Source organism: Ochotona curzoniae, unplaced genomic scaffold (genome assembly GCF_017591425.1).
Source record: "Ochotona curzoniae isolate NIBS_2020 unplaced genomic scaffold, NIBS_Ocur_1.0 contig_605, whole genome shotgun sequence".
Taxonomy (NCBI): Eukaryota; Metazoa; Chordata; class Mammalia; order Lagomorpha; family Ochotonidae; genus Ochotona; species Ochotona curzoniae.
In genome coordinates this window covers 1,965,228-2,078,519 of record NW_024466491.1, presented here as the reverse complement: position 1 = coordinate 2,078,519, position 113,292 = coordinate 1,965,228, and the positions used below count along the sequence as shown (strand labels likewise).

The window sequence follows — 113,292 nt, the reverse complement described above, 5'->3', positions numbered from 1 at the left end:
CATGTCCCTGAGAAGTGAGGATACTGGGTGGCCTGTATGCCGGCCTGTGCGTCCTTTTTGGAAATCAGTGACATTTTCTTGTGTGATCTGGGCACCCCAGAGAGCTCAGATAGGGAAGCTGGATGGGGAAGGGGCTGAGCCCAGGGACAGGAGGGCGGCTGCCCAGCCTCGGGTGCAACTGCTGCAGCCATGGAAGGGCGGGAGCCTGGGGCAGGGCCAGCCCATGTCCAGGACCGCCCTACAGGGCCCCCCGGGGTTCCTCTGGCTCTCCCATCACAGCACCCCAGCCCCGCCTCCCTGGCTCCCACGAGGGGGAGAGGGTTGGGGAAGAGGGAGGTACGCGCCCGGGTGTATGTGGAGAGGCAAGGGCGGTCCTTGGATGGTCCGCGAGTCCAGTGCAGTCCGCGCGTGGAGCACGTGGAAACCATGCGGTCATCTGAGGAACTCGCGGTGACCCGAAATCGCTCCAGCCACGCTCAGCTCCAAAAGCGACGCTGAGCGGGACGCCTCCAGCCCCACGTAGCCACAGCTGGAGCAGGCGCTGGGCTGGTGGGAGTGCGAGGGGGGCTTCCTCCTGCACCCTTCCCTCCTCGCTGCTGCATTGCACGCGTCCTCTTCCCACTCCTGGTTCCTACCCTACCCTTTCCTCCCTCCTGGAGGCCCGTGATTCCCAGGGCGTCCTGGGGCTGGGGCGGCTGGCTCCCCACACCCGTGGGAGCTGGAGCTTACGGTGCCCCGCGTGGGTGCGCGTACACAGCAGGTATCACGTACGCGGCTCCAGCACACAAGTTCCACCGCCTGTGCAGCTTTGGTGGCGGCTCGGGGAGTTTGGCTGCAGGCGGACAGCATGACTTGGGTTTTTTCCTGCGCACGTAAAGCCAGGTGGCCCTCCCGGGCCCCGAGGGAGCACTGACGCGCGCCCCAGACACCCCTCCCCAGCAGGCGGGAGTCCCGGGGTTTCTAGTCGTTAAGTTGGACAATTGGAGCCAGAGATGGGCGCGGGAAAGACAGAGATATCCCCAAGCCCGTCAAGGGCTAGAGTTCGTTTTTCTCCACGACCCGCAAGGCGCGTCCCTGAGGGTCCCCCAGCGCCGAGCCCCCCTCCAGGGCCCGGCGGCGGTCCCCGCCAGGCGCGGTGTCTGCAGCCGCCTCGGCGGCGTCTCCCTACCCTGAGCCCTGGCCGAGGGCGGGGCGTCCGCACAGACCCTCCCTTTGTGCGCGGCGCCTTCCCCCGGCCGCCTGGCGCTCAGGGCTCCCGGCACCTCGCCAGCGCCTGGAATAGCCTCCCCATCCTCCCCGTCCGGCCGCCCGCCCCATACCTGGGGCGGAGCCGCCTGACCTGCTGGGCCCGGAGCGGGACAAGGAGGGTGGAGAGAGGCCGGGGTCGGCTTCGCGCTCCCCCACCCAACCTGGCCTGCGCGCCACGTCCAAGCTGTGCAGCCCTCGATTGCGCGTGAAGACACGGACAGGTGCGGCCTCTCGCAGTCAAGGCCCTGTTGCCCTATGCCAACACACACCTTGGTGCGTGCACACACTGGGATTCTGGGAGCACGCGTTGCAAAGGGGAGGGGGGACAGTGTTTTTTACTCAGTTTTACTTTGAAAACGTTACATAGAGAAATCTTCCCTTAGTTCACTCGCCTGTAGGGCCCCAACAGCCGGACACAACCAAAGCTAAGAGCCTGGAGCTCCATCCCATGTGGGTGCTAGGGCCCAAGATTTTGGGTCATGCTCAACTGCTTTCCCAAATGCATGAGCAGGGAGCTGGGTCAGAAGTGAAGCATGCAGGACTCGAACCAGCACCCATGTGGAATGCTGCGAGAGGGGGCAACACAGCCCAGAACAGGCCACAACTGCTGCCTGCCTGGGCTGAGGTGAGCAGGGTGGAGGCTGGCCCTCTGCACCTGGCGGACAGGTGCCAGGGTAGGCAGTCTCCGTGGGCCTGGTGCCAGGCCTCCGCTTCCCTGAAACCGGGCACAGCAGCCGGGAGAGGTTTCCGGGCCCGCCCGGCCCCGGGCACTCTCGGAACATGGGTGGGGTGGGCAGGCCATGCCAGGGAGAGGGCCAGGCCCGGCTTGCACGGGCCTGTGCAGCAGCGTGCACAGCTGTGGGCAGGCACGGGTGGGTGGACACAGGTGTGTGGTCCCAGCCAGGGGTCGGAGGAGGCTGCAGCCTGCAAGTGGCTGCTGCAACTGTGTGTCTCCCCAGCCGAGGCCCTGGGCTACATACATCTGCAGGCAGGCACCCTGGGGTGCTGGGGCGTGGCTTATCAGCGTGGCCATGTGCATGTGCTGTGACCAGGGCCTCCTCCACTCTGCCCCCTTGGCCGGGGATTGTTGAGGTCCAGGTATGGGTGAGCAGGTGGGCCCCACCTCCCACTTGCCAAACACATTTTGTGATGAGAACTGGTCCAGTCCTATAGAAACCTCTGGAAAAAGTGGAGCTGGGAATGGGGTGGCCTAGTTGGGTCAGAACTGGGCAGGGTGGAATGCTGTAGGGAGCCATCTTTCCATTTCACAGCTTGGAAAGTCGAGGTCCCGGGGAGGTGGGGGCGGGGTGGTTGGTTTGGGAAAAACTGTAGGTTCCCAAGGTTTGCCCCTTGAGGGGGAGGGGTGGGACAGGAAAGTGGGAGACCCTGCTGGGAGGAGGAGGAGGAGGCAGGGCCAGGCCAGCAGGTTGCCCTTGGCCCTCCCTGGCCTGGGGGGTAGGGCTGCTGGGCTCTCTGCCTCCGTCTGTGCGTGTGCAGGACTGTGTGGTGTGCACGTATGTAGGTACACGAGGGCGTCCCAGTGCCCTCACACATCCTGGCATCCAGTCCTGCGTGCCTGTGTGGTGCACATGTGTGTGGGCGTGCCCCGGTGCGGTTCCCTGCGTGTGCCTCCACCTGTGCACGGGCATAGACAAGAATGTCATGTGTGTGTGGACACGTGTGTGTAAGGCCTGGGCCCCAGCCTCCTGGGACTGGACACACGGCTTTTCGCACAACCACCAGCAGCAGTTCACCTTAATAGTAATGGCATTTGCATAGTTCTGCCGCCTACAGGCAGTAAACATCGTCATCCCCCACAATACACACACCCTCTGTGCTCTAAGCTGGGCTCCCGACCGGTGCAAACAGCTGGCTCCCCGCCTTTTGAGGGGCCGGAGGGGGCCCTATGGACGCTTGCAGGGTAGGGTGGCCCTCACAGCCTGGGCGCCGGCCTCCTCTCGCTGGGTCCCTGGGACACACCACCCGGCTAGCATCTGCCTCTTCAGACCCACAGGGGCCACCTTGGCCTAGCTGTGCTCATCAGCTGCTGGGGGTCCCTTTCATCTGCTTTCAGAACATTCCAGTAATCCTCATCCTCGCCTCCACCCCGCAGGCTGGGCATGGATTTTGTCTGGTGGTGCAGTCCCACACGCCTTTTGTGTCTGCGTCTCCCCCTGGGGCATAGCTGGCTTAGAAACCAGGTTGGGTGGCTGGGTGCGAAGAATGAACCAGTCCCCTGTGGCTGGGTCTCTGAGTGGATCCCCAGTTTTCTTTCTTCTTCTTTTTTTTTTAGGGGGGTGGCGGGTGCTGTTAGCAGACTCACATATCAGGACTCCCACAACACCCACTGAGCCCCCGACACAGCTCCAGGTTCTGCCCGGCGCCCCGCACCCCCAGGGGCAGATCCAGAGGCGCGCCCCTGCAGACACACTGCGATTTGTCGGTCCTTCCAGCCAGTCTGTCTCCTGCCGCAGTCGGTAATTAGCGCCCAGACTGCTGCGGAGACGGGCGAGCCCACGCCCACGGGCCACAGGCACCTTGCAGCCTGTGTGGTGTGTGTGTGCGCCTGTCCAGCCTGGAGAGGACGCAGCGCCGCTGCGCATCCCACGCGGCGGGTTTGGGACGTGCACACGCGTGCCCAGGCCGTGGCACCTGCGTGCGCCCTGCGTGCACCGGCTGGCTGGCTGGCTAGCTGGGCGAAGGCGGCGGGGCGCAGGGTGAGCGGGGGCGGCACGAGGCCTCGCCGGCGCCGACCGGAAGACGCGCGGTGGGCGCTGGCGTCACGGCTTTCCAACTAAGGGCCCCCCGCGCGCCCTGGGGAGCCGGGATTCCCTGGCGCGGGAACGCCCGTGACGACGGCGCCGGTTGTCCGCCGCGCTGGGGACGCTGCGCCCAGGCCCGGGATGACATCAGCCGTTCCTGGAGCCGCCCCGGTCGGGAGGGGCACCTGGGAGAAGCCGCAGTGACAGCAGGCTTGGCCCGGCGCTTACACACACACACACACACACACACACACACGCGGCCAAACCCATCGGTTTTTCCTAACGCGCTGTTTCCAGCAGCCTCTGTGCCGGTTCTTCAACCTGGTTTTTGGCACCAACACAAATGTATCTTTCAATTCCTTTTTTTTCTCTCTCTCTGTGTAAGCGCCTAGTGCGTGGCCTGCGGTGGCTTGGACGCTGCACCCCAGAAACTTTTGGAAACACTGAAGGGGGGGGGCGCCGCCTGCCCCCTGGCATGGCGGGGACCCCCAGTCGCAGGTCGGGGGTCTCCGTCCCCGGGGTGGGTGTGCGCTGAGGGCAGGAGGAGGGTCCTTCCCAGCGGACCCTCTGCAGCCCACTCCTGCAGCGCGCCCGCCCCGGTCCCTGCGTCTCGCGCACCTGCGGGTGTCCTGGCGCCACCCAGCCAGCCCGGGCGCTGACCCAGATGAGGCCCCTGCGGTGGCCAGAGGCGTGGCGCCCCGGGCTGCCTTTGTGCTGACGCCAAAGCCTGTGGCCTTCTAAAAATAGCCTGGGAGGAGGTGAGCGCTATTTTTAGAGCCAGAAGTGGCTGGGGCCCTTCCCAGTTCCCAGGTCAGCCACCCCAAAGTGGCACCTTGGAGCAGGGGGAGCAGGCGGGGGAGGACTTGGGCTGCCAAGGGCCCCCACACCCTGGAGGACGGAGTGGGCCCTGGGTCAGGGGACCATGATGACCACCTAACTCACACTGCCACCACCACCTCGCCTCCCGCCAGGCCTCAGCAGGCTGCCTTCTATTTGCAGAAGGTGTTGGGATAATTCCCTCAGCTATTTTGAGCTGGCTCGGGGATTCCTCCACCCAGGCTGGGCCGGCCTGGCCTCTGTCCGGCCCGCTGACCCCAGGTTGCCCCACTCCTCGAGGCAAAGTCACAGCAGTTTAGGGACGCACGACCCCACGCGGGTCACTCGGGCCTCTGGCCAGGTCTGGCTGGGGGAGGGGATCCCCAGGGCGTGCCCCAGTTCTGTGTAAGCCATTCCCACGTCCTACGCTCCCGCAGTCCCGTCTGCCCTGACCTTTCCCCTCCTTCTGGGGCTGGCACGCAAGCAGATCACCGGGTGGGGAGGTCCCAGTGTCCCCAAGCGGTAGAGCTGGGGTGAACCGAGGCATGGAGTGGGCACTGGAGGGGTGACCCCCACCCTGATCTCGTCCTGATGGGTTTCATTTCTGTCCACTCTGCCTGTGGGTGGCCGGGGTCCTTGGCCCTGCCTCTTCTGGATCCCAATCGGCAACCGCATTACAATAGTCATGGCATAGCATAGTTATATAGGATGTACACATATACCCTACATATATAAGATTTCATTTATTCCAAAGAGAGAGCTTTCCCACTTGCTGGTTCACTCCCAAGCTGCCCTCAAGACTAGGCCAGCCTGAAGCCAGGAGCCATGGATTCATTCTCAGTCTCCCAGATGTGTGACAGGGGACGACCAAACGCTAGGGCCATCCCTTCCACTCCCCAAGGCAGGGCCCAACAAGGTGTACCCACTCCCCCACCCCACAGAGACCAGCAGGCCAAGATCCAGCCATGGCCAAGACCTGAGACCGTGGCTGCGACCATGTGGGGTCATGGCTGTGGCCCAGGGCTGTGGCTGTGACCATGTGGGGGCTGTGGGGTGACTCGGGGCTGTGAGGTGACCCAGGGCCATGGCGGCTCCCAGTGGCACCTTGTCCCAGCTCCTCTGGTGCTCCTGGCTCTTCGGTCTCCAGGGGCAGCCATTCCAGCAGCTATGTGACCCGGAACCTCTCGCTGCCTCCGAGAAAGACCCTGGATGACCACTCTTCATCCCGTGGGTGAGCCGGGGTCATATTCTGCCTCCCAACCCCTGGGTGTCAGGCCCCATCAGCTGAGGGTTCAGGACCCTGGCCGGGATGGAGGAGGCAGTCACAGGGGCCTGTCAGCCCTGAACGTGCCAGTTCGTGTGTCTGGGCCTGTGGGCACTGGGCACCCCTGCTGAGCCGCTCATCCATGGCTGGAATATGCAGTCCGCCATGCCTGGGCTTGGTACCTGTGGCCCTGGCTCCCCACTTGGGCAGCTTCTCGCTGATGGCACTGAAAGGCAACATGGATGGCTCAAGGTGCAGGTCCCTGCCACCCATGGGGGAGCCGAGTGAGGGCTGGATGCCTGGCTGCTGTGGGCATTTGTGGGGGCTTAAGCAGTGATCAGAGGCTCACTTGCTCTCTCTCAAATAAAAATTTTTAAACATTTAGCAGTCCCTGGGGCTGGCACGATGGTTTCATTGGCTAATCTCATATGGGCACTGGTTCATGTCCTGGCTGCTCCACTTCTCACCCAGCTTTCCGCTAATGCAGCTGGGAGAGCAGCGGAGGAAAGCTCCAGGGCTCGGTCCCCTACATCCAAGGGGAGACCCGGACGGAGCTCTAGGCTCCTGGCTTCGGCCTGGCCCAGTCCCAGCTCTGGTGGCCATCTTGGCGAATGAACCAGCTGATGAAGAGTTCTTTATTTTCAATGTTAATATTGTTCTGCATTTTTAATAAATAAAAAAAAATTTTTAAAGCTAAGACAAAAAACAAAGGGATGTGTGTGTCACCTGCAGAACTTGACATGTGGTCAAGAAAGGAGTTGGCAGGCACAAGTGTGGGTCTACTGTCAGATCAGAGACAAGCGGTTCTCTCCGGCCCAGGGTCGGTATTGTGCCAAAAGCCACCACCATCCCCTAGGGGCACCTGTTCGAGTCCTGGCTGCCCCAGCTCCAGCCGTTGAGGCCGTCTGGGGAGTACACCAGAAAATGGCGGGGTGTACTGCTCTACTTGGGAAGTGGGGTCCTCATGATGCCCCATGCGTCTATTCCCTGGGGCACACAGACCCTCCTTGGCCCAGCAGGGCCAGGCCACAGCGTACCTCAGGGGGCAGCCTGGGCTCGGCCAGCCCATAGGTGGGTTTTGGAGAATGTAGACAAGCTGTTCCCCCAACCCGGGGAACACCTTGCTATCCCCTGCCAGTCTACCGATGTGTCCCTAGCTCACTGGGACCCGTGACTGCCATCTGACAACCACCCCCACGCAACCATCCCTACAGCCACAGCCGCCAAAGGGTCCCTGTGGAAAAGAAGCGGGGCCAACCGGCGTGAGGCCACGTGGTCCCCGGCACAGTGGTCAGCCTTCCGGAATGTCTCAGGAATGGTGGTCCAGCCTGGCCGCTGCCCCCTGGCACGAGGCCTCCGCAGTCTCTTAGGAGCTTTTCTTGGTTCTCTTTGAAGATGGCTGGGTCCTGTGCCCCGCCCTGCCTCTCCTGGTCCCATCCTGTTTCCTGTCCCTGTGGACTCCTGAGGCGTCGGGCACTCCCACCGAGTGAAGGGCCTCATGGAGCTGAGTCCCTCGCCCGTGGGAGGAACAGCCAGCAGCTGGCCCGACGTGTGGTGGCGTGTGGGATGGGGCTGACCTCACAGGCCTGTGGCCAGTGACTCACCCAGGCGCTGGTGACCTATCCTTGGCCCACGGCCCTGCTGTCACTGTTTTCCGGCAGAGCGATACGAGAATCCGTGTCCATCTCTGATTTACTTCCCCGCGTGCCCGAAGGCTGGCACACAGCAGCATCTTTCAGCTCTCTCTCTCTCATGGGGGCAGGTACCCAAGCTCCTGGGCTTTGTTCTGCGGCCAGGCCCGGGCACATCCAGCTGGCAGCTGAATGGGAAATAGAGCAGCCAGGTCGTGGGTGATCTGAACTGGCTGAGGTTGGGTCACTGTATGTGGAGTAAAATCTAGTGCATGTAGGAGGGGTTGTGGCCCAGATACTCGGGGTCCCTGGTGACCCCTGCTTCCTGCTGAATGATACTCTGGAAAAGCAGTGGAGGACAGCCCAAAGCCTTGGGACCCTGCACCCGCGTGGGAGACCCGGAAGAGACTCCTGGCTTCGGATCGACTCAGCTCTGGCTGTTGCGGTCACTTGTGGAGTGAACCGGCAGGTGGAAGATCTTTCTCAGAGGGATGGGGTATTTTCTACGGGCAACAAGAAATCACCCCAGGACACTCGGGCATGTGCTGAGGCCAGAGCCCATGCACCCCGCACCCAGGCCCCGTGGGCCCAAAGCCTCGCCCCTCTGCACCCCAGCGCTGCCTGCCTGGCCATGCTGTGTGCAGCGGGTGTGGGGCAGCGGAGACAGACGGAAGGGCCCGGAGCCAGTGCAAAGGAGCCTCAGAGTCTTGTTTTGTGAAGTGTGTGCACTTCCTTCATGTAAAACACACACGTGGCACACCCGGGATCGTCTAAAAGAAAAATCAGAAATTGAAAGGACCGGAAGCTCAGATGCAGATCAGACAGGGCGTGACCCGCAGGGACCGGAGGGAGAGAGGAGGGGCTTGGTGGGTGGTGTGACGACCCAGAGTGTCCAAAGACCCTCCCAGGGCCTGGCTCTAGGCGCCTTTTCCTATCCCCTCAGCCCCTCTGCTCCACGGCAAAGCTGGGGCAGGGCTGCGGCTGTTCGCCAGGGCGGGAGGGGGAGGGGGTCAAAAACAAAGGAACAAAGACAGGCTGGCACCTTCCACTGTTTCCGGAGGTCAGAGGTCACCCCAGAGCCTGGAGGGCGCACATCCCGGCTTTTTGCTGTGTTGGGGGTGGGGCACGGCTGCCGGCGGCCTTTGCCCAGGAGAGGACTGGATGGGGTGGGGCTCAGCCAGGTGTGGCACCTGGCACCCTTGTGGAAGGTTGGAGAATGGAATTACCCTTGTCCCACTCCCTGCGTCCTCTGGGCCACAGCTGCCTGCCCTGCCTGCCCTGGTGACATCTTTCAAACCCATTCTGCACCCCCCGGCTGGCTGCCAGGAGGACCCTGTGAGCATGACCTGCCTCGGCTCTGGGCAATGCCACCCTGCATATGGAGTCCACACGGGGGCTGAGCAGGTGCAAGGAGGGCAAGGCAGGCCCGTCCCTCCTCCACCTGCGTCTCCGTTTACCTAGATGCTGGAGTTTAGCCACACCACCCCTCCTCAGCATGGCATGGAAGTCTTGGCCACCAGGGGCTGTGTGAGGCTGGGCTCAGCTATGCCCCCTTTTCCCAGACAGAGCAGGGAGTCATGGAGGGTGGACCCAGATGGCGGGGGGCGGGGGGAGGGGGAGGCTGGGCAGCCATGTGACACCCCCACCCCCATTAAGGCTTCCTTGGAAGAGTGGGGAGTGGGGTGGGGGCTCCTGTGGAGGGGAGCTCCCAATGCCCCATCTGCCCCTACAACGTGGGCACCCTACAATTCCTGAACCTGGCTCCTGCCAGGGGTGACGGAGAAGCCCACAATGGGCCATGGTGGCCAGGAGCCCAGGTCATGCTCCTGGTCCAACCCACAGGCTCAGCGGGAGCCCCTGGCCCTCCCGGACCGGCCGGAGAGGGATGGCACCACAGAGCTGCCTGAGGCCGCAGCATCGGGAGCCTGCCCAAGGTGAGGCTGGGGGCTGTCCCACCTGCGGCCACTGCCCCTCTGGCTCTGGCACTGGCCCTGCCCTCCTCCTGCTGGTCACAGGGCCAACGCGGGGCCCATGGTGTCTTCCCGACCGAGGAAGCCCATGTCCAGGGCTCTGTGTGTGTGTGTGTGGGGGGGGAAATGCCTAGGCGTCTGGGCTGCCAGGCCCCTCAGCAGGCATGGGGGTAGGGAGCTGGCACCTCACTGCTTACTGCCCCTGACTGAGAGTGAGGTGGGAAACGGTGGTAGGTGAAGGGTCCAAGCAGCCGAGGGAGAACAGAGTGGACCGTGTGTCCAAGGGTCCCCCAGATGCACCTGAGGAGGAGCACTCGACCCAGGAAAGCAGGGTGCGGGGCTGGAGCTGGGAGGGTTCCACTCCGAACAGCCACGCAAGCAATGGCCCCGCTAGACACTGATGGACATTCCCACGCCCGTTCCACCAGCGGCGGGTCCCTTCAGGCCCGTGTCTGAGGTGGACTGTGTCCACAGAGAAGGGCTGGCGGGGACGATGCATGCTGGAGCGGACAGTGACACTGGGCCCCAGGGAGCGAGCTTGGGGCCAGGACCCCTTCCCAGACCCCCGGCCAACCGCGCAGCAGCTGGCTTAGGCTGTGGCATCCTGATTCCTTAATTGCAAAAAAAGAGAGAGGCTGGTTCCCCCCCACCACCCACCCACCCAAAAGCTAACTGGATCAGGCCCTGCCCGATTTGACTGAAATGTATATAGGGAGCCCAGTGGCCGGGCAAGGACTGCCATACCAGCCAGGTCAGCAGGGCCAGTGCCAAGCCCTCCAATCACTGCTGGGTTCTAGAAGTCTGCTTGCTTCCGGGCGACACTCGAGCCTGCCCGGGATGCCCCGGCCGTTACCCCTGCTCAGGAGCCTCTGTGGGTAAGCTGCGGGGTCCTGGCCGAGAGAAGGGGGCTGTGTCATTGGGTGGGGAGATCCGTTGCTTCCCGGGGGAGCACACATGGGACACGGCATGCACATGGTTAGGAAGTCTAGGCCCCACGAGACGCCGAGTGGGGGTCTGGGTGAGACGGTTGGCCGACAGGGCCTGCCGGGGGCTGGGGCTGGGGCGCAGGGGGTGGTGGCCTGGGTGGGGGGCTATAGGATGGTGCATGGCTTCTTGTCCTTAAAGGGGTTCTCGGAGGCGGGCACGCCCACGAGCAGGGGGTCGCTGCGCACATGCTGTTCACAGTAGCTCATCAGCTCGGACGAGGCTTTGGACACCTGTGCGTGGGCAGAGAGAAAGAGAGGCCAGTGAGAAGCTGCCGCATGAGGGGACCCGGAGGACGGTCACCCGGTGTGGGGACAGGGCGGGGCCTGGGGGATGGTCACCCTGCATGGTGGTGACTGCCAGTTTGGTTTTGGGGTACCCGCTGGGTGGTAAGCGTGGGGAGGAGCCCTGGCCGCAGGCTCCTCCACACAGGCGCCTCTGCCACCTGCAGCCCCACCCACTCCGACCCCAAGGTGGTCCCTGACAGCCGCTGAAGGCTGCAGGCTGTCGCCAGGGCTCCGCTCAGCTGGCCAGCCCAGGCGACACGCCTGCCCACATATGGCGAAAATTGCCACTTGGAGAGCCGTGGGCAGCAGCCTCTGGTGACAGGGATGGAGGGCCCTTGCTTGCTTCCTAGACTTGGAAGCCACCCTGGGCGGCGCCCGAAATAGCGGACAGACCCTGGAAATAGCCTTGGCCCGCTGGGCTCACCGGCTGCACCCCAAGCCTGGGGCTGCGGTGGCTGCTTTGGGGGGAGTGGTTCCTGCCTTCACTGCATCTCCTCCCTGTAATTTGAAAGGGCCGGTCGGGGGCTCCCCGGACATCAAAGGGGGTGGGTGAGTCATGGGCCGCCATGCCGGGGGTTGGCACCGGCTCGCAGGAGGAAACCACTTCAACCAGGACTTTCTCTTTCTTCAACCCCAAGGAATGCTTTGAATACTCAGGCCTGTCCCCGCAGCCGGGCACGGGGGACACCCAGACTCCACGGAGGCTCCTGTTCTCTCGCCCCACAGCTCCCTCCGGCTCCCAGTGTGGGCTGCATGCTCCCCGGCCCAGTGATGGAGGTGGCAAGGGCCGGTAGGAGCAGCTGCGGGGCCAGCTGATCCCAGACACTGTTGTGCGGGGGCAATGAGGGCTGTCTGAACCTTCCATGGGGTGGGGGAGTGAGGTGGCTCGTGGCAGAAAATTCTGAGCTGCACGCCCATCAGAGGGTCCTTAAGCCAGCTAAGCTACAACCTTTGTGTCACAATCTTTACTTATGTCAGAGGTTGACAATGTGGGGGAGGGGAGAGAGTCCTGGGGGGAGGGACTCCCACCTGCCGGCCCCCTACCCGAATGCCCACCATATTGGGGCTGGGCCAGGCAGAAGCCAGGAGCGAGGTGCTCCAGCCGGGTTGTAGTGGGCAGGGCCCAGGGTGCTTGGGTGGCCATCTGTCGCCTCCTGGGGCTGGATGATAGAGCAGGGTACCCAGAAACGAAATGCAGGCACCTCAGTCTTACGCTGGACGCCCATCTGGCAAAAGGCCTTGTGCTGTGAAATTGAACAGTGTCCGCCTCGCCCAGAACTTTCTGGAGCTGCCGGTCCTGACCAAGGAGGTGTGGTCTGTTTTCCCTCTGGGGTTACACGGTACACGTCATCATGTGCGTGTCATCTGCCGTGGCACATGCCGTGGCCCACACGTGGGAAGGGAGCTCCACGTGACCAGGGGCAGGGCGGGGCCGGGCAGGACCCAAGGACGCCAGGGGGAGGCCACACGGGACAGGAAACGCCCAGGACAGGGACATGGCAGGTGGAAAGCCCTGTCCCTTCAGTCCTGGGGTTTCTAACCTCTCGGTGGGTGAGGAAGGCGACACAGGAGGGAGCCCACCAGCTCGGTGGTCCATGGAGAGGCGTGGGTGCTCCACTCCTGAGTCCAGCAGCAGGTGAAGGCCCACGAGGAGGAAGCCCCAGATGCAGCGCCCGCCCTCTGGCTTGGATGGCCCAGCCCTGGGGAGAGGGTTGGGGGGGGGGGTCACAACCGGGAAGCCGCCCCCTGACCCGCAGCCGGCTTCTCACCTTGATACGCTCGATGCCAGCTTCGATGCGCAGCTGCTCCACCAGCTTCCGGGCCTGGGCTATATTGTTACTGGTAGACATGTTGAGCCATCAGCTTGGGGCCCTTGGCGTGCAGAGGAACTGCAAGGGACACGGAAGGGCATGAATTCCTGGCCAGGGTCCCCCATCAGTGGGGCAGGGCCAGGGAGGGGCTGTCTCTTCCGAGGGGACCTCCTTGGTCCCTCCACCCCAGACGGGGCGTGGAGGGGGGGTACTGATGTCTGTTCCATGGCCAGCAGGTGGGGGTTCAGCTCCCCCAGGGCCCCTGCTTGGGACCAGGGCCAGAGGGCACCCCAGGGAATTGGAAAAACAAAAGCATTGGCTCCAAGAGAGTGTGTGTGTAGGGGGGAGACAAACGGCCCTACCCTACCCTGCCCAGCCACGTGCGCCCCCCCCACTCCATTCCACGCCAGGGACACCCCAAGGCCTAGGCATACAGCCACCCATGGCCCCAGGTGAGGCCCTGCAGCCTGGGTGGCTGTGCCCATTCAGGAGCCTGGGTGGAGCCCCTGTCACAGGGCTGACGGTGACCGGGCCATGCACGGAGATGCCTTCACTTTCGTTTCTCTGAGAGAAGCCGCTACGCGGTGGGGGTGAGTGGGTGTTGCCGGGCAGAAACTCCGGGAGATGTAGGAGCTCCACCTGGCTTTCTGGGTTTTTCAGAACTTTCCCACGACTGAAGACAGGAAGTCTGGCAACCCCAGGCTGGGCCTGCAAAGCCCCGAGTCACCCAACGCTGAAAAGACACGCGGCTGGGGCCGTGCGCTCTCCTCTGGGACCGGGGTCTCCAGCAGTGGCACCCAGCTCCATCAGTACCCCTCCGAGGGCCGCAGGCTCTGCGCCCGGGGCAGGATGCAAAGGCCAGAGCGTCTGCACGTGTCTGTGTGATGGTGTGTGAGTGGACACGTGTGTAAGGCAGACAGCACACACGTGTGTGGATCAGTGTACATGTGTGTCCCCGTGTGTTTCTGCACACAGGTGCGAGGTGTCCATGCCACTGCATGTGTAGGTACTAATGTGTACTGATACATGCCCACGCGTGTAGGCTTGCATGTGGCCTTCACAGATACGTGTGTGCGCGTGTCTGATGTACCCCTGTGTGCCTGCTCATTTGCACGTGTGCGTGCAGACACAGTAGGGGGACCGAGAGGCCAAGACGCATACACCAGCTGCCCTCATGGCCTTGGCCTGGCCCCCACGGCCACCCCAGCGTCCCCATCTTGCCGTTGTCATTGCCTGGCTCTGACTCACACAGCATTCCATCAACCACAGCAAAATAGGCGGGCTGACTCAGCCGGACACACACACACACACACACACACACGCCCGCGCGTGCACCCACACGCGCACACACCGCTGTCTCCCAACCGAGGCACGTGACAGCACCAGCAGCGGCTGGCTGGGTTTGCTGGGGACCCACGTGGCCTCAGAAAGCTGCAGAAGCCGGGCAGCCCGGGGTTGCATGCAGTCCAACACTCTCCCTGCAGCTGGCTCTGAGAACAACAGCTCCTGCAGAGCCTGCCAGGCCTGTTGGGGGGACGGGGGGACCACGGTAGCATTCGCTAAGGACGTCACGACCCCCGAGGGGGCACCTGTCCAGCTAGACCAAGGATGAAGCACAGCCAGCGGCAGGGATGCCACTCTGGGCACCTCCTGTTCAGGGGAGACAGCAGCAGCGCCCTCCCACCAGGGCTAAGCATCCAAAGACCCCTGGGGCCAGGCCAGCCTCTCTCCCGCTGCCTCCAGCCCCCAGCCCCCTGTCTGATTCTTCCAGAGCTGGGCCACCTCTGAAGGGGTTGGCTCAAACAGTGGGATGACACTGGGATGGCACCCTGAATTTTGTGCTGTGGGGGTGTCAGGGTGGGGGAGCGGCCAGGCCACCCTCTAGGCCCCCTAGACTCTCATGCCAGGATCAGGGCCCCTCTGTTTAAGAACTTAGAACAATAAATAAGAATACAACCGCTGGAGGGAGCACAGTGGCCTGGGTGCCTGTATGGGATGCCGGCTCATGCAAGGTGAGGACTTCAGCTACTAGGCTACTGCCCCAGGCCTCAAATCTGCTTGCTTGACTATATAGCTCAACAATGTGCTGATGAAACCATTTAATGATAAATAGAAAAAGAAGGGCCGGCATCCCATGGGATGCTATGCTATGCTATTCTATTCTGTGCTATGCTATTCCCATCCAGCTCCCTGCCTGTGGCCTGGGAAAGCAGTGGAGGACGGCCCAAAGCCTTGGGACCCTGCACCTGCGCGTGGGAGACCCAGAAGAGACTCTGGGCTCCTGGCTTTGGATCGGCTCAGCTCAGTGGCTGTGGCGGCCGCTTGGGGAGCGAACCAGCTGAGGGAAGAACTTTATGTCTCTCCTTCTCTGTATATGTCTGACTTTCCAATAAAGAGAAATAAATCTTACGTTCCCAGAGTCCACCGGAAGCCCAGGCCGCCGTCCACCCTTCCCCAGCTGGGATGCCTTGCTCACCTCCAGGATGCGTGCATGTCTAGAACACTGGGCCTGAATGGGCACTGCCATTCCCGGGCCAGGCACCTGCCAATTAAACTGGGGACACTGGGTAGGGAGGAGCAGGAACTGAGTTAAGGAATTGGCCCAGCACCCGGAAGAGTGTATCAGTGAGACAGGTTCCCCCCAGCGTACGGGGCCGTGCAGCCCCAGGCTTTGCGGGGTTGTGGCTGTAGAGGGGTTCCCGGGCTGGTTCCCACTCTCCCCTGGCGCTCTCTGGCTGCACGGGAAGAGGGTGAACCCAGCGGCTGCTGGCCCGGCCTGGACTCTGAATTCCAAGCGTGATTCTCATAGCTGGAAGAGGGCCCCTGCTGGCTGGCCTGCGGAGTGAGCCCAGCGGAGGACGGAGGACGCCGGCAGCCCAGGCATCCGGGAGTCGGCAGCGCTGCGTCAAGCGGCAGGAATGCCAGGAATGAAGCCGGCCGGGCCAGGCGGAGGTGCAGCTGGGTCCCCAGCTTCCAGCCCCTGTGGTTAGAGATGCTGACCCGAGTGACGACTAGGCCGGCATGAAGCCCCCCACCCCAAACACAAAGGGTCCATGATGTGCAGCCGATTGACTGCCCCCTGCAACGCCCGCGTCCTGTAGGGGTTCAGGTTGGCGCCCAGCAGCTCTGCTTCCCATCCAGCTCCATGATGATGGCATGGGAGGCAGCACGTGCTGGTTCAAGGCTAGGGTCTGCTGCACACGTGGGAGGCCGTCGGGAGCGCCTGGCACTGGGACTGGCACCGCCCAGTGTGACTGAGCCCAGGTGGCTGAGGTGGGGGAGGGGGCCCAGGTGACTGAGGTGGGGGTGGGCTGGAGCCCAGGTGACTGAAGTGGGGTGCTCCGAGTGGGACGGGACCTGGGAGCAGGCAGCATCCTGCTGACCAGCACCCACAGCCATCAGCCCTGACCCCACCCCAGCGGGAGCGAGCGGGAACAGCCCCCTGCAGCTTCCTGCAAGCCCTGGCCAAGCACCAGCTCCTTCCTAGCACCCCACCTGGCACAGGGCAGCAGTGTCCTGGCTCTGGGCCCTGTGGCCCGGCCTGGCGAGTGACTCAGTCCCCGTGAGATGCAGCTTGGTATGGGGGATGGGAGCCAGGCGGCTCGGACACCACGGAACCAGCAGCTTCCCAGCTCTCTCCTCCCGGGTCGGGAAAAGGGAAAAGAAAAAAAAAAAAAAAAAGAATAATAAGCCTTTGCCAACAATAAAAAGTCTACAGGACAAATAGTGCAGGCAGCCCTGGCTCCAGTGGAACTTTCTAGAACACAGTGTGCAGAGGGGAGGAGGGCGGGCTGGGTGCACTTGCACACCGAGCGACCCCCACACGATGTGCCCCGTGCACCCAGCAGGGAGGGAGCCCGCGTGTGGCTGTGTCACTCAGGAAGGCTTTTGTTTGAAAGATGCTGTCCACTGTTCTGCCCCGCCCCCACATGCCAGCTAGCAGCCGGGAACCGAACCGGGAGGAGTTGGAGTGGCACCCAGACCCTCTGGCCCGACTGTCCGGTCACATGCCCACCGGGACTCCCAGGCAGTTTTCAAGGGCAGGGTAGTCACTTTCCTGGGGAAGGCTACCCAGCACCAGATCCCAGCTGTGAGGGATGGGGCGTGGGTAGGATGCTGACCTCTGACTCAGCTCCTGGCCCCTGAGGCAGCCTGCAGGCAGGGGTCACTGCACGCAGAGGTCACTGGGTGACACTGATGCCCCCCGGGGGGGGAGGATGCTGGACCACAGCTGGATACAGTCTGTGCTTGTCACCCTCAGGGCTGGGGGGGGCGGGGCTCTGCAGCATCCACGCTGCCCCTCCTACCCCACCCCTCCGAATACGGAAATCCCTGCCCGTAACCCCCTGCAGGGGTGTGGACACACGTCCCTGGGAAGCCGGGATGGGGACTCCATGGGGTCACAGGCCACCACGTGGCAATGACCCTGCAGCCAGGCAATCTGACGATACATGATTGGTGGGGGCAGTGAACAGGGGGCCCCCGCATCATGGTCACCCGTGGTGGGGACAGCCACGTGAGGGCCGCATGAGGTCCCTGCCTGGAAAACAGCATCTTGTGACCGCTGGTCAGCACGGTCCTTTTGTCCCTTAGGGCTAAATCGGTCCCGGGCGGCTATATTTAGCAGGAATTGAAGAAAGGGAATGAATGAAGGGCGGGGGTGGGGTTGGGAGCAGCGAGGCAGGTCCTTGCGCGCCAGGGGTGACCCAGACGGGGTGACGGGCTCGTCGCCGCGGTGACGGTTACGGGAAAAGGCGGCCACGTGCAGCCTCGGTCACCCCGGGGCCCGTTTCCCAGCACTGGGGAGGCGCGGTCACCCTGCTGGCCGCCAGGCAGGACGCTGGGCTGTCCATCACCGCAAGGCCCCGCCCGCTCCCTCAAGGCAGGACCAGGGTAGCCACCCTGTGTTTGCCAGCAAGGTTGGCGCCTGGCACTGCGGGTTCTGCCGGCACCCAGGGTGCAGGTCCTAGCGTGTGCGCACCCTGGCAGGCAGCAGGTCCCTGTACCCACGTCGGGGGCCCCCAGATGCAGCTCCTGGCTTGAGGCCACCGTCCAACAGCCATGGTGCCAGTGGGAGAACAGAAGAAACAGCTCTTTCTCTCTGGCCACTCTGCCTTTCAAGTAATCTTTTTTTAAAAAAAGGATTAATTTCTTTTTTTTTTTTTTATTGGAAAGTCAGATATACTGAGAGGAGACAAGGAAAGGAAGTCCCATGTCTCATTCACCAAGTGACTGCCACAGCCAGAGCTGCTGTGATCCAAAGCCAGGAACCAGGAGCTTCTTCCGGGTCTCCCACGCAGGTACAGGGTCCCAAGGCATTGGGCCGTCCTCCACTGCTTTCCCAGGCCACAGGCAGGGAACTGGATGGGAAGCAGGGCTGCCAGGACATTAACCGGCGGCCACATGGGAACCTGGTGCATGCAAGGCTGAGACTTTAACCACTAGGCTATCGCTCCGGACCCTCAAATAATGATAAAAACAAAATCCCTGCGGTGAGATGTAATTCAGAACCCAGACAGATCACCCAGTCACCCACGTATAAAGCAACAAGGATCCTGGATACATTCCAATCAATCACAGCACGTTACGTCCGTCACTGAATCCTCGGCCGGAGCCGCCAGCTGCCCCGTCAGCGGCAGCAGGTACTGGCGTAAATTGTCTAAATCCCCCGGCACGTGGTGACATATGAACCCAGCCAGGGAGACGGCCGTCTCCACACTGCCCGCCCCCCTGCACCCTGAGACACGTGTGTGCCCAGCAGGCTGGGCCCTGAGTTCTGGCGTTCCCTGCCCATCCCCACGCGTGGGCGGGTAGAGAAAGGGGCACGGATGTGTCCTGTATTCCCAGGGAACACACGGGGATGGCCAAGATAGCGTGGGGCCCTTCGTCATCGGCTGGGTCCGGGGCATGAGGGACGCGGGAGGCAGAGGGGGCGCAGCCACAGGACCTGGCGGCACCTGGAGGTGCCTGGGAAGGCAGACAGTGGCTCGCCCATCGTCTGGGTCACTCCCAGACGCCCAGAGCCAGCCAGGGTCGGGTCAAGGGCGGGTGCAGGGGCCGAGGCCTTGGGCCATACCTGCCGCCTCCTGGGGTGTGCGGGAAGGGACAGCTGCCTGAGGCCCGGGCCACGTGCTGCCACACGGGTTGTGGTCAGCTCACCGCCAAATAGCCACCCCCTTTGATTTCATCTGGAATGCTGATTTCCGGGCCTAGCTGGCTAATCCTCTGCCTTCAGTGTCCATATTCCATATGGGTGCCGGTTCTAATCCCAGCAGCCCCACCTCCCATCCAGTTCCCTGCCTGTGACCTGTGGAAAGCAGTGGAGGACGGCCCAAAGCCTTGGGACCCTGCACCCGCGTGGGAGACCCGGAAGAGGCTCCTGGCTCCTGGCTTTGGATCGGCTCAGCTCAGTGGCTGCGGTGGCCACTTGTAGAGTGAATCAGCAGATGGAAGACCTTTCTCCTGCTTTCTGTAAATCTGACTTTCCAATAAAAATGTTTGAGTTCCACCATGGGCCTCTTGGGGGAGGGGTGATCTGTGCCATTTGTAGAAGTTGGCGGCGGGCAGGGGGCTGGCGCAGCAGGGAGGCGGCCACTGGGACTGCCCGGGTCACTTCCTGCCTAGCTCCCTGTCGGGGCGTGAGACGCAGCCACGACGGCCCACAAGGGGGACAGGAAGGAGCTCCAGGCTCCTGGCTGAGGCCTGGCACCGTCCCGGCTGTGACAGGCCTTTGGGTCAAAGGACAGAAGAGCGCTCTGCAAATAAATTATAATAATCCTATTTAAAAAACCCAAAAAACAAAAACTGCACAGCCCCACTTGAGGAAGCCAGAGGGAGCCCAGGAGGAAGGAGACATGAAGATGATGGCTGAGATAGGACAGGTGGGTGACCTCCACGAAACCCCTGCTTCTCTGAACCCATCCACGCATTCCAGGCGGCCCAGACTGTCCAAGATAATATGCAAATCGCCGCGGTCGGAAGCGAAAAGGGGGCGTGTACCTCTGGAGGCCCTCGGCCTGCCAGGGTCAGATTCTTAGAAATCACTCCCCGGCCGGCTTTTCCAGAAAATCAAGTCACCCCACGGCACCCGCGGGTGGGGGCGGGGGTCTGCTGGTGTTCTAGAGCAGCCCCCCCACCCACCGTGGAACCCCGCGGCTGCCTTTCGCACTCCCACCCCGCCCCCAGGAACCCTGCAACGCCCACCTACCTCTTCTGAGGGTCCCCAGGAAGGAGTGCTAGGCAGCCCTGTGGGAGAGAGGAGAGAGAGGGCAAAGTGGGTGGGAGAACTCCACGGCGCAGGTGCCACACCCCCACTGCCCCAGAAAGATAGCTGGGGTTCCTTGGGGAGGGCGTGGGGTCGGGGGGGAGGGCGTGGGGTCGGGGGGGGGGCAGGTTGTTGTCCCCACACCCCAAGCTGCTCTTCCAGCCCAGGGTTCATGGTGGCCACGTGCCACCATCAACCCTGAAAAAGAGGGAGGGGAGAAAAAGAGGGAGGGGAGGGCAGAGCTGGTGGCAAAGCTAATTAACCCCGGGCAGGGGGCAGAGAGAGGGGTGGGTGACTGCGGCCGGGAGGTTACGGGTCTCACACCTCCCCTGCAGCCCGTGCAGGACCAGGAGGTCAGTGGGAAGTGAAATGAGATCTGAGACGATGGGGGGAGGGTCTCTGATGTGGGGTGCGGATGGGGTCCGAGTGGACCCTCTGCCTCCTTTAGCTCTCCCAAGCGCCTGGCCGGCCCCCAGAGAAGCCTGCAGGGGTCTCGGCCTACAGACAAACTTCTCGGGGCTCATGTGATGGGGCCTGCTTCCCCTTGGCCTGGCCTGCAGGTCCCCTGAGGTCTCCTAGAGCCTTCCCTCCCCCCGCCCTTCTTCCTTCACAAATATTCAGCCTTTCCACAGACCAATGTTTTTTTTTTTTCCCACCTACATAAAGGACACAGCACAAGGACACAGCACAAGGCCACGCGTGCCTTCCTCAACAGCCCCTGCCTGTGTGGGCGTCGGATGCTCTCTGTCCAGGGAAGGCTCATCAGGGGCCAGGATCTCGGGGTGGAGGTGGGGGGACGGGGTGCTGTGTCTGTGCACTGCCTCTCTGGCTGTGCGGTGGTGCTGGGACGCGTGGAGGAGAAGCGGAGCGGGAACTGGGACCTAGGTCTCCAGGGGTGGGGTGCAGCCTCCTCATCGGGGGGCCTGCTTGCCACGGGGCTAGGATGGAGGTGGGGGGTCAACCCCTGAGAGTGTCCTGGGACAGTCAGGACGCACGCGGTGAAGGGTGGAAGCCAGGGGACCTGATCCGCAGGAAATGGCCTGGGGCTGACCTAGCTGACACTGCAGGAAACCAGGCAATGATCAAAGATCCAATCAGGGCTTCCTGAGGTGTCTGTGGGTGTGGGGTGGGCCGGGGGACCCCTGCCCGCAAGAATGCTACCAGCAAGGATGCTCCCACCCCCCCCACCCCAGTCACACGCTAGAGTGGAATGCAGATGAGAGGGTGTGGCCACATGCCAATCAAGTTTGATTGGCGGCTGCAGCAGGCAGAGGGCGGGATCCTGGATGCAGAGCCCTGGGGGGGCGGGGAATCTTGTCCCCCTTCCCCTGCAGCTGACACCCAGAGACTTCGGAACTGAAGACACCTGGTGGGGAGAAGCAGACAGCAGGACGCAACAGGGAGGAGTCCAGACGGCTGGCCGGGCCCTGCCACACCAAGCCGTGTTACTCAGCCATGACCAGGAGCCTTCCCGGGGTGGGGAGGGCAGGGCAGGGCCGGAGCAGGGACTCAGCCCAGACTTTCCGAGGAGGGATGCTGCAGCCAGCTGGGTCATGCCTCTGCCCCAGGCTTCCTGCTGAAGCTAAGACATGGGCAGGTATGTAGGGTACCCATCTCCCCTAGCAGGTGGGGGACTCCCAGAGAGCACCTCACCTCTGCTGGGCAAGAATGAAGCTCTCCCCGAACACACCCTCCCTGGGGGGTGGGCACCGCCATGCCTGCACCTTCCATGTCACAGCTTCTAGAACCTTCTACTCTCCCCAGCCTGCAGCTCTGTCCCCAGGAAACGCTGCCAACCCCCTCCCCCCATTCCTGTCTCTGGCCCTCATTGGCCACATCGCCTGCTCCTGCCCAGCGTGGCAACCTGAGGCCATGTCCATGCCAGGCTCCCAGCCTGGGTGGGGCTGGCTGGCTCCCCTGGCAGGGCCCAGCAGATGGCACAAGGTACCCTGCCAGGGGAGCCCACATCTCTTGGGCACGGAGCCGCCTGCCCTGCCCCTGCATCGTCTCGCCTGTCCCATGGGCTCCTGCACCTGCCAGCTTGAAGCCCCATGGCCCCGGCTACTATTTTGCTCCAAGGATTGCTGTTTATTCCTGCACAGCTGGGGAGCCAGGGATGGGACGTTGGCCAGTCTTTTCTCTTTGGTCCCTCCTTGGGGAGCAACCAAGAAAACTGCCGGGAAATGAACGAAGCGGAAGCGAGGCCAGTTCCCAGGGCAGACACACGTGTGCCCACGCAGACACGACCGACCCAGCAGACATGTTGCCCACAGACCTCCCCTCCTGGGGCCGGGGGCAGTGAGCTCATTCTTGCTGTGTCTGCCGCACACTGAGACCCAGGGGCTTTGGGCATTACGTCGCAGCTAGGGGACAGCCTGGGGTGATGGTTGGGTGGTGGGGTCTGGGCTATGTGGGGTCTCAGCCTGCCTGGCCTCTGGCATAACAATTCAGGGACCCAGCACACGCACACACATGGGGTTGGCGCTGGCGCTGTAGGTCCTGCCTCCTACCACCGTCACAGTTTGGTCTTCCATCTTTTTTTTCCCCCTCTTCTTTTTAGTTTTATGTAAAGGCCGAGTTTCACAGAGAAGGAGAGGGAGAGAGGAAGATTTCTGTCTTGGTTCAATTTTCACATGGCTGCCTCAACCAGGGCTGGGCCAGCAGCTCCATCCGGGTCTCCCAGCGGGTGCAGGGCACCCCCGCACTGGCGCCGTCCTCTGCTGTGTGTACCGGCTGTTCCATTGCCCACACAGCTTCCTGCTCGCATACTTGGTACTACAGCAAAGGGAGAACCAACTGCGGGGTGCCCCTGCGCCCACCGGGGAGCCCCGGATGGAGCTGCTGGCTCCTGTGGCCATGTGGGGTGTGACCCAGCGAGGGAGCAGCTGACTCTCCTAATGAAATACTGGGATTAAGGGACATGCTTATTTTGGTTCAAAAAGTTTTAAAACCCTTGCATTTTTTTTTTTTTTTTTCACAATACAGCTCTCCCTGACTTTGCAAAGACCCTTCTTGGAGTCGCTGCCAAGTATTTCCAAATAAACTTGTCTTTCAGCTGCTCTAGGGGTGGACCCCAGGCCAGCGGGTCCCAGCATCCCCTTCCAACTGCATCCCCACCTGCTGCCCCACAGCCCCCCAAGTCTGGGAGCAGAGCCCACCCACACCCCGCCCTTTGTAGGGGGTGGCTACCTCCATGCTGAGCCACCTGCCCGCCCCACTCCACCCCCAGATACTTTGCGATAAGATCAGCCCAGCTGAAAGAAAGCGAAAGAAAACGGAAGAGAAGCCGGGAACTGGCTGATTTACGACACCGAGAACCGCCTGTCGGCCCTCTGTGCGTGAAACCAAAACTGCCGCCCTGCGAGCTGTCCAGCAGCGACCTTCTAGAACCATCCTACAAAACAGTAATGGGCTGCCCAGCACGGACAGCATTGGGTGCAGTCAGGGTGCTTTAGGGTGGCTGTCCTGAGCCCCCCTCCCCCCACACTCCCTCCGCCAGGACATCCCGTGGCCTCCATAAGCCAGAAACCAGAGGCTGCAAGATGGGGGCTGGGGTGGCGACCTCTCTGAGCAATGCATGCCACGTGGGCGCCGCATGGCACGGGCTGGGGGCACTGGGACCCTGAAGGCAGGGTGGAGATCCTGGCCAGAGGGGGGCGCTACAGCCGCCCAGGGCTGTGCCACCTGCAGCCGGAAATGCTCGGATGGGGCCCTCTGCACGCCCTTGTCACAGCTCAGCAACCCCGGGGGGCCGGCATCGTCGGCCTCGGCTTCAATCCCAGCTCCCTGCTTGCCTGTGCGGCCTGCGGGAGGCCGGTGCTGGGGGCCCCTGCACCCACTCCATAGGACACCCGGTTGGAGCTGCTGGCTGCAGCCTGGCCTGGCCCTGCCTGTGGCGAGTGAGCCAGTAGGCAGCAATTCCTTCCCTGTTAACTCTGGCTTTTCAAATAAGTAAAATTTGGGGGGGGGGGAATAGTTTTGTTTGAAATTCAGAGAGATTTTTCCAACCTTTCGTTCACTCCCCAAGTGGCTGCACAGCCAGGGCTAGGAGATCCATTGGGGTTTCCTGCATGGCTGCAGGACCCTGAGCACGTGGTCCGTTCTCTGCTGCTTTTCCCAGGTGCAGGAGCAGGGAGCTGGATGGGAAGTGGAGCCACAGGGGTTTGAACTGGCGCCCACTGGAATGCAGGCCCCCCGCAGGAAGTGGCTTACCCCCTCCAGCCACACGGGGCGGGGGGATGGAGGGGAAGGAGGGCTGGGAGCTGATGTCTTTGGGCTGCTCCACGCCCTGGGGGAAGGGCCTGCAGACTGCCCGGAACTCCAGCTGTGGCCACGAGGGCCTAGAAGAGGGGCAGGGCTGGGACGCTGTGGGGCCCCAGCTGAACTCTCTGCTGAGCACCTGGGGTCAGTCACTTGCCATGCAGCTCCCTGCCGAGACCACCTGCTTGGCGGAGCTGGTGCACGCCCTGTGCTCTGACCCCTGCACCCACGGGCGTGCACCAGCAGGTGGGAGCTCTCTCTCCCTCCCCCACACCCGGCCCCTGGCGTGATGTATTTATTCTATCACCAGGTCAGACACGGGAGGGAAAGGTCAGGTGCAGGGAGATGTTAGGAGAGCCAACAGCTGGGGGCGGAGTCCGTGACAGCCCAGGCAGCCTGTGGCAGGTGGGGCCGCAGGAGGAAGAGGAGGGGGAAAAAAAAAAAAACCCGAGGCTGCCGCGAGTCCTGACTCAGCGGGGCTGCCACCCACACGGGGCCCGCGCACGCAGGTCGGACTGCAGGAGGAAGGGACCCACGCATCGGCTCACGGATGCCCCTGCACGCGTGCCCTGCTTGGGCAGGTGCAGCGCCTGGAGCCACCCACGCGTGATGCAGGTCCCTAATTCTCGGATGCAGGCGCAGGTGCAGTGCATGGTCCCAGGACCAGGGGATGCTCGGATCTGGGGAGCTTCCTGGGGAAGGGCATGGGGCCTGTGTGTGCATGTACAAACGTCTGTGTTTCAGCCAGCAGCCATTGAAGTACGTCCTACCCCGCATCCCGTGTCCCCTGTCCCCCGCCGCAGGCCTGCAGGGCAGCACCAGCCTCTGCCCCCTGGCCAGCTCCCAGACCATCCCCAGATCCCAGCATTTCAAAATGCACATTTTAGTGGCACCTAGTGTATTCTGTGCTGTGCAACAGACCCCTCAATCTCAACTCAAAAAAACGGAACCCTGTCCCCTCAACCATCACTGCCCAAGCTGGACATCTCTTGCCCGTGTAGCCCAAGCTTAAAAGTCCTCACCTTGCATGTGCCAGGATCCCATATAGGCCCTGGTTCATATCCCAGCTGCTCCACTTCCCATCCAGTTCCCTGCCTGTGGCCTTGGGACCCTGCACCCGCATGGGAGACCCAGAGAAAGCTCCGGGCTCCTGGTTTTGGATCAGCTCAGCTCAGTGCCAGCCTTTGTGGCCATGTGGGGAGTGAACCAGTGGGTGGAAGATCTTTCTCTCTGTGTATTTGACTTTCCAATGAAAATGAATAAATCTTAAACAAAACAAACCCAGCAGGCAAGCGGTCACATTTCCCCATGACGGGGCTGGGGAGTCTCGGGGCAGGAGGAAGCATGGTCAGGGACCCCTCGGGTCCACACCGGCACATGTGGCTGTGGATAACAGCCAAGAGAAACACTGGAATAACTGGGAGTCCCAAGGCAGGTGAACAACGACCTGGTCCCTCGGGGCTCTTGCTGGCTGGCAGGGGCAGCTCGGCTGTCCGTCTGGGTACCCATCACAAGGGGGTGTCCACGCTTCACGCCAGCACACTCCGCCTAGGACCATCTTCCCGTGCTGAAGGGAGTCCAGGGACATGGACACCTGGAAGGGACTGCCCCATTGGAGAAGTCGACTGGCCCTCTTTGGGTCTGCTTCCGGGCAACAGCGGCTCCCATGGGGGCTGCGGCCCCGGCTCACCCCCTGTCCACAACGGCCCCCGGCTCTTACTAAGCCGGTGCTGGCGAGACAGCCCGGGCCTGGCCGTCTGGACACAGGCTGAGCTCAGGGAGCAGGAATTCGGGTCGGTTCTGCGTCTAGACAGCAGGTCCCTTGGATGAGTGCACGGCCAGGCGGAGCTGCCATCTGGTGGCCACCATGAGGTCCACGGGGTCCCTGCTCCACTCAGCTGAGAGCTTCGGCTGTTGCTTGCACTTTTATGTGAAAGAGGGCGGGCGCTCCCACTATGCTTTGGACCATGCTGCAGTCGGGGGAACTCTGTCGGGGTCTCCCACGTGGGTGATGGGGACCCCTGATCAGTGGGTGTACCACGGGGGATCTTGGCTGAGCTGCCTGCTCGTCTGCCTCGGGCCGGGCTGTCGGCTGGGCATTGTGGACATTGGGGTGTGTGGGGCTGTGCCTTGACCCCCAATTCCACACCAGAAGCTCCCCAAGTTGTGACAACCATTGATTTCTCCAGACAGAGCTGGCTGTTTCCTGGGAATAGGACCCTGTAAAACTCTCCAGGAGGAATGAGAGAGAATGGGGCTGCCAGCACTGTGGCTCAGCAGGTAAAGCAGCTTCCGGCGGTGCCAACATCCCGTGGGGCGCTGGCTCGTGTCCCAGCTGTTCCACTTCCCATCCAGTTCCCTGCCTGCGGCCTGGGAAAGCAGTGGAGGACGGCCCGTGCAGGGAAGACCTCAATGGAGGCCAGCCCGTGGGGGGTGAGCATCAAAAAGGGAGATTTCTCTCTGCTTCTTCACTTGCTTCTCAGATAAAAATTTTTTTTTAATGGGGAAGTCTATTTATTTTAGATTTTTTTTTTTTAATTAGAAAGTCAGATATACAGAGAGGAAGATCTTCCTTCTGATGAGTCACTCCCCAAGTGACCGCAACAGCCAGAGCTGAGCCGATCCAAAGCCAGGAGCCCGGAGCCTTTTCCGGGTCTCCCACACAGGTGCAGGCTCCCAAGGCTTTGGGCCGTCCTCCACTGCTTTCCCAGGCCACAAGCAGGGAGCTGGATGGGAGATGGGGTTGCTGAAATTAGATCCAGTGCTCATATGGGAACCTGGAGCGTGCAAGGTGAGGACTTTAGCCGCTAGACTACCGCGCTGGGCCTAGATAAATGTCTTGACAGGAAAAAATAAATAAATAAATAAAAATAAATAAATAAAAATAAATCAGTGAGTAGCCTGGAATGGGGAGCAGCGCCCTCACGTGGCGCCTGTGGGCAGCGCCACCGCTTCTGTGCCAAAGGGCACCCAGGGGTGCTCCTGGGGAGCCATCTGGGAGGGCGGGCTCCTGCTGCTGGCTTCTGGGGCGTGTCAGGCCCATGGGGAGGACACAGGGCTAGAACAACTGCCCCCACACCCAGGAAGGGCGGGCCCCGCTCTGCACCTGCTGGCCAGCAGCGTTTCCATGGACACCACGGAGGTGGCCCTGGGAAGGGAAGGAGCGGCACTTGGGGTCAGCTCGGCCTCAGGGCCCGGTGCTCCTGCTGGAGTCTGGGGGAATCTCCAGTATCGCTTCCTCCAAGAAGCCCCAGTGTGGCCCACCCCGGCAACTACTTGTGGGGGTAATTCTGCTAGCCTGTGTCTGGGAACATGGGGATGTGGCATGCTCTGGCGTGGAGAGTGTGGGGGCCAAGGACACTGCCCCACATCCTGCAGTGCCCAGGACAGCGGCACACATTCAGGTCTGAGGCTGCCCCCCGCCCGGAGGCAGGAGCAGGAACCCAGCGGGCCGGCTTGGGCAGGGCCCTCACCACTTCCATGCTAGTTGGCACACCTGCTCTCTTGGGCTCCTGCTTCCCTGGCACGCAGCCAGCCCTGGTCAGGGCAACAAGCTCCCAGCCCCTCCCTTCCCGCTGGCCGAGCCCCGCACTGTCCCCCCACGCCCCCATATTAGTCAGGCAGCCAGAAGACGTGCAGAAGCCACACAGCCCATGGAGGCTGGAGGTTCCGTGCCCGAGGTCCTGCTGGAGTCCCCGATGTGTCACCACTTCCGGCCATAGTCCCAGGAGGGACTGTGCAGGCCAGGTCAGCGCCGAGCCCCACCCTCAGCCTTCCTCTCTCCCAGCACTCGCCAGCTGGCCCGGTGACAGCCACGGCTGACTCAGAGGTCACCAAAAGGTGGCCACAACGGAGGGCACGGCCAGCAGGGCAGGTGTGACAGGAGGCTTCCGGCACAGTGCCAGCGGGCGAGGGTGCACCTGGCTCAGCCGGGCCCTGCCCCTGGCCCCTGGGGGTCAGCAGCGGAGGTTGAGGGGCTGGCATCACCACGGCCTCCCAAGTGGGAGACCTGGCTGGAGTTGCCCTGTTCCTTGTGGGGTGTGAGCAGGTGGACAGGAAGTGTGTGTGTCTCTCGAATACAAAGCTAAATGGTGACAAAGTAGGGGAGACTCAGGGATGCTCAGGGGAACTGGGACAGGCTGCCCCAGGCTTTGTCCCCAAACCTGAGCACCCCAACACCCGGAGACTGGCGCTCAGCCAGCTCTCAACTCTGCCCTGGTGGCCTGACTGTGTGCCAATAAAGCTTTATTTGTGAAGACAGGAAGTGCAGGGCCAGGTCGCAGTTGGCCGGCCCGTCCCTTGCTTCTCACTGACTCGTAACGGGCCATGGAGAGGTAGGAGGGTCCAAGGGGGTGATAGCACTTTTGGGGGGTTCCGGCCCCGCAAGTGAGGAGAACTCAGACAGCAGCTGAGAGCAGGCCCAAGGCACCCTGAAATACAGAGTGGGGTCCCCTACTCCTGACTACTTGCAGGAGCAGCAGGTGCCAGCAGCAACAGCCGCCATGCCAGGAAAGCTGGAGATACTGGAGAAGAAGCACATGGGGTGCCCAGGGATGGCCGCAGGCAGCTGAGAAACACATTCCGAGGGCACACACAGCACTCAGCCGCACGGCACACGCGTGCAACACACAGCAGACATCGCTTGATGGCACCTGCCCAAGTGAGCAGAAAACAAAACAAGCTGAGTCTATCTTGGGGCGAAACATCCCGGAATCTGTGCCCCATTTTTTTTTTCCATTTCCCATGACTTTTTTTTGAAGACAGTCTCACATGTATTTATTTCAAAAGTTTTGTACCAACATGAACATATGTATTGCTATTTGCTCCCATCCACTGGTTCACTCCCTATGGCCACAGCGGCCAGAGCTGAACCAGACTGAAACCAGGAGCCAAGGAGATCCGTCGGGTCTCCCCGGTGCGTGAGGGAACCCCAGCATGGGAGCTATCCTCTGCTGCTTGGGGGCTCTGGCCTGAGCGCGGAGCTGGACAGAAAGCAGAGCAGCTGGGACTCGAACCTGCGCTCTGTTGCGACAGAGTGACCTCCTTGGCGGAGAAGGTGTTGTCCTTGGCCCTGCCCAGCTCTGCCTTGGCCACCCTCCACGCCCCCTACAGTGCTGGGAGCTTCTGATCACAAACCCATCCACAGCAGGCGGCCAGGAGCTCCCGGGTCCCTCGTGGGCATTGTCCTTGCTGTCCGGAGTCTCCCCAGGCCCTGAGGACACTAACTGGGGGGTGGGACAGGCAGCCGGGCTGCAAGGGGGGCTCAATGAGCCAGGGAGACCCCCATACCCCACAGCCAGCTCCATCGCCAGCCAGGGCCGTGTGGAGGCGTGATGCCCCCAGGTCCCCCAGGCCGGGATGCAGACCCCTGTGTCCCTGCTGGGACTCCCTGGAGAGCAGGGCCTAGTCCTAGCCACTGGGCTCAGATTTGGGGCCCCAATCCAGGTCTGAGCGAGGTGAGCCCCTCCCAGAGGGGGCAGGGCAGAGGGGGAGGGTTGCCCACCGTCCCCACAGTTCACAGCCTCCCCCCCCCGCTCGTGCTAGCAGGGTGGGCTGCGGCCTGTTGCCCCAGGGGCACCTGTTCTGGGAGCCGGCAGCCTGGGGTGCTGAGGGGGAAGGGCCTCAGAGGTGGGGTGAGAGGTGTTGGGTAGAGGGCATGTATGTGTGGCTTAGCCCCCCAGGGAGCCCTAAGAGCTGAGAGCCCCGTCTCCACCCCATCCCGGCCGGGGGGTAGGTGAGTTCTGACTGACGCAGAGGCAACCCGCTTCCAAGGGGATTCAGCCCAGCAGCCGAGAGAGAGTGGCCGCCTCTGCCGGCTGGCCCTACAGTGCCCTGACAGCCCCGATCCAGGGCAGGCACAGCTGGGCCATCCTCCTCCCCAACACATGTGACACCTGCTTGGCAGAGGCACTGCCCCCCTCCCGTCCCTTCCGGCCCCATGCTGACCTGTGCGGTTCCAGCAGCCAGGCTCCAGCACCAGGCTCCACTCCGTGAGACGGGCCTGCAAGAATCACACATGTGTAGTGTTAGCTCCAACAGGTCCGCTGTGAACTTCCCGTGAGGATGGCGCAGCAGTGGGTTCCCATTCCACACCAGGAGCTGCCCCCAGCTGGGGTGGGTGGCCACATACAGCCCAGTGACCCTGATATTCAAGGCAAGGACTTTAGCCGCTAAGGGATCGTGCCTTGCCGGAGCCGCCCGCAGGGGGCGCCATTTGCCCGGGATTAGTTTACAGCTGGGGGTGCTGGATACGGCCAGGGTGTCACCATGGCCTCCACCTGGCAGGTGCTGCGAACCCCAAACACTCCCACCTGCTTCCTGAGTGAGGCAGGCAGACACACGCGGGAACTGGGGAGACCCAGCCTAGCTCAGTCCAGCTCAGCGGGCGCCGGAGCCCCCAGCTCTGCCACAGACCCCGCATCCAGCCTGTGTGGTGTGTCCTGATGTAGGGTCAGCACCCCCAGTTCCAGAGTCGCCCATCCTTCCAACAGCCCCCGTCCCCTTCCTGGCCCTGCACACTGGCCCATGGACATTCCCCATCTGTGGTGCGTACACCGTGTGGCCCTGTGGCGGCATCTCCCCGCGGGTGCCCCTGGGACCCCCAAGGCTGCAGCTGGTGTCTGACGTTCACCCTGGCTCTGACCACGGGTACTGCCCGTGTGGAGGGGCTGGGCCAGGGTGTCTGTCCAGCCACAGAGGGGCACGGGTGCAAACCCTTCTGCTGCCAGCAGCCACCACGGTCCCCAGGGAGCTGTGAGATGACTTTGGGGAGAGCCGTGGGATGGGGGTGAAGGTGAGCCGTGGGGTAGGGGAGTAGGGGGTTAGCCGTGTGATGGGGAGGGAGGGTGAGCCGTGGGGGATGGGAGAGAGGGCAGGGTGAGCTGTGGGAGTCGGGGAGGGTTAGCTATGGGGTAGGGGAGAGAGGGGGAGCTGGGGTGTGGAGAGCTGTGGGGTGGGGGAGGAGGGATGAGTCGTGGGGGAGGGGGTGAAGGTGTGCCGCACGTGGTCTCCCAGCCCACAGGCTTGCGGCTACACCAGCTGGTGCCTGGCTGTGTCCCTGACCTTCCCTCTGGGTTCCCTGGCTCCATCTGGAAGGGACCCCAGGCCTGGGGATGGGGGCTCGCTGCCACAGTATGACCCTCACGGTCCAGGCACCCCGGGACACGGAAGCTGCCAGGTACCAGGTGCCATTGCGGGGCACCACCACGTCTGGGAGCCGTGGGCCTTCCCCATGGACCTGTCAGTGTAGCCTGGGGGACCTCAGCCAGAACCCCTGCAGGCTTGCCGTCCAACTGCTCTGGATGCTTCAGGCCGCCCCCCAAAATCCTTAGGTGGGGCGAAGACTGGACAGAGAGGACGAGCCATACCGCCTGGGGCAGAATTCTGGGCTGGGGAGTGAACAAGGGAGGGGCCGCTGGGACCCCCACTGGCTGGCACCCCGATGTGTTCATAAAGAGCCCGGGAGTGGTCAGACTGTGTGGCCGCCCTGAAGACCAGCTTCCCCGGGGGCCCTGACCTACGCGGGCCCTGCAGGCAGTCCCTGAGAACAGATGGACCCCGCAGGGACAAGCACAGCCCAGCATATGAGCAACAAACAGTCCCGGGGTTCAGCCAACACCTGCAATGCTGGCACCCCACGGCTCCAAGCTGGCAGCTCCCCTTCCCATCCAGCTCCCCGAGAATGGCCTGGGAAAGCAGCGGAGGAAGGCCCCCCTGGGCTCTTCTGCACCTGCGTGGAAGACTCAGATGGATCTGCTTGCCTGAAACCCGGCCCGGTCCTGGCTGTTGCAGGGGACAGAGCCAGTGGATGCAAACCCTCTCTGTTTCTGCATTTATAATAGAAGAATCAGCTCAGCACCTGAGCCAGGCACTCCCGCCAGCAGGGACAGCGGGCTGCAGGCAGGGTCCTGCTCCATGCCAGGGGCACTCCCAGATGGTGACAGCCATGGCCGACCCCAGTCTCCAGCGAGCAGGGGACCCCAGCCTAGACCCCAGCCCTCCCCCCTGCCCGCCCACACGGCCTCGCCCTGTCACCGCTAGAGGCTGTCCCCCAGCCCTCGCGGGAGCTGTCAACCTCAGCCTTCACCCATCACCACGGCAACCAACTATATCTGTCAGCGAGATGCTGCAGGGAGCGCAGATGCGGGGCGGCGGGGGTTGCAAGGTGGGTGGGAGGCAGGGCGCCCAGGGCAGTCACGCTCACGCAGCAGGGGCAGCCAGGCCTGACCCCCACCTGCTCCAGAGGTGAAAGGTCGCACCCTCAGGTGACACAGGGGATGCCCGAGGGTCCTGTCTGGCCTTTCCGCTAAGTGCCAGAGTGGTCCAGGGCTTGGCAGTGTCGTCCCCGCCACCAGGCGCTGGGAGTGACAGCCACAGATGGCCCTGGGCTGGGCACTGGCCTTCACGTGACGCTGACCCTGTTTCCACGCCAAACCCCACGTCCACGGCCGTGGCGTGCTGGGCTGAGGACTGCGCACCCCTCCGGCAGCCCGAGGCCTTGGTTTTTCCTTTTGTGAAATGGATCTGGCAGGTGTGGATGGGGCCCAGGAGCACACTGGGGTACCCGAGGCCAAGTCCCTGCCCGTGACGGCCTGCGGGCCCCTGTGCCCTGCGGAGGAAGCTCCTGGCTTCCACCTGTGGCATGAACCAAAGGATGTAAGATTCTCTTTTTAGCTTACTCTATTTTTTTAAAAAGACTTTTTATTTATTTTTTACTGGGAAGGCAGATAGATAGAGAGGAGAGACCAAGATCATCCATTCCGTCCGCTGGTTCACTCCCCAAGTGACTGCAACAACCAGAGCTGAGCCAATCTGAAGCCAGGAGCCAGGAGCCTCTTCCGGGTCTCCCACGCGGGTGCAGGGTCCCAAGGCTTTGGGCCGTCCTCCACTGCTTTCCCAGGCCACAGGCAGGGAGCTGGATGGGAAGTGGAGGAACCGGGACACAAACTGGCACCCATATGGGATGCTGGCACCCCATGGTGGAAGATTAGCCTGTTGAGCCATTGTGCCAGCACTTGTCTTTCTCTGATGTTCTAGAACTTTTGGTGCATAAATTGCATCCGTTTCCCCTCAATTCCACCCGCCCCCCCATTTCCAGGCATTTCCTGGTCTGTGAATCCAGGGCCCTGGACAGCCTCGCAGATTCCAGGGCCTGAAGCCCTGGGTGGCAAACACAGAGCCAGGAGACACGGACTCAGCTCCCCCCACCCTCACCCCGCACCCCCACCGCCCTGACAGGAAGTCACAGGGCTGGTCCGGCACACCCACCCCTGCAGGCCGGCCCTGCTCATGCGGTGCGGCCCCTGGAGAGCACATGGGGCTGCCCTGGTTCCTCCTGCAGCTCCTGCTGAGATGCATTTTCTACTTTGAAAGGGCAGAGGAACACACAGAATCTGGGCCCGGTGCCGTAGCCTAATGGCTAAATCTTCACCTTGCAAGGGCCAGGATCCCATATGGGCTCTGGTTCATGTCCCGGCTGCTCTACTTCCCATCCAGCTCCCTGCCTGTGGCCTGGGAAAGCAGTGGAGGACGGCCCAATGCTTTGGGATCCTGCACCTGCATGGGAGACCTGGAAGAGGCTCCTGGCTCTTGATTTTGGATTGGCTCAGCTCTGGCTATTGAGGCCACTGGGGAGTGAACTAGCAGACAGAAGAATATTTCTCTATTTCTCCTCTCTCTAAATCTATCTTTCCAATACATTTTTTTTTTAGTGGGGAAATGAGGCAGAGTGGGGCCAGAGCAGGCCACGGTTACCAGCACTGGGATCCCACGTCGGGGCAGTGTGTCTGGCCCGCAGACTGCCAACCACCCCGCCCAGGGACAGAGCTGCCCTCTGTAGGGCCGAGTGCCCAGCCGGACACGGTCAACGCAGCATTTCTCAGACCCGGGTCAACTGCCTGGCCGGGCCTGGGGGTGTGGTCCCGGGGCCCAGCTTCCCAACTGGCAGGTGCCGGCCGCTGTCGAGTGAGGCCCCCTGTGCGGCTGCCCTGCCCTAGCATCCACCTGTATGCTCACAGGGACTGTATGCGGAGCCCCCTGTTCTGGGGGGTCCCTGTGTCCCATCGCTCCGCCTGCCCCGGGCCCCACGCACGCGGCCGGGCCCAGGGATCCTTCTCAGCCCTCGTCCTCCAAGTCCTCAGGTTACACACTTAACACAGGACCGGGGAGCAGCGAGGCCGGAAGGGCCTAGGACTCAGGGTCAGAGCAACGGTTAGCCTGCATGTTCTAGGGCCACCGGTTCGAATCCCGGCTGCTCCACTTGCCATCAGTGCGAACAGCTGAGTACAGCCCGTGCACTCACGTGGGAGACCCCGTGGAGCTCTTGGCTCCTGCTTTCCGCCTGGCGCAGCTGCGGATGCTGTGGCCACCGTGGGGAGTGAACCAGCAAATGGAAGCTTTCGCTCCTGACTTTTCCCTCTCTATAACGTCTGCCTTTCAAGTAAGTAAACTAAAAAGAAAGAAAGAAAAAGTCAAGTGGGCTATTATATGCACCCCAGGTGCCAGGGCCCAACAGGGCCATGCGGGGTGTTGCCCCCGGAAGAGCGAGAGTGGAGGTTGCAGTGTGTACCTGCCCCAGGTATGGAAGCGGCTGGGAGCGCCATTTCCCAGGGTCCCAAAGGATCTGAGAAAAATCACAGCCCAGGCGTGGCCAGAGCCCCAGGGTCCATGTGGGTGTGGGGAGGAGGCGGCCACCCCGGTGGACACCCACAGCTGTCCTGAGCAGGGGACCGGGCAAGTGGCCAGCACTGCTCATGCCCACAGCACCCACGGCGCCCAGGGGACGGAGGTTGTGTTAATTATGTTGCTAAAAGGGTTTGCAGTTAGATTTCTCATGGGGGTCATGGCGGATGTAATTAGCTAAGGGTCACACCTTGTGTGTCCAGCCAAGGGCACCTGGGCCCCCAATCCCCGGCAGCCAGGTGGGGTGGGAATGACTCATGTGGGGCCCCTTCCCACACCCACAGCTGGGCCTCTGGCCGCTTGGAACACGTGAGAGAATCCACTCCTGTCAGGCCAAGGCCCTGGAACCTGGAGCTCCTTACAGGCCTTCCATGGAGGTGCCCGGGGACCCAAGTACATGGGTTGTTGCTGCCGCCTTTGTGGGGTCTGGGTTAGTGGGGAGCTGGGTAGGGTGGGGAGTGGGGGCCTGAGCCCATGCATTTGGGAATAGCACACACTGGAGGCTTAACCATTGCACCCAAGCTCAGCCCACTTTATCGCTGTAGGTTGTCAAAAAAAAAAAAAAATTTTTTTTTTCCTGAAGGTTCCAGAACATTCTGGAAAGTTCCACAAGGTTCTGGCCAATTTCCCCAAGGCCTACACGGTTGAGCTTGCGCAAGTTGCAGCAAATGCACAGAAATGCGGGCGTGGGGCGCAGAGGCTAAGTCCCACCCCTACCAGGCGTCCTTGGCCACAGAACCGCTCTGGGCAGTCCGAGCGGGCAGCCACGCCTGGGTGGACACACACACAATGTGAGTCCACACGCACACGGGGATATTACTCCTGGGTCACCGCTCCCGGGAACCAGGAATGTTCTGGATGTTGCTGGAGCTGGGGCAGGTGCTTGGCACAGGAACCGTATCCAAGTGCTGAGGGCTGCTGAGCCCCCCTCTGTGTCCCTGGGCACCTGTACCCTGTGGGAACCCCGATGCAGCCCGCTCTGTGTGTGTGTGTGTGTGTGTGTGTGTGTGTGTGTGTGCAGAGTGAACCAATGCAGGATGCAAGCTTTTTATCTCTGCTTCCCAAACAAATTAAACTGGTGAACACTAATATGTAATTTAGAAACAGCAACAGCAGAAAACAGAGCGGGCAGGCGTGGCGCTGGGGATGGGCCAGGAGCTGGGCGCTCCATCCGGGCTCCCACGCAGATGGCAGGGGTCCCCGGGCTTCACTGCTGGCTCCTGGGGTGCGCGGCAACGAGGGGCAGGAAGCGGCAACACGGGGTCACCCCCAGGCCTCTTGCCTCGGCTAAGCAGCAGCTTGACCCCTTGGCCAAATGCCTGCCTCCCTCTGGTTGTCTGGGAAGCTGAGATGAGGGGGGGTGTCCCCAGAGGCAGGGTGGATGGCCAAGCCCCAGGCGGCCACTGCGGCCCCTAGTCTTCTGAGATGCAGGGCCTGACGCATCGCCCACCGCAGCCGCCAGACCGGTGACGCGGGAGCCATGACTCCCAGGGCAAGTAGGGTCTTGATGGGCACAGCAGGCCGGAGACAGGCCAGGGCCAGGCCGGGGACAGGCCGGGGACAGGCAGGGGACAGGCCAGGGACAGTCAGGGGACAGTCAGGGGACACACTGGGACAGGCTGGGGACAGGTGGAGCAGGCAGTGTCATAAAGCTTCCCGGGTTCAAGGGCAGCGGGCCATGCCACCACATACCAAATGGGAGCTCTCGTGTGACCTCCAGCTATCCTGCCAAGGGGCTGGGAGATGCTGGAAGCCCTGGCCTCCCAGCTTTGGCCCCACCACGTCTGGTCTGCTGTGGGCACTTGGGGCGAGAGAAGCAGGCAGTGGGAGTGCCCGCTCGTTCTTCCGTTCGTTTGCGAGTGAGTTGAACATCCAACGCCCACCTCCACTAGGCGCCCCTCCTTCAGCCTGCCTCGCCCCTCCCCTACAACTCATGACATCGTACAAGCCACCGCCAGATGTGGGATCCCTGCCCTGCCTGGGGTCCGTCAGGGCCGGGGCGGCCAGTGGCTCAGTTCTCAGCTTAGGCGGACGGCGCTGGCCAGGGACAGAGGGTCCCCGCCTTTGGGCCGAGCAAAGAACATAGGGTGTCGGACCTGTGGGCGAATGGCCACTCCTCAGAGAGGGGCTGGACTCGTGCACCCCCATGGGGGAGCCCCGCACGGAGCTGCAGGCGCCTGGCCCCCGCCTGGCCCAGCCCTGGGTTGTTGTGGGGAAAGGGGCCAGAAGATGGAAGATCTCTCTCTCTCCTCTGTCACTTTGCCTTTCCAACAAATATTTTTGAAAATTCAAATAAAGGTCGGGTTCAACATAGTGACTGAAGTCTTCGCCTTGCAAGTGCTGGGATCCCATGTGGGCGCCAGTTCTAATCCCGGCTGCCCCACTTCCCATCCAGCCCCCTGCCTGTGGCCTGGGAAAGCAGTGGTGGACGGCCCAAAGCTTTGGGACCCTGCACCTGCGTGGGAGACCCGGAAGAGGCTCCTGGCTCCTGGTTTTGGATTGGCTCAGCTCTGGCTGTTGTGGTCACTTGGGGACTGAATCAGCAGACGAAAGATCTTTCTGTCTCTCCTCCTCTCTGTATATCTGTCTTTCCAATAAAAATAAAATAAATCTTTAAAAAAAAAAGACAATTCAAATGAGCTTTTTCGCTCTGAGACACTCACAAAATGCTTCTAGAAGGGTCAGCCCACTGTCTCCCTGCATGGCAGGACAGCGTGGGCACCCGCTGCCCTGCTGACACGTCCGGCCCGGGTAAGGCAACATGCGGGGCTGTGGTGGTGCCCGGCACCCACTCCCGACCGCACGCCGCCTCCCTGCACTGTGCACAGGCAGCCCACGGAGCACGCAGCCCAGGGTGGGGTGTGCTGCATGTCACCCGTGTGACGCACTCAGGTGGCACTCCCAGGGCCTGGCACGTGTCCCCGGAGCCCGGACAACAAGGGGCCTTTGTGAGGCGAGCCCGGAAGGACGGGATGGGTCAGAGCAAGCCGACAGGGGCCGTGGCATCCAGGAGGTCGGGTGTGCCCGCCACGCTGCTGCCCGCGGGGCCTGCTGCCACAGAGTGGGTGACGACCCCACGTCAATGGCCCAGGGTGACCCGCGGAGTGGGAGGGCATGGGGTGCACCAGCAGGCCTAGTGGCCTCCTGTCAGGGCGGTGCAGCATAGAGCCCCTGGGGACGTGGTGGGAGCCGGGTGGGGGCTTCAGAAAACCCCCAGGTTCCCACGCTGCCTTCAGCAGCACCCAGGACAATGTCCTGTGGTCACAGCAGGGGCAGCCCCAGTGCCCACCAACTGACAGGCGCACATACACACGAGGGGATGGGGGGGCAGGAACAGAACACGTGAATCCACACGGTGTAGGCGCCACAGTTGTAAAGTGGCTGTGGCACAGCGGGTTAAGCTACTGTCACCTGCGCCATCGGTTTTCCGTGTCAAAGGGCAGGTTTGAGTCCTGGTTACCCTGCTTTTGATGCAGCTTCCTGGGCATGCCAGAGCCAAGTGCTGGGGTCCCTGCACCCACATGGGAGACCCAGAAGGAGCTGCTGGCTCCCGCCTGGCCTAGCCCTCCCTGGCTGTAGTGGCTGTCTGGTGAGAGACTCTACAGTTAAAAGCACTCTCTTTCTTTCTGCCTTTCAAAATAAGCGACTCTAAAAAATCTGGCTTTCATGGCACCCAGGAAACCTCCTTCCCTTCTGCCTGCCTTGAGGGGGGGGCCTTGTTGGGGAGCTCGGGAGGTGAGGGGTCGCAGCGGGGGACAGGAGGGATGCAGCCCTGATCGCTACGGCCGGCCCATGCCGCCACGGGGAGCCACGACACGTGGCTGAAACTGTCAGCCACCTCCGCAAGGTGTCCCACAATGACACAGCCCCCGGGGCACCTTCTCTAACCCTGAACGGAGAGGGGCCACCCCGAGGGTGGCCCAGGAGGACAGCCGTGGGGAAGTGACCAGGGCGCGGGCCTGACTGGGGGTGCACCCCAGGGAGCCGGGGCTAGGGGTGCAGTTCCCCTCCCCCCCCAGGCTCCAGCTCAGCCCCCTGCTCACGCAGCAGGACACGGCGGGGCGGGGGCCAGACCCCAGGGAGCTCCCGGCTCCTGAGCACAGCCCTGGCCATATGAGGAGCACGCCAGCAGGTGGAAGACCTTTATCCCTTGTTTGAAAACTGCCTTTCCAATAATAAAAGCAATCACACCTATGTATACAGATCACTTTAAAAAGGATCAAAAGCGCCCCTCCCGCTCTAAATTTTCATCAGTTCGGGGTGGGAGGTTGGGGGATGCTCTTCAATGGGGACACTGGCATTGCCTACCAGCGCCATGCTGCCCCAAGGACCAAACGGCAGGTTGCCATGGCCGGGGAGCCCACATCCCCACATCCGGGCTGCCGGGGGGTCCCCCTGCGCCCAGGCCGAGACCACCCCTCCCCAGGGGGCTAGCGGAGCTCAGAGCAGCCCGGGACAACCCCCCTGGAGCCCCAGCTGCCCTCTGCCAGGCCTTACAGCAGCGGGACAAGCCAGTTTTTCTTTTCCCCTTTCACGATGCTTACCTTGCTCCCCCTTTTCCGTGCCCGCCCCCCGCCCAAGGTTCTCACCGCCTCCTCCCCCCTCTCCTGTGACTTCCCAGTCAGCCACCCACCACCTCCTCCCCCACAAAGCCACGCTCAATTTAGAACATGATTATCAATCCTTCACGCACCCTACAGCGTGTGCAACCCCCGCCGTTCCTAGGGTTCCGGCTGAGCTCACCTCCAAGGTCACACCGCCTGGGCGCCGGCCACAGGTGTCCGTCCCCAAGGGCTGCAGGTTCCAACCTCCACCACCCCCCCCCGCCGGACCACCTGTAGCCCCCTGGCAACCCTCTGCCTCTCCTCCCACGTTCCCTCACCCATCTCTCACCCTCGGTTCCTGGGAAATCTGCAGGTGCCAGCTCCCCCAGCCCCGCGAGCACCCGCAGCAGCTCCAGCCTGGCAACTCCTCCTCTGGTTCCTTTAAACTAACTCCCAGGGAGACGCCCATCCACCCACCCAGCCGGGCCTGGCTTCTCGGGCCGGACATCTGCCCCATGGACGGTCGGCTGCACCTCCTCCCCGACTCTCCCCTAACTTTGTCCAGCGGCCTCTTCCCTGCTCATCCCATACCTGCGCCCCAGGCCTGCAGACCCCTCCCCAGCTAACTCAACACCCCTTCCAGCATCCTGGGCCCACCCGCCATATGACCCTAGACCCTCCCCAGCTCAGCACACTGCCCGCCCCCTCCGGAGCTGACCCGGTGTCATCCCCTGTCAATCTCGGCCCCCTTCCCCGCCGACCCTGACCCCACTCCCTCCTCCCCTGACCCTGCTCCCCTCCCCTGCTGACCCCAACCCCCACTGCAGCCCCTCCCTAGCCCAGCACACTCCCCACCTGCCTCTCCTCCAAGCCCAGCCTGGCTCCCCTCAAAGTCCCAGCCCCGACCCCCTTCCCCCCACCCCGACCCCATCCCTCCCCAGCGCACTCCCACCCACCTGCCTCTCCAAGCCCACCCCAGATACCCCGCAGGCCCGGTCCCCTGACCCATCCCCAGCTGCCCTTACCTGCACCCTAGTCTCTCTCAATCTGTCCCCTGCCCCCCCCCCCGACCGCCCTTACCTGCACCCCGGTTCCTCGTAGCCCCAGCCCCCCAACCCACCCCCGACCGCCCTTACCTGTACCCCAGCCCACCGACCCGACCCCGGCCACCCTTACCTGCACCCTGGCCACCTGATCCGTCCCTGGCCGCCCTTACCTGCACCCCGGTCCATCCCCCCGACTGCCCTTACCTGCACCCCGACCCCCTGACCCGTCCCTGGCTGCCCTTACCTGCACCCTGGTCCCCCCCACCCATCCCCTGCCCCCGATCCACCCTTACCTGCACCCCGACCCCCTGATCCATCCCTGGCCCCCAAACCCACACCCGACCACCCTTACCTGCACCCCGGTCCATTCCCCCCGACCGCCCTTACCTGCACCCGGCCCCCCGATCTGTCCCTGGCCCCCCGATCTGTCCCCGGCCGCCCTTACCTGCACCCCGGTCCCTCGCAGCCCCGGCCCCCCAACCCATCCCCGGCCACCCTTACCTGCACCCCGGTCCCCTGACCCGTCCCTGGCCGCCCTTACCTGCACCCGGCCCCCCGACCCATCCCCGGCCCCCCGATCCGTTCCCGGCCGCCCTTACCTGCACCCCGGTCCCTCGCAGCCCCGGCCCTGCAGCGCAGCCCGACCTGCCGTCCAGCGCGCGCTCCCCTCCGCGGGGGCGGGGCCCACAGGGGGCGGAGCCAGGCGTCCCGACGCGACCAATCGCGGCCAGGGTGGCGGGGAGCGGGGGCGGGAGCGGGGCGGAACGAGGGTGGCGCGATTGGCTGAACCCCGTGAGAGTGAGGCGGGACCATCGGGGGGGCGGGGCGCTGAATGACACCACTCAGGGCCAACCACGAGCTGGATACGCGCGGCAGGGCGGAGTTATGCTACCACACAAATAGGCACGCTGCGGAGGCAGGGTCGGGGCGAGGGGCGGAGTCCCAGAGCCGACTGTGTGACGTCAGGGGGCGGCGGAAAGGCTGTTGGCAAGTTCGAATCCCCGACTGGGGAGCTGCTTGGACGCTCCGGAATCTGACTTCCAAGGCTGCCCTGCAAGGGCAGGCCGTCCCTGCCTTCTCGGGCTGTGGGGGGCTGCTGTCCTGCTGCGGGGCCCTCTGCTCTTTATCCTCCTCACCTCTGTTTGATGTGCCCGGCCTGTCCCCTGCAGGGCAACCCCTGGCTCACCAACCATGCCGGCCTGGCCACCCCGCACAGCTCCGGAAAAGACCCTGGCAAACTTACTGCCACTTCAAATAAGAGGCATTTGAATTAGTGCCTGGCTAACTGGAAACCTTCTTCGTTTTGAACTAATTTTTAACATTTATTTTTATTTTATTTGAAAGGCAGAGAAAGATGTTTCACCTGCTGGGCCACTCCCCCACTGCCCACACCTCACTCTCCTGTTGCCCACAGCGGCCGGGACTCAAGACCCACAGCGGCCTGGTACCCCCGTCACTTGAGCACGCCTGATGCAGCCGGTTCAAGTCCCAGCTGCTCCACTTCCCATCGCGCTCCCTGCTGCTGGCCTGAGCGCCAGGCCACGGGTGGCCCCGATGGAGCTCTCCCCTCCTGACCTCGGCCTGGCCCGGCTCCCACTGCTGAGGGCACTTCAGGGGGTGAACCAGGGGCTTGAAGAATCTTCCTCTCTGTCTCTCCTCTTCTCTGTATATCTGCCTTTCCAATGAAAATAAAATAAAATTTTAAAAATTATTTTTTAAGAAAATGAAGGCGTGCCAGTGTCTCAGGTGCAAGCCCAGCCCACTACACCACAGCATCAGCCCCCAGTCATTTTTCTTTTTTTTTTTTTTATAAACAGGTGCTATCAGCATCAGGGAGCTTTGGGGGGAGAGCAGTGTGGAACCGGGCCGACCGAGCCTGCAACGCCACCGGCAGCTGGCTCGTACTGGGTTATTTCCGCCTGTTTTGATTTCTTTAAATGTTGCATTACCATACTGCTTAGCTGCATGCCGGCTCCGCCCCCCCCCCCATACCTTGGCATGCCTTTAAAATCTGAATTACCATATTGCATCTTAATTGTGGAATTTCTGTCCTCCTAAAATGTATCTATATATTTCCAAAAAATGTCACGTTGTCGACACCATCAAGATAGGAGGGGCTTTCACTGTTCCTGCTAGGACGGGAGGTGAACTGAGTAGGGCTGGCTCCTGGACCCACTGGTATGCGCAAGATCTGGCATTGGGAGAGGTTCTGATGGAGGAGCCTGGGCAACTCCTCGGGCAAGGCACAGTCCCTGCAGGTGAGCACAAGAAGCATGATAGGAAACAGCCCAGCCCAGACCAGGCCATGGGAAGTTTCCCACTGGCATACATTAGGCATGGGTCGGGGGCAGACCAGGCTGAACCTTGGGAATCAATCAATGGACAAATCTTCCTCTGTCTCTCCTCCTCTTTGTATATCTGACTTCCCAATAAAAATCAATAAAGAAAAAAGTTGGTGGTAGATAGAAGACCACCTGGGAGCTGGGGTTTACGGGGACAAGCAGGTTGGGGTCTCGAACTGGCTCTGGCTCTCACTCCCACTCCTGACTCTCACTTCAACTCCCAGCTCCCACTCCTGGCTCTCACTCACTCCCAGCTCCCACTCCTGGCTCTCACTCCCAGCTCCCACTCCTGGCTCTCACTCACTCCCAGCTCCCACTCCTGGCTCCCACTCACTCCCAGCTCCCATCCCACTGCCACTCCCGGCTCCTGCTCTCAGCTTTGACCTGCTAGAGTGGATTTGGAAGCACAGGTGAGGGGCACAGGTGACCCCAGCTTCGGGGTGTTGCAGGGAGTGACCCAGCCAACAGGAGCCTCTGTGGACACAGGGGCTTTCCTCTGCCTGGGCGTTCTGTGGGGTCTATACACCCTGACCAGGGAGCTGAGCGGATGCCAGACACCTGGCAGACACAGGGACACGAGGAGGTGGGCGTCACAGAGAGGACTGCGTGGGGGACAATGTTCCCAGACTGTGTGTTGGAGGTGGACGCCAAGGCTGCACACACGCTCCCTGCACTGTCCCTAGACACAGCGGTGCCTGCCATGCACCTGGGCACGGAGTAAGATTTCTACAACCCAGCTGGCTTGTGTCTGCCTACCAGGGAACCCTAAAACAGCTTCGAGAAGTGGGGGTGGGGAGGAGAAGCTGCAAGACTCCCACCGACCAGGGAGTTATGATGGCTCAACTGGCTAATCCACCAACAAGCACCAGCACACCATGTAGGTGCCGGTTCAAGTCGCAGCGGCCCCACTTCCCATCCAGCTCCCTGCCTGTGGCCTGAGAGGGCAGTGGAGGACGGCCCAAAGCCTTGGGACCCTGCACCTGTGTGGGAGACCCGGAAGAGACTCCTGGCTTCGCATCAGCTCAATCCTGGACGCTTCTGTGTAATGCTGTTGTCTGCATGCTGCTCTGCCGGGGTCCCCGTGTGGGTGCATCCACAGCCCTGCCCAGGCCCCCCGTGTGGGTGCATCCACAGCCCTGCCCAGGCCCCCAGTGTGGGTGCATCCACAGCCCTGCCCAGGCCCCCCGTGTGGGTGCATCCACAGCCCTGCCCAGGCCCCCCGTGTGGGTGCCTCTTTTCGTTTTTCCAGTCCTGGCAGTTGACCCTCTTGGCTGATGGGTCCCCTGTGCATGGTTGGGCTCGGTGTGGACAGAGTGGGTATGACCATGCGGTGTGCCAGGCTGACAGAGTCCCCCACCTCTCTCTGCATCCCCCACCCCCCCGCAGCACACGGGTCACCTGAGGAGGGCGGATCCACGGTTTATTGCAGAATGACTACAGTCTAGCAGGTCTATGCTACACGGAGCCCATGGCCAGGGAGACACATCACCCACATGCAGGCAGGAGGCCGGGCCGGGCAGGGGTGGCATGAGGGGAGCTGGGCACAGGGGTGTCCAGGGACGTTGTGCTATCAGGGTGTGTCCCTGAGAAAGAGTGTCACCCCCTGGGCACCCTGGAACCTGTCAATGGGGTGGGGGGCTCGCTGTGCTGCCCCAGGCTGGACCCCAGGCTGGACCAGGCTGCGTCCTGCGTGGCCAGTGTGTGCGCTGGGCATGGCCACACCACACACTCGCACTCACCCACCCACCCTGCCCTGCCCAGCACCCCGAGTGACCACAGGCCAAGGCTGCCCTCTGGTCCCCCCTGTCCGGCCCCGCTGTCACTGCGCACCCATTCTCCTCACAGTCCCTCCAGTCCGCCCTGCCCTCTGCGTGCCCTTCCACATACAGTGACCACTCCACAGGCCCCGCGTGTGAAGCCGCGCCTGGAGCCTGGGGGCTGTGCCCACCGTGACCCACAGTGGACGGCAGGACGCGCAGGGGCAGCGCAGGATCCGCGTGGACGCCGGGGCCGCCATGCCCTCCTCCCAGGCAGGTGGCCCGTCCACGCTCCCGGCCCTGAGGTCCCTGCTGGGGAGACCCTGCACCCCGAGTCCGAGCCGTGCTGGGGTCCCACACCCCGGGTCCGAGCCGTGTAGGGGACCCGCACCCCAAGTCCGAGCCGTGCTGGGGACCTTGCACCCCGGAGGGGGCCCGGGAGGAGTGCAGGCAGGACGGCGGGAGCCCCGCACCCCGGGAGTCACAGTGATGGATGGGTGGGGTGCGGGACGGAGCCCCCAGGGTGCAGGTGGACAGCGAGGGGGGGGGCGTCCAGGGGCGGGGCCCGCGTGCTGGGGGCGTGGTTTGGGCAGATGGGGCGTGACTATATTATAGGGGTGTGGCCAGGGTGCTGGGGAGGGATCTGGGTCGGCGTGCCCTTTGCGAATAGGCGGGGCCTGGTCGGATGGGGCGGGGCCTGGGCGTCGCCTGGGTGGGTGGGGCGAGGAGGTGGCGTGGGCGTGGTCCGCGCTGGCAGGGCGGGGCCTGGAAGGTGGCGTGGGCGTGGCCCGGGCGGGCGGGGCGGTGGCGTGGGCGTGGTCCGCGCTGGCGGGGCGGGGCCTGGAAGGTGGCGTGGGCGTGACCCGGGCGGGCGGGGCGGGGAGGTGGCGTGGGCGTGGTCCGCGCTGGCGGGGCGGGGCCTGGAAGGTGGCGGGGGCGGGGCCTGCCCGGCGGGGCGGGGCCTGCCCGGCTGCGTCACATGAGCGCGCACTTGCCCTTGGCCCGCTCTGTCCGCTTCTGCTTGCCGGCGCGCTTGCCGTCGATGCTGAGGCTCATGGAGCGGCGCGTCTCGAGCGTGAGCAGCTCCTGGAAGAGCTCCTTGACGTTGTAGTTCATCTTGGCCGACGTCTCCATGAAGGCGCACTTCCACTCGTGCGCCACGGCCTGCGCCTCGCGCGTGTCCACCTCGCGCTGCGTCTCGTCGCACTTGTTGCCCACCAGCATGACGGGGATGTCCTCCACGCTGCCCTTCATCTGCACGATGAGCCGGTAGATGGGGCCCAGCTCCTCCAGCGACTGCTTGCTGGTCACCGAGAAGACCAGGATGAAGGCGTGGCCCTTGGAGATGGACAGGCGCTGCATGGCCGGGAACTGGTGGCTGCCCGTGGTGTCGGTGATCTGCAGCGTGCACACGCTCTTGTCACAGCTGATCACCTGCCGGTAGGTGTCCTCGATGGTGGGGATGTAGGTGTCTCGGAACGTGCCCTTGACGAAGCGTAGCACCAGCGAGCTCTTGCCCACGCCGCCGGCCCCGAACACCACCACGCGGTAGTCGTTGCTTTGTTCAGGCATCTTTTCCTGGAGGGTTGGAGGACTCGCTGCCCTGCGGGGAGAGGGGTGTCAGGGGTGGAGCGGGAGAGGGGCGTGTGGGGCAGGGGCTGTCCACCCCCTGTCCAGGCCACCTGCCCTGGGGGAGAGGGGTGTCAGGGGTGTCAGGGAGAGGGGCGCGTGGGGCAGGGGCTGTCCACCCCCTATCCAGGCCGGCTGTCCTGCGGGGAGAGGGGTGTCAGGGGGTGTCAGGGAGAGGGGTGCATGGGGCAGGGGCTGTGCGCTCCCTGTCCAGGCCGGCTGCGGGGAGAGGGGTGTCGGGGTGGAGAGGGTACCTGGGGCAGCTCAGGTTCGCCTCCTTTCCACCTCTTCCCAGCTTCCCTCCCAACCACAACCATGGCTCCCCCATTGCTCTGCACCACAAAGCTTCCTAACACTGGGGAGTGGCCCTGCAGGGCAGTTGTGTGTGAGAGAGAGCATGGTGGGTCCTTGTGTGTGTGCATTTAGAATGCAGACTTAGGGCTGCGACCCCCAGATGCAGGGACCTGGCAACCTCCTGCCCACCCTCTGCCCCCTGGTCGGTGACAAACCAAGAACCACAATTTTGCAATCTTGGTTCCCTGCGCCCATGTGGGAGACTCGGATGGAGTTTCAGTTTCACGGTTGTAGCTGTCTTGGTGAATGAATGGAAGGTCTCTCTTTTTCTCCATCCTTCTCCTTTTCAAGATAAAAAGCTTGGCAGTATACCCCACATTTCCATGATGTACATGCCCCAGGCCTTTGCCTGAGAACCCCCAAAATCAACTCACATGACCTTCTTAACACTTATATGAGGGACTGACCCTGTGGCATAGCAAGCTAAGCCTCTGCCTGCAGCACCGGGATCCCCTGTGGGCGCTGGTTCAACTCCCAGCTGCTGCATTTCCCACCCAGCTCCCTGCTTGTGGCCTGGGAAAGCAGCAGAGGACGGCCCAAAGCCTTGGGACCCTGCACCCACGTGGGAGACCCGGAGGAGGCTCCTGACCCACATTGCTGGATTTGCTCAGCTCTGGCCAGCATGGCCATTTGGGGAGTGAACCAGAGGATGGAAGATCTCTCTCTCTAACTCTGTCTTCCAAATAAATACATTTTTCTGACTTGAAAGGATGAGACCAAGAGATGAATGGAGATGTCCCATCCACTAGGTCACTGCCTAGATGACCACCCCAGCCAGGGCTGAGGCCAGGAGCCGGGTACCGGGCCCCTCCTGGGCTCCTCTCAGGGTTTGTTGAGCAGGGAGCAGGAGCTGGCTGTGGAGCCAGGGGCTGCAGAGCAGGATATGGCTGCCGCCCCCGTTCCATGCTTGCCCCTGCTTCGGCTTCCCGCTCAGGGGAACAGAACCCATCTCCCTTCTGCCAGGTCCCCATCCTCCATGCTCAGAGAGGTCACACAGTCTGTCCACTCCCTATGCCCTGCAGCAGGAGGTGGGACTGGGGACAGAAGACCTTGTTCGTATCGCGCAGGGCGGGGGGCCGGTCACGCTCCTCCCCAGCTGGCTGTGACAGCCTCTCGGCATGGGCCGGGGTCTCCACACCAGAGGATGGCCTGGGTGGGGTGTGGTTGTGGGTGTCTGGTGACACTGGGGTCTCCACACCAGCGGACGGCCAGGACGGGGGATGGTTGCGGGTATCTGGTGACACCTTCCCGCCAGGGCCCCCCCCTCCCAGGGCCTCTGACCAAGTTCGTCAATGGGACTTGCAAACCCGTGTCCTTGGGCTCCAGCTGTGAAATGACAGCCGCCCTGGTGGAAATGGAGAGCAGTGACCACCATGGTCATTACAGGGGCATCAGAGTGGCCCAGGAAGGAAGACAGCAGCCCTGTGCATGCCCCAGCTGGCCAGGGTGGCACCGGCGTGTCTACCTTCTCAGTGACTGGGCTCCGGAGGGTAAGGGCTGCTGGCTGGGAGGCAGGGACCCCCGGGGGCTGCAGGCAGTAAGTTCTGCAGTTGCAGCTCTTCTCTTGTTCTGGGGCCCAAAGCCCCCATCAGAGGGGCTAGGCTCCCAGGGACCCCCACCCAAGGCCACGCCAGGCACCTGCAGGTGCTGCTGGCATCCCAGCCCCAGCTGCTGGGGCATGAGGGGTTGTGGGCATCGAGGCTTGGTGGGGCTGGGAAGTCAAGGTCACACAGAGCAGGGATGTGGCCACGCGCAGCAGGACTCAGCCCGTCCTGGACCATGCTCGGCCTTGGGGGTTCCTCAGCGGGTGCAGGGCATCCCACCTCGAGGCCTGGGAGACCACCTGAGGGCTGGCACAGAAAGACTGCAGCAAGCCAGGGGACAGCCCTGTCTGACCCGGGGGCGGGGCGGGCCGTGAGGGGATGCCGGACCCGCTGGCCACTGGATCGCGGAGGGCCTGCTCTAGCTGGGGACAGGGTCTCCCTGTACCTCAGCGGGGTCGGCGGGAGGAGCCAGCCCGGGGGCCGAGGGTCCTGCGGCAGGGGCTTGACCGAGGTGGGAGACGCGCGGCCCACGGCTGCCCACGGCGGGGGCGCTGGCACGCGCGCGCAGGGGACACGGGCGCGCAGGTGCTCCGTGCAGGGCCCTGGCTGCAGGCTCGGCGGGCTCCGAGGCCCCGGAAGGTGCCGGCCAGGACAAAGGAGGTCCGCGGCCGGTGTGTGTGTGTGTGTGTGTGATGCCCAGGAGCCTCGCCCCCCGCCGGGGCTCGGCCGCCTACCTGGCTCGGCTGTCCCTGCGGCTCCGGCTGCCGAGTCCGCTGGCGTCGCCGCCCCCCGGCCGCCCGCCCAGCCCGAGTCGCCGCGGCCGCCGCAGTCGCGCCCGCCCCGCCCGCCGGCCCCGCCCCGGCCCGGCCGCTCCGCCCCTCGGGGACCCGCACCCCGAAGCCGAGCTCCGGCCTGCACTTGCCACCCGGGAGGGGTGGGCTGGGCCACCAGGAGCCCACTGCCCCGGGTCAGAGCGGACAGCACCTTGAAGGGCTTCTTCGGGGGGGGGGTTGCACATCTCCGCCTGCCCCTGAGGGGGGTTAGCAGAAAGGACCCCCGCTACACACACCCCCAGGTGACATGAGCAGACTGGGACCCTCTGGCTCCTGGCTGACAGGGGTCCATTCTTGCCTGTTCACTGTCCCCTCAGGATCAGTGGGATGGGGGTCCCCTCTGCTGGCCACCAGCGCCCATCACCTCCCACACCAGGGCCCACTTTGCTGCTTGGCCTGGTGGCCAAGCCCTCCGGTGACTGGACCCAAGCTGCCCTGGGCACACCCGACCTTGCCCTGTTCTGCTCCGGCTCAGCCCGCATCTCACCCTTCACCACTGTGAACGTGCGGGTACGGTGCCTGCCTGTACGGTGGGGCTGCCGGGCCCCCGTGGCATCCTGCCTGCTCGGCGAGTGACCACGCTGTGGGCACCGGCCCAGGCCAGGGCAGCTGACTCACGCGGAGCAGCGTGGGCCGGGAGGCAAGGCCACGCTGCGGCTGCTATTTATAGCTCCTCCCGGGCTTGGTCCTGGGCCTCGCCAGCCCAGGAGGACAGGTCCCTGGGCCCAAGCACCCCTCAGGCACATCCTGGGGCTGGGCTCTGCAGTGAGTGGGGGTGGCTGTCCCCCAGGGGGACACTGCCCAGGACTGCCCTCCGTTCCAGCAGCCCGGATCCTCACCCCTCGTGTAGTCAGGAAGCATGGTGGAAAGGTAGATCTCTGGGCTCAGCCCCCAAGTGTCCACAGGACCGAGGGGAGCCTGGTTGGAGCTCTGAGCTCCTGGCTGCCCCCTGGGCCAGCTCCTGCAGTGGACAGTGAATTACAGACACCACGAGGTGGGTGTCGTGGCACATTTGGTTAAACCGCTGCTTGGCACAGCTGCACCCCGTCTGAATGCTGGTTCAGGTCCTGGATGCTCCACTTCTGGTCCCCCTCGCTGGCTGACATGTGCCTGGCAGGCCACAGGTGTCAGTCAGCTCGGCTGCTTGGGCCTCTGAGAGCCAGGCTCCTGTTCTTGTGGCCACGTGGGGAACGAGCCAGAGGGTCGGAGATGCGTGCATTCTTCCAAAGCGTGGCCGTCCTGCTCTGGCCTGACCCAGACAGCTGTGGCTTCCGGAGTCTTCCCAGACAAGCCCCCCTACCTTGCCTCACTGGCGGTGGCGGCGGGAGGGGAGGGGTAGTTATGGAGAGACCCACTGGTCGGGAAGCAAGGCCAGTTTATTGCTGACAGCTCGTTGGTCTGGCCGCCTGCACCTGCCAGGGTCCGAGCTGCACATGGCAGGATCCGTCCCCTCTCTTCTGCGCAGGTACAAGGGCTGTGGCTGGAGGCCGGAATAGGCCTGGGAACGCCGCCCGGCCTGCTGCCCAGGGACGGGGCCCCACAGGTTCCTCGGTAGAGCCAGCACCGAGACCATGGTGGTCACCGTTCTGGGACTGCAGCCGACTCCATCACCAGCTGGGTATGGCCTGTGTCTGTCTTCCTCTCGGGGCGCTGTGGAGCCAGCTGAGGCCTCCTGAGGGAAGCTGTCCCCTCCTGGGCAGGGCACCCAAGCCCAAGGGGGCATCCTCAAGCATGGGGGTCTTGAGACTGTGCCTGCCTGGGGTCTGCACAGCACCTGCAACCTGCCTGGCAGGCAGCCTGGCCACGGCCAGAGGCAGCACCTGGCGGTGCGGCTAGCAGTTGTGTGGACATCTACCTCCTGGCTCTGCAGCTCACTGTCTATCTCCCGGAGCTGACCGCAGCCCACTGTGGGTCCCCGGCCAGCACCACGAGTGGGGCAGTCCGCGAGTAATGCCCAATGCTGGCACTGCTATCTGTCCCATGGCTGTGACCAATTCAGTCTTGTGCAAACACAGTCACTGGTGACCACAGGGTATGCCAGGTGTGACCCCCCGGTCCATCCGCTGTCACGCTGGCCCTGCCCTTGCAGCTACGGGGAAGTGGGGCGCTGTGGGCTGTTCTGACCATTGCAGGTAGGGGCCATGGCCCCCCAGATGAGCAGAGGAAGCAGGGTCTGCCGTGTACAGCTGGTACTGGCAGTGGCAGCAGGGTACTCAATCTGTTTTTGGCAGGAATCGGGGATGGTGGGCCGTGGCACCAGGCTGGGGACCCGAGTCCCCCTCTGTAGGGACCCTACAGCACCCAACCCTATCATGCGGCCTCTGCCACCCCCGATCCGCAGAAAGGACACAGTTGGTTACGCAGCCGCAGGGCAGGTTCCTGGGCACAGAAGTTTCCAGAAATGGGCCTGATGCACTTATATTACCCAAGTGTGCTGAGGTGGGTCTCCCCGCAGCCACATTTCCTGCTGGGGCACAGCTGGACACCCAGGGCCATGAGGCACAAGCAGGGATGTGGGGAGTATGTGTCTGTGTTGGGGGGTGGGTGGCAGGCCTGGGGACAGAGCCAGGACTGAAACCCCGGCAGCTTCCTGCTGCGCCCGAGTGCTTGGAGCGGCAAACCCCGGGAGGAGGCCAGGGTCCCCAGCTGTGGCCTGGTTGCTGGGACGACAGCCCAGAGCCTGGGGCTCCCGGCCTCTGGGGACCTCCTGCCTGCCTGCCTGTGCCTGGCTCCTCCGGGCCCATGGGGGCAGGATGAGGCATTACGTGGCAGTCCAGCCCAGCCGGTGCTGAGCCCCAGGCCGGGGACCCTGCCCTACCTTTCCGTCCCAGTGTGGCTTCTGTGGGGGCGGAGGAACTATCCAGAAATGGGGGACAAATGGGGCTCCTGAGAGTTGGCGCAGGCTCTGAGCCTCAGTCCTCGCCACGGCCACATGAGGGGGCTTGCCAGGACCCACGGGGGGCCAGCAGGGCAGGGACCCAGCCACCAGGGAAGGGGCCAGGGTGAGAGGCCAGGCCGTGCAGGTTGACACACTTAGAGGTCTTCTTCGAGGAGTGGGTGCGGAGCCCCAGCAGGGGGCTCCCCCTCACCACTTGAGGAAGACCATGGCAGCCAGCACAGCGTAGCCCAGCACCAGGCACAGCACCTTGAGCAGTCGGTCGTTCTTGTCCTCCAGCTCCTTGGCCAGGATCTCCAGGAAGGTGACAAAGAGAAAGGTGCCACCTGCCAGGCCTTGCAGCAGCACGGACACCACACTGCCCGGCACGCCGCGAGCGCTCTCGATGGCCAGGCCCACGCCGATGCCCAGCGGGATCATGGCGCTCACGGCCACGGCCAGCTTGGCGGCCTGCCGCAGTGGCACGGCGCTCCGGGCCATGTTGACACCCAGGGCCACGGCCACCAGTGTCTCGTGCACGGCCACGCCCACGAACAGGCTCACCACCTTCTCACCTTCCTCCTGCAGGCCCAAGGCCAGGCCCTCGAAGACAGAGTGGGCAGACAGCGCCGAGACGAGGCTGAGCAGGCGCAGGGGCCCGGCGCCCGGCAGCTCCTGCACCCGCAGCAGCCCGGGGCCGTGGCCGTGCGGTTCCGAGGCCAGGAGGGCTCGGCCCCGCGCGCCACCCAGGAATGGGCTCTCGAACTCGGAGTCGCTGCCGGCGTCCGAGCAGCCAGCGTTGAAGGTCTCCAGGTCGATGAAGGGCGGCTTCTCCTTGCGGCAGCTCAGCACCAGCTGCTCCAGGAAGAGCGTCAGGAAGAAACCCAGCAGCATGATGGTCTCGGCCAGCGGGTAGTCAGTGCTGATGTGGCCCAGGTTGAGCACGCGCTGCAGCTGCAGGCCCGGGGCGATGGCCACGTCAGGGGCAGGATGGGGACGCGGTGCCCACGCTGGGCTCTGCTCCCGGCGGCTCGGTGTTGGGGCCCCTGCACCCCCCGCAGGGGCTGGGAGACCCTGAGGGAACTCCCAGCCACCGGCTCTGGCCCTCCCCGGCCCCGGTCATTGTTGGGGAGCAGAGCAGGTTGGGGTCCCCATCTACCTCTATGTCCCTCAAACAGAGTGAAAAACAAAACCGCCAAAAAAGTGGGTGCAGCTCTGACTGAGGGGGTCACTGAACCCCAAGAAGCCATGACAGGGGTGGTAGGCCACAGGGCGCCGGGGGCACTCAGGCGGAGTGGAGCAGAGGGCAGGGCTGGTGGTGTCTCTCCCAGGGTTCACGCCTGCACCCTGGCAGGTGAACCGGCTGGAGTCGTGGTCTCTGTGGCAGTGACGAGGTTATGACGACACAGGACACAGTAGGGGCCGTGGCATAGGGCTGAGCAGGGGAGGGGCAGTGAGGGCAGCACGGCCCTGCCGGCAGCGGGGTCCACAGGGAGACCACATGTGTACGTGGGCATGAGTGGAGCAGGACGTGCGGATGGGCCGGTGTGTGCTGATGGCTCTCCTAGCCTGGGTTTTATCAGGCGGCCACCTGAGGCCACATGAGAACCAGCATGGGCTGGTACCTCCTGTGCCTCCCTGAGAGCATGCCAGGCCCAGCCCCGCTAGGAGCCAGCCCCGGCAGGGCCTGTGCTGGGAGGCTGCCCGACCCCCACCACCTGGCCCCACCCATCCCGAGCCGTGCCAACCATGGTGTCCCCAGACATGGCCCGGCATCCCTGTCATGGCATACCCAGGGGGGGTCAATGCAAAAAGAGAAGAGAGGACAGAAGGGCCCTGGTCAGTGCCCGTTCAGCTAGGCGGCCTCCCAGCAGCTGCAGCCTGGCTCTGGGGGCTGGCCCGCTTACCCGATGCTACCTCCCGCAGGGGTACACCCAGCACCCCATGGCCAATCAGAGCTCACGGGGCGCTCCTGGGGTGCACAGGGGCCTCACCTTGTCCCGCACGGCCGGCAGCAGCGCATTGAAGCAGGTGGCCAGGAAGACGCCGCCGCCAAAGGCGTTGCAGAGCGCCAGTGCCTTCTGGGAGCGCTGCGCCTTGTCCAGGTTGGCGTCCAGCAGCCGCACGGGCAGCAGGGTGCCCAGCAGCATGCAGGCAAACACGCCCACCATGCTCAGCACCTTGGCCAACAGCAGGTGCGTCATGGTGGCGGTCCTGTGAGCATGCTGCGGGGGACCACTCCTCTGCTGGCTGCCTGGCTGCAGGGGTGTCTGCGCCTGGCAACAACAATGAGATCCACTGCTGCAGCCGGGGGACCGCCAGGGCTGGGCCTGCAGCTGGGGGTCCCCCAGTGTCTGCGCTGTAGCTGGGGGTACCCCAGGGTCGGGCCTCCTGCACCCAGGGGTCCCCAGTGCCTGGCCTGCAGCTGGAGGAGGGTCTCTCAGGGCCAGGCATGCTGCAGCCGGGTGTCCTCCAGGGCTGGGCCTGCAGCTGGGTGTCCCCCAATGCCTGGTCTGTAGCTGGTGGTCCCCAGTGCCTGGCCTGTAGCTGGGGGTCCCCCAGGGCCGGGCCTGCTGCTGGAGGAGGGTCCCCCAGTGCCGGGCCTGTAGCTAGAGGAGGGTCACCCAGGGTCGGGCCTGCTGCAACCAGGAGTCCCCAGGGGTGTGTCTGCAGCTGGGAGTCCCCAGTGCCAGGCCTGCAGCTGGAGAAGGGTCCCCCAGGGCCGGGCCTGCAGCTGGAGGAGGGTCTCTCAGGGTTGGGCATGCTGCAGCTGGGTATCCTCCAGGGCTGGGCCTGCAGGTGGGGGTCCCCCAGTGTCTGCGCTGTAGCTGGGGGTACCCCAGGGTCGGGCCTGCTGCACCCAGGGGTCCCCAGGGCCTGGCCTGCAGCTGGAGGAGGGTCTCTCAGGGTTGGGCATGCTGCAGCCGGGGTGTCCCCTAGGACTGGGCCTGCAGCTGGGTGTCCTCCAATGCCTGGCCTGTAGCTGGGGGTCCCCAGTGCCGGGCCTGCAGCTGGGGGTCCCCCAGGGCTGGGCCTGCAGCTGGGGGTCCCCCAGGGCCGGGCCTACAGCTGGAGGAGGGTCTCTCAGGGTTGGGCATGCTGCAGCCGGGTGTCCCCCAGGGCTGGGCCTGCAGCTGGGGGTCCCCCAGTGTCTGGCCTGTAGCTGGGGGTCCCACAGGGCCTGGCCTGCAGCTGGGGGTCCCCCAGGGCCCCGCCTGCTGCAGCCCGCCCCCACACCGTGTACCCCGCAGCTCGGCCCGGCCCTCGGCCCCGGGGAGCTCACCCAACTGGCCCCTGCTCTGAGCATTCCCTGCGCCCCCCGGTGGACCCGCCCCAGCCGCACGCACCTCTGTCCGGTCCGCAGTCCCCCCAGCCTGGGCTCCGCCGCCCAACGGCCGCGCTGACCGGACCCCTCAGCGGCGCCGGACCCTGCCGAGTCCCGCCGGCGCGATCCCGCCCACGGGCGCGCCGATTGGCTTTCCTCGCGCGCCGCCGATGGAAGACGCCAAGGCCATTGGCTGCTCGGGCTGAGAGCCCGCCCCTTCCGCAGAGCGGATGAGCGCAGCCACCAAGCGCCTCCGCGGGCAGTTGGGCCGCCGAGTAAGGGTTCCGGGAGGCCGTGTCCCGCACAGCCGTCGGGGAGCCGCTGCGGGCTGCCGGGCTTCGAGACCCGCTCTCCCTCCTGCGGGGTCGTGACAGCGCGGGGAGCGTGGCCCGGCCGCCCACGAGGGAGGCGAGCTCTGTGCTGCAGGCTCCCTGGCCCGCAGGATTCCGGGGACGAGCTCCTGGTCGGGCACTCTCTCCCCTTCCCTGCAGGACACCATGGCAGCACAGCGCTCTCGCCCCCAGCACCCTGGGCTCCTGCAGGGATCATTTTCCTAAGCCCTGACCCGCGCACCACCCGGCAGCTGGCCCTCACCTCCTGCAGGACGAGGGGCCCCCGGGGGCCACACTGCTGCGGACCAAGGCCCAGCTCATTCCAGAACCCAGGTGGGCGTTGCACCAAGCCCTGCTCGCTGGGCTTTTTTTTTTTTTTTTTTTGCTTTATTTATTTTGACAATCTTTATGTAGTTAATTTGGGCAAAAAGGGTCAAGGGCTACAGGAAAGTGGGTAAGACTATTATTTCCATATTGTTTCCTTCATATATCTGAGGTAGAGGGGGATATTGCGGGAGAAGCCCCACCCGGTTTCCCACCCACCCCAAGTCCCGCATGTCGGGCATGCTCCGAGATACTCGTTGAAGTGGTTTCAATAGGACACCAGTTTGAAATTGCTGCCAATCTTGCCTCTCCAAACACGATGAGGTTGTTGAAAAATCCATTAATTGACATTGTCCATCATGGCGTCTCTATTTGCCCGGTATTTTGTTGCCAACCTATAGCTGAGGTGGTTGATTAACTTGTTCCATCTTCTGTCCCTTCATGGTTAGGGTTCTGAGTCTGGCATTTCAATTGGGGAGATCACCAAAGAAACTTCGTCTGAGGTGTTCCCAGGCCAGATACTTGTATGCACCAGCAAGCACAGGGCCCAGCACGGTCCATCACCCGGTCAGCTGGTAGTTGCAATTGCTGGGTTGGTTGTTTTCAGCCCCGCCTTCTACTGGAACCAATGGGTGTTGCAGTCCAGCCTGGTTCTGCACAGCACATACTCGGTCTTAAACCAGTGGGAGCTGCATCCTGATAGGAGCGACCCACAATAACCCCCACCAGGCCCATCCCCTGCCCTGGTTTGCCAATGTGTGGCAGACCAGTCCAATCTGTCCCACATCCCCCCTGGCTCTCGTACATGGCAAATAGCATTGAAGCTTGGATCCATCTAACCAGCTCAACAGTCAAGCCTTCACGGGTGTGGTTGAGTGCCTCTCTGTCTAGCTACCCCAGCCCCTGTCCTAGTTCTCGTGCCTTCCTGTGGGAGTGGTAACCCAAGAGGGGGGAACCCACTATTTCCTTCCCTGCTCACTCCCGGATTGTGCACTTTCCAGGTGGTTCTGCAGTTTGACTTGACAGGATTAGCCCCCAGTGCCAGTTTCTGCCAGCTGATGCTACGGCTATGCCCAAACAGCCCTCTCCCATTCTAATTGTAGGTTGCACCCATAGGAACAATCAACCCATCCTGGCTTTTCCCTGGTCTAGGCCACATGAGGCCCACAGGTGTTGTAGCCCTGCTTAGTCTGGTCTGCCCCCATCCCAGTTCGTGCTCTCCAGTGGGAGTAGCTGTCCAGCAGGGGAACCACCCCTTATTCCCCCGCTGGCTCTGTCCCCTCCCTTCCTGTTTCTCACGTGTGCTGGTTGGGCACTGCAGTCACATCCGGCACAGTCAACCTCACCCTGGCATTCTGTAGTGTGGACTGGTTTTTATCACAACCAAACCTGGCTCGACCCTTACTCTGTTCTGGTGCTCGGATTTGCCAGTGATGACGTTAACTGATTCAGCCTGATCGGCCCCCAATCCATGCCTAATGTATGCCAGTGGGAAACTTCTTGTGGCCTGCTCTGGGCTGTTTCCATTCATGCTTCTTGCGCTTACCCGTGGGGTCTGTGTCCTGCCAGAGGAGTTGCCCAGGCTCCTCCATCAGAACCTCTCCCAGTGCCAGATTTTGCACATGCCAGTGGGTCCATGAGCCAGCCCTACTCAGTTCCTGACTAGCTTTCGACCCAAGCTGGTTCTTTTTTTTTTTTTTAAAGATTTATTTTTATTATTTTTTATTGGAAAGGCGGATATACAGAGAGGAAGATCTTCTGTCCGATGATTCACTCCCCAAGTGAGCGCAACGGGTCGGTACTATGCCGATCCGAAGCCAGGAGCCTCTTCTGGGTCTCCCACGCGGGTGCAGGTTCCCAAAGCTTTGGGCCGTACTCCACTGCTTTCCCGGGTCACAGGCAGGGAGCTGGACGGGAAGCGGGGCTGCCGGGATTAGAACCGGCGCCCATATGGGATCCCGGGCGTGCAAGGTGAGGACTTAACCACTTGCGCCACCGCGCCCGGCCCCCAAGCTGGTTCTTGTTGTTGGATGTTTCAGCCCAGCCACGGCTCATCCAGTCCATTCCCACATACGGCTCACACATGGTTCAGTAGGGGTTGCAACCTAGGCTAGTCCGTCCCACGTCTATCCTGGTCCTCCAGGAGCACCAGGCAGTGCTGGGGTCTGGTCCTCGCTGGGCTTTTGTTCTGAACCTCCGGAAGGGTCCCAGCAGGCCCTTGCAGGATACAGCCGCAACGGGGTGGGGGTTGAACCCTGGTACCCGGATTGGGGTGAGCAGCCCTCCACAGGCCCCCCAATGAGAAGTTTCTGGAGAGTCAGCCTGCTCGCACTCCTGCAGACAGGTGTAACCTGTCCCTTGGTCAGAACGCTGAGCCACTGGGGGACATCACATGGGACCTCTATTTCTCCCGCTCCCCCTACAGAACCCCTCGGCCCTCTACGCTGCACAGGCCACCATTCACACGTTCTGTTCCCAGCTCCAGGCTGCCCCTGGAGGTGGGAGCCAGCCACCTAAAGACCCCGGGAGATGGGCATGAGGGGCCCCCCAGGCTTGTTGTACACAGGTGGGGGAGGCCCCACAGAGCAGTGCGCAGGCCCAGGGCAGAGGCCCAGAGAGAAGGAAGCAGGCATGTGGGAAGCAGGGGCATTGCAAGGGGTGCAGTTGGGCCGGGGTGATGGCCGGGGTGGTCCAGCAGTGCAGCTGGGCCGGGGTGATGGCCGGTGCTGTTCGCTGCCCTGACCCAGAAGCAGGTGCATCCTCTCTGCGATCCCTGGGGTGCAACCCAGATCCCAGGAGCTCATGGGGAGCCCACCTTCCCACAGAGGAGCCCCCCACTTGCAGGTGGCTCTATGCGCGCAGCCTGGGGACACTCCTAGCTAGCACCAGGTAGGGGGGTCCCCGGGGAGGCCAGAGCACACACACTGAGCAGAGGTCACGATGTGTTTATTCTGCAGGGGTGCACACAGTGCCCGTCGCCCACGCCAGGGGCTGCAGGCGGGCGGCTGCACCCCTCCGGACTGGCTGCCCACAACCCTGGGCAGTGTCCACACCCTGCCCCAGGGGAGGTGGGTGGTGCTGAGCACGTCTGTGGGACACACAGGCCAAGGGCCCAAGGTCACCACGTGCCAGTCGCTGCCGTGAGGACTGTGAGGGGAGGTGGGAGAGGCGGGCGCCTGTTCCCGCTCAGCCAGCCCAGAGGCCACTTCCTGACCCACTGGCAGGGAGGCCCGCTGGACGGCCCAGGGCCATGGCAGAGTGGGGCTTGGAAACATGAGGGTGAGGCTGACATGGATGGGGTGGGACTTAGATAGGGCGGAACTTAGAGACACACAGGGTGGGAGTTGGACAGACAGGACAGGGCCTGGGGTCCGCAGCCACAGGTGGCGCCCAGGGTGCTGGGTGCTGGGCCCGAGGGGGCGGTGCTGCAGACACCTTGCTGGCTCTTTGGGGAGGAGCTGGGCGCGTGAGTACAAAAGGGGAAGGGGCGGGGACCATCCATCCCGACAGGGACATGCGGGTCCAGTTTCCTGTTCTTTGCTCTCCGGCAGTCCAACGTGGGGGTGGGGAGGGGGCAGATGGCAGACACGCGGCTTGCTGCCGGCCAGGGACGGCTGTGGAGGGAGAGGACGGTCAGAGGGGAAGAGGGCGTGGAAGGCTCCCTGCACGCAGGGGCGGTGGGTGCCGGGGCCCTCACCTGCCGGGCCGGGGCTCACTCCTGCTGCTCCTCGTTGGCGCTGGGCGTCCGGCTGCGCATCTCCCTGCGCAGCTGCTCGATGAACTCGGGGTTCTGCTGCTGCATCTGCTGTGCGAACTGCTGGCCCCTGTGTGGGCACGGGGGTGCTCAGCCGGGCACAGGGGGCGGGTGGGGGGGGGCTGGCTCAGCGCAGGCTCCCCTTCCCCCTGGCCGCCCACCCCTACTCACGCCTGGATGAGGCTGGCCAGGTCATTCTGTGAGGGGCTGGTGCCAGGGGTACCCAGAGGGTTGTGAGCGCCTGAGATCATGCCAGACATTCTGTGAAGAGAACGCCATACCTCACGCCGAGCCGGGCAGCCCTGCCCTCCCAGTGCACCCCGGGGAGCTCCTCCAGGCCACACCCTGGAAGCCCTGCCCCCTGTAGCACACCCCCTCACCCTGTGAGGTGGCTCTGTGCCCTTCCTCCCCAGGACCATGAGGTTGGCTCCTTGGGGATGCCCCTGACCAGCCTGAGTGCCATGGGCCTTGGCCAGGGTATGCCTACCCCAGGGGACGCGGGCCAGGAGCGGGGCACCTGTTGACACATGTGCCGTGTGTAAACGGCTGCAACAGGGGAAGTCTGGGGGTGGGGCAGGAAGGGGGCACGTGGCCACCAGGGGCTGGGCCTGATGATGTTGTGGCATTGCTGAGCCGCACCCTGGGGACCGTGACAGGGTGCTGCTGTGGCTCGGCTCACTTACAGCTGCTGCAGCTGCGGGTTGTTCATCATGTTGGAGGCCTGCGGGAAGGACAGGCCGTCAGGAAGCCCCGCCCGGGCGCCCCGGGGATCACAGTCCCAAGCCCACCCTTGACCTCGGCGCCAGGGCCGCTGCACCCACCGTCGGGCATCGGAGGTGCCGAGAGGCTGGGGCCCGCCGGGCCCCTCCCAGGCACAGAAGAGGGGGCAGGGCATGGCTCTCGGGGGGCCCCAGGACAGATGTCGAGTGCCTGGCACCCGGAGGTGGCGCCTGTGCCGTGGGGTCCCGTGGGAGCTGGTGGTGGCAGAGGCCTGGGGGCAAGGCCAGCTGCGGGGCCGCCCCGGTCGCCCACTCACCATGCTGATGAAGCTGGGGTTGCTAAGCAGGCCGGCGATGTCGAAGCTGCCCGTGCCGCCCGTCTGCGGGTGAGAGGGGGCCTGGTGAGCACGGTGCTGCCGGCTCCGGGGCCCTCCCGCACCCCCGCGTGCTCCACTCACCGGGCTCGGGGCCTCCCGCAGCTTCTGCTCAGCGATTCTGAGGTTGGACTTGTAGGTCTCGTTGTCGGGGTCCAGCTCCAACGCCTTCTTGTAGTAGGCCACGGCCTCCGCGTGCTTGCTCAAGCTCGACAGCGCCAGGCTGCGGGGCACAGGCAGGAGGTGGGCATGGGCCGAGGATGGGGGGGCAGGGGGTGTCAGGTGCGGGGATGGGGGGGTCGCCTCGCTGCTCACCCCATGCGCCCGTAGGCCTTGCTGTAGCACGGGTCAATGCAGATGGCGCGTTCACAGTCCCGCACGGCGCCCGTGTAGTTGCCCAGCTTGCTGTAGGCCGCGGCTCTGCGGAGAACAAGGCGGGCAGCTTTCACTGGGCTGTGGTCCACGTGCCCACGCACACACAGGAGGCCGCTGGGAGGCCACGGGCAGCCACAGCGTGGGGACCTGAGCTGCTCCCCAACACTCAGCGACGAGGGCTCCAGGTCCAGCAGAGGCGGCCACCACCGTGCCCGAGGCGGCCAGGGTCTGCGGCCACTCTAAGGGGTGCGTGCTTAGGAGCCTGGGGTGTCAAGATCTTCCACAGGACACGCTCCAGGGGCGGGGGAAGAGAGGCAGGCACGCTGGCCAGGACCTCCTGTGACAGCTGCGTACCATGGGGTGGAGAGCCGGGGCCCAGCTCACAGCTCCTGCCACAGGGGCGGCTGCCGCAGGACCTGCCTGTGGTCCCAGGCGCTTCTCACAAGGGAGCAGCCCAAAGGGTGAGCATGGTGGGGCAGCGGGCAGGGTGCCACCTGCAATGCCCACTCCAGTTCCCCTGGAGAGCAGCAGAGGACGGCCCCAGCGTTTGGACCCCCGCACCCACGTGGCAGACCTGCGTGGCGCCCCTGGCTTCCACCCTCCCCGCACCTGTTGCAGAAGTAGACGGCGTTGGCCGGGTTCAGCTCGATGGCTTTGCCGTAGAAGTGCACGGCGGCCTCGAAGTTTTCCACCTTCATCTGTTCGTTCCCTAGACGGGTAGAGGAGAGAGAGGCCCAGCTGCCCCGCTGCGGACGGACGTCCCCAACGGGCACGGCAGAGCAGGCAGATGCCTGCCATGTCACAGCGCCGCTGCCAAGGGGGTGTGGGCACCTGGGGCGGGTGGGAGTGTTCTGGGGCATGTGATCCCCGGCATGGCGGGCACTGAGTCACGCGAAGTTTAGCCAGGAAAATGTGAAGTCGGGGGGTTTAGGTTCAACCTCTACTGCGCTCCAGAACATTCTAACTACCCCAAAAGGATCCCCCACTCCATCCTCGGTCCCTGCCAACACCCACTCCTGGCAGCCCACCCTACCTCACCCCATCCTCTCCCGGTAGCCCACTCCACCTCATCCTGTTCTCTCCCACCTTCGGTTTTAAGGCGCTCGGCCTCGGCAGAGTCTTCCTCTGATGGTGGGGTCCGCTCTGGGCTCCTCAGGTCAGGTGGAGGCTCCTGTTGGGACACAGCCCACGGCCTGCTGTTCCACCACCCTCAGGTGCCGGGCCCAGTGTCGCCAGCCCCCATCACCGCTGTCCCCAGACTCACCTTGCCACTGGCAGCCGCCTCAAAGATCTCTGGTAGCGTCTGGGGGAGAGCCAGGTCGCTGTCTTCCAACGATACCCCGAAAGCCGTCTCCAGACACTGGATGGCGACTACAAGAGCAGAGGCCTTGCTGTGAGGGCATGCCAGGCACTGCCCGCACCGACCCTGGCAGAGACCTTGCTGTGAAGGCATGCCAGGCACTGCCCGCACCGACCCTGGCAGAGGCCTTGCTGTGAGGGCACGCCAGGCGCTGCAAGCACTGACCCTGGCAGAGGCCTTGCTGCGAGGGCACGCCAGGCGCTGCCCGCACCGACCCTGGCAGAGGCATTGCTGCGAGGGCCCGCCAGGCGCTGCCCGCACTGACCCTGTCGCTGCTCCCTTGTAACGACTCCCAGGCCCAGGAGCCCCCTGGGGTTTGCTCTGGGTTCCTCTTGCTACTGTCAATCTTGGCAGCTCAACAAGGACACTGGGCCTCCCCGAGGAGCTGCCAGCTAAGTGTGCTGGGGACAGGAGTGCCCCTGGCAGCTCCAAGGGGACCTGAGCCATCCTTGTACATCTGTAGGACAGGATTTATAGCAGGAGTCAGGCCTGGGGCGGGATGTGCTGGGAGCCCTCAGGCTGGCCAGTGCATTCAGCAAATGGCGTTGTGTAGGTGTTGTCTGCTCTGGCCGTGAGCAGCCCGTGTCAACAGCCTCCTCCAGCCCAGGGCCGTGTCCACCCTGGGGTGCCCTGCACGGGCAGCCAGCCCCACGGCCGTCCATATACAAGTGCACCGAGGCCTGGCAGGACCTGGCCCTTGGAGCTGCGTGACCCTTCGGTATCAGTGGCCCTGGTGGGATCAGGCTGGGTGGGTGGGGATGGCACGATGGAAGGAGCCTTTCTGTGTGGCTGGTGAGCACAGAACATTCTAGAAGTGCACACTAAGAAAAAGGGGCGGGAAGGAGGTGACGGTTGATGGATGGCGGCTATGAGGCCGCCGTGCCCCTTGGGGTGGCTGTACCTTCTAGGCTCTCCTGCGCGTCCGAAGAGAGCCCGCCGTGCCGCAGCTGCTCATGCAGGAACTGGATGATGGCGTAAGCCAGGCGCTTCTTGTTGTCCATCTCGAGATGGGGTCACGGGACGCCGGGCGCTTCCACCGTCTGTGGGTTCCAAGGCCGAGAGCATGAGGCCCCAGAGGTGCGGGCTGGCGAGGGGTGAAGTGGTGTGGGCCCACCTGCTCCCACAGCACCCACAGGGATCCCCAGACCTGAGTCGAGGCGGAGGCACTCGAAGCACCCATCCCGCTGTCCCACGTCACAGCCCAAGAGCTCTCGTAGTTTACCCACAGGCTGGGCACACCCCCCACAGCTCCCGGGGGCCCCAGGCTGTGACAGAGAGCCAGGGTGCCGGCAAGCAGTGGGCTACAGCAGGACACAGCCATTTCTCAGGGTCCAGACCCTGGAAGGACTTGGGTCGCAGCGACCACCCTGGTGCCACAGACGCCTGCGCACGTGGCCTGGTGGGTGGGAGGGGTTTGCCTGGTACCACCAGGGTGCCTGTGTCTCTTGGGAACTGTGGGTGCCAGAAGCTCCTGGGGCTGTACCCCGGACATGGAAGCCAACAGGCCCCAGCTTCTCCGCCACGTGTCGGGACCCTTTGCCTGAGACCCCACTGGCCGGGCACAGGACTGGCCATCTGTTCCTCCGGAGCGCCTGCAGTGCAGCGTGTGCCGAGTGGGCTCTGCATGCTCCCAGATGAACTCGGGGTGTCGCTTCCCCAGAGTCGCAGGGTGTGGAACAGTGCCCCCATACTTCTCCCCTCTGTGCCAGGAGCCTGGCTGTCCCCAGAGGCCACCGGGTCAGCCCCAGCTGAAAATCACGACCACCAAGCGATGCTGGGAGAGCCGGGCACGGGACCGCAGCTCACGCCCGCCTGCATCCCACCAGCTGGGGCTGCAGGCTGGAACTGCCCTGACCACTTTGGGCGTGAGAACCAGGGCAGCCTGCAGGGCTCCGGCCGTGGGGCAGCGGTCATTCCTTCTGCGGCCGTCACCAAGGCCCGACCCCAGCTGCCCTGGCTGGGATCTGGAGTCCCCAAACCCGACACAGCCCAGGAGCCTCCGTCCCTCCCTGCCCAGAGCCCATCACTGGGAGCAAGGCCGAAACCCGTCCATTGGGGTGTGCCCCCTGTTAGCCAGGGTGTGACTTGCATCCACGACCCCTGCCCATTGGGGCGGAACCCCATTCCGAGATTCCCGTTCAACAGGCCGTGCGTGACCCCTGTCCATCCGGGCACTGGGGAGACCTCTTCTGTCTCCCTCAGACCCCCAGACCTGCTGTGAACTCAGGGCAGCGTCCACCCCTCGGTGGGCTCCGGGACCTCACTGTCTAGCTCAGGGTGCCAACCTGGGGTTCCTGCTCTGTGACCACACAGGGACAGCCTCCACCAGAGCAGGGAGCCGAGGAGCTGGTCACTTGGGTATGGGGGACGGGGGCAGGGGGGGTGGAGACACTGGCCATGACAGTAGTCCCCCAAAATGGGGTGCCAGGGACAGGATGGGTCCCCAAGTCACAGAACCGGAGCCAGCGCCTCACTACGAGTGGGGTGCCCTCGTCAGTGGTCGGAGGGACCCCCCCATCCTGAGGGGCTGGACCTGCCAGGGCATGGGGACGAGTAGGGCCGCCCCCTCCGCCGCCAGCCTCTTTACTCCCAAGTATCCAGCTCTCAGGCTGAAGCCCCCTCAGGGCTCACTGCCCCCTGAGCCGCGGCCATGGACAGCCGAGCCCCACGACCCCGGCCGCGGACACCCCCTGCCCCCCGAGCCCCCCGGGCCCTGCCCGTGGACACCCCCTGCCCCCCGAACCCCGACCGTGGACACCCGAGCCCCCCCAGCCCTGGCCATGGACAGCCGAGCCCCCCGACCCCGGCCGCGGACACCCCCTGCCCCCCGAGGCCTGGCCGCGGACACCCCCTGCCCCCCGAGCCCCCCGGGCCCTGCCCGTGGACACCCCCTGCCCCCGAGCCCTGGCCGTGGACACCCGAGCCCCCCGAAACCTGGCTGTGGACACCCCGAGTCCCGGCCGAGGACACCCGAGCCCCCAAGCCTTGGCCATGGACACCCGAGCCCCCCCAGCCTTGGCCATGGACACCCGAGCCCCCCCAGCCCTGGCCATGGACACCCGAGCCCCCCGAAACCCGCCTGTGGACACCCCGAGTCCCGGCGGAGGACACCCGAGCCCCCAAGCCTTGGCCATGGACACCCAAGCCCCCCCAGCCCTGCCCGTGGACATCCCCTGCCCCCGAGCCCCCCGAACCCCGACCGTAGACACCCGAGCCCCCCCAGCCCTGCCCGTGGACACCCGAGCCCCCCCAGCCCTGCCCGTGGACATCCCCTGCCCCCCGAACCCCGGCCGTAGACACCCGAGCCCCCCGACCCCGGCCGCGGACACCCCCTGCCCAGGCCCAGCGCCGAGGACCCCACACTCACCTCTCCGGCGACCGAGCCCCGACCCGACGGCTGCGCCTGCGCTCCGCGGCGCGCCGGCCCAGCCCCCTGGAGGAGCTGCGCACGCGCAGCCGGGCCCCGGGTGCCGGTAGGCCTTCGCTGGGCGCAGGCGCGTCCGGGGGAAGTGATGCAACCGAGAGGGCGGGAAGCCGCGACGGGTGTGAGGGCAACTGACCTCGGCGACCTGAGGGAGGCCGGAAATGGAGTCCGATTTCCGGTCCCGAGCCTACAGCGTCGCCTGCTCGGACGACCGCCGGTGCCCGGAGCCGACCACGTGCGGCGGAGCGTGTCACGTGATCCCGCCGTGTGCCCGCACGCGCTGTCGGGCTCCGCGTGCTCTTGGAAGGGTGACGGTGCACTAGCGGCGGCCGTTTCCATAGAAACCGCGCGGCCCGGACTGAACGGGAGGAACCGGACGTCGGAAGCGGTGCTGCGCGTGCGCACGGCGGTTCCGACGCTGCTGCCCGGCCTCCCGGGTCGGGCGGAAGTGGGCGGTGCGCGGGCGCCCCGCCGTCCCGGCATGCCACGGGCACGTGCCCCCGCGGAGCGCGGCGAGCGGGCTGCGGTGCTCGGCCGGCCGCCATGAAGCCGCCCGCAGGTATCCGGCCGTCCGCTGCGGGCCCCGCGTCCTCGGGCCTCGTCGCTCCTGCCCCGGTCAGCGCGGGGCGGGGACCCTCGGCCCGGCCTCCCCGGGGCTGCTCGAGGAGGCACCGGGGTGCGCAGGCAGCCTCAGCTGCGTGTCATTCATTCTAGAACACGAGTCCAGGAGCTGTCCGCTGCGGGCGGGTGCAGCCACTGGTGGCCGGGGCTGACCGGAATGGACCGGGGTGGCCGGGGTGACTGGAATGGACCGGGGTGGCCGGGGTGACTGGAATGGACCGGGGTGGCCGGAATGGACCGGGGTGGCCGGAATGGACGGGGGTGGCCGGGGTGACTGGAATGGACGGGAGTAGCCGGCGGTGACCGGACGGAATGGCCGGGGGTGGCAGGAGACGCGCGGGTGCAGCCCCAGATGGACAAGGGCAGCCGGGTGCATTCTCAGCATGGCCAGGGGCGCCGGGATGACCTAGATGACCAGCGGCGTCCGGGGTGGACAAAGGTGGCCAGGTGCAACCAGGGGTGGCCAGGGGCAGCCGGGTGTAACCTCGGCATGGCTGGGCGCCAGGAGGTCCCGGACTGCACCCTCTTGCAGCATTAGGGTGTCGTGTGTGGGGTGGCCGAGGAAGCCACGTGACCCCGTCCCGCGAGTCCAGCAGGTTGCATTTGTTCAGGTTGCAGGAAAGGTTCGCCTACTTGTGCTTGGCCCCTGGCCAGGAGGGCAGCCCGTCGCGATCCTGTTAACACTGAGTCGGGCTGCTGGGTTGGCCAGTAGTGGCAGGGCGCACACGTGCCGGAAAATGCCCGGCAAGGCTAGACCGTGAGGTGGGCACCTGCGTGCAGGGTGGTGGGTTTTCAGAGCCTCGTGTCTCCCAGGCTGCTCCCCACTGGGTGACCTGAGGTTGGAACCCATTCCCCCCCAACCGGGGTTGGCAGGTGGCAGAGTGGGCAGGGGATCCGGCTGGCCCTCTGTCAGTCTCCTGTAGGGTTTCTTTTTGCCTGAGAGGGGCCCCATGGTGACACACACACACACATCCTTATAGCATGGGTTGGGGCGTCACCCTGGGCACTATGCACCAGCAACGCATGTCTCTGTGTCGGGTCGGGGGTCAACCCCGGCACTGCCTGCCAACACCCTATGTCCCTGTCGGGTGGGGGAGGGTGGGCAGTATGCCCGGCTACTCCCCCCACAGACTGCTCTGAGCAGCCACCCCTGCCCCCCTTCTCACCTGTGCAGCCTGCGCGGGCGGCGATGTCCCGGACGCGGCCGCGGCGTGCGCCCCCGTGGACGCGCTGCGCTGGGACCTGGATGCCCAGCAGATCCAGGCGCTCACCCAGCAGCTGATGGCACAGACCAAGCGTGTGTACGACCGGGTGGGCGCCCAGTCTTTCGACGAGGTGTCCTACGAGAGCACCCTCAAGGCGCTGGCCGACGTGGAGGTGACTTACACAGGTGAGCCAGGGCGAGGGGCGGGCAGGGGGTACGAGGTCCGCGCCTCGGGGTCAGTGGCGGCGGGGGCTGGAGGGCTTGAAGCGTGCGGCCTCCGGCTGTCCCTAACACAGAGCCGGTTTCCTTCCTGCCATATCCCCCGGACCCTGGGCGTGTGTCCTCGGCTTCCCTCCCGTTCACGTGCCACGAGTGAGGCAGACCTCCCGCGAGGGCCTTGCGCTCTGTCCGTGCCAGGCGGAGGGAGGGACCCCGTCCCCTGGAGGAAAACGGGTGCCCCGGCCCTGCTGACACGGTGGGGGCGGCCGGGCAGGTCCTCACGCCTGTCCCCTCACCCCCCTCGACCCTTCCAGTTCAGAGAAACGTCTTGGACTTCCCCCAGCACGTGTCCCCGGCCAAGGACATCCGCGCGGCCAGCACGGAGGCCGACAAGCAGCTGTCGGAGTTTGACGTGGAGATGAGCATGCGGCAGGACGTGTACCAGAGGATCGTGTGGCTGCAGGTGCGGCAGCCTGGCGGGGGGCGTGGACAGAGGGGCACCCCAGCTTGGCCAGACGTCCACCACCCTCAAGGTCACGTCCACCCCCAAGGTCACGTCCTTAAAGTCCCAGGCAGGCGACCGTCGGGGCTGTCCCCGCAAGCTGTGTTCTCGCGCGTGGGTGGCGCGTGGGTGACATCCTGGAGTCCCGCTCGCCCACGCCCTGTGGCCGACATCTGCCTATTTGCCACAGGAGAAGGTTCCCAAGGAGTCGCTGAGGCCGGAGGCGGCCCGCTACCTGGAGCGGCTGATCCAGCTGGGCCGGAGGAACGGGCTGCACCTGCCTACGGAGACCCAGGAGGCAAGCGCCCCCTTGGAAGGGGACACCCAGCCTGGAGGGCAGCTCGGTCCCCTCCCACGGGCCTGGTTGTAGGAAGAAGGGCCCAGGCTGACAGAGGGGCTGGGAATCACCCTGACAGCAGGGCAGGGCACCAAGCAGGCTGTGCCGCCCCCCAGTGTGGGCATTCCAAGGGTAGTGCCAGGGGGTGGGGTGCTGCGGGTAGGGGAAGCTGCCATCATCATATAACTGGATGGGGCTGTGGGCACTCGGGGGGCCAAGCGTGGAGCTGCTGCTGGGATTCCTCTGGGAGGAGGGGGGTCCCGGCCAGGCTGCAGGTGGATGCCCCCAGGCGCAGCAGGGCCCCAGTCAGGACCCTGAGGAAAGGGCTGCCTGCTGCCACAGTGCCTTTCACGTTGGCCGCCCCGGGTGGGGCCCTGGGGTGGTGGGGTGACCTCGCACAAGCCAGGGGAGTAGCGGAGGGACAGGAGAGGAAGGGAGCCGCCCTGGGGCCATGCCTGTGAATGGGCCTTGGCCTAGGAGCTGGACCCAGGTACCCTGAGGCTGCCCTTAGCCCAGAAGGGCTGAAGCATGTGTCCCAGGGCCTCTGCTGCGGTCCACGTCCTATCATGGTCACCTCCTCACCCTGCAGAGCGGCCTAGTGGCCATGCTGGAGATGACCGCTTGTCTGGAACCTGCATTGCTGGGGTTGCCTTTTGAAAATGGCCTCTGGACCTGTGTTGCAGTGCGGTGGGGAAAGCCCCGGCCTGCAGCGCTGGCGTCCCCTGTTGGGCGCTCTGCGTCTGTGCAGCTCCCCGCTGATGGCCTTTGGGAATGCAGCGGAAGATGGCCCAAGGGCCCAAGTTGCTTCTGACTCCCGGCTGTGGCCTGACTACTGTGGCCATCTTGCGGTGGGGGTGGGGGGAAGGCACCCGCATCGGGCCCCTGTGGCCATGGCCTTGTGCCCTGGCCGGCCAGGCGGGGAATTCAGCTGGTTAGGATCAAGCCAGGCCAGTGGCCTCCCAGGTGCCCTGCCTCTCACCTGCCTTCGTGTTGCATACGCCCCCTTGGCCCTGGAGCAGCAGTGTCAGATCCCCGAACCATCAGCAGGGTGCTTCCCCGGCTCCCCAGCCTCCCCCTCACCGTCCTCTGTGTCCTCACCGTCCTCTGTCTGTGCAGAAAATCAAAAGCATCAAGAAGAAGCTGAGCCTGCTGTGTATCGACTTCAACAAGAACCTCAATGAGGACACCACCTTTCTGCCGTTCACGCGCGAGGAGCTGGGTACGGGGGAGTGGCGTCCAGCCTGATGGGGGGGCCATCTCTGGGAGGCCGAGGCATCGAGGTGGTAGCACCCTGGGATGCCGGAGCTCTCTGTGCTTGAGAAGTTAAGCTCAGGGACGTGCTGCCAGAAGGAGCCAAGCCCAGAGGCAGGAAGGGTGGGTGCTCCTTGGTGCTGGGTCTGCCCAGGCCAGGCCCAGGGAGCCCAGTGGGCGTCCAGTGTCCCAGCCCACGCCAGGGCTGCCACAGGCCCATGGGAGACTGCCTCACATTGGAGTCCTCCCCCCAAGGGTCCCCGGTTCCTCTACCCCTCCTGTGCCCTCTAGGAGTTCCCCAGGTGGGAGCACGCTGACCAGCAGGGAAGGGGCGATCCCACTGCCCCAGCAGTTGTAGTCTGTGTGAGGGGCTGGGGCTAGAGGACGGAGTGCGGTGGGTGCCCACGGCCATGGCGGGGCAGGGCTGCCTGCAAGGAAGACCCCCGCCAAGACGGCTCCCCAGAGGTTGACGGGTGCCCCGCTCGCCCCCAGGCGGGCTCCCCGAGGACTTCCTGAGCTCCCTTGAGAAGATGGAGGACGGCAAGCTGAAAGTCACGCTCAAGTACCCGCACTACTTCCCCCTGCTCAAGAAGTGCCACGTGCCCGAGACGAGGAGGAAGGTGGAGGAGGCCTTCAACTGCCGCTGCAAGGAGGTGAGTGGGGCGACCAGGGTCCCCCCCGCCCCCAGCCCCCAGGCCTGGACCCAGTCCTGCCCCCTGCCATCAGCTGCCAGAGGGCCGCCCCGTGCCTTCCAGCTCCCCCCCAATCCTGTGAGGCCTCCGATTGCAGGCCACCGTGAGCGTCTCAATCCAACCAGGGTCGGGAGAGGGCGCCTGGGGGCTCCCTTGGCGGTGGCGGGAGCACCCCCTCTTCCCATTTGCTCTCACTGCACTTGCGATTTGGGGGCCCCGGGTCCCTAGGGAAAGCCCTGCCCTTGGGAATGGTGCCTGGAGCACCCGTCCCCACTGCCCGGGTTGGCGGCAGCAGCACAGGCCCGCTGGGGTCCGGGCCCACAGGGCCATGGTGTGCCACTGCCTTCCCTGCCCTCCCTGCGGTCAGCAGCAGGCCCTGCCCTGACCAGCCGGTGTGCAGTGCTCGCCCAAGTGGGCAGAGCCCCTGGCACGGCAGCCACACCCACAGAGGCCCAAGACCTTCACCACGTGCCCCCTTTCTGGGTCATGAGACTGAGGGCAGACGCTCCTGGGGGCAGGGGCTGGCGACACCCGGGGCTGTGTGGCTGACTGCCGGCTCGCACAGGAGAACTGCGCCATCCTGCGGGAGTTGGTGGCCCTGCGCGCGCAGAAGTCGCAGCTGCTGGGCTTCAGCACGCACGCCGACTACGTGCTGGAGATGAACATGGCCAAGAGCAGCCAGACCGTGGCCACTTTCCTGGGTAGCCGTGCTGGGGGCCCTGGGGAGGGTGGGGAGATGGGGGAGCCCTGGGTGGCCCCTGGGGAGGGCTGGCAGCCCCCAGGGGTGGGTAGGCAGGCTGTGGAGAAAGCCGGTGCCCCAGCTATGCCCATGTCTGTCCGGCAGACGAGCTAGCCCAGAAGCTGAAGCCGCTAGGGGAACAGGAGCGGGCTGCCATCCTGGAGCTGAAGCAGGCCGAGTGCGCCCGGCGGGGCCTGCCCTTCGACGGCTGCATCCACGCCTGGGACCTGCGCTACTACATGAACCAGGTGGAGGAGACGCGCTACCACGTGGACCAGAACCTGCTCAAGGAGTATTTCCCCGTGCAGGTGGTCACGCAGGGCCTGCTAGGCATCTACCAGGAGCTCCTGGGGCTCACCTTCCGCCTGGAGGAGGGCGCTGCCGTGTGGCACCCCGACGTGCAGCTCTACACCGTGCATGATGCCGCATCCGGGCAGCTGCTGGGCAAGTTCTACCTGGACCTGTACCCCAGGTGGGCGCGGGCGGCGGGGCTGCGTGGGCGCCGGCGGGGTCCTGTACCCTCCCTCCCCAGCCCTGAGCCTCACCCCGCCCACCCTCGGCCCCAGGGAAGGCAAGTACGGGCACGCGGCGTGCTTCGGCCTGCAGCCGGGCTGCCTGAGGCCTGACGGGAGCCGGCAGATCGCCATCGCGGCCATGGTGGCCAACTTCACCAAGCCCACGCCGGACGCACCGTCCCTGCTGCAGCATGGTGAGGTGGAGACCTGTTTCCACGAGTTCGGCCACGTGATGCACCAGCTGTGCTCGCAGGTGAGTGTGGGGCACGCCGTGACCCCACATATGCAGGGACCCCACACACACGGCCACGTGACCCCCCCAGCTCTGCTCAAAGCGGGGGGGGGACTCCCATGTGGGTGCAGGACCCAAGCTTCCCCAGGGACATTGGCAGGGACCCAGCGGGGAAGTGGGGCAGCCGGGGCTGCTAGTCTGCGCTGGCCTGAGGTGTGGCCATCACAGGGGGTGGCTTGACCGGACTGCCTCAGCCCCAGCCTTAACGTCCTCATGTCCACATCTGGGGGCACCAGGAATCGGGACCGCCAGCCTGGGGGAGCTGCGTGTGGGAGGGTGAGACTCGGCTGGCAAGTAGCAGAGGCCCGACCCCTAGCGAGCCACCGTCAGCGCCGTTGCTGCAAGACACGAGTGGGCCCGCGGCAGCCATGGTGCCCCAGGAGGCCTTGGCGCGGTACCCGAGCTCCAAGAGCGGCTCAGAGGGGCCTCGCTAGGGTTTGCTGAGCCCTGGGAGCTCATTTGTCTCTGCAGTCTCCGCTCACAGGAATGCCCGTGTCTGGGGGTGGGGCGGGTGGCATGCCGGTGGCCCGGGTCAGGCGGGGACTTGGGGCTGGGGTCCGGGAGGACGTGGCTGAGCCCCGCACCGCCCCTGCAGGCGGAGTTCGCCATGTTCAGCGGGACGCACGTGGAGCGGGACTTCGTGGAGGCGCCGTCCCAGATGCTGGAGAACTGGGTGTGGGAGGAAGAGCCGCTGCGCCGCATGTCACAGCACTACCGCACTGGCAACGCGCTGCCCGCAGAGCTGCTGGACAAGCTCATCCGCTCCCGGCAGGCCAACACTGGTACAGCCGGGGCCCGGCCTGGGGGGGTGGGCGGGGAGGAGCCCGGCCCAAGGCACCCCGCCAGCCCCACTGCTTCCTCCCGCCCACCCAGGTCTCTTCAACCTGCGCCAGATAGTCCTGGCCAAGGTGGACCAGGCCCTGCACACGCAGACGGACGCAGACCCGGCCGAGGAGTATGCCCGGCTCTGCCAGGAAATCCTTGGGGTGCCCGCCACGCCAGGTGTGTGCCGTGCAGAGCTGCCACCCGGGAGCCCCTCCTGGGTTTCCCCAAGTGGCCGTGGCAGTCAGGTCCTGGACCTCCGTGCTGCTGTCCCAAGGGTGTGGGCAAGGAGCTGGAAGGGAAGAACAGAACAGCTGCGTGTGTGTGGTCCCCACATACGTTGGCACGGGTGGGCACACTCCCATGTTCAGCTGACTGGGCAGTTAGCAGGGCCAGCGCACGACAGTACCCGCGCTAGGGACCTTGGCTGGTGCCACAGCCCCCCTCCCACGGGCCTTGCAACGGGCACCAGTGTGTCCTGGGGCCGCGTCACCCACCTGCTCCCTGTCACCTGGCGGGGACACTGGGCTGGGACCTGAGCCTCGCCTGCCCACTCCAGGGACCAACATGCCTGCCACCTTTGGCCACCTGGCCGGGGGCTACGACGCACAGTACTACGGCTACCTGTGGAGCGAGGTGTACTCCATGGACATGTTCCACACGCGCTTCCGGCAAGAGGGCATCCTGAATGCCAAGGTGAGGGGACGCTGCACCTGCTGCCGAGGCCCCGGGACACCCCCACCTCCACCCCAGGCTGGGCGCCGGTGACCGCTGCTGTCCCCTGACACTGCTGCCCTGGCTGACCTGGGCAGGCCGCTCCGGCTGCCTCCTGTGCCAGGCGACAGGCAGCCGTCCCTGCGCTGCGGGCCCCGCTGCCACACATGCTGTGTCAGCCTTGGCCGAGGCTGGGTCCCCTGAGCTCAAAGCCGATGGGGTCAGCAGTCAGGGAGACGGCCCGAGAGTCGCCCAGCCACGCCTGGCCCCTCCAGTTGTCCTGCCGTGGGTTCGGCCCCCTGCGCTCGCCCCGCCCGCCTGTGCTCCTGCCTCAGGGGACCCTTGTGCCCCCACAGGTGGGCATGGACTACAGAAGTTGCATCCTGAGGCCCGGCGGCTCCGAGGACGCCAGCGCCATGCTGAAGCGCTTCCTGGGGCGCGGGCCCAAGCAGGACGCCTTCCTCCTGAGCAAGGGGCTGTGTGTGGAGGACAGCGTGTCGCCTGCCCTGGTGCCTTAGCCTGCCTGCCCCGGGGCAGCGCTGGAGCCTGTGCGGGGTGCCCAGGCACTTCTCACCTCCATCATGGGCCACCTCCAGGGGTTAGCTGGTCCCCTCCCCCAGAACCTGCCATCATTAAAAGTTTTAACCAGAAGGTGGGGTGCCCGGCCCATCTTTGCTGCTGGCCCCTGTCTGCCAGGTCAGTGGCTGGGGGGAACCCTGGGAGGGCGCCTGCCCCCCCTGAGCGGGCTGGGGTCCCAGCGTCTCTATCCGCAAGTTCTGCTCCCCAACCCCGACTTCGTGAAGGAGCAGGCGTGGCCTTCCCGGGACCTGCAGCTGGACACAGCCCCATTAGTGCCCTCCACTGTGCCAGCCAGCCAGCACGGTCCTCCTTCTAAGGGTCAGCCGGATCTGACAGGAGCTGGGCTCTGACGGTCTGGCACGGCCAGCAGGGAGGATGGAGGCCTGTCTCTCGGTGCAGTCCCTGGGCAGGGTTTCTTACGACCAGCACAGGTAGGCATGCCCCGGCAGCCTGTGGCATCTGTGACCGGGAGCTTGGGGGCAGTCCACCTGCTGTTCATGGCCCGTCCTCCTGTCCCCTCACTAGGAGCCATCCTGCCCCCGCCCCCAGAGGGGTTCGTGGGGCAGGACCAGCCACCTCCACCGCCACCACCCCACCTCTGGGCCACTGCCTGTCCTCTCACTCCCGTTGCCGCCCGCTGGCTCGGCCTCCAGTGCCCGTTTCCATGACAATTACGCAGGACAGGCGGCCACGTGGCCGGGGCAATAATGCCGAGTACGTGCCAGCCGAGCCCGAGCTCACAGCAGCTGCGGCCACCCCCGCACAGGGCGCCTTGCGGCACTCTGCCCCTGACGGGCTGCGGGCCTGGCAGGGGTGATTGTGGCCTCTGCCCACATGAGGGGTGACTGGGCCTGTCCTCTCCTCATAGCCAGGCTCCCTTCCCAGGCACTGTAGATTCACTGCTGCTTTCCTAACTTTTTAATAAAAATGTAAATTCTTTCCTAGTTTTCAAAGGCAGAGAGAGGTCTTGTGCAGGTGCTGGGTCGACCCCGAGGGTCCATGAGGGTGGCGGCTGGGCCGGCCTGGCAGCAGGGACCCCCGGGACGTCCCCACACACACAAGAGACAGCAAGAGACATCTCTCAGCTGCTGGCTCACTCCCATGTGGCTGCCATGGCATGCTCCATCCGGCTCGCCCCATGGGTGCAGGGGCTCAGCACCAGGCCCTCCACACTGCTCTCCCTGTGGCGCCATCAGCAGGGAGCAGCCGCACCCAGCTGGCTCCCTCCCATGGGGTGCAGGTGCCTCTGGCCACGGCCATCCCCACAGCGTGATGTTCCAACCCACGGCCTTTGCTTGCTCAGTCCGTGAGGACGCGTGGAACTGAACAACCGCCCTTGCGCTGGACACCTGGCCCCACCGGGGTCTGTGCTGGGCAGAGGGGGGCTAGGGGTGCTAGGGGTACGATCCTCCATGACCCCAGAACTGGGTCGCCATCTGTGAAAACCCGGGAGGATTGAAGCTGGGGGCTCGGGACCAGTCAGGGTGTTGATGGCGGGCACTGTCTGGAGTGCCAGTCGCTGCCCCTGCTGTGGCCTGGCCCGGGGCTGAGGCCTCCTGAGGGCAGAACCCACAGAGGGACAGCTCTGTCCGTAACTGCCTGTGGGGCACATCCTTGAGGTCGCCCTGGGTCCCCAGCACACACAGGAGCCTCTGCCAGGGGAGAGCCTGAGTGACAGCACAGAGCCCCGCGCACACCAGAGGAGAGCCTGAGTGACAGCACGGAGCCCCGCCCACACCAGGGGAGAGCCTGAGTGACAGCACGGAGCCCCGCCCACACCAGCGGAGTTTGAGTGACAGCTCACATCCACTGTGTCGGGCCACAAGGTCACCCAGCCAGGACTTCTGACTCAGCTAGGATCGCTGCCCGCTCCCTTACCCCTTCCTGCCTGCCTGGGCCTGGCCCCAGCACGGCCTGCTACAGCACCCCCATGTGCGTGAAGGGTCACCCCTGTGAGGGCACAGTGGGGAAGGACACTGCCTGCCATGCCGGTTCAAGTTTAGAATTCCCCGAAAGTGGGGGCACCCTGCTAATGCTCCTGGGAAAGCAGCAGAAGCTGGTCCCATGGCACCCCCGTCATGGGGGACCCAGATGGAGCTCCTGGCTCAGACCTGGCCTCTGTGGTCGTTTGGGGAGTGGCCCAGCACTTGAAAGCCCTTAACCCTCCCAGCCCAGCTGCAAGGCCCTTCCCACACTCTCCTGGCCCCCATGGCACCTGCCCCAGGTGTATGTGGTTCCGGCTGCTTGTATGAGCATCAGATGGCAGTCCCAGCCCTTAGTGCACCCCAAGTTGTCCCCGCACCTGGGAGGTGAAGTTATGCTGCTGCAGCTGGCGGTCCTCCCAGGAGTCCCAGCAGCGCACCATGCCGTCCAGGCCGCCTGTCCACAGCCAGGTGCCATCTGAGTAGCCCTGGAACTGCCTGGAAGGGGCTCCACCGGCCATCTGCCTTGCCACGCAGCCCACCTGACCATGGTCTGGTTCTGCAGGTCCCAGACCACGATGTTGCCAGAGCTTGCGTCGGAGCTGATGGCCAGGGCATAGCAAGCAGGGGCCGAGGAGGTCAGTTCTGCCTTGATGTGGGGCGTGGGTGCTGCCAGGTCCCAGATGGACAGAGTGCTGGCCTCACCGCCCAGTCAGGCTCCAGCCATCCAGCTTGCAGGAGCGGATATAGTTGTCTCTGTTCTGGGGTCAGAGGAGAGAAGAGGTGGGCTGGCTGGCCCCAGGGTGGGGTCTGGGAGCAGCCAGAACAAGATCATGGGGCTCTGGGTTCTGGCCCTAGGCACAAGCCCCACCCCAGCTGGTCAGCTTGCTGATGCTGGCCTTCAGGTGCTGCCCTTACCGCGGAGGCTCTGTCCCACCTGCGGATGCTTCGAGCAGCCTCAGGGGGTGCAGGTGCAGGGGGTGTGGTCTGGGCGGAGAGGGGCGGAGCAAGGCAGGTCAAAATGCCGGCATGGGGGGGGTGGGCGTAAGGAGGCGCTGGCTGGCTGCACCTGCTGGCCACTGGGACTTCCTGAGCCTGCACGCCTCACCAGGTCTGTGTGGGCTTCTGTGCTGGAGGGAAGGCTGCTGGGCAGAACCGAGGGCTGGCTGCGTTGGGGAGAGAGAAAGCAACCCTTTGCTTTCTGGGGTCCCGGAGGCCACCCTGCTCGCCCTTCCCTGGCCAAATTCCCCTCACCACACGGGGCTGTCTGGAACACTACCTGTCCCCTCGCTTCAAGAAGCTGTGCGAAACCAGGCTCGCCCATCCTGCGCTGTGTCCAGGCCCATCTTCCCCGCACCTCGGGAGCCCCACGGGACACCTATGACCGCTGGGCGGTAGGGTGTTTGGGGAGGACCTGGCCTGAGTTTGTGCTTTGGTCCTGAAGGGTCAGGGCTGCTGTGGTCTAGGTGTGTGTGCACATGTATGGGGGGGTGCTAGCTTCTTCACTGGGACCTGCCTTCCTGGTACCTGTAGGGTCTTTGGCCACACCGTGGACATGAGGACTCAGGAATCAATTAGCGCGGGGCAGACTCTCACCCTGGCTGCAAGCCAGGTAAGCAGGGCCCCAGCATGGCGGTGGAGAGGTGCCGCTGGTGGCCACCTGTGCCGGACTTCCCTGGCAGCAGCTAGAGGCAGTTGAAGCCCCTGGCTGCCTCACCTAGAGACACGTGTAAAAGCCGACAGGTGCATCCAGTAGCCCCTGGTTGGAGGGAAACGCCCCCTCGGCAATGTGCCGAAAACAGGTTCTGGGGGGGCTTGACGCCCCTACAACCAACCCCGGGGGTGGTCAGACCCCAAGTGGGGTGCCTCTTGGATGGGTGTGGCTTGCGACTACCTGCCTGGCTAGCCCCGCCCCGTCTCACCTTGGAACTCCTGCCTCCGCCCACCAGGCACTGCCCATCCAGGACGGTCGGATCATGGTGGACGAGCTCCAGCAGCAACTTCCCAAGTGAGGGGCGCTCGCTCCGGGACGGGAGAGGGGGCCGGCTGAGGGGAGGGGTGACCTCCAGCCGCCTGTCTGTCCCTGCTCCATCCCCCAGATTCTCACTGAAGGTGACGGCACTCCTGGAGAACATGTACTACTTCGTAAGTGGCGGGGGAGCTGGGGAAGGGCCAGCTCTGTGTGCTGCCTGCCTCACTGCTTTCTAGAGCATTCCAGAAGGCTCCCTAACTCCAGTGTTGCACAAGGGACCCTAGGAGACGGTTGAAGCCTTGCAAACACAGCTGACAGAGCTGAAGAGCTCATGTTTTCCTTCTCTGGGAAACTTGGCGGAAAGGCAGCGTGAGAGATGGACAGTGTAATGGATTTTGGACCTGTTGGTCCTCCATGCGCTGGCTCACTCCCCACATGGCAGCCACAGCCGGGGCTGGGCGAGCCAGAAACCGGGAGCCAGGAGCCCTGTCCAGGTCCCCCCATGGGGGAGCAGGCCCCAGCACTCCGGCTTTCCTGGGTCTGCAGGTGTGGGTGGAGAGCGTGGCGCCCAGGGCCTCATGGGGCACAGCCCCTACCCCTGCTCCCTGGTGACCCTCTCTGTCCTTCCCCCTGTAGTGCCACAATGTCCGGCGTGACCTCCAGGACTTCCGGGAGCTGGTGAGCTGCCCAGCTGGAGCACAGAGGGAGTGGGCGGCACCTGTACCCAGAGCCCAATGGGTCCCCCATCCTCAGGGGCCCTGGGCTCTTGCATGGGTCAGCTGCTTCTGCTCAGAAGGGCCGGAGTTTGTCCTAGCCCTGGCTGCCAAGGGCTGGGGAGTATGTGTGTGTGCACGCACATGTGGGGGTTGCAGCGTCTGCAGGCCCCCCTGCTTCCTCCAGGATGCCCAGCCGGCCACAACGCGCCCTCCTGCCACCTGGCCTCCTTCCTGCTGGGCTGCTGGCCGGGCCAGCTGTGAATGGCAGGCAGCCAGGGCCATGTCTGCGCCTTAGCAGGGGCCTGGTGTGGGGAGCAGGGGGAGGGCCAGGAAGCCACGGGAACATGGTGATTCATTCATCAAATCTTTATCCACTGCCTGAGTGCTAAGGGCTGTCCCGGGTACCAGGATGCCCCAGCCGAGTGCCCTTGGGGTGAAGGGAGTGTGTCCCTCATGGGGGCCTGTCTCTCCATGGGGTCTGTCAGGGGCCTGGATGGATGTGGTTCAGTGGCTGAGGGAGTCAGCTGAGGTTACAGCCAGGGCTGGGTCAGACCTAAACCAGGAGCTCCATCTGGGTCTCTCCTGTGGGTACAGGACCCTCACTGCTGCCCCCACAGCAGGGAGCCAGACCAGAAGTGGACTGGAGCCCACCCAGAGGGGCATGGGGGGTTCTCAGCTGCTGCCCCTGCCCCTCCTGCAGATGCTGAGCCCAGGGGTGGTGTCCTCGGGCAGGCAGACAGGCAGAGGATGTGATCTGCTGGGTGACTGCCCCCACCCGGTGGCCCTGGCTCTGCCTGGGGTGTCCCCCATGCACCCCCGGACTTGACCATGACCCTGTCCACCCTCCTCAGATGGACAACTTCTCCGAACTGCTCAAGGCCTGCGACATCCCGGCACTAGAGGTAATGCAGTGAGGCCCCCCAGGTAGGGGGGGCAAGTCCCCAAGCCTCTCATGACACCCCTCCCCTCTGCCCAGCAGCCCAAGGTGGCCATGCCCTCACCCAGCATCAGTGATGACGCGGACCAGGTGGTACCCGAGCTGGTGCCTGAGTCGGAGCCAAGCACCCCCGAGGCCGCCCAGGAGGTGCCCTTCGAAGCCGTAGCAAGAGCCAAGCTGTTGTCTGACTGGCCAGAGCTGGCCTGGGCCCAGGACGGTGATCCCTGGCTTTGGCAGGATGTGCTCAGCTGGCAGCTGTGGCGGGTGTTGGCAGGACCTGGTCACACTAAAGACAAGGAGCCCAGGCATCTGAGTGAGTGTCCGGGGTACAAGGGGGGCTGGGGGCTGTAGGGGCCTCAGGCAGCACCATGATCGCCCCCCCCCAACCCTGCTGTCCCCCCGCCACTTCATGCCTCTCTGCAGCCCCAGAGAAGGAGGAGGAATCAGGACTGGTGAGTGAACTGGGTCACCGGGACCCTGTGGGCTGCCTGGGCTGGGACATACAGCAGAACTTGTCACTAACCTTGGCAAGAAGCGGGGTCCCCGGGCAGTGCCTGTTCAGGCCACCTGAGCCTGCCAGTCGGGCAGTGGACCTGACTCAGGCCTCCGTGTCTGAGGGCAGGAGGATGACAAGCTGGAATCTCACGACTTGGGCACCAAGGCCAAGGACACCAACTCGCGTAAGCTTCATTGGGAGGGTGAAGGGGCCAGCGGCTCAGCCCTAGGGGCACCTCTGTACTCACTACCCTCCTGCACCACCACCTCTCCCCAGCTCCCCAGCCCCCGGAGACCTCCAGCTCCTCGGAGGAATCCCCAGGCACCCGAGCAAGCCCAGGCCTGTCCAACGTAAGACCCCGGTTGCAGAGATGGGGGCAGGTGCATGGGAGGGGGTGGGGCAGCTATGTTCTCCTCCCACCTACAGGAGACCACGAGGAAGGTCCAGCGGCTGCTGAAGCTGCTGTGAGTGAGGGCTAAGTTGGTGGGGTCTGGGGTTGGGGAGCTCCCTGAGGAGGGCGGGACTGGGTGAGAAGGCCTCCCCCAGATGGGGCAGGGATGACAGGTGAGCAGGAGTTGGCCCTCAGGAGACAGAACCTCCCAGGCAGGAAGGGGAATGGGCAGAAGACCCCCTCCTCCCAAACCTGCCACCAGGCAGGTCACCCCAAGCCTCCCCTCTCAAGCTCCTGGGACCCCGAAGACTTTGAAGGTGCCGACCGGCGATGCTGGCGCCTGGGGGTCCCGAGCAGGCTGGAGAAGAAGCGGACGCTGCGGCACGGGGAGCCGGTGCTGGCTGTGGGGGTGAGCAGTTTCACTCGGCACGCCTTCACCTGCGGCCGGGCCGGCATCAAGGTGTGGAGCCTCGCGGACCTGGGGGTCGAGGCCCGGCTCCCGGAGAGCTGCTTGTTCCCGCCAGCACAGGTGAAGGGCAACTGGGCATGGGGCAAGGCGGGGCCGGGGCCAGTGGACACTCCACGGCGGGTGGACACTCACGGCTGCCCCGACCCCGCAGAGCTGCGAGGCCTACCTGCGTACCTGCCTGCTCACCTCCAATAACAGGAGCCTGCTCGCAGGTGGCCACAGCCTGCCCAGCGTGAGCCTGTGGGACCTGGCGGCGCCCTCCCTGCGGATCTCACACCAGCTGCCTTGTGAAGGCTACACCTGCCAGGCCCTGGCTGCCAACCTGGATGAAAACCTGGCTTTCGCCAGCTTCACCGACGGCACGGTCAGGATTTGGGACCTGCGCAGTCAGAGCGTGGTCAGGTACGCCCGGAGCAGGGTCCTTCCCTCACGCCCCAGCAGCCTTAGCACCCAGCGTGCCCTGCTAACTCACTCCCAGCATACCCTGCTGCCTCACTCCCAGCATCCCTTCACTCCCAGCCTTCCTCGAACCCGAGCTGGAGACGGTGGGAGAGCATGGTGTTGTTGCCCCACATTTGCTGGCCTCGGTTTGTGCATGTGGCCGGGTGGTTGACATACTCGCGTGTTCTGGGGAGGGGAGAGTTGCACAAGTTTGTGGCGCCCACACCAAGGTCGCCGTGTATGTGGGAGGGATACAGGGCAGCCCCAGCCTCCTCGCTGGTCCTGGAAGGTGGGCCTGGTGGCTGTGCAAGCTGTATCCTCACACTTCCCAGCCCGTGTGAACTGGAGCTGCCCAGGGCGCAGCTCTGGGATCTAATGTCACGTCAGAGCCCTGGGTGCCCTGGGGTGAGCTGGGAGTGTGCAGAGGTGGCCACGGGCAGGCAGATGCTGGACACTCAGTCCCACTCCACCCTCACTGCAGGGACTTCCACGGGCCACCCCACAGTGCCAAGAGCCTGGTGGTGAAGGCCCAGCAGGTGTGGACAGGGGGCCTGGACGCCTGCCTGCGGGGCTGGGACCTCCGCGCCCCAGCCCAGCCCCTGCAGTGGCCCATGAAGTCTCAGGTTTGGGGGTTCAGGGCTGTCCCAAGGGGCACTACAGGGAGGGATGGGGTCTGCACTATTTGGGAGATAAGCGGGCAGGCGGTCGCTCACCCAAGCTGCTGTCCGTGTGCCCCCTCAGATCATGAGCCTGGCCCACTGCCCCAACGAGGACTGGGTGGTCCTGGGCCTGGCCAGCGGCGAGCAGTGGCTGCATCCAACCAACAGCGGTAAGACGCGTTTGCTGGGCAGCCAGGAGAATCCCATCCTTGGCCTCAAGTTCTCCCCGTTTGGTAAGCAGCTGGGCTGGGGGGCTTGTATCCACTGTACACAGTCTAGTTTCCTGCCCGGCCCCGCCCCGTCCATCTCGCTGTGCCACCCGCAGCCAGCATCCTACCCCGTTTCTCCTGCTAGGCCGGTGGTGGGTGAGTGTGGACACCGATGGCCTGGTCAGCATCTGCTCCATGCCCCTGGGAGCCAAGGTGGTCCAGGTAGGGTGCAGGGTGTAGCCTGGATGGGTGCCGGGCTCATGCCGGGTAGGCACCGCCCCCACCCCTCAGCTCACCCCTTCTCCCACCCAGGTACCCGAAAACTCGTCCGCCATGTGCTGTGACGTGTGTAGCAACAGCTCCCTGGTGGCCGCGGGGACCGGGGACTGCGCCTCTGTGTACCAGGTCGCCTACTGAGTGGCCGTGGCCGTCCCCTGGCATGGGCTCCAGCCCCTGTCATGAGCCTTGAGGGGTTGGGGGGTGGGTGGTTCCCGTCAGCACCGTGAGGTTTAAGTTCGGGGTCCCAGGTCGTCTTTGCTGTGGGTCACGAGGAATAAAGCATTCAACAGAAGGCAAGAGGGGTTCCGTGCTGGCCGGGGGTTGGGGAAGGTGGTTCGCCTGTGGTCGCCCTGCTTGGGCCCAGTCCAGCCCCGGGTGGATGCTGTGCTCATCAAATCTATCTTGAGTCGAGAGCCAGGAATGCCAGGGCTTGAGTGGGTGGGGGCAAGGGTTATCCCTTCCCAGGGTGGGAACCACAAGGCCCAGGGGCCACAGACAGAGCAGGACAGATGTGTGCCTGGGTCACCTGCAGTGCCCCCACCTCAGCTGCCCCCTCCCACCCAGCTGCCTGCGGTGCTGCCTGCGGTGCCCCCCAAGATGCCCCCTGGGAGGCAGCACATGCAGGCCCAGGACTTGGGCCCCTGCACCCAGTGGGAGACCCAGATGGAGCTCCTGGCTTCAGCCGCTCAGCCCTGGCCGCTGGGGGCACCTGGGGAGCCGCCCAGGAGGTGGGGGTTCTGAGAGCAGCCCAGGGGGCCAGCTATGACTGTTGTCACTTGGTGATGGAAGGACCAGGTTCCTTCACCTGCACCTGTCTGTGGTGACCAGGGACTCAGCATGCCCCACTACCCTTGCAGACAGCCCCTGTGCCAGCACCCCGAGGCAGCTGTGATAAATGTTTATTTCCATCCAGGAAGGGCAGGAGGGAGGCAGAGGGGTGGGATGAGCACAGTCAGGGGGCATGGCCCAACATTGCCACCTTGGGGTACCAAGGATAGTGGGGTAAAAGCGAGAGAGCCAGGAACTGGGGCTGCCAGGGCCACGGGTGCCCTGCAATCCATCAATCTCCATTTCCCTTCTGCTAACCATGCTTTGGGGGTGTGGGGAAGGGCTGTCTTTGGGGACGTGTAAAAAGACGAGGCTCAGGCAGACTCAGGGCACAGGACGCCTGTGAGGCCGCCAGGCATTCCCCCAGCTTGAGAGGTGCCAGGCAGGACAGTGTCCCAGTTCCACCCTGGGCACCCGCGACAAGTCCAGGTCCTGTATCCTGTACCGCAGAAGGAAGTTGGGTGGCCTGGCTATGTGCCTGTGGGCACCAGTGTGCAAGCTCAGGAATACACCCTGCCCCAACACCCCCCGCCCATCAAGCAGGGGGTGGCCTCACCCGTGGGAGCGTGAGGACGCAGCCACAAAAGACCCGCCCCATAGATGGCGACAGAGACCACGAGTTAGCCCCAACTGAGCTCAGAGGGTTGTTTTCTGTTTTTGTTTTGAATTTGGGAAGCAGAGACAGCCAGGGAAGAGGAGAGCTCCCCTCTGATTCAGGGTTTCTCCCCACCCCCCCAACTTCCTCAGAGGCTGCAACAGCCTGAAAAGGAGGGGAAGGGGCTGGGGCAGGAGTGCACTGGGATCAGCGTGACCACCCCACACACAGCTTGTGGGGGACATGCGGTGTTGTGTGTGTCCAGTGTCCTCTTCCCTCCTGGTTGCTCGCCATGGCAGCCCTGTACCCGGCTGGAGCTCCTGGCTGCTGCCATCAGCCTAGCCTGGCCCAGCTCCAGCCGTGGCGGCCGTCCAGGGGTGACCCAGTGAACAGACTCTAAAAAGGCAGAAGGGCATAGCCCCTGCCTGGCCAGGCTGCAGGGTCAGTCAGGTCAGCCGGCCATGAGAGGGCCGTTCAGGCCTTGGCCCTGCCCCCACGTCACCGCCGGGAGGAGCCTTGCCAGGCAGGGACTGTACCTGAACCAGGCTGGGGCGGAGGACATCACAGGAGCACAGGTGGCCATGCCCACTCCACAGCAGCTCCCTGCGGGGCTGGATGCCAGCACCAGCCCCACCCTCCAGCCCACCAGCCTCCAGGCCCCGCCCTCCAATGCTCCACCCATCACAGACCCCGCCCACCAGCCTCCAGGCCCCACCCTCCAATGCTCCACCCCTCACAGACCCCACCCACCAGCCTCCAGGCCCCACCCTCCAAGGCCTGCCCACCAGCCACCAGGCCCCGCCCTCCAATGCTCCACCCCTCACAGACCCTACCCACCAGCCTCCAGGCCCCACCCTCCAATGCTCCACCCCTCACAGGCCCCACCCTCCAATGCTCCACCCCTCACAGACCCCGCCCACCAGGGCTCCAGGCCACGCCCCTCAGGCTCCTTTGCACTGGGGTAGCAGCCGGAGTGGGCAGCGGCCCAGGTGTCCCAGCGTGGGCACAGCACAGAACTCAGCCAGTGCCAGGGAGCCCGAGTGGGCTGCTTCCTGCCTGTGGGTCCTGCAGGTGCTGCCATCCCTACCCTCCTGTCCCCTAGTCCAGCTCAGTGCCCTGCCCAACCCGGAGCCACTGGGAGAGGCAGGGCTGGCCAGGGTTCCCTTGGGATCCCCTCTTGCCCCTGTCTGTTTTATGGTATGTTTCCTTTATTGAACGATGTATTTTTTTTTTTTTTACTTATTTTTTTTATTGGAAAGGCGGATATACAGAGAGGAGAGATAGAGAGGAAGATCTTCCGTCCGATGATTCACTCCCCAAGTGAGCGCAACGGCCGATGCTATGCTGATCCAAAGCCAGGAGCCTCTTCCGGGTCTCCCACATGGGTGCATGTTCCCAAAGCTTTGGGCCGTCCTCGACTGCTTTCCCAGGCCACAGGCAGGGAGCTGGAAGGGAAGCAGGGCTGCCAGGATTAGAACCGGCGCCCATATGGGATCCCAGGCGTGCAAGGTGAGGACCTTAACCACTTGCGTCACCGCGCCGGGCCCAAGATGTATTTATTTTTATTGGAAAGTCAGATATACAGAGAGGATAATCTTCCATCTGCTGATTCACTCCCAAAGTGGCCACAACAGCTGGAGCCAAACCGATCCGAAGCCAGGATCCAGAACCTTCCTCCAGGTCTCCCACGCAGGTGCAGGGTCCCAAGGCTTTGCGCCATCCTCGACTGCTTTCCCAGGCCACAAGCAGGGAGCTGGATGGGAAGTGGGGCAGCCAGGACGCAAACCTGCGCACCTATGGGATGCTAGCACTGTTAAGCCAGCATGTGGGTCCCCTGAGGTTCTGTTTCAAAGTAGCCCTGGGCCAGGAAGCAATAGGGACCCTGTCCTCCACCACAGCCTGATGGCTCCCCCACCCCAACCCCTGCCTCTCCAGGTGTCCCAGCCAAGGTTCAAATCCCTGCACACCTCCATCCTGGCTGGCAACCCCCCACACAGTGGGGGAGGAGAAAGACGAAGAGCAGAGGGGCCCAGTAACAGAGCCTGCTTCTGGGAAGGCCCAAGGAGTGCCCGAGGAACAGACCGGCCTTGGCTGTGACCCCACAGCTCGGCCACAAAACCCTGGTCCCTGGGGCGAGGGTGCTTCTATTGCGGTTCCCAGGGGGCAAAGCACCTGTTGGGGGGCAGTTTCTGTCCCAGATCATAGGGGGTGGGGGAGAGTCCTACTAGAGGACCCCAGGGAGGAGGGGGCTACATAGCAGGAGGCCAGGGAGGAAAAGGAGGGGGTGGGGTTGGGGTGCAGCTCTCCCAGGGCAGGGCCTGTGTCCCGGGCAGCTGAGAAGTTCGCCTGCGGCCCCAGCACCCTGCGCTGTGCTCTAACACCCCCTTCCTTTGCAACCCCACAAGGGGCCAGAGACCAGCCCCTCTCCCAGTCCCGCCCAGGGTGAACCCTGGCCCATGCCCACGGCTGCCCCAGGCCCTGCACACTCCCGCCCATGGGGCATCGGAAGTCCCCCCCATCTAAGAAACCCACCCCAGCCCCATCTAGTCTATCTCCTCCATCACTTGCTCTTCGCTGCTGGGATTGCAAGGGTTACGCGAGAGGCTCTGTGCTCGCTGAGTGACAGCCAGGCTGGAGGGCCAGGCACAGCTGGCCAATGGGCGCAGGCGGGCCGTGGCACACGTGGGCCAGCAGCCTGGCGATTGGTGGGTGCCGCTTGCCAGCCCACGTGCGGACCCAGGGAGCAGGCCTTGGGGTGCAGGTGCAGGGGGTGGGGCCTGGTGTAAGGGGCGGGGCCAGGCTGCACCTGCTGGCCCCTGGCTCCCTGGGCCTGCACCCCTGCCAGGCCTGTGGGCTCCTGCGCTGGAAGGAAGGGTGCCGGGCAGAACCGATGGCTGGCGGCGTTGTCCTGTAGGGTCAGCTCCCCCATTCCAGTGCCCTGGGCTCTTGCATGGGTCAGCTGCTTCTACTCAGAAGGGCCGGCGTTTATCCCTGGATGCCACGGGCTGGGGTGTGTGTCTGTGTGTGTGTGTGTGGCTGCCAAGGGCTGGGGTGTGTGTGCACAGGTGTGTGTGTGTGTGTGTGTGTGTGTGTGTGGCTGCCACAAGCTGAAAGAGGTGTGTGTGTGGCTGCCACAGGCTGGGGTGTGTGTGTGCACACACAGGTGGCGGTTGCAGCGTCTGCAGGCCCCCCTGCTTCCTCCAGGATGCCCAGCCGGCCACAACGCGCCCTCCTGCCACCTGGCCTCCTTCCTGCTGGGCTGCTGGCTGGGCCAGCTGTGAATGGCAGGCAGCCAGGGCCATGTCTGCGCCTTAGCAGGGGCCTGGTGTGGGGAGCAGGGGGAGGGCCAGGAAGCCACGGGAACATGGTGATTCATTCATCAAATCTTTATCCACTGCCTCAGTGCTAAGGGCTGTCCCGGGTACCAGGATGCCCCAGCCGAGCGCCCTTGGGGTGAAGGGAGTGTGTCCCTCATGGGGGCCTGTCCCCCCATGGTGTCTGTCAGGGGCCTGGATGGATGTGGTTCAGTGGCTGAGGGAGTCAGTTGAGGTTACAGCCAGGGGGTACTTGGGACAGGCAAGCTTGCAGGTGTGGGTGGGACAAGGACGGGCTTGCCCAGGAAGGACTTGAGTGCTGGGCCCTGTGGGCAGGAGCTGATTCCAATGGACTCTTGGCACCTGGGGTGGGTAGGCAGGCGGAGGGCCCTGCAGCAGCTGGCCCCTCCCCCAGCCTCTGCCTCCAGCCTGCTTGGGCTGTGCTGCTCAGAGCCACCCTCCCCAGGGAGGCCTGGGAGATGGCAGCGGCACGGCACAGGAGCGCAGTAAAGTGCCGCTAAATTGCACATTAACAAGCCGGGGTGCGAGGGGGAGGACTCCCCTGAGCTTTCTCTGCAGCCGGGTAGGCGGGCTCAGCTGGCGGTGTTGGGGGTACACAGCCCCAGGAGGTCAGGGCTGAGTTATGGGGCTCCCAGGAGTACCCCACACCCAGTCCCCTGCGGTGGCCCCCCCAGCTGCCCCCACCCACCCAGCCCCCTGTGGTGCCACCAGGAGGAGGCAACACAAGCAGACCAAGGCTTGGGCCCCTGCACCCAGTGGGAGACCCAGATAGAGTTTCTGGCTTCACTCAGCCCTGGCTGCTGGGGGCACCTGGGGAGTTGCCCAGCAGGTGGGGGCTCTGGGCTGGGGGCAGCCCAGGGGAGGGCCAGCTGTGGTTGTCATCACTTGGTCATAGAAGGACAGAGACACCCCCCCCAGGGTCCCCTCAGGCCTTGTTTGCACCTGTCTGTGGTAACCAGGGACTCCAAGTGTGCCCCGCAGCCCTGGCAGACAGCCCCTGTGCCAGCATCCCGAGTGGCTGTGATCAATATGTTTATTTTCCATCCAGCAGTGCGGGAGGGAGGCAGAGGGACATGGGGGGCCGGGCTGTGGCCGGGGAGCGCCCCGGAGGGCAGGGCTGTGGCCGGGGGCGCCTGGTGGGGACGGTCCTCAGTACACGACTTCGTACACCGTGGCCTTCTTGTCCCCCGAGCCGGTGACGATGTACCTATTGTTTCTGGAGATGTCGCAGCTGAGGACGGAGGAGGACTCCTTGGACTGTGGGGGAGGGGGACAGAAAGAGGGGGTGGGGGCGCAGCAGAGCGTTCCCATCGTGGGTTACTATGTGGGCTCAGAGTGGGGGGAGGGAGGGTTGGGAGACGGAGTGGGAAGACCCAGAAAATGAGAGGAAGAGACAGAGCAAGACGGAGGGAGGCAACGATGCCCAGAGCGGAAGGGGCGAGCTGGCAGCTGCGGGCGCGCCCACTCATGGGACCACAGGGTTCCCACAGGTGCTCCAGCGAGGTGGACCCCCGAGGCCGGCGGGCTGAGGGACACGCTGTCCTCTATGGGAACCACTCCCGGGATGTCTGGGGCAAGGCAGAGGGTGCTGGGTCCCTGGGATAGGCAGGAGTGGGAGGGGACAGAGCTCCAGGCTGGGGAGAGAACGTTGTAGAAGCCAGGGCAAGGTGCAGGGAGGTGTTCAGGGGGCGGGGGAACGCCCTCCCCAGCCCCAACCTGGAAGATGCTGGCCCCGTACGGTGTCCGCCATGCGTTTAGCAGGTTGTCCTTCCCAGTGCTCACGAACCAGCGACCTGCAGGACACAGTGAGCCGGAGTGGTGGGCTGGCGGAGAGGCCTGGGCCCACAGCCGGCCCTCCTGCACCTGCCGGCCCTGCGGAGAGCAAGGGGCCTCTCTCTGCCTCTACAATTGCAGTTACAATTTACACCCCAGGCCAAGGACTGTGGGGCAGCCCCACGTGAGCTGTTGCCTGCAATGCCACCATCCCGTATGGGAGACAGTTTGAGTCCCAGCTGCTCCATCTCCTGTCCAGCTCATGCGGAGAATGGACCAAGGACTTGGGCCCTGACTGTGCACCGGAGACCTGGAGGAAGCTCCTGGCTCCCGATCGGCACAGCTCTGGCCGTTGCAGCCATTTGGGGAGTTAGCCATGGAAGAACACTCTAACTTCCTCGTTCAAGTAAATTCCAAAAATGTCTTAGGCTGTCACTGTGCTGCAGCGGATAAGGCATGGCCTGTGGTGCCGGCTCCACAGAGGAGTGCTGGTTCGAGTCCTGGCTGCTCCACCTGACATTTGACTCCCTGCTAGAAAGCCAAGGAAAGCAAGCAATAGAGGCCACTGCCCCTGCTGTGGCCTGGCCCTGGGCCTCCTGAGGGCAGAACCCACAGAGGGACAGCTCTGTCCATAACTGCCTGTGGGGCACATCCTTGAGGTCGCCCTGGGTCCCCAGCACACACAGGAGCCTCTGCCAGGGGAGAGCCTGAGTGACAGCACGGAGCCCCGCCCACACCAGAGGAGAGCCTGAGTGACAGCACGGAGCCCCGCCCACACCAGAGGAGAGCCTGAGTGACAGCACGGAGCCCCGCCCACACCAGAGGAGAGCCTGAGTGACAGCACGGAGCCCCGCCCACACCAGAGGAGAGCCTGAGTGACAGCACGGAGCCCCGCCCACACCAGAGGAGAGCCTGAGTGACAGCACGGAGCCCCGCCCTCACCAGAGAGCCTGAGTGACAGCACGGAGCCCCGCCCACACCAGAGGAGAGCCTGAGTGACAGCACGGAGCCCCGCCCACACCAGAGGAGAGCCTGAGTGACAGCACGGAGCCCCGCCCACACCAGAGGAGAGCCTGAGTGACAGCACGGAGCCCCGCCCACACCAGAGGAGAGCCTGAGTGACAGCACGGAGCCCCGCCCACACCAGAGGAGAGCCTGAGTGACAGCACGGAGCCCCGCCCTCACCAGAGAGCCTGAGTGACAGCACGGAGCCCCGCCCACACCAGAGGAGAGCCTGAGTGACAGCACGGAGCCCCGCCCTCACCGCAGGACGCGAACTTGAGTGACAGCACGCAGCTCTCGTGCAGGTGCAGCTGGTACTTCTCCGGCTTCCGCACATGCAGGATCTCCACATTACTGCTCTCCATGCCCACGGCCAGCCAGTCCTGGTTGGGGCAGTGCCCCAGCGAGAAAATCTGGGCCGGGGGAGAGGGGACACAGGGAGAGGCCACGTGGGGTGTGTATGCTCCCACAAGCCCCCCGTGCGGCCCCCACTTATCCACCGGCAGGGAGGACGGGGCGGCCGGTAAGAGACAATCGCCCCCTACAGCAGATGGCTGAAGCCGGGCCAGGCAGCCAGCGCTCAAGGTCACCCAGCCAGGACTTCCGACTGCCAGCTAGGATCGCTGCCCGCTCCCCCCACCTTCCTGCCTGCCTGCCTGGGCCCAGCCCCCGTCCCAGCAATGCCTGCTACAGGACCCCCGTATGCAGGAAGGGTCACTCGTGTGAAGACCCTCTCTGGGCTTCGCTGGCGCATGTCCCCCAGGTCAGCAACTCCCCCCAGGTATGTGTCCCTTGGTGGCAACCCCAAACCTTCGGGCTCCCCGAGCTGACCCAGGGAGCCGCCCCTGCACCTGTGAGGTGAAGTCATGCTGCTGCAGCTGGCGGCCCTCCCGCAGGTCCCAGCAGCGCACCGTGTTGTCCAGGCCTCCCGTCCACAGCCGGGTGCCATAGTCGGAAATGTCTATGCAACTGGCACCATCCGTGTGGCCCTGGAACTGCCTGGAAGGGCAGGAGCCGCTGGGCTCCGGCGCTGCCCCCAGACGCCTGGCCACCCATGCTGCCCGCCCACCTTGCCACGCAGCCCACCTGACCATGGTCTGGTTCTGCAGGTCCCAGACCACGATGTTACCGTCGCTGCAGCAGGAGAAGCAGACCTTGGCGTCGGGGCTGACAGCCAGGGCGTAGCAAGCAGGGGCCGAGGAGGTCAGTTCTGCCTTGATGCGGGGCGTGGGAGCTGCCAGGTCCCAGATGGACAGGGTGCTGGCCTCACCACCCACAATCAGGCTCCGGCCATCAGGTAGCAGCTTGCAGGAGCGGATGTAGTTGTCTCTGTTCTGGGGTCGGGGGAGAGAAGAGGTGGGCTGACTGGCCCCTGGGTGGGGTCTGGGAGCAGCCAGGACAAGGTCATGGGGTTCTGAGTTCTGCCCCTTGGGACACAAGCCCCGCCCCTCAGGTTGCAAGCCCCACCCCTATGGCACAAGCCCCACCCCATGCCCCTGGATCACCCCGAACTCCCCCTGAACTCCCCGGGCCCTCACCAGGCAGTCGAGCTGGGCCACGGGTGTCTTGGTGCCAGGCTGGCCCACGTCCCAGACCTTGACACAGCCCTTGCCCCCCGTGTAGACGTGCTGCGTGGAGCCGCTGATGGTGACGGCGCAAACCACCTCTCCGTGGGCCAGCGTGTGTACCTGCCGGGCATGCCGCGGGATGCCGGCTCCCACGAGCGCGTCAGATGGAAAGGGCACGGGCTGCACCTGCCCATCGGCGGACACATGGAAGGAGTAGGCCCTGGGGGCAGGGACCAGGGACAGGAGACCACCGATGTGACGCCCCCAGCGGGGCCTGGTGCCTGCTGTGTGGCCCATCAGGCCCCCCCCCCCACCACATCCACCTACAATACAACCAGGTACTCACGGCTTCCCCCCAGGGACGCTGCTGGGCAGAGGGGAGATGGATGAGCCGCGGAGATGTGGGTGGGATTCAAAGGCCATCTGGCAGAAGGCGGAGAGGGCATCAGGGGCTGTGGCAATCACAGCCGTGCCCTCCCCGACCCCGTCCGTCCTGAAGAGGCCCACCCTGGCCAACACTCACCATGGGGGAGCGTCCATACAGCACGGAGCTGCTGACCTGCGGGGACAGGTGGAGGCTGACGTAGGCACCAGGCACCGAGAGGTCCCCGTGGGAGCCGAGGCTGAAGGATGCAGTGAAGGAGCTAGGCACCGTCAGGGGACTCCGCAGGGCTGAACAACAAAGAGCCGGGTCGGGACTCCAGGCTAGACAGCCGGAGTGCGTCCCACTGCTGGGAGGGGCATGCATCTGTGCCTGGGGGTGCTCACCTGGGGCCAGGGACACACACACACACACACTCATGGCTCCCCCAGCTGGTCGGCCAGCCCTGTGGCTTCTGAGAGTCAGACACACCCAGACATCCACCTGCTTTTCACTGGGTTACTCTCCACTTGTCCTCAATAGCTGGGGGCCTGCTGCATGGCAGGGTCTCCCCCACTTCCCATAGCTACCTCCCCAGAAGCCTGGACTCGCACCCTGAGGGGTCTCGACAGCCAGGAGCAATGCCTGTCCATGGGGATGCTGGGACACCCTCTCCTTCTGGAAACTACTTAGCTTGGTTTGGAGTTCCGGGAACCAAGTCCCACTGGGAGCTGGCTGTCCCTGACCGGGGCCTGGCTGCCTCCACACCCCAAGGCTCAGCCTCTCTGCCCCACAGGGGGCTCCTCACCGAGGCTGTCGGTGGATGGTGTGGGCTTGGTGGCCAGCTGGCACAGGTGAGCGGCCGAGCTGGGCCCGGGCGTGGGTGCATCCTGGGGCGGGGAAGAGTCACAGGACTTGGAGGCAGGCGTACTGGTGGGCAGATCATTCTGGAGTGGAAACACAGGACCAAGGGCCAGGGGGGCGTCAGGGCTGTGTGGGGGGGGAGGGGTTACCCTGTGTGCCCACCCCCTCGTGCTGACAGCCCAAGCAGGTGGCAGGTGCGAGGGGGCACGTGCCCTAGGATGCCATGGGCACATCTGGGCAGAATGTGCACCTGATGGGGAGAGGTGGGCATGGCAGCACCCAGGCAGGGAGGGACCTGCCCTCACCCCAGAGGCTGGCGGGGTCTTGGCAGGACTGGAACTGGATGCCCTGGGCTGCAGATCCCCTCCCCAACTGGGGGCAAGGAGAGTCCCCAGTTCCCGACCTAGCAGCAGGCCTGGCACAGCCCGGTCCTCTGCCTGCCCCGATCGGCATGTCCAGGTGTGTGTGCCCACACACCCCCCCCCGCCCCCAGCCACCAGTCACAGCACAGGGTGCTTGCTGCAAGGCCCAGCCGCCCCAGCCTCCTCTGAAGGTCTTCCCAGAACTGGAGCCCCAACCCTTGGCGGCTGCCATGGCAACCTGGGGGGCGGGGAGGCCTGGAAACCGACAGGGCAGCTCCCGGAGAGGACAAGGCTTGGAGGGGGGGAGAACGTGGGGAGGGGGAGCATGCAGCTGGCACGGGAGGGTTCCACCTCTGGGACAGCCTAGGCCTGTCCACTGCCTTCAAGGTCCCCGGATGCCTGCCTGGGGTCGCCACAGCCTCCCCGGGCACACCCAGACTTCTCTTTATTTCAAAGGCACCTGCTGGTCACCGGGTGGACACCCATAAGGGCCAGGGATGGCCTGGGCCAAAGCCAGCAGCTCAGAGCTCCATGCACGGCTCCACTCCAGGCCGATTCCCTGCAGACCCTGAGAGCGGCAGGCCATGGCCCCTGGCCTGGGGGACGCGCATGGCACTCCAGGCTCCCGGCTCCGGCCTACCCGGGGAAGAGAAGCAACCTGGCCCAGCATCACTTTGCCTTTCAAACACAAACCTTACCCCAAAGCTGCTCCTGGGGATGACCAAGTCAGGCACCAAAACATCACCAGGAAACCGCAGGCGACACCTGTCGCCTGACAACGGGATGGCGACCGTTTCTAGGCCTCCCCACCCCCCAAGGAGAAAAAAATGTCTGTTTCAAGGCATGCCTCCCCCTTCCTACCAGGACAAGCTCCTTAGCTCTGGGGAGCGGAGAGCCGAGGCTGGAGGCCAGGGAGGCTGGGCTGTCCACTAGGTCCCGGCGGGCGGGCACGCAAAGGGGTGCCTTGCCACAGGGGGTGGTCGCCGGGCTGGGGGGCTCCGAGGGCTGGTCCTAGGTGTTGAAGGGAGCACCGCTGAGGCACAGGGGACTCTGCCCTCACGGGACCCCTGCCCACCCAGAGGCCCCCTCCCGCCACGCTCACCTCGTCCACCACCAGGTTGTAATCACTTTTGTCCTCCTCACTCTCCTGGGGGAGGGGGAGAGCTGGCTGGGCAAGGGGTACCCCACCTGGGGCCCTAACACCCTGTCCTAGGGCAGGGGTCCCTGCTGGGGGTGCGGTCGGCTGCCCAGCAGCAGACTCGGGTTTTGGTCCCAAACCAGAGCTGAGACCAATCCCAAGCTTAGCTCTGCTCTGTGAGAACCGGTGAGAACCGGGGGTGGGGGGGTGGGGGGGGTGGCGGGCAAGGGGGTGTCCTGCCCCACCCCGATGGCTTCAACCTAGCCCCCTGCGGGGCCACTGCAGAGGACCCTGTGACTCCGTCAGGACTCTGATAGGGCACTAGCTCTGGGGAGGCAGTCAGGGAGGGCTTCCTGCAGGAGGTGACATCCGGCAGTCCTCCAATATAGAAACTGGCTTCTGAGAGGGAGGGGAGGGGAGGGAAAGGAGGAGGAGGGAAGGGTACGGGCTGCAGCTACAATGAGAAGTCGGGCACCAGTAGGCCTCCTCATGTCAGCCAAGCACCCCAAGAGCCTCGAGGAGCTGTGGGAGGCCAGACCAAGCTGGCTCTGGAAGGCCCCCCCAGCTCACATAAGGTCCCGACACCTCCTTGTCGTCCGCCCTCGGCTTGCCGCTGCCGCTGCTGCTGCCGCCACCGCCCGGCCCACCCGGCCGTTCCTCCTCCACCAGGCTCTCCGGAGGTGAGGGTGACGCACTCCGTGGAGACGGAGGCTGTGCAGGCAGGGACAGAGCTCAGGAACCAGGGGTGGGGGGAGCGGGGTGTGGGAAGCTGGGGGGATCCCCACTGCTACACTCCATGCTCCCAGCCGGGCCCTGCCCTCCCGAGGGGGCACTGGAGGCCCAGTTCCCTGGCATGCACACACCCGGCTCCCGCCTGACTCAGTGCTGGACACTGTGGGCACTCGGGAAGTGACCCAGCAGGTGAAATATCACATGCTGTCTTTAGCTCTCCCTCCCCGCTTCCTCTGTGTTTCAAATAAAACATTCCTGTCGGTAATTCTTCCTGCTCAAAGGTTCAGGCCGAGTGGAAGGCTCTGGTGCTCCATGGCTGGCCCTGGTGCTCCCTGGCTGGCCCTGGTGCTCCCTGGCTGGCCCTGGTCCTCCCTGGCCAAGGCCCTGGTCCTTCCTGGCAAGCCTTGGTGCTCCAAGCCCCATCAAGGTCAAGATGGGAAAATGCAACAACCCCCCCCCAGGGGTGTTTGCCCTCATAGGAAGGCCCCAGGGCGGTGGGGGAGGGGCTGGTTGGGAGCCCCACCCACTCAGGACCCCCACCTCAGCGCCCCCAAACACAGTGGATCTCCACTTACCCTACTGGAGCCTCTCTCCACTGGCAGGTTCAGGGCAGCAGAGAGAGAGAGGGGAGGGGAGGGGAGGGTCGGCTCGCACAGACCCCCCCACAACAGCAACCGGCCTGCAAGCCACCCCCCCCCCACACACATACACACACACTCAGTCACTACCCTAACCCAAACCCTAACCGCCCAGCTCACCTCTGGCTGCCTGGGCCTCCGCGCCTGCACGCTCCTCCTTGGCAGCCACCAGCTGGGCCTGGGCGGCCAGAGCTCCGGACAGCGTGAGTAGCCCGGCCGGGCGTGGGGTGAGGGGTACGGTGGGGGCGTGGTGGGACAGCGGCTGGAGCTGTTGCTGCTGGAGCGGGGGGGTGAAGGTGGGCAGGGCTGGCCCATGCCTCCCCCCTCACCGCCCTCCCTGGGTGGGCAGGGGCGTCTCTGTGCCACAGGGGCCTGGAAGACTCACCCCGATGAGGCTGTTTAGTTCCCCTACAGTCACCTGCTTGGCGCGCTCCACGGCCTGCAGCACCTGCTGCTGGTGCTGGGGAAGGGGCAGGAGGGACAACAGGCGCTGAGCTCAGCGGCCGGGGAGTGGGGACGAGGGGACAGCCGCTGAGCCAGTGGGCAGGGGGACAGGCACGGCACGGAGCCCACTGGTTGGGGGGATGAGGGGACAGGCACTGAGCCCAGCTCCAGCAGTGTGCTAACATGGGACACCAACTCCATAGAGCAACCAGGCGAAAGCCAGGAGCCAGGTGCCTGTGCCAGGCTCTCCCGGTCGCCGTCAGTGGGCAGCTGGGGTGAGGAACACAGCCAGACTGACTCAGGCAGGCTCCGGCACCGGACGTGAGGGGCCCAGCCAGCGGGCATCTTGTGAGCTATGCCAAAGGCTGACTGGGACGTGGCCTCAGTCCCCAGCAGGGCAGGAGATGCCAGATGCAGCTATGCCAACATGGCATGGGGGCATGTGGATGCCAGTTCATATCCCGGCTGCTCCACTTTCCATCCAGCTCCCTGCTTGTGGCCTGGGAAAGCAGTAGAGGATGGCCCAAAGCCTTCGACCATGCACCTGCGTGGGAGACCCGGAGGAGACTCCTGGCTCCTGGCTCCGGCCTGGCCCAGCCCGAGCTGTTCCTTTGGGAAGTGAGCCAGCAGATGGAAAATCTTTCTGTGACTCTGCTTTTTCAAACAAACAGATCTTTAAAAAACAAAAACAAAACAAAACAAAAAACCGAAACTTTGTCGTCACGGCTCCGAGAAGGCCAGCTTCAGCCCGTGCACCTCCGTGGCGCCTGGCCGGGCAGCTCACGGTTGCTGGGTGCACCTGGCACCCTCCGGGAATCTGTGCACCTGCACTCTCCATGGGTCTCCATCCTCCCCAGAGGCCACCTGGGCCTCAGCCACCACAGTGCACCCCGCATGCTGCCCTGCATGGCACCCCGCTCCTGGGCCGGGTGGGGACCTGGAACACAACGCCCCACTTTCTGTTTTTACCTTCCAGCTTTCAGACAACTCCTGTCAGAGGCTCCGGGGAGGCCTGAACACATCCCGCCCCGCCGGCCAGCCTTGCAGCTGGGACACACAGCTAAAGCTGCTTCCAGAACCTTCTCTAGGTTCCAAACGCACTCTAGTCCCCAGCTGCTGGCACCCCCCACTCCCCCAAGCAGCCCAACGCCAGGGCCTGGGGACGGGGTCGGGAGGTCGGCACCGGAGCTCATCGCCCATGCAGAGAGAAGGGGGAAGGTCCTGGTCTCCCCTCCCCTCATCCGACATGTGCCCCTCACCTCCTGCGTCAGAAAGGGGATGATCTGGGCGCAAATCCCACTCAGGCGCTTCACAATTTCAGCCTGGAAAGAGGACACGCGCTGGGGGTGTGGACGATCCACGTGCCACCCTCCACAGTCCGCCATCCTGGGCATCTGTTGCCCGAGGCGGCAGGCTCGCCACCCAGGCCTTGCCCCATCCATCCTTCTGCCCACGGCTCCGGCTCTGAGTAGGGGACCCCAGTGTCTTTGCAGCCCTCAGGTGCTCCCCTAGAGTCTCCCCAGCTCTGGAGGCACCTGTGGACCTACCACCACCAGGGCTGGGGACCCTCGTGCCCCCAAATCCCAAGCATGAGCGGTCTCAGCACCTCGTATCCCGGGGTGGAGGGGTGGGGGTGAAGCTCAGAGCTTCCGGTCCAGCTCAGGATCCCGAGGGCTATGGTGGGAGCTGGGTGAACCCCAGAAAGTGCCATGCAGCCACAGCAGCCTCTGGTGTGTGTGTGTGTGTGTGTGTGTGGAGGGGGGCAGGTTTCAAATCCACATGGACCACCCCCAGCACCCCGAGCCCGGCCCCGCCCCCAAGCACCTGTTTGTGCATCTCAATGTTGAGCCCGTAGGACATCTCATAGTACTGCAAGGGAGAAAGAAGGCAGCTGGGGTGGCCTGGACCGCGCAGGACACCAGCCCCCCACTTCGTGGGGACAGGAACACTGTGTCCGCTCGGGGGCGGCCAAGGGGGTGTCCAGCAGATCCCCAGAGGTGGCGGAGGGAGGCTGGCTCCACAGGGACACCCCCCCCCACGCCCGGGGCCACGGGCAGCCTGCAGGGCCAGCCGGCCCCATGCACAGGCAGGAAGGACGAGGCTGACCACCCAGCAGCCCTGGCCCGCTGGGGGTGGGAGGGACGGAGGGACACACGACTCGACTCGCACCATCACGTAATGTCTCTGCATCTCCGTCTTCTCGCTCGCCAGCTTCTCACATTCCAGTTTGAGACTGCAGGGAGAGAGGGCAGGGGGTCGTCCCCGGGTTTCCCAAGTGAGGGTTGGAGCCTCCCCCTGGGGGCGCGCTCTCCCTTCGCCCCGGCCCCCGCCGCCCGCACCTGTGGTACTGGGCCTGCAAGAACTGGAATTCCTCTTTGATGCGGTCGCAGATCTCCAAGACGGAGAACTTGAAGGGCTGGCCCGACTGCAGCGGGGTCTACGGAAGAGGAGGATATAGGGCAGGGCCCCCCTTGGGGTCCCGAGCGTCTTGTTCCCCCAGCCCCGCAGCCCCAGGCGCCCCCCACTCACCGGGTGCCGGCCTTGGGGGTACATCCTGCAGTCGGCTTCCAGAAGCTCCCCCCTCTCCAGCAGCGCCGCCACCGTCACCGCCGCCGCCGCCGCAGCTGGACAATGTGGGGAGGCGAGGGGGGCGCGCGGCCGTGGGAGTGCGGGGGAGGCCGGGGTGGGTGAGGGGATCCGAGGAAGAAGAAGAAGAAGAAAAAGAAGGAGGGGCAGGGGTCCTGGAGTCCCTGCCCCGGCGGGCGCGCACCCCGTACCCCGGTGGCACGCGCGAGCGCGCCCGGGCGGCCGCGACCCTCCCCGGGCAGGGCGCAGGCGGCGCGGAAGGCGCGGAAGGCGCGGGGCTCGGCGGGGACCGGGGATCGGGGACCCGGGCGCCCCGCGAGGAGCCGCCTCCCTCCGGCGGGGCTCGGCTGGGAGCCGCGGGCTCAGCCGCCTTAAGGTGGCGCCGCGCGCGCCGCGCCCCCCGCCCCTGCTCCTGCGCGCCCCGCGGCGGCAACTTTGTCCCCCACCCCCTTTCCCGGGGAGCCCTCCCTCCTTCCCTGCCAATGGTGGTGGCGGTGGAGGGGGACGATGTCGCGTCCCTCGGCTGGGGGGGCTCACCTCCTGGCATGGCTGAGCTGGTTGACCAGGGTGGTTGGGTTAGGGGGGGACACGTTCCTTCCCAGCAGTGCAGGAAGGCACTCCTGGGGTGCTCAAGGCTGGGAAGGGAACAGGGGGAGCAGACCAGGGCCCCACCCCGCCCACCAGGTACCCCTAGAGGGGCCAGGAGCAGTGGCTGCACAGGCCAGGCCATGGGCACCCATGTGGCGGCCACAGCACCCCTACCCTCACCCTGGCCGCTCCACTTCCTGTCCAGCTCCCTGCTGATGTGCCTAGGAAAGCAACGGAGGACAGCCCAGGTGCGAGGGGGCCCCCACGCGGGAGACCCCGATGGAGCGCCTGGCTGCAGGCCAGGTCGTATGTCAGCATCAGTTTAAAACTGTGGCGTATCCCCTACCATGGGAGCTTGGAGGGCATCCTGCACCCCCCGCCCCCTGGGGACCCCTAGGGACAGACAAGACAAAGGCATAGCCTGGTTACTATGTGGGTGCCAAGGGAGGACTGGGGCATCGGCCACTTGGCTGGACCAGGAGACGTGGTGGCAGAGGTTTGAGGCCGGAGGGGGAGGGGCCCCAGGGTGCCCATCCACCCCACACACATACATACCTGACCTGGCCAGAGTCTGCCCCCACTCCCTCCATGGTAGCCCCCTGCTCCTGCCCACCCCGGGAGGAGGGCTTGGGCCCCTGCCACCCATGGGGGCGGCCCCAGATGCAGTGGGAGCAGCCTGGACTGGTGCAGCCCCAACCCCTGCTGTGGGCCTCTGGGCCTGAGGCCTCCTTTGCCTGTCTCCCTCTACCTTCCACAATCTCCAAAACAAGAGAATATATCCTGAAATTTTTTTTTCAAGATTTATTTTATTTTTATTGCAAAGTCAGATATACAGAGAGGAGGAGAGACAGAGAGGAAGCTCTTCCGTCCGATGATTCACTCCCCAAGTGAGTGCAACAGCCGGTGCTGAGCCGATCCGAAGCCAGGATCCAGGAACTTCCTCCAGGTCTCCCACGCGGGTGCAGGGTCCCAAGGCTTTGCGCCGTTCTTGACTGCTTTCCCAGGCCACAAACAGGGAGCTGGATGGGAAATGGAGCTGCTGGGATTAGAACCGGCGCCCATATGGGATCCTGAGACATCAAGGCAAGAACTTTAGCCTCTAGGCTACTGCGCCAGGCCCAGGAATCCAAATTCTAAACCCACAGAGGATCCAGAGGGTCCCTCCCTGCCCTGTGGGGTCATGCGGCCACCGCCCCCCATGCCTAGGGGTCCCTGGAGCAGCTGCCAGCAGCCGTGGATCCTCCAGACCCCGGCTCCTGTGGCCTGGAGCTCCAGGGGGAGGTGCTGGTCCCGAGCCCTTTGTGTGTGTGTGTGTGGGGGGGGTTGTTCCCTGTATGGCTCTTGAATCTGGGCAGAGTCAGGTATACAGTGGGTGCACACTAAGTGCACAGGCCACAAGGAGGCGACACCACAAATCCAGCCAGATGCAGCCGAGTCTTTCACTCACTGGTTCTTCGTCCCATTCATTTCTGGGTTTGAAAAGACAGAGACTGAGTGAGCTTCTATCCACGGCTTCATACCCAGGCCAGGAGCCAGACGCTTCCTGCGGCGTGAGTACACGGCCTGGGGCTGTGCCAGCGGTCTGGGGTGCAGGGCAGGCCGTCTGGGGGTGCAGGGCACGCGGAGGGGACCTGGCCAGACCTGACTCCTCCCACCCGGCTTGCCACCCCCACCATGGCCTGCCCCTCCACTCCACACCCCTTCCACCACCTCCTCACCTCCCAGTGCACCCAGCGGCCCCTCTCCCCTGCCCTCCTAGGCTCACACCTGGGCCACCCAGGCCCCACCACCCAATGTTATCAGGAGGAAAGATGGGAGGGGTTCCAGCCTCCAGCCCTGGGGGTATGGCCATCTCCTGAGCAGGTGTCAACGTTAAAACTTTTTTTTAAAAGATTTATTATTATTATTTTTATTGTAAAGTCAGATATACAGAGAGGAGGAGAGACAGAGAGGAAGATCCTCTGTCTGATGATTCACTCCCCAATTAGTTGCAACGTCTGGAGCCAGAGCTGATCTGAAGCCAGGAGCCAGGAGCCTCCTCCGGGATTCTCTCACACAGGTACAGGGTCCCAAGGCTTTGGGCGGTCCTCAACTGCTTTCCCAGGCCACAGGCAAGAAGCTGGATGGAAAGTGGAGCAGCTGGGATATGAACTGGTGCCCCTGTGGGATCCTAGTAAGGTGAGGATTTAGCCAGTAGGCAATCATGCCAGGCCCAGGTACCAACTTTTGCCCTTGGCCCTGGCAGCCCCGGCTGGCCCTCCTGTGGCTGGCACCATCCCAGGACGCCCAATCCCCTCCCTTGCGGGGCAGATCCCTATGGCCAGAGCTGTCCTGTGGCCTGCAGCCAGCCCAGCTTCCTGCACAGCTCCACCAGCAGCCCCTGCACCGTGATCTCGGGGTGCACACATACACACGCTTGGGGGACACAGGCTTTCGGTGCTGCTGAATGTGGGGTTCACTGCCAGGGCAGTTTCCCGGGAAGAGGAGGGGTTCTGTCCGCAGCAGCTGGGCAAGCCCGCACACACTGCCCAGTGTCAGGGAGAAGGCCCTGGGCAGCCAGAAGCCAGCAGCACCGCCAGCTCCCTGCAGACCCCAGATGTGCTTGGAGGCCTCATCCGACCACAGAGGCCCACCCCACCCCTGCCTCAGTTTACCCATCTGCAAGATGCCAAATGGGGGTGGGGAGGGCCTGGGCCCCTGAGTGCTCCCCTGTGGCTGTCCACAAAGGCTGCTGGTTCCTGGCTGGGATTTTTTTTTTATGATGTGAATGTGGGTTTGGGGAGAGAGAGGAAAAAAAAAAAAAGGAAGAAAGAAAAAAAAAAAGCTGCGAGGCGGCTCTGGGGCCACGGATGGCGCAGACCACCTTAAATCAGCCCTGCTACTGTGGCAGCGCTCGGCGCTCGGGGTTGGCTGGACGCGGCTGGACGCGCCAGCCAACGGGCGCGCGCTGCTCCCACCTGGGTCCCTGACGTGCCCACGGCCGCCGGCCTATGGGGGCGCGGGCAGCAGCGGCCAATGGCAGCAGGCCCTGGGCTCAGCCTCGCCAATGGGGAGGCTGCAGGGTGTCGGGGGGGGGCGCTTGGAGGAGCGGGGACCCGCGTGGACACCCGCGATCGCGGTGTAGGGGAGACCCTCCCCGTGCCCACGCGTGACCTTGCCCGAGCCGGCTCATGCGTCGCAAATGGATAAACTTGACGCCAGCAATGCCAGACACCTCCCAGGGAGGGACCCCCTGGGCTCAGCCTTGGGTGCCCCCCTACACCCTCACGGAGGGTGCACCTCCAGCTGGGGGGTCTCCAGGGCGCGCAGGCCGGTCGGAGGGGCGACTCGTGCTGAAGGACTACGCTGCCCAGAAGGCCTCGCGCGCAACGCCCGCCCGAGCTGTCCATCAAAGTAACGTGGGGCGCTCCCCCGCCCGCCGCGCCTTGCCAGCTCCCGCTCCCTCCCCGCCGGCTGCGGGCCCGGCGCGGTATAATTACAGCCCATTGATCCGACCCGGGCCGGGAAAGCGGCTCCCTCGGGGGAGGCCCGGCCTCTGGCTTCCGACATGGCCAACCCCTGCCTGCCGCGCCCCCAGCTGCGCCGCCGGGCCACCAGCCAGGCCTGTCCCCTCCTGCTGGCCAGCGCGCCGGTGACCTCGCAGCAGCTCCTGCGGGGAAGGAGGAGGGGGCTCCCTGCCAGGCCTGGCCTGCACCCGGCCCCTGGAGGCCTGGGGATGAGGGTTGTGCCTCTGTGCCTCGGTTTACCCAGCGGTGGGGTGACACTGCAGTGCAAGGGGGAAGGGACAGTGGCCAGGTTGGAGGAGCCCTCCCCCCAGAGTTTGGGAGATTGGGTCCTGACCCTCACATCTCCTGCAGGAAGGGGTCCCTGTGCCTGGTGGGGCCAATCTGGCCCCACAACCCCCGCTGCCCCTGCCAGCCCTGCACCTCGCCCTGCAGTGGCCTGGCATGGCCAGCTCGGGGTGTCCGGGCACTTCCTATGTGTGTGTGTTGGCATGGGGGGAATAGGTGGGTCCCAGCCCAGGGCCAGGAAGAATACCTGCTCAGATGGACCCTGGCAGGCAGCAGGTCCCCTTCTGCCACCCACGAGGGGGACCTGGCCGGTGGCCACTGTGGGCCAGTGGCTGGGAGTCTCAGAGGTATAAACAGGTGAGCTTGCAGACCTAGCTTGCCGCAGGCTGGCCTTGCAAACACGCAGCGCAGGGTGCCCCGTGACCTGTCCCCCTGGGCAGCCGTGGATGGCAGTGGTGAGGAGGGGCCTGGGGTAGTGTCATTCTGCGCAATGGGCACAGCAGCCCTTGTGGGGCCCTGACACGGGCCCACGTCCAGAGCTCCTGCTCACGGCATACAGGCCCCTGGCACCCACCAGGGAGTTGCATAGCCAGGACCCAGCTCACTTTCCCAGTTCTAGTGGGTAGCGAGACCTACCGTCCTGGCTGGGCCTTGGTTTCCCCTGAGGTTGCACCTGCTGAGATTGGCAGTGGTGACACAGGCAGAGAGCGGACGTGTTCCCCATCGGGGTCCAGTTCTGCCTCTCCCCACCACTCCCAGGCAGCCCCAGGTTTCAGGGGCCTGGTCCTCCCCTCCCCATGGCCCAAGTGACCCCAGCCCTCCAGCGCCCCCAGCAGCCTCCTTGCTGACAAGGTCAGCACCCAGTAAAGAGTCAACATGCAGTAGGTGTACCCCAAAACACGGGGCCTGGCCTGGGGTGAGAGGACCCTGCCTCTTCCTGTCGGCCTTGGTGACCAGCCAGGCCCAGAGACGCCTCGCAACTGTCCCAGGGTCACACGTGGGCACTCTGGGTGGCCCCCTTGCTTCTCATGGGCCCCGGGCAGGGGGGAGGAAGGGCAGGGTCTGGCGGAGTGCCAGTTCCCTGCCTCCTCGGCCACCCCTCTTGCTCCGGGTCAGGAACCCGCCGGGAACCACAGCCTGGGCCAGGAACCACAACCTGGGCCCAGCATGAACCCCGACAGGCCTCAGCAGGCCTGGGGTGAAAGGGGAGGGGAGGGCAGAAGCTGGCAGGGTTCCAGCAGCAGCAGTGGGACCCCAGGGGACCAGGGAGGGGGGTGGCTGAGAGTAAGAAAGGCCTGGAAGGAGAGGACGGGATGGTGGGGTGGGAGTGTGCAGCCCAGAAACCAGGATCAGGGCCTGCGAGGTGGGGGTGTCTGGGGAGGCAGGGGAACGCCCAGAGCAGGCAGCACTGGGCCAGCCAGGAGCCAGGAGCCAGGAGCTCCTTCCGGGTCTCCCACCGTGGCTGCAAGGTCCCAAGGCTTTGGGCCGTGCTCCACTGCTTTCCCAGGCCACAGGCAGGGAGGCGGATGGCAAGTGGAGCAGCTGGGATTTAAATTGGTGCCCCTATGGGATGCTTGTGTCACAGGCATAGGATTAGCCAACCATGCCATCATACTGGCACCACGATTATTTATTTTCAAGACAGAGAGAAATCTTCCATCTGTTGGTATGCTCCCCTGATGCCCACAGCAGCCAGGGCTGGGTTCCATCCAAGTCCCCAGCACTGCGTCCATCCTGATTGCTTGCCGGGGGTATCAGCGGGAGCTAGGCGGGAAGTGGAGCAGCCGGGACTCAAACCTGGTGCCCTGGACGCTGGTGTGAGAACGGGGTTGACTCACTGTACTACCAGGCTCGCATCCCCTTCAGGGTCTGCCCTCCCCGGGGAGGGGGCCTGTCCTCTGCCATCTCACTCCAGCTCTGCCTAACTGTCTTCCCTTGCCTGAGAACAAGCTGAGCTCGGATTCCCCCAGGAGCTGGGGTCCTGGGTAAGAAGATGGGATGGGGAGCCAGGAAGAGGGGCTGCAGGCACGCGGCATGCTGCTGGAGGTGGAGACCGGGCTGGCAGCGTCCAGGACAGCCCTTGCCCCCTCCCGCTGCACCCCTCACCCCTCTACCCGCTTCCCTGGGCGGCCCTGCTGGCCGCTGGCTGACGGGGTTACCGGGGCAGCTGCGCCTCCATGGCCTGGTCCCACCCCCAGAGGATCCTGGGGCCTCTTGTGGTTGCTATGGTTACCGCTGGCTTCCTCTGGCTCCATGGGAGCCTGGTGGCTGGGTGGTGGTGGTGGTGGTGGTGGTGGGGCCCTCCCTCTCCGCCCCCCAACACCCTTCCTCTGGCCTGGGGACTCACTCCACCTGTGGGTCGCTGAGCCGTGCCAAGTCCCCTCCCCACATCCTGCTGGCCCGTGGGCTGCTGGGGTGCCAAGCAAGGGATGGCACGGTGCTGCGTGCGCCCTGCTCTGCGCGAGGAGCTGGGGGGCGCCTGCTCCTCCTCTCCCTCTCCGCAGCCTCCTTCCCGTCCCCCCCTACTCCCCTGGCTCCCTGCCCGCGCCCTCCCCCGTCCTCCGCCTCATTAGGCGCGGCCGCGGCGCGGGGCCCATTAGCGGATCAATTAGCCGAGGTCGCCGGCGGCGCAGTCGTTAAGCACCGGGAGGCGCGGCAGGGAGGGGGGCGCGCAGCCCGCCCCGATCGCGCCCCCGCCTTCCGGGCCTTGGACAGGATGGAGGGGCTGGACGACAGGACCCCCGAGGCAGGGGCAGGAGCTGGGGGGGTCCGGCTGCTGGCGCCCCCGCCCCACTGCCGCCTGGCAGGAAGCTCTGGCTGCTCCTGCGACCCTCGCTCCCACACCCCGGGACCCCCTTGGGAACAGAAATCAGCAAAGTGACTTCACTGGCTCCACATCGCTCTGCCGTCAGCAACCCAGATCTGCCCTTGCCCCCTGGGGGCCTTGAGGGGTTCTGGGTGCCCAAGACCCCAAGGTGCCTTGCTGTCACCATGCTCGTTTTTCTAGATGTGAACAAGCAAAGGGGCAGGCTGGGACACAACAGGACCCCAGGAGGGCACTGGGGCGTCCTGTCCTGGACTGCTGCGGCAGTTTGCTTCTCCAGTGGCCACGGCAGCCAGGTCTGGGACCAAGACCTCCATCTGGGTCTCCCACGTGGTAACAGGGTGCAGGGGACCAGCACCCACTGCCTCTCCAGGGGCCTATAGTGGCCGGAAGCTGAAGTCAGGGGGGCGTCCCAGTTACTGTCTTTACCAGGGACCCTTGATTGCTGAGTATCTGTGTGTTTGTAAACCATGAGGCATATGTGAGCTGTTCACCATGGGGACAGAACATTCCACCGGCTCAGGGAGAGGGGACATAGCCTGGGGGGGTGGCCAAAGCGACCTCACCCACCGCCCCCCCTTTGGCTGGGCCAGCCTTCCAGTTCTTGCTGTGTGGTATTCCACACTGGGGCTACAGCTTTCACTATCAATGGACGTGGTGGTCATTTCCAGCTCAGGGCAGCTGGGACCGACGGCACTGGCCTCCCACACTGGCCAAGGCCTGGCAGAGAATCCTGGAGGTGTACTTCAGGACTGACCTGGGAGGGGGCCGTCTAAGCTGGAGGGGAGCAAGTGGTTCCCCCACGCGGGTGGCTCGTGCAGCGAAGTTCCTGTTTGTTTGTTTTTTTCTTATTTATTGGACAGAGAGAAAGGGCGAGATCTTCTATCCACGGCTCACTCTGCTCCCCAAATGCCCACCACGGCTGACGCCAGAAGCCGGGAGTTCCCTCTGGGTCTCCCTGTGAGCCCGCCACTGCTGCCTCCCTTGGCATGCGTCGGCAGGAGCCGGATGGGAAGCGGCACAGCTGGGATGGTGACAGACGTCTGGGCCTAGGAGGTGCAGGAGGGACGGCTTGCAGGCCCGTTCACGAAGACTTTAAGATCCTGGCCTGGTGGCAAGAGCGTAGGCAAACCCTAGGCTCTCTGACTTAACCCACTGGTGCCCCTGTGCCAAGCTGGGCAGACAGGGGAGACAGCTGTGGAGAGAAACCCTGGGAGGTGACCGCCATGGCTGGGCCCCTGCTGGGGTCCCCGCCAGCCACGTGGACAGCCAGATGGATGCAGTGGGCACCTGTAAGGGCTGGGCAGGGGTGGGAAGACTCACCTAACCCACAGAGAACGTAAAGGGGGACCCGGTGTGGCAGCCTAGTGGCCCCACTTCCCATCCAGCTCCCTGCCTGTGGCCTAGGGGAAGCAGTGGAGGACGGCCCAAAACCTTGGGACCCTGCACCTGCGTGGGAGACCCGGAAGAAGCACTGGGCTCCTGGTTCCAGATCAGCTCAGCTCTGGCCCTTGTGGCCACTTGGGGAGTGAGCCAGCAGATGGAGGATCTGCCTCTCTGTCTCTCCTCCCTGTAAATCTGATTTTCCAATAAAAAACAAACAGAACCTGGTCAAACCTAGCTGTGTGTCTTGGGCCTGAGAGGGGGTTACCTCCCCAGCCGCACCTTGAGACGCACAGGCCCAGCTTCCCCCAGTAGAGGCAGGCCAGGTGGGGCCTGCATTTTCTTAAAAACGTCGGTCTTTTTTCGCATCTTCTAACAGAGCAGGTGAGCCGGAAGAGGAGGAGCCGGAAGCGAAAGCCAAGACGAACTCAGTACCCTCATCTTTATTGGGGGAGGGGGAGGGAGGCTGGGTCACCCACCCCCACCCTGGCTTCTCTCAGCTAAGCTCGGCCCCTCCCGCCCCCGCTTTCCCCGGAGGGGGACCCGCGTGGAGGAGGTGAGTGGGCAGGGGCGTGGAGGGAGAGGAGGGCGTGGCGGGGAGGGGTGGCTGGCCTCGTGTTGCATGCAGTGCCAGGGTGGGAGGTTGGTGAGGGCCAGGCGGTCGCCCGTGGGCAAGAAGCGGGCAATGCGTGGCTCCCACGGGCCTGGTCCCCCACCTGCCCCCTCTGCGGCTTAAGCGGGTGTCACCTCTTTGGGCTGCAAGGGAAAGAGGAGGAGGAGGGAGGCCGGGACTGGGGGGTGTATGTTGTGTGTGTGTGTGTGTGTGTGTGAGGGGAGACAGGAGAGCAAAGCCAGAGGGGCGGCACACGGGCGGGGAGGACCCCGAGTGGACACTGGGGCCGGACACACTGCCTGGGCTTCTCCCTGCGCCCCGGCCTCGGCCGCCCGCTAATCCGACTTCTCCCCGTCGTCGTCCTGGTGGGTGTCCCCGTCATGTCCGTTCTTGTCCTCCTTGGAGAGGTGGGCCTGCGAGCCCAGCGCCGACAGTGACAGGAGGCCGGTGCCCGCGCTCACGGCGGGCAGTGCCGGCGGCTGCAGCCCCACGGGCAGGGGCGTCAGGGGCAGGGCCAGGGCCTGCAGCTGCGACAACTGGTGAGCTTGAAGCTGCTGCTGCAGGCGGCACACAGGCAGGACTCAGAGGCCTTGCCCAGCCAGCCCTGGGCCCAGGCCCCACCCACACCCAGGCAGCCCCATTCCCCACTCACACACCCGGGCAGCCCCGTCTCCCTGTCCAGTGCCCCTCCACGTCGCTGGCCGTTCCCAGCCCCCGTCCCCCCCGTGTCCCTGTCCTAGCCAGCTCCCGCACACCTACCCTGATAATGGAGTTCAGCTCAGGGGCGGTCACTTGCTTAGCCCTCTCAATGGCACCCAGCACCTGCTGCTGGTGCTGGTGGGAGGGAGAGAGAGAGGGGTCAGAGGGTGCCCCCTGCTGCTGGGGCGAGCAAGGGACCCCCCCCACTGCAAAAGCCAGATGCAGGTGGAGCGAGAACCCCGCAGTGGCTCTCCACCGCACACTCCTTGGGTCCCCCAAGCTCCCCCAAAGCCTGGAACGCATCCTCATCTTCCGTTTCTGCCTCGGCTGTTAGGAAGCCACCCCGAGGTTCCAGAGCTAACCTGTCCTCACACTACGACCCTGGCGTGTGGCCACACGTGTCTGCACACACATGTGCTTGTGTGCGCACCTCTGCTCGGGTCACACCTGCCCCCCCAGTGAGCCTGCTCCTGGGGAGCACCCAGGCGCACACCCCAGCAACCTGGAGGGCCTCTACCATCCCCTGCTGGCAGCCCCTGGGCAGACCTTACCTCCTGGGAGAGGTAGGGCAGGACCTGGGCACAAATCCCATTCAGCCGCTTCACGATTTCAGCCTGGAAGAGCAGAATGGGCAGCTCAGGGAGTGGGGCCGGGTAGGGGCAAGGCCAGGGCTGGGGGCACACATCCACCTGTAAGGGGCAGAGCCTGCAACCACCTGCATAGGGCGGAGCTGGGGGCGGGGCGCAAGTCACCTGTAAGGGGAGGAGCTAGGGGCAGGACACACACAGTCACCTGTAAGGGGCGGAGCCTGCAACCACCTGCATGGGGCGGGGCTAGGGGCGGGGCACACAGCCACCTATAAGGGGCAGAGCTAGGGGCGGGGTGCACAGCCACCTGGAAGGGGCGGAGCTAGGGGCGGGGTGCACAGCCACCTGGAAGGGGCGGAGCTAGGGGCGGGGTGCACAGCCGCCTGTGAGGGGCGGAGCTAGGGGCGGGGTGCACAGCCACCTGCAGGGGCTGTGCAGGGGTGGGTGTGTGGGTGTGTGCCTGAGGCCACCTGCCCCCCAGCACCTACCTGCTTGTGCATCTCGATATTCAGGCCGTAGGACATCTCGTAGTACTGTGGGAGGGTGGGGGACAGTACAAGGAGAGGGAGGTGGGGCGGGGACCCCAGGGGAGCTGACCCGCAGGGACAAAGACAGGGAGAGGAGGGCCCAGCTCCGCCCCCCACCCGCTCGCCCGCCCCGGCATTCCTGGACTTCTAATCTTTGTCTGTGGGTGGGCCCAGACGGCTGGCCGCCAGCCCCTGGGGAACTGGGCCTCCCGGGGGGAGGAAGCCAAGAGGGTAAACAAACCTGGGGCCCTCTGCTGACCCGCCCCCCACCCTCTGCAGGGCCTTCGGCTTGGGTCTCCCTCCACCCCTGCCAGCTCAGGACCCAGTGGCAGAGGCCCAGGCAGGGGACTCCAGGCAGCAGGAGCTGGGGTGCAGCAGCGGGGGGGACCCAGGGGCGGTTACCATCACGTAGTGGCGCTGCATTTCTGACTTCTCGCTGGCCAGTTTGTCACATTCCAGCTTTAGGCTGAGCAGGCACAAGGCAGGAGGGAAGGGGTTGTGCGTACAGGCAAAGGCAGGCAGGGGTATCCCCACCCTGACCCCTGGAGGGCAAACACGGGGCACCCCTAAGATGCTGGTGAGGCCTCAGGCTGCCTGTCATTTGCAGTTGGGAGGGGGGATCCCCAACAATGCCATCTTCCTGTAGCTGGGCAGGATCCCAAGGTCGGGGAGCATAGAGCCCTGACACCACACACCCCCTCAAGGGTGGCAGCAAGCAAGGGGGGGGGAGTCGCTCAGGTGGGCACCCTGTACCTGTGGGTCCTTGTGTGCCCCAGCAGGAATCAGAGTGTGGGGGGGTATCCCAGCTAGGGGTTCTCGGGACCCCATGGTGCAGACCCCACCTGACACAGCCTGCTCCCAGACCTGGCCCAAAGGCAGCAGGGACCAGCCCAGGGCTGTGACTGCCTGTGGATCCAGTCCCTTTGCACACCTGACAGGAGGCTAGAAGGGTTCAGGGCTCAGGAGTGGACCCCAAAAGCTGGGTGTTGGTTGAAAACAGTCCCCCAATAAAACAAGCATGGACACAACAGGTTTCTATAAGGCTGTTTTCCCTGGGGTGGTCGTCAGGCCAAAGGGGGCAGCTGCGGGCTCCACCACAAACCTCCCAGCCACGAGCCCCAGGCTGCTCTCCCACCCCAACCCTGCTGGGTACATTGGCAGGTTTCAGACCTTCCTGCCCTCTGACCCCAGAGGTGGACAAAATGTATCCATCTAGGGCTGTGGGAGTGCAGGGGGCAGGCTCATGGGGTGCAGGGAGCAGGCTTGGGGTGCAGGGGGCAGGCTCGTGGGGTGCAGGGGGCAGGCTTGGGGGTGCAGGGAGCAGGCTTGAGGTTGCAGGAGGCAGGCTGTGGGAGTGCAGGGGGCAGGCTCATGGGGTGCAGGGAGCAGGCTTGGGGTGCAGGGGGCAGGCTCGTGGGGTGCAGGGAGCAGGCTTGGGGTGCAGGGGGCAGGCTTGGGGGTGCAGGGAGCAGGCTTGAGGTTGCAGGAGGCAGGCTGTGGGAGTGCAGGGGGCAGGCTCGTGGGGTGCAGGGAGCAGGCTTGGGGTGCAGGGGGCAGGCTCGTGGGGTGCAGGGAGCAGGCTTGGGGTTGCAGGAGGCAGGCTGTGGGGGTGCAGGGGGCAGGCTTGAGGGTGCAGGGGGCAGGCTGTGGGGATGCAGGGGCAGGCTTGGGGTGCAGGGGGCAGGCTGTGGGGGTGCAGGGGGCAGGCTGTGGGGGTGCAGGGGGCAGGCTTGGGGGTGCAGGGGGCAGGCTTGGGGGTGCAGGGGGCAGGATTGGAGGTGCAGGGGGCAGCCCAGTGGTTGGGTCTCCATGTTCCCATCTGTGTAATGGGGCCCCACGTGGGTTCAGCGGGCGTCCCGCAGTGGGGGTGCTCCAGGTGGGGACCCCCAGCCCCCAGCTCACCTGTGATACTGTGCCTGCAGCAGCTGGAACTCATCTTTGATGCGGTCACATGAGTCCGACGTAGTGAATTTGAGCTGCTGGGGTAGGTGCGAGGAGCCCTGTGAGAAGGGAGCGTGCGGCCAAGGTTAGGGGTCAAGGCCAGCAGGGGGAGGGGGCGGGGCGCCCCTTCCTAGTCCAGGGGGCAGCTTGCTGTGGAGCGCCCCCCATCACCCCACTTCCTGGGTCCTGTTTACAGGCGCCTGGCACGGCCCACAGGCTCGCTTCCTGCCATCACTCTCCCAGGGGAAGCCGAGGGGGGACAGGGGGAGCCTGGAGCTGCCCCCCAAGCTGGAGGGGAAGCCTTGGGGGACCCGCCCTCGGCAGAGGGGAGGGGCGGGGAGACTGGCCCAGCAGAGCCCTGTTCCCAAGTTGGGGGGGGGGCGGGTGGCGAAGTCTTCTGGCAAAGAAGGGCCTATCCCAGAGTCCGAAGCCTTGAAGGGGGGTTCGCCCGCCCCAGATCCCCAGCGCCCCTCCCTCTGGGCCACGCTCTTCCGGGAGGGGGTGCGCTTCGGCTCGCCGTCCCCCCTCCCTCCAACAGGCCGCTTCCCCCACCCCCCAAACCAAGCAACCCCAAGCTAGACTCCCTGAGCGCCCCAGGCCCGAGGCCAAGGCCGTCCCAGGCCCAGCCTGGCTCGGTGGGGGGGGGGAAGGGGCACGCCAAGGCCGGGAACGGGGACAGGGGGGTCGGACAGTGGGTAAGCTGGAGAGGCTGGGGAGCCCCGGAGGGAGGGGTGCGCTCCAATCGGCGATCCTGGGGGAGGAAAGGGGGTGCGCTGGGCCCCGGGGCCTGGGAGCCAGGGGGTGGGGGGCGCCGGGCCGAGCCGGGGGGGCCCCCCCCCCCGCTTACCGAATGCCTGCTTTGTGGAAACATCATGTCCGTCGCGGCGGGGGGCGCGGGCTGTGCCCCGGCTGTGCGCCCCGGCTCGGGCTGCGCGGGGCGCGGGGCGGCCGCGCCTTTGTCCCGGCGCCTCCCGCGCCCGGCCTCGCCCGCTTCCTGCGCCCCCCTCCCCGCGCGCCCGGCCCCGGCGCGCCCCGGGCCCCCGCTTCCTGCGCGCCCCTCCCGCCCCTCCCCGCGCCCCCGGCCGCCGCTGCTATTGTCTAATGGCGGCGACGCCGGCCGTGGCCGCCGCTCGGCTCTGCGGAGACGCTGGGCTCCACCTGCCGCCGCCGCCGCCGCCGCCGCCCGAGCCCCGTGCGCGCCGCCGAGGGGGGCGCGCGCGCCCGGGGAGGCCCTGCGGATCCCCACC

General features: G+C 64.6%; 8 protein-coding genes across 14 annotated transcripts; 2 read left to right on the top strand and 6 right to left on the bottom strand.

Moving 5' to 3' along the window:
• Positions 1-10,782: 10,782 nt before the first annotated feature.
• On the bottom strand, positions 10,783-12,812 carry GNG7 (G protein subunit gamma 7). Its single transcript, XM_040990310.1, has 2 exons — positions 12,732-12,812; positions 10,783-10,908 (listed from the first exon to the last, which is right to left on the bottom strand). Exons 1-2 carry the CDS (start codon positions 12,810-12,812, stop codon positions 10,783-10,785), a joined length of 207 nt encoding a protein of 68 aa, XP_040846244.1.
• Positions 12,813-45,420: 32,608 nt separating this feature from the next.
• Positions 45,421-65,898, bottom strand: SGTA (small glutamine rich tetratricopeptide repeat co-chaperone alpha). 3 transcript variants are annotated; one of them, XR_005884869.1, is made up of 14 exons: positions 65,832-65,877; positions 63,366-63,548; positions 62,369-62,475; positions 62,191-62,275; positions 61,714-61,813; positions 61,045-61,149; positions 60,814-60,952; positions 60,673-60,735; positions 60,320-60,357; positions 59,808-59,897; positions 59,580-59,706; positions 59,237-59,496; positions 46,760-46,767; positions 45,421-45,431 (listed from the first exon to the last, which is right to left on the bottom strand). XR_005884869.1 is itself a non-coding variant. In XM_040990521.1 (12 exons), exons 2-11 carry the CDS (start codon positions 63,463-63,465, stop codon positions 59,595-59,597), a joined length of 939 nt encoding a protein of 312 aa, XP_040846455.1. In that variant the 5' UTR covers positions 63,466-63,504; positions 65,832-65,898; the 3' UTR covers positions 58,812-59,496; positions 59,580-59,594. The 3 variants fall into 3 exon arrangements, 2 of the variants coding, with proteins under 2 accessions (XP_040846455.1, XP_040846454.1); XM_040990521.1 differs by lacking the exons at positions 45,421-45,431; positions 46,760-46,767 and having other exon boundaries at positions 58,812-59,496; positions 63,366-63,504; positions 65,832-65,898; XM_040990520.1 differs by lacking the exons at positions 45,421-45,431; positions 46,760-46,767 and having other exon boundaries at positions 58,812-59,496.
• Positions 45,642-46,238, bottom strand: DIRAS1 (DIRAS family GTPase 1). The gene has a single exon (XM_040990522.1). The coding sequence runs from the start codon at positions 46,236-46,238 to the stop codon at positions 45,642-45,644; it is 597 nt and encodes a 198-aa protein (XP_040846456.1).
• On the bottom strand, positions 51,863-55,337 carry SLC39A3 (solute carrier family 39 member 3). 2 transcript variants are annotated; one of them, XM_040990518.1, is made up of 3 exons: positions 55,185-55,337; positions 53,896-54,177; positions 51,863-52,855 (listed from the first exon to the last, which is right to left on the bottom strand). In XM_040990518.1, the coding sequence occupies exons 1-3, from the start codon at positions 55,206-55,208 to the stop codon at positions 52,112-52,114; spliced, it is 1,050 nt and encodes a 349-aa protein (XP_040846452.1). In that variant the 5' UTR covers positions 55,209-55,337; the 3' UTR covers positions 51,863-52,111. The 2 variants fall into 2 exon arrangements, with proteins under 2 accessions (XP_040846452.1, XP_040846453.1); XM_040990519.1 differs by having other exon boundaries at positions 55,249-55,337.
• A 509-nt stretch (positions 65,899-66,407) lies between the features above and the next one.
• On the top strand, positions 66,408-74,445 carry THOP1 (thimet oligopeptidase 1). Its single transcript, XM_040990516.1, has 13 exons — positions 66,408-66,447; positions 67,684-67,899; positions 68,247-68,395; positions 68,625-68,732; positions 69,888-69,990; positions 70,515-70,675; positions 71,280-71,415; positions 71,559-71,925; positions 72,020-72,221; positions 72,856-73,042; positions 73,134-73,262; positions 73,642-73,778; positions 74,153-74,445. Exons 1-13 carry the CDS (start codon positions 66,432-66,434, stop codon positions 74,312-74,314), a joined length of 2,073 nt encoding a protein of 690 aa, XP_040846450.1. The 5' UTR covers positions 66,408-66,431; the 3' UTR covers positions 74,315-74,445.
• A 3,407-nt stretch (positions 74,446-77,852) lies between these two features.
• On the top strand, positions 77,853-83,004 carry TLE6 (TLE family member 6, subcortical maternal complex member). Its single transcript, XM_040990203.1, has 16 exons — positions 77,853-77,909; positions 78,247-78,305; positions 78,397-78,442; positions 78,906-78,947; positions 79,837-79,887; positions 79,962-80,139; positions 80,346-80,374; positions 80,545-80,602; positions 80,695-80,768; positions 80,845-80,882; positions 81,101-81,338; positions 81,430-81,680; positions 82,201-82,342; positions 82,461-82,611; positions 82,733-82,809; positions 82,900-83,004. The coding sequence occupies exons 1-16, from the start codon at positions 77,853-77,855 to the stop codon at positions 83,002-83,004; spliced, it is 1,596 nt and encodes a 531-aa protein (XP_040846137.1).
• Positions 83,005-88,711: 5,707 nt separating this feature from the next.
• Positions 88,712-99,109, bottom strand: TLE2 (TLE family member 2, transcriptional corepressor). Of its 3 annotated transcripts, XM_040990513.1 has the most exons (20): positions 99,036-99,109; positions 98,846-98,943; positions 98,676-98,739; positions 98,331-98,375; positions 97,766-97,828; positions 96,481-96,522; positions 96,183-96,339; positions 96,000-96,019; positions 95,263-95,403; positions 94,657-94,701; positions 94,416-94,565; positions 93,137-93,275; positions 92,491-92,639; positions 92,314-92,390; positions 91,938-92,187; positions 91,486-91,733; positions 91,251-91,398; positions 90,662-90,812; positions 89,341-89,417; positions 88,712-88,881 (listed from the first exon to the last, which is right to left on the bottom strand). In XM_040990513.1, the coding sequence occupies exons 1-20, from the start codon at positions 99,057-99,059 to the stop codon at positions 88,774-88,776; spliced, it is 2,196 nt and encodes a 731-aa protein (XP_040846447.1). In that variant the 5' UTR covers positions 99,060-99,109; the 3' UTR covers positions 88,712-88,773. The 3 variants fall into 3 exon arrangements, with proteins under 3 accessions (XP_040846447.1, XP_040846445.1, XP_040846446.1); XM_040990511.1 differs by lacking the exon at positions 96,000-96,019 and having other exon boundaries at positions 95,263-95,423; positions 96,448-96,522; XM_040990512.1 differs by lacking the exon at positions 96,000-96,019 and having other exon boundaries at positions 95,263-95,423; positions 96,183-96,336; positions 96,448-96,522.
• An 8,996-nt stretch (positions 99,110-108,105) lies between these two features.
• On the bottom strand, positions 108,106-113,010 carry TLE5 (TLE family member 5, transcriptional modulator). 2 transcript variants are annotated; one of them, XM_040990514.1, is made up of 7 exons: positions 112,893-113,010; positions 112,007-112,104; positions 110,507-110,570; positions 110,066-110,110; positions 109,542-109,604; positions 109,051-109,125; positions 108,106-108,848 (listed from the first exon to the last, which is right to left on the bottom strand). In XM_040990514.1, exons 1-7 carry the CDS (start codon positions 112,917-112,919, stop codon positions 108,627-108,629), a joined length of 594 nt encoding a protein of 197 aa, XP_040846448.1. In that variant the 5' UTR covers positions 112,920-113,010; the 3' UTR covers positions 108,106-108,626. The 2 variants fall into 2 exon arrangements, with proteins under 2 accessions (XP_040846448.1, XP_040846449.1); XM_040990515.1 differs by having other exon boundaries at positions 108,106-108,845.
• Positions 113,011-113,292: the final 282 nt, after the last annotated feature.

Bases quoted from the DNA above. Each gene is read 5' to 3' on its own strand.
- TLE6 (XM_040990203.1), top strand. From the start codon at position 77,853: ATGAGGACTCAGGAATCAATTAGCGCGGGGCAGACTCTCACCCTGGCT. The intron at 77,910-78,246 runs GTAAGCAGGGCC...TCCGCCCACCAG, and splicing joins TCACCCTGGCTGCAAGCCAG to GCACTGCCCATCCAGGACGG. The intron at 80,769-80,844 runs GTAAGACCCCGG...TCCCACCTACAG, and splicing joins CAAGCCCAGGCCTGTCCAAC to GAGACCACGAGGAAGGTCCA.
- TLE5 (XM_040990514.1), bottom strand. From the start codon at position 112,919: ATGATGTTTCCACAAAGCAGGCATTCG. The intron at 112,105-112,892 runs GTAAGCGGGGGG...CCCTTCTCACAG, and splicing joins TTCCACAAAGCAGGCATTCG to GGCTCCTCGCACCTACCCCA. The intron at 109,126-109,541 runs GTAAGGTCTGCC...CCCTCCCACCAG, and splicing joins TGCCCTACCTCTCCCAGGAG to CACCAGCAGCAGGTGCTGGG.
- SLC39A3 (XM_040990518.1), bottom strand. From the start codon at position 55,208: ATGCTCAGAGCAGGGGCCAGTTGG. The intron at 54,178-55,184 runs GTGAGCTCCCCG...TGTTGTTGCCAG, and splicing joins TCAGAGCAGGGGCCAGTTGG to GCGCAGACACCCCTGCAGCC. The intron at 52,856-53,895 runs GTGAGGCCCCTG...CCGGGCCTGCAG, and splicing joins TGCCGGCCGTGCGGGACAAG to CTGCAGCGCGTGCTCAACCT.
- GNG7 (XM_040990310.1), bottom strand. From the start codon at position 12,812: ATGTCTACCAGTAACAATATAGCCCAGGCCCGGAAGCTGGTGGAGCAG. The intron at 10,909-12,731 runs GTGAGAAGCCGG...GCCCACGCACAG, and splicing joins CTGGCATCGAGCGTATCAAG to GTGTCCAAAGCCTCGTCCGA.
- THOP1 (XM_040990516.1), top strand. The intron at 69,991-70,514 runs GTACGGGGGAGT...GCTCGCCCCCAG, and splicing joins GTTCACGCGCGAGGAGCTGG to GCGGGCTCCCCGAGGACTTC. The intron at 71,926-72,019 runs GTGGGCGCGGGC...CCTCGGCCCCAG, and splicing joins TACCTGGACCTGTACCCCAG to GGAAGGCAAGTACGGGCACG.
- DIRAS1 (XM_040990522.1), bottom strand. From the start codon at position 46,238: ATGCCTGAACAAAGCAACGACTACCGCGTGGTGGTGTTCGGGGCCGGC.
- TLE2 (XM_040990511.1), bottom strand. From the start codon at position 99,059: ATGTACCCCCAAGGCCGGCACCCG. The intron at 94,702-95,262 runs GTGAGCTGGGGG...CCCCTCCCCCAG, and splicing joins AGGAGGTGTCGGGACCTTAT to GAGAGTGAGGAGGACAAAAG. The intron at 93,276-94,415 runs GTAGGAAGGGGG...TTTCCACTCCAG, and splicing joins GAGCTAAGGAGCTTGTCCTG to AATGATCTGCCCACCAGTAC.
- SGTA (XM_040990521.1), bottom strand. From the start codon at position 63,465: ATGGACAACAAGAAGCGCCTGGCTTACGCCATCATCCAGTTCCTGCAT. The intron at 61,150-61,713 runs GTGCGGGGAGGG...TGTTCTCCGCAG, and splicing joins GCCGTCTACTTCTGCAACAG to AGCCGCGGCCTACAGCAAGC. The intron at 59,898-60,319 runs GTAAGTGAGCCG...TTCTCTTCACAG, and splicing joins AACCCGCAGCTGCAGCAGCT to AATGTCTGGCATGATCTCAG.